The following is a 144,179-nucleotide window of genomic DNA, read 5'->3' as shown; positions in this document are numbered from 1 at the left end:
CTTGTCTTGCTATTGTCTTTGGAAAATAGGTTGCCTCCTCTTCTTTTTGCCAACCCCCCCCCAGATATTTGAAGACTGCTCTCATTTCACCCCTAGTCCTACTTTTCACTAAACTACACATCCCCTTTTCTTCCTCAAGTTACATTCAAAAAAACTATGGAAGGTGATCAGAGTTGTTCAATGAATCCCGTTCCTTCAAGAAAAGATGAGGTGAACATTCTTGAAAAATGGTAAAGCAGAAAACAAAGAAGATAGGTGGGTGAGAAAGGGACAGAGAGGAAAGGAAAAGAAAAAAGAAAATTCGAGGTCACAAGATGCTATAGGACAGTGATCCCCAACCTTTTTGACTCCGCGGCCCGGTACCGGCATCAGCTGGGCGCCGCGGCCCAGTACCGGCATCAACTGGGCGCCGCCATCTTTTTTTGACGAAAAAGTGCTTCCGGTGACCTCACCGGAAGCACTTTTTCGTCAAATGGGGCGCAGCGCTTCCAGTGAGCTTTTTCGGGTAGAAATGGCTTTCTACCCGGAAAAGCTCACGAGCGCTGGCGCCGCCATCTTTTGATGAAAAAGTGCTTCCGGTGAGCTTTCTACCCTGAAAAGCTCACCGGAAGCACTTTTTTACCAAAAAAATATGGCGGCGCCCAGCAACCAGCGGCCCGGTAAGACTTGTTCTGCGGACCGGTACCGGTCCGCGGACCGGCGGTTGGGGACCCCTGCTATAGGATATAGAAAAAAAATTACAGTATGCCGAGCTATACATTTTAAGTTTTGCATCAAACTTAGGACCTGTAATTCATAGTCTTCTTGGAGCAGGGGTGTCAATCGCAAGGTCCACAGGCCAAATCTGGCCCATGAGGTGCTTAGATCTGGTTCATGGGGTCAACCTGGAAACAGCAAAAAACTGGCCCATGGTGCCTCTGCCAGTGAAAATGGAGCTCAGGAGGGTGGCCCTCCCAAGCTCCATCGTCGCTGGCAGAGGGTAGCAAGAGGCCATTGTGGCCAAAAGCAGAGCTTGTGAGCCTGTTTCCACTGGTAGAGTGCTCAGGCCATCACTGGCGCCCCAACACAAGTGACCTTGAGCTGGCCGTGTCCTCCCTGGTTATGCCCATCCCAGGCCCCGAGGTCAAACAAACCCTGATTCGTCCCTCAACGAAATTGAGTTTGACACCCCTGTCTTAGAGAAAGCGCTCAAAACATGTTAAAACTTTTCATGAAACGTTGGCTTGCAGCATTGTTGTGTCTGGCCTTTGAGATGTTTGTTTGATGGTCCACTTGACTGATGACCAATCAGTCCAAGATCTGACAAAGTCCCCCTTCCTTCCCATCCCTTTTGAGAAGAACACTCCAAATACGCTCCTATTATTATCAAGGTGCTGTTTTGGGTTTTTGTTTTTTTTAGGTTTCGGAGACCATGGATTTGCTTTCAACCGGCAGGTCCTGTGTGCCAGGAATGGATAAGGTGTGTGCCAAAACCTACAGGCTCCTGGCCCTGGAGTGTGGCTTCATCCCGCTGAGGACCAATAATTTGACACCTCTGAAGCAGCCAGGTCTCTGGTTTTGACAACTGTTGCCTTGTTCTATATCCCTGAAGCCATTCAAATCCATTACAACTCCACAGTGGATTCCCTCAACCCCTCCACCTTAGTAGGTCACTCGGAGCTCTGATGTGGTCACAGAGATATACGCTGTGGTATCACGGGTAAGTTTTTCATTTATTTTTCCATGCTTACCTACACAGAATAAAACTCTCTCCCTCTCTTTTTAAGACACCAGGCCAAGCTATCCAAGAACACTTTTGACAGCTGCCAAGAAATTTAGAAGTGATACCTTCTTAACACCTTCTCAAAACAGGCCTGACAGCTCAAAGGAGAAAAGTTCTCCCCGTTGACCTCTTAACTATTATATAGAAATGTTCAATCTAACCAGAAGTATGAGTTTCATGGGTGTGGATTTCTCCCCTCCAGGCCTACAGAGGTCTCACATGCTTTCAGATGAGAAGACAGAGGCCATCTTGGACCTGCCTTCAACTTTATCTGCTCTTCTGGCTCTTGAACCCTGCCTGATGAATTGGCGGGAGATATGGTGGTTCCTGTTAATGGATGGAGATCCACTTTTGTTTTTATTGCGAAAGGCTAAAATATGGAAACAGCAAAAAAGAAGGGGCCTTTCGGAAAGCTAGAGCCACTGTTCAGGATCTCCCACCCACCCACTCACCCACCCAGGGGTGGGCTGCTGAGGGTTCGCAGGGGTTCAGAAGAGCCCCTAGCTAAGATTCTGTGCAGTTCAGAGAACCCCCAAATCCCACTCCTGACTGACCCTGACCTGCCCATCTGCCCCTCCCCTCCCACAAATCCCCACATGGCCTGTTTTGGATGCAGGGAAGTGCAGGGGGCGCGTGGAGGCTTGGGGAGGGTGAAAAACGGGCCTCCCAGAAGTTCAGGAAGGCCAGAAATGGGCCTGTTTCCAGCTTCCAGAGAGAGAGCCTCCAGAGCCCGGGGAGACCATTTTCACCCTCTTGGAGGCTCGAGGAAAGCCTCCAGAGCCTGGGAAGGGCAAAAACGCCCCCCACTCACCGTGGTGCAGGAGGCCGACCAGGCCACACCCACCATGGCCACACCCACCCAGCAACCAGCCGAGAACCCTTTGCTAAAATATTTGAAGCCCACCCATGCCCCCACCTTATTCTGAACAAGCATGGGGTCACCCACTCTTAGGACTCACGGCAGACCATAACACAGTGTAGAAAGTCAGTGACTACCACCCCCAGAAGAATGAAATATTTTTGAAAATATTAAAAAAAAGGCAGAGTATTATATTTCCCCCCAAGGGAGAAATAAAGAAACATGGTATTTTTTTTAGAGGCAGGGAACAGCCCCAGTTTCCCTGCCATCAAGCAGAAACTGAGGAGGCCACCTTTTAGAAATGCAGATTCGGTAATCCATTCAAGACAGGATATTTTGAAACTCCCTGCAGCAAAGTCTGAACAAAGGCAGAATGGTAGGATTAGAAGCAGGCCCCTCACTCAAGATCCAACACAGGACAAAAGCCATTAAGCCGTAATAGGAATTGCCCAACCCGTTCAGAACACAAGCCCCTTCATTGCACCATCCCAGAGCAGTCCAAACTTCAACCAAACCTGGGAACTCAGACAAACACCTCAGATTTGCATTTCCTCTTTTGCCTATAGCCAGCTATGACCCCCTACATGACCCCATAGGAATCTGGCAACAGCCAATAGAATATATGTTCTTGCACAGGAACAGGAAGCTCAAATGCAAAGCCCAAAGAAGGTATAAAAACCACCTACTCTCAACTCCATTTTGTCAGTTGCCCAGAACCACAAGCTCATGTGGTTCTGCTTCATCAATAAACCATCTTTCCAACCAGCCTCCATGTTTCCAGGGACTTTTTCCCAGCTTGGAACTGAACCAGATGGATATTTCTTCCCACAGCAGTATCTAGAAAGTACAGGTAGTCCTCCACTTACAACATTTCATTTAGTGACCATTCAAAATTACATCGGCACTGGGGAAAAAAGACTTATGGTTGTTTTTCACACTTACTTCCATTGTGGCATCCCTAAGGTGATCAAAATTTAGTCACTTGGCCACGGATTCATATTTATGATGGTTGCAGTGTCCCAGAGTCGTATGATCAGCTTTTGACAAGCAAAGTCAAGAGAGAAGCCAGGTTCACTTAAAAACCATGCTACTAACTTAAGCAGCCAGTCCTTTTGATGCCCTGTTCATCCTTCTGTTTTGGGACATCTTGTGCAAGGAGGTTTCACTGTCATCTGAAGGAGCCCGCATGGAGGGAAAAACAAGCTTGAACGTTAAATTCCATTGCTTATCCATTCAGCATTTGGAGGTATGCAGGAATTCAAAAATGTAACAGTGCTATAAACAAGAAAGCAGCATTTTGGGAACTAGCTCTGTTTGCAAATGGAGAGGATGATGATTAATCTTACTATTTGAAAGGCAAGTAATACTCTCGTACCACCAAAGTACATCAACAGCATTTACCAACCAGGCAGAAAACCAGAAGTGTTAATGCTTTTTTTAAAAATCCTGTATTTGGCTAAAAGGAAAATTAGAAAGTGAATTTACACCGTTAGGAAATTGTGATTCCTGCCCCACTGAAACGAAGGAGACTCCTGTCTGTCTCATTTTTTAATTGGGAACATTTTCCATGGGATTGTGCCTTGATTAAGCAAACTATCTGCCTTCAGAAATGCTCATTAAAGAACATTAATTTTGATGGGAATGTAGAAAATCATTTAATCGAGGATTCCAATTTCAACAGCGTTGCACTTGGTAGCTCTGTGTGCCCCATAACAGATGTTTGCATCACAGATTCCATGTGATCTTCTCCATGAAGATTAACATCCATATTCACAGAGGCCATATGTGATTATCTGGGACGTGCCACAAAGGCAACACAGTCAGATAATCAGTAGGAGTCCCTTTATTAGCTCCAACTTTGCCCCCAAAGTCCAGGTTACCTTCTGGCTGGAGAAAAACTCTCCAAGGAACAGCCTTTGACTGCAGAGAATTAAGTCTAAAACATGAGCAACACAAACTGTAACTTAAAGTCCAATCAAGCCAAACTGAGGTAATTAGTTTGGCAGGGCAGGAGCAAGAATTCCAGACTTGAAGGCACGGCAAAACTCACACAGTTGGAAAAATGCCAGGAACACAGATAATCAACAACAACACAAGGTAAAATCACATTTGCTGCCAACAGCCTGCCACACGCAGCCTGCCTTTCTTATAAACTGTCTTCCCAGCTGTGGCTAATGAAGGGAATCAGGGCCCTTTCCTCCCCTGTAAGCCATGCAACTCCCTTCTCTATTCCACCATAGAATGAAGAGGGGGTGAACATGGGTCTTCCTCGGAATTCCCTTTCCCTTGCTCTACCTCTCCCCTGCTCTGCCCAACCAGACTGTGCCCTTCTCCAGTTTCTTCCACAGCCAACGGAGCTCCACTCCCTGTCAGCTGTTCAGCCCTGCCCTCCGAATCAGATTCCAACAGGGGCATGACATTGACTCTCCAACTCCAGCAATGTCATGGAAGCTGGGGTGCGGGAAGTGTCTAAAACTGTGGCTAGAAAAGGATGCCTCATATAGGCCAGGGCCCAGCAATCTTAAACCCTCAAAGAGCCATTTGGACCCATTTCCCACAGAAAAGAAATCACCAGGAGCCACAAAATCCTTTTTGATCTAAAATGAAGATAACACTACATATATCATTTTTTACCCTTTATGCTATGTATAAAAAAATGCTAGTATTTATGAAATAAAAAGCCGAACTTAAATTATTCACTTACAGCAAACCAAAAATGCCGCTTCTGTGTGCCGTCATCCTCAATAAATCGTGTGCTGACGGGTGTTGCACATTGGCAGTTATGATGCATATTTTGAGTGACAGAGAGCCTCAGCAGAGGGGTGAAAGAGCCACATGCAGCTCCAGAGCCACGGGTTGCTGACCCCTGATATAGGCTGTCCTTAAATGAAAGCATTTCACCCATTGGATTGGATTGGATTGTAGAATGGAGTGTATAATGGAAAATGGAAAATGGAATGGAATATGGAATGGAAAATGGAATGGAAAATGGAATATAGAATGGAAAATGGAAAATGGAATGGAAGATGGAATATAGAATGGAAAATGGAATATAGAATGAAATATAGAATGGAATATAGAATGGAAAATGGGATATGGAATTTGGAAAATGAAACGGAGAAGGCAAGGCAAGGCAAGGCAAGGCAAGGCAAGGCAAGGCAAGGCAAGGCAAGGCAAGGCAAGGCAAGGCAAGAGAAGAGAAGAGAAGAGAAGAGAAGAGAAGAGAAGAGAAGAGAAGAGAAGAGAAGAGAAGAGAGATTAGACACAGAACAAATTTGTCACCGAAGCATAAGTTCTCAGCATACATGCAAAACAACACAGTATTAATAATAATAACAGCGAAGTAATGATAACCACAATAATGATACCAATAAGAGCAGGGCTGGCTGGGGAATTCTGGGAATTGAAATCCACAGGTCTTAAAGTTGCCAAGGTTGGACACCCCTGATGTAGTGTGTCTGAGAAAAACAGCTGCCTTGTTTATAATTTTAAAAGCTTCAAAAGCTGTACAACAGAACTGCAAAAATATTTCTAATGCTCTAGACAAAGTGGACAATGACGCTTTGCAAGACATCCTATTAGTTCAAGCTGAACATGGAATGTAACCCTACCAGAGGTGAGAAAAGAAATATTTGGAGAGATTGATGAAGACATTTTAACAGTCACCTGGGTATGTAAACAAAAATAGTGGTTCTTAAAAAAAACAGATGACTTCATTTCCTAGTTAATAATTTTATTAAAGGATATAAATGTGTCAAATGTTCCGGATTCTTTCATTGAGAAAAAAAATTATGTATTTTTAAACAGTGTGTGTTTGTTTCCTTTTATGGCTGCTACCAGTTCAAGTCATTTGAACATAATATTTAATCCCAAGGATTTATTTTTCTCTGGACTCAAATGCCATGAATTACAAGCATGCTACATGAATTTCTAAGGTTGACACAACATGGACATGATTTGGAAGATGGAAAGGGTGACATCCTGTTGTGGTTTGGATTCACTTGGTGAATAATCTTCTTTGTCAGCCATTTTGACTCCCCAGTTTTCTGGCCTAATTCACCCCTTTTTCTTAAGCCTGCTGCCATGTTCCACGGTTGCAGCTCTAAATATAGTTACCAATACACAATACACAAGTTGTATCAATACATAAGTTCCACCAATACACAAGTTGTATCATTGGTTCAACATGTTGATCGGGATTCTGACAACTCTGGATAGCTGGTCCTTGTGTCAAAATGACAGAAATGAAAGGAAGGAAGGCCAGCTCTTAAGGGACCTGGAAATCCTGACAAGAAATTGCTAGCAAGGCTAAAAACCTAGTGGAGGAAGGCTGAAAAATAAGTGGGTATGCACACAAATCTTTTGGAACTGCTATATCTTATCTAGCATGGCCATATTCCTGTTTATATAATTACAAAACATATACAAAACTGTGGTGGCGCAGTGGTTAGAGTGCAGTACTGCAGGCTACTTCTGCTGACTGTCGGCTGCCTGCAATTTGGCAGTCTGAATCTCACTTGCCTCAAGGTTGACTCAGCCTTCCATCCTTCGAAAATGGTAAAATGAGGACCCAAATTGTTGGAGGCAATATGCTGACTTTGTAAACTGCTTAGAGAGGGCTGTAAAAGCACTGTATATAAGTCTAAGTGTTATTGCTACTGCTACATGCTTGCTTGAAATTGCATTCCAGCTTTAAGGAAGAGCCCACCTTCATCCAGCACTTAATAAAATACACCTAGTTACCTGCTTGACCAACACCACTATGAAGAAAAAAAAGAATGAATCTGGTGCCATTTTGTGAGCGCAGATGTCCTCAGAAAAGGGCTGAAAAAAGTCCAGATGGCAACCAACCACAACCATGCGGTCAAGGAAATGCCATTTTTTGCATGCCTTTGTGTTGTTGCTCAGATGCAGGAAGAGAAAAATGCAACGCCCAAGAGATGTACGTGTAACAAATATACCACTCACGCTTGTTCCTTTTTAACTCATGTCCTTGTGTGTCATGGTTGGTTAGATGCTCTGAATTCCAGAGGTAGCTTTGAATATTGCTTTTTTAAATATATTGTCTTTCCTTCCCACAAGCTTTGATTTGCTCCAAACATTAATTGTCACAAACAATTACTTCAAAAGGTTAGTATGAGGATAGCAAATGCTTGCAAGACAGGGTAAAGTAGATTCTGGAGTCCAAATCTTTATTCAAGGGATGGTATGGCTACATAATAGAGATGAGAGCAGCTGAGTAAAGAGTAAAGTAGCAACTGGTGAACAGTCACTTGAACTGTTGTGTTTTCACTTGCCAAACACAGTAAAACCAACGCGAAGGCACCATCATGGATTCTGTCTGGAAGAAAGAAGGATACTTCCTTCCCAATTATGAAAATTAAAGATATATTTGAATTGAGTTGGACTCCTGGTGCATATCCACGAGGCTTTCTTGCCAATGTTATGGAAGTGATTTCCAACTTATCCTTCTGTAATTATTTTCCTACTTCCATATTTGTTTATGGCTCTGGAATTTGCTGATAGCCTCCTGTTCATGTGCTAAGTCTAGTCACGCTTAACTTCCAAGCCCAAATACAATCCTCTAGCAGCCAGAGCAAGGGTCTTCAAACTTGACAGCTTTAAGACTTGTGGACTTCAACTCCCAGAATGCCTGAGCTAACATGACTGGAGGAGGAATTCTGGGAGTTGAAGCCCACAAGTCTTAAAGCTGTCAAGTTTGAAGACCACTGAGCTAGAGTCTAGCTGGTGTCACCTGTGGAAACAATTGAATAAACACAGCACTTATTTATCTAGAACTTAGAATATCAGAGCTGGAATAGACTTTGGAGGTCTTCTAGTCCAACCTGTAACTCAAGCAGGAGTCTCTATATCATTCCAGACAGGTGGCTGTCCAGTCTCTTCTTAAAAGCCTCAACTTCTGAAGACAAGCTTCCACTACCAGTTCTCCAGAACTGGTCAGAACCTGTTGAATGCCACCTCTAATGCAGTGGTTTCATACAGATACTGGAAAGCACCAGAGAGAGAATGAAGCCTTGAGCATAAATACAACCTGTTGGTAAAGAAAAGAAGAATAACACCAAAACCCAAAACTGCCAATTTGCCTAAAAAGAGTGAACCAATCCCGAGAACTGTTCCTTGGAAAATCTCTTGGAAAAGACAAAGCAGAGTTTCTCAAAGATTCTCAGCTTGCTAGACTGCTTTTTCGATCACTAGCAGTAATGGATATTTCCTTGAAGTTTGTTTTCCTTGATGCTGTTTTCCATTTTCCTTTAATGAATTTAATATATCCATCAACCGCCAGCTGTTTTTGCAGAACTCTTAAAGACATTGCTTAATGCACTATCCAAATGGATTCTCTCTTCTTCTTCAGAAGTTGTATACGGTAAGCTGAGGGTTCTGTATATTAATAAAGGAGAATATTTGTAGCTCAGGGTTGAAATGAGAAGTCCTTGGTGCTCTCTGAGCTTGCGTGTTTTCTTGTAGATGTTTCGTTTCTCAAACTAGGTAACATCATCAGTGCTAGTCCTTTACATGGAACCAGCTTGCCTTGAAGAAACTAAAGTACAATCCCATCAAGGGTGGGCTTCAAAATTTTTAGCAAGGGGTTCTCTGCCCAGTTGTTGGGGCGGGGGCATGGCCATGGTAGGCGTGGCCTAGTTGGCCTTCTGCACCACGATTGGGGGGGGGGGCATTTTTGCCCTCCCTGGGCTCCGGAGACTTTCTTCGAGCTTCCGGGACCATGAAAACAGCCTCTCTGGGCTCTGGAGTCTCTCTGGAAGCTAGAAACGGGCCCATTTCCGGCCTTCCTGAACTTCAGGGAGGCCCGTTTTTCACCCTCCCTGAGCCTCCATGTGCGTCCTGCACTTACCTGTATCCAAAATGGACCACCTGGGGACTCCTGGAAGGGGAGAGGTGGGGTGGGCGGGGCCCAGCCAGGAGGAGGATTTGGAAGGGGGGGTGTTCTCTGAACTGCACAGAATCTTAGCTGGGGCTCTCCCCAACCCCTGCAAACCCTCAGCAGTCCACCCCAGGATCCCCTACAAAAAGGTTGTTTAGTGTTAGAAGCCTGCTGCCATCCAGATATTTAAGCTTCCACGGGAGGAAGGTGACCTATGCAGGCCTCACCCCCTGTAGCCACAGTTTGCCCCGCAAAGAGGCTCGTTCTGAGCAGGGGTGGGATTCTACCGGTTTGCACCTATTCGCTATAACCGGTTGTTAACATTCTAAGCAGTTCGGAGAACCGGTTGTTAGAAGAAATTACTGGCCTAATCCTGTAAGGAAGGCAGGAAGGAAACATTCTGGTATTGCTTACAGAAACTGTCTCTCCATTAACCCTTATTACATTCTTGGCAGGACTAGACTTCCTGTCTCAGGAACTTCTCTGGAGTTTTTTCCCCTCCTTCGCTGGTACTTTGCTTGTGTGGAGTGACCATTCAAAGTTACAATGACACTGAAAAAAGTGACTTATGACCATTTTTCACACTTACGACTGTTGCAGCATCCCCACAGTCATGAGAGGCCAGGCAAGGAGATGGTGCCTCAATGTGAGTGATATTGATTTGGCCATGTCCAGCCAATAACATGACCACCAAGTCACGTCCACCCAGTCACATGACCACCAAGCCATGCCCACAACCTAAGCCACGCCCACAGACTGGTTGTTAAAAAATTGGAATCCCACCCCTGGTTCTGAGGGAGAGATGGCTTATCTCAAAGTGTATATTTATCACACTTTTGGACCAGCGTGTCTCTTTTCAGAGTGCGGTTCATAAGTCAGCGGAGGAAACCGCATGCTGTTAAGACTAAACATTCTCCACTAAGCCTCCATTAACGTGAGCTGTGGAGAAGACAGTTACTGGATTTTTCCAAATAAATAAAACAAACAAGTTACTTCAGGAAAAAAAATCACAGCCCCTTGATTTATGAGCCTGTACTGGTCTGCTGAGCATAGAACGAACTTAGTGAAATCAGCTGTCAAAGGCCACCCATGAATGCTGGGCTTCCTCCTATCCCTTACCTCATTCTAAGTGGTGTACAACTACTAGCAGTTGAAGCCAGCCCTGGCACTCCTCGTGTGGGCAGATTCCTCGCAGCAACTTCCACTCCTTTCGCTGTTTCCCTCAACCTCCAGAATGGACAACTGTTAAAGAGGGGGTATAGGCAACCCATTTACAGCCTTTTGGCCTGGGGCATAGAAAGAGAAATTGGGGAGAAGGAGAGAGAGAGAAAACCCTCCTCCAAAATCAATGTTTGCTCTGCTGAGGGGCTCCTTAGGTGTACGTTGGAAGCCATTTCATCTATCTTGCACAGTTAAGTCACTCGGACGTTGGGTGTGCCAGCTAGTAGTAGACTTTGATCCAGAATCAACAGCCTGGTGCCTTGAGCCTTAACAGATGCCCTGTTCCAACAGATGGAAAATAACCGGGATGTCGCAGCACCTGATGAATTAACCTTACAGGCAATATAACAGAAGGCAACTTAATCTCTTGGCTCGCTTCCTCTTACGCTTCTGACATGACATATTGGTTGACCTCATGGAGTTAAAGCGTGCTTAAGAGGCCCTTCATCCAACTCTGAAGTGTTGTGTGTACATATAATCTCAGGCCCCGCCCGCGAAGGTTCAAAGGAGGTTCTAAGAATTTGTTTTCCTCACACAGTTTTCCCAGCTTTCTCTTGCTTAAAACAAGGAGGGAAACACAAGCCAATTGGCTTATTAGGAATATTGCCTTAATAGGAAAGGCACACATGTGCATCAACCACACTTTAGAATACCATCTAGCAAGAACAGACATGGTTTTTGAATGTCAACCAGACAGCCATTGAATCAAGAATAGAATAGAACGTAATAAAAGAGTTGGAAGGGACCTTGGAGGTCTTCTAGTCCAACCCACTGCTTAGGCAGGAAACCCTACACCATTTCAAACAAATGGTTATCCAATCTCTTCTTAAAAACTTCCAGTGTTAGAGCATTCACAACTTCTGGAGGCAAGGTATTCCACTTATTAATTCTTCTCACTGTCAGGAAATTTCTCCATGCTTCTCTCCTTGATTAGTTTCCATCCATTGCTTCTTATCCTGCCTTCAGGTGCTTTGGAGAATAGCTTGACTCCCTCTTCTTTGTGGCAGCCCCTCAAATATTGGAACACTGCTATCATGTCACCCCTAATCCTTCTTTTCATTAGACTAGCCATACCCAATTCCAGCAACCGTTCTTTATATGTTTCAGCCTCCAGTCCCTTTATCATCTTGGTTGCTCTTCTCTGTACTCTTTCCAGAGTCTCAACATCTTTTTTACATTGTGGTGACCAAAACTAAATGCAGGATTTCAAGTGTGGTCTTACCAAGGCATTAGAAAGTGATATTAACACTTCATGTGATCTTGATGCTATCCCTTTGTTGATGCAGCCTAGAACTGTGTTGGCTTTTTTGGCAGCTGCAGCACACGGCTGGCTCATATTTAAGTGATTGTCCACTAGGACTCCAAGATTCCTTTCATTGTGACAGTTGGGCTTGACTGTAACATTCTTATTATCTGTACAGTTTCAAACTCTTGAAACTACCCACAAAAGTGCCTGATGTTTACAGGGGACGTTATTTAATATGATTATTGTTTTATTTACAGGGTAGAATTCAAGGTCCCCTGAGCAACATTTGGTTGATGCCTTCCACTCTTGAAGGTCTGTGAAAAAAGGCACTAGAGAGAAAAGGGGTTAGATTCTTGGGTTTTTAAAATTAGATTGTTCTTTTTAATGGTTGTCTGGAGCAGGGGTTGCCAACGTTTTGGACCTCAGGGACCACCAAACTCATAATTTTAAATCCCAGGGACCACTAACTGGTTCTGTGGGCGTGGCCTAATTTGTGGGTGTGGCTTGGTGGTCATGTGACTGGCTGGGCATGGCTTATATTTAAATATTATAAATATTTATATAAAATATTGGATTTTCTATAAAAAAGAGAGCAACTTTTACTCAAAATCAGGCAAAGCAGGCAGGCAGATTGAGTTGCTCACAGAATCACAGATTCATTCAGAAATCTATCTATCTGCCATTGGCTAGCTCAGTCTGTCACATAAAATTTGCTTGCAAACTCACAAAATTAACTCACAACACACCATACATGTAAATATTGAATTTTTTATTTAAAAAAAGCAACTTTTACCCAAAATCAGGCAAAGCAAGCAAGCAGATTGAGTTGCTCACAGAATCATTCAGTGATCTATCTATCTGCCATCAGCTAGCTTAGTCTCTCAAATTTGCTTGCCATGAATCTGCAACTGAATTTGCTTGCAAACAAACCTTCAGTCCTAAGGTTCGGCTGTACTTAAAAGCAGAGCCGAAGATCTAAAGACTATCTAGAAAGCAAGAAATCCAACCATTTCCTGCTTCCTAGCTAATCTAAATCTCCTGGCACAGCAGAACAGATGATGGTCGGAAAAAGGAAAAATAGCAATTTAGCAGGGAAGCAGATTATTGAGTAAGGAGTGAGTGGGCGGGGAGGGTTCCCGTGGGCCATGTGGGCAGCGTAGCCTTGTGTTTCTGCGCAGCCTGGACTAATTGCTTTGGGGGAGGGGCTGCTCTGGGGGTGAGATTTCTCTGTGGCCCACCAAAATTTTCTCATGGCCCACCAGTTGGCGACCACTGGTCTGGAGGTATTACCCTCTCACTGTCATCCTCCAAAGCATCTCCATGAAGCCTTAAAAACATCACAGAGATTTTCTGACTACAACTGTTCTGGAAGATGAAGCACAAAATGTCCTCAGGAAAGGGGTGAACAAAGACAAAATGGCAACCACAACCTTGAGATCAAGGCCATGACTTGTTTTGCAAACCTTTGTATTGCTCCAAAGCTGGAAGAGAAAAACGCAGGGTCTAAGGGATTTACGTGTGACAAATGTCCCACTCACATTTGTTCCTTTTTATCTCATGTCCTTGTGTGCAATGGTTGGCTAGATGATGATGTGAATTCCACATGTGGCTTTGGATATTGTATTTTTTTATGTTGACTTTCCTTTCCACAAGCTTTGATTTGCTCCAAATATTGTCACAAACAATTATTTCATAGCTTTAGTATTAGGATAGCAGATTTTTCCAAGACAGTATATAGAATACAGTATATTCCGGGATCCACATCTTTATTGAAGGGATGGTATGACTTATGAGAAAATGATAGTCGATATAGACGTTATTTTTTTTTATCAACCAGAACCCTAATATGACAGCAACATAAACATGGTGAATCTAAAGTCAAACACTGCTGGACAATCTGTGACCCGTTGGGTCATCATTTCAGAAATATTTTCTTACATAAACAGAGGAACAGAATAACAGAGTTGAGAGGGACTTTGGAGGTCATCTAGTCTAAACCTCTGCACAAGCAGGAAACCCTATATAATTTTGAACAAATCTCTTATTAGAAACCTCCAATGATGGAATGCCCACAAGTTCTGAAGGAAAGCCGTTCCACTGGTTAATTGTTCTCACTGTTGGAAAATTTTGTCTTTAGTTCTAGGTTGCTTCTCTCCTTGATTAGTTTTGTTTGTCTTGCCTTCTAGTGCTTCTGAAAATAGATTTACCCCCCCTCTTCTTTTTGTCAGCCCCTCAAATGTTGAAAGATTGCCATCATGTTAGCCCTACTCCTTCTTTTCATTAAACTAGACATACCCAATTCCTGCAACCATCCTTCATATGTTTTAGCCTCCAGATGGCTAATCAATTTTCTCTTCTCTGCACTCTTTCTAGAGTCTCAACAATTTTGTTTATATGATGGTGACCAAAACTAGATGCAACACAAAAGGCAGCCATAACTTTGTCAAATTTCAGTCCCACAGGAATTGTGGCTCTTGGATTTTGGATGCATTTAGCAAGTTTGCCCACTTGATTAAAAAATTATGATACACCGTTTCATCCAACTGACAGTTACAATCAAACAGACACATGCAAAAGAACTTTACAGTATATAGAGTCCTCTTCTTCCAGCAGATGTTATTTAATGGAAATATATTGCAAAGAAGTCTAAGTATTTTTCCCAAGTAGAGGGGAAATAGGCAGATAATTAAATATACTTGGTTGATCATCTTTCTAAGATGTCCTGCTCACCACTCAGCTTTCAGTGGACATTGGTCCATGCCAGATATCTGCAAACTTGGCAACTTTAAGACTTGTAGACTTCAACTCCCAGAATTCCTCAACCAGTCATGAGGCAGTCAACCAATTTTTCTTGGTGGCCATTTTCTCTGAGAGCCATTTTGAACTTAAATGGCTCAGCGATATCTGCAGAATGTGGCATAAAAGTGACGACAGCAGCCACAATCATACAACTGAAACTGTCTTTTTAAAAAATATGGGCCTTTAAAAGTAAGTGGATCTTGGATTACACTTCTATACCCACCATCTTTTTTGTAACTAACCTCTGGAGTGACTATAAACACGAGTTTGGCAACAACTCCACAACAAATAAGAATGGATTTATTTGGGAAGGAAAAAGTATAATACATTCCTTCTTTCAGAGACATCAACTGAGACACACTCTCATACAGGTCTGGAGGGGAAATAAAAAAATCATTATACTAAAATACCAGGTTGGCTATCAACTATAGAGGCTATGATATACCCTAATGTATTAGATTTAGATAAAAATGGTAAGGTATAGGGAACTATTAGACACTCAAGGGAAGTTAAAAACAAACCAAGAATTAAAGCAACAAGGTATAGACATAGATCGGTGGCCATATTTGCAGATCCAGGTAAGATATAAAAAAGACCTAGAAGAATACGTCTTCTACGAGGAACAATAACAACTTGATAAAATATTACAGGGGACAGAGGAGAAGATGATAACCAAAACATATAATTTTCTCTTGAGATTTAAAATGGAAGAAGAAACGGTTAAAGAAACCATGATAGCCTGGGCAAAGAATGTTTGTGTATAATATTGAATTAGAACACTGGGAAAAAATATGAGGGGAAAATTCTAAATGAACAATGTCCACAGCCTATAAAGAAAATGTATATAAAATGTTTTATCACTGGCACCTACCCCAGGCTAGATTGGTGAAGATGTTCCCAACCAGAAGTCCAGAATGTTGGAAATGCAAATATAATCAAGGTACTTTTTTTCACATGTGGTGGACGTGTCCGGAAGCCAGGAAATACTGGATCAGAATAAGAAAATGGCTAGAGGAAATAACGAGCCAACAAATTGAGTTTAAACCTGAACTCTTTTTAAGTGGGGATAATAAGAGGAGAATTTAGCAAAAAAGTTAACTATATTATTTGGCACATAATGACTGCAGCCAGAAATGTGTATGCACAAAACTGGAAATAGGACAGCATGCCCTCTGAGGAAATTGTGATAAAATAGTTGTTAGATTGTGCAGAAATGGACAGGCTTACATTAGAATTAAAAGATAGAGGGGAATCGGACTATTATTTGGTCTGGGACGCATGGTATAACTGGTTAGAAAATAGAAGTAAAGATTAATAAGGTAAATATCATGTATACACAAGTACTTTCAGTGCTGTAGCGCTGTAAAGAGTGTATAAGTGATATAAAAGGTTGAAAATGTTCAATAAAAATATTTTTTAAAAAAATAATGTAACCCCCGATTTAACAACTATTTATTTAGTGATTGTTTGAAGTTACAACAACATTGAAAAAGGGAACTTTCAAATGGTCCTTGCACTTGCTGTATGACCATTGCAACTCTCTTGTGATATTGCAGATTGGGGAATTCTAAGAGTTGACATCCAGCCATTTTCAGGTTACCAAGGTGGAGAGACACGACTTCCAAAGTCAAGAAGATGCTTATTCAATAAATCAGGATTCTAAAATCTGCTAATGAGTAGTAAAACAAGAATCTCCATAGACATAATAAGAGTATAACAATCCTGCACGATTTTTAATCTCCCAGTTTTATGCAGCTTAATTCTCAGCAACTCTTCACTCGTTAGTGCTCATTTCTTACCACAAATGCCATCAGAAATCTATTTTAAAAGTTCTCTTAATTAACTTTTCTAACTCTTAAATGGGAAGCAGCTGTAATGAAGTCATTCGTGACATTCAAGAGTTCAAATTCCAAACAAAAGACTGTAAACCAAATTCTATAACCATGGAATAATGACCAAACATTGAGAGAAATAATATTTCAACATGTCGGGTATTTTTTTTGTCTTTTTAATACCACAATTGGAAAGCCTGTTTTCTCCCCATGGGTTTACTGTCTTTAAAATTGCTCTATTATCCTGATTCTCCCTTTTATCAGATTAGCCCAAGCATTTGGATGATCTTAGATGCATGCAATTGGACTCAATATCTGTATTAAAGAGACTTTTCCAAAGGTTTGCTGTTTGGGGCTGTGGACCTGGGAAGTATTGGGTCATATGAGTTTGACAGCTGTTAACCTCAATTCCCAATAGAAAGCCAAATGGATCACCAAACACCCGGGCATAGGAAGACACTAAAATGACCCCACACACAAAAGGTGCTAGGTTTGAACTATCATGCCAGCAATGGACAATCCTGAATAGGATTCACACTTCACATGGCGTCTGTTGGGATTTTCTGTATAATTAGAATTACTAAACTTCATTATTGGCCAAGTGTGATTGGATACAGAAGGAATTTGTCTTCAGTGTATAAGCTCTCAGTGTAGGTAAAAGATATAAGTGACAAATCATGATCATAGTCATCATAAAAATACATTCATCATAAATCATAAGATACAACATGCAGTGATAGTCGTAGGACACTAAATAAGCCATCAACATAAATCGTACCAGGGAACTAAATAAAACAATATAAATCATAAAGATACAAGCAACAAAGTTATAGTCATAAGTAGAAAAGGAAACAGGTAATAAGAAAGATGAAAAGAATAGTAATAATACTAACTAGTATAAATACTAATTTAGTAATCTTACTAAATAGTTTGACAGTGTTGTGGGAATTATTTGTATAGCAGAGTGATGGCATGCAGGAAAAAACTGTCCTTGTGTCTAGTTGTTCTGGTGTGCAGTGCTCTATAGTGTCTTTTTGAGGGTAGGAGTTGAAACAGTTTATGTCTAGGATGTGAGGGGTCTGTAGATACTTTCACAGTCCTCTTTTTGGCTCTTGCGGTAAACAGGTCCTCAATGGAAGGCAGGTTGTAGCAATTATTTTTTCTGCAGTTCTAATTACCCTCTGAAGTCTGCGTCTGTCCTGTTGGGTTGCAGATCCAAACCAGACAGTAATAAAGGTACAGATGACAGATCCAATAATTCCTCTGTAGAACTGGATCAGCAGCTCCATTCTATAAACAGGGCATAGTATCCTCCCGACAGTGATTGTGGGGTCTCATGTCAAACTCTGGATCACATCATGACTGGCAGTAAACTGAGTGCATATATCCGTCTAGTATCTTGGTGTTTTTTTTTAATGTAAACAATACTGTGCTTTAATGGTTAGATGGCCTAGACATTGCTATCTGAATATAGAACTTTTTAACATTCGTATTTTATTATGTTTTTTAAAAAAATCTAGGCGTAATGTTAATATATACTGCAAGCTATGATATGTAACATGCTAAATAATAAATATGAATTGAAACGACAGATGCATAAATCAATCTGCAAAGTCTCAAAGGTGCTTTTTGAAAAGGCGACTGGACTGTTTATTGCAGGATCTAACCTGGGTTGGTCACCAGGACTAGAGGTTTTGTCTTTCAAGCTTTTGGAGTCATGCTGGAGCCCATCTTTCTCTCTAGCAGAGTGTGTGCTATTGTCAGGTCCTCTGCTGGGACATTGCCATTCCCATGGAGGAGGAGGGAGGAAGCTATCGGGATTGCATTCCTTCCATGCTTTTGCTTTTGCTGTAACCTCATGGGATTTAGGGAGGGGGACTATCTTGAAGATAGATGATAGATCTCAGCAGGTTCTAGCCTGACACCAAGATCCCTGAGTCCTAGGGATGAACTGCTATCAAGCTAACGCCTCAGAGTTCTCAAAACACCTATATGATACTGCATTGGCTACTGGTGGATTGGTGAAGAGGGGATGAAGTTTGAATTGAGAAGAATAGCATAACACTTTGTGTGGGAACTTCAGATTCTGCCTGACTCCTCTACAATCTCTTTCTCACTTTCCTTGGACTTTCTTATTCAATCTGCCTTTGGATTATGGATTTCCTGTCTGGCCGCTCACAGAGGGTCAGATTAGGTAATCATACCTCTTCAGCCCTTATTCTTAACACTGGTACACCACAGGGTTGCATATTGAGTCTATTACTCTATACTCTTTATGTGCATGACTGCATTCCCACTCACACTAGTCATACTATTGCTAAATTTGCAGATGATACAACAGTGGTGGGACTTATCTCTGGGGGGATGAGTCTGCCTACTGAGATGAGGTGGACCAGTTGCTTTCGTGGTGGGGAGACAATAACTTGGTCCTCAACACCAAGAAGACCAAGGAGCTTATAATGGACTATAGAAGGAACAGATCAGACATCCAGCCCTTGCTTATCACTGGAGACCGAGTGGAGCAAGTGGCCAGTTTTTAGTTTCTGGGTGTTACCATAAAAGTGGACTTGGGGTGCTCACATTGCAGCCCTGGTCAAAAGGGCCCAGCAGAGATTATACCACCTGAGACTTCTCAGGAAACAACTGAATGAAAAACTGCTGGTGACCTTCTACTGCTGCACCAGAGAGAGCATTTTAACATACTGCACCTGTGTCTGGCTTGCCAATTCCACAGGAGCAGATAGGAAAGCACTCCAGAGGGTTAATGTCATTGCCCAGAGGATCATTGGTTGCTCTCTCCCCTCTTTGGAAGAGCTTTATAGCTCCCGCTGCCTTAAGAAAGTTCAAAATATTCTCAAAGATCCATCTCATTTTGGGCACCCTTTTTTTTGAACTATTACCATCTGGCAGACAGTACAGGATAATAAAAACAAGGACAAATAGGCTGAAAAACAGCTTCTATCCCAGGGCAGTAGCTCTTTTGAATTCTACTGCATAGTGCAATGTTGGTGCAGTGTTGCAGGTTTTCAGTTCAATGTGTGGAGTGTGAAGGATGTGTGTTTGTGTTTACTTTCATGGTCATGATGTGCACTGAAGATGGTGTTTGATTTTGTTGTAACAAGGTGCAATGACAATAAAGCAACCTAAACTAAACTAAACTCTCAGTAAAAGTTCCTTTTGGTAACTAATTGTTTCAAGAGTTGTGCTTTCCTGAGGGAGTAGTTGAGGCAAGTCCTTACAGCTTACAGCATTCAAAATGGAGGGATGTAAACCAACAACATAAAAGAACTAAAATGGGAAATCTCAGCGCCGTGTCTTCTCTATGTAAAATTGTTTGGCACTGCTAGCTATACCGTGCATACTTGTTTCGATTGTTGCCATTTTGCAGTTTCAAAAAGCAACCTTCCGATGAGGCGTCTCTGGATTTCTCTAAAGACAAGCCTTTAGTATATTTTGGCAGGGTGAGGTTCAGGAGATATTAGCGAGAATTTTCCATATGTATTTGTGTGCAGCGGTAGAGTTGCGTGTGGTCATGAGACAAATTCATCCCACAGTTTTGTTGCTGTTGCAGTTCTTACCTTTCTTAGAGCCAACTGTCAACTTGGCAGTTAAAATATCACAGGGGGGAGATAGAGTAGCCCAAGTATTTATGCTTCAACATTCTTGTGCCTCATTAGTCACAAAGCACAATGGAAAAAATGGAAAAAATGCTGGGTTCATAAGGAAGTTGGAAATGTGCAGAATTACAGATGAGAAGAAAAAAAAAACCCTCCAAACTGGCACGTATTAAAAAAAAATTCTATTTCTTTAGAGACCATTCGCAAGTCAGAAAAAAAAAAATTAGGAAGATGGCTTCTGTTATTGCACAAAATTATTCACCTCAAAACAATGTCACGAATGTAAAACACTCCCTGTAAAATAAATAAGGCTCCAAGAGAGGTAAAACCACATAATTTTATTTTCTAAACGCAGCTTCCGTGCAGATCAGAACTATCAAAAGTTTGGATTCCTTATAAAAGAAGATGTTCTAAACTACCCATAACATTTACTCTTTTTATGATACAGTTTTATGGGCCGTTGCATTATTTATTTATTTTTTAAGCAGCGGCAAAGGGGACATCTAGACCATAGTTGGAACTTGCATGGACAGTATGTACTGCTGTAAAACATCTGCATGTATTTCCTGCATGTTTCTTATTATTATTCTCTAAACATCTGGCTGACTGTGTGACCAAATGTAAAAATTATATCAGGTCCGTAGATGAATTGTGACAATTTGGATCCTTGGTGTTTCACGAGTGAACCTGAGTTTCTAGCTAATTAATCTGGAACTAAATCCAAACAGGGCTATTTCAAGGGAGGTGGCCAAAACGTTCATGAAGGCATTGGTATCCATACAATCGAAGCATGTAGAATGTGATGATCTGGGGCATGGCACAAAGGCAACACAGTCAGATAATCAGTAGGAGTCCCTTTATTAGCTCCAACTTTGCCCCCAATGTCCTGGCGCCCTTGCTGCTTTCTGGCTCTTTAGCAAGGCATCGCGGTCTCCCTCTCATGCACGCTCTGAACTTGCGCGGACCAAAATAAAAAGATCGCCCACCGTCATGTTTAGAGCTTCCGCATTTGGAGCTTCCGCTGCCGTTTGGAGCTCCAAACACCGGCAGTGCTCCAAACACGAAGCCGGTTGCTAAAGAGCCAGAAAGCAGCAAGGGCGCCAGGTGGAAAGGACAGGGTCGCGATCACACGGAGATGGCCAAAGCGCGGCGCACATAACTAAAGGCGGCACACGCAGTTGGCTTGGGGACTACAAGGCAGCATCTGCGCCTCTTCCGGGCGTCTCTAGGCTGCTTCCGGAGCTACGGGACGCTCTCCGTTGCCTACCAGCTCTTCTTCCTTGGGCTCCCTGCCATGGGGTACACCCACTTCCTCCTGCAAATTATGCCTCGCAACTCTTCTCTCCCTTTCCTCTCGCTCCAAAAGATCGCCATCGTATCCCGCCGATTCGGGCTTCCAGCCACGTTGTGATCCACTAGTGAGATTGCCATCTCGGATGGAGGCATCGCAGTCTCCCTCTCTTGCTCGCTCTGAACTGCGCGGACCAAAATAAAAGATCGCCTGCCGTCATGTTTGGAGCTGCCACTTCCGCGTTTGGAGCTCCAAATGGCGACGGCACTCCAAACACGGAAGCGGCAGCTCCAAACGTGGCGGCGTAATGGGCAGAAGGGAAAGCAACAGCGGCAGGTGCCAAAGGTGTCTGCAGCAAAGGTGGGAGTAGGGAGCTCTCTGTGCTTGGCCATGATCGCCCGTTAGGAGCGGCTGTTGGCGAGGATGCAAGGGGGGAATTAAGTCACCCCCAAAAGACGGCCTAGCCATTTTTCGGGCTCAAAAAAAAAGGCCCGCCCTTATTATGTGAGAAAACACGGTAGAAGGAAGACTGACCCAATGCATCAAAAGTTGTCTAGTTAGTCTTAAATCTCCAGAATATTCTGGATTTTTTTTTTCTTGCCTGAAATCTTCCTTCTTATCTTAGTGCTATCTAAGGAGGCTTTGCACTGGCTAGTAAAAACATGCCCTAAGGCCGGGCAAAACATTTACAGAATATCCAAAGCCTTTTAGCTCCTTCCTGTAGTTGTCCATTTGGCAGCTGGAACTCTATCCAATGAAATTTTAACCCCAAGGTAATTCTACTTGGCACTAGATTAAAAAAAAACCCCAAACCTATATTATTTGGGCAAAAAAAACAACAACCATTGGATAACTCTTTGCCTCAGCTCATTTTTCTTGCGGAGAATACCTTGAATGGATGGAAGCAGAACATCGATTTCTACTGAACATGGAAATTCATTTTACTGTAAGCCACCCAGTCACCTTGGGTGATGAGATGGGTGTCATATTGTTATTGTTGTTATAATAATAATAGGATGCAGCAAAATTTCACAAACTGACTACTTAGAACACCATAACCTAGTTGCTAAAATCATTCACTGCAAACTATGCCAAAAGTTTGGGTGTGAGTATAGGAACATCAGGTTGAGAAGGTTCTGGAAAATGAAAAAGTCAAGATCTTGTGGGACTTCAGAATTCAGACGGACAGGCATTTGGCCCACAACACGCCTGACATAACAATAGTTGAGGAGAAAAGGGTTTGGTTCACTAACATTGCAATACCTGGTGATGCATTGTATACCTGAATTGTAGACACACAGCAAGAAAAAAAATAATCACAAAGTATCGGGACTTACAAATTGAAGTTGAGCAACTTTGGAAAAATGTGTGTTATCCCAATTGCAATTGGAGTCCTTGGAGCAATACCTAAAGGGCTGCCTTGCTATTTGGAAATTCTGAATTTATGAGACTTGAATACCCTGATTCTAAAAAAAGACCATCCTACTTGGAACAGCGTATATCCTCCGACTCTACCTGAACAGTTCCTAGGTCCTTGGTTAGGACTTAAGCTTTTGAGCTACCAACCAGCACCAAAGGCTGTGAATCTCACTAAAGATTAACCAATAATAATAATAATAATAAATAGATGTCTGAATAGAGAGGGGGACAGTTCTTTGCTTTTTAGGCTTACTAAAAGATCAGTGGAAGAATTTGGGTGAACACTAAGCCCCTTTTTGTTTCCCCAATAAATAAATAAATAAAAAAACCCACGAGTTTTCCCCATGAGGAAACAAGCTATTGCTTTCCATACATATTGCACCCACACAAACACACTTCATACGTACATATAAAAAGACTCACTGAAAAAATATACAGAAGACGGGATTATTTGGTAAAGAATAATTATCACAGTAACAAGCATAAAAACACCAAGTTGTCCATTATTTCATCCCGTAACTCATTAACATATAATATATTGCAAAATGCAAGAAAAAAAACCATTAAAATTTATACCCCAACGTAAATAATTACATTACTATTAGGTCCTTTTATACATCTGTCAAAAGCCATGGGAATTTCAGAGATTCTTCCATTTCTATTAGTTGCATCATTGAAACCCGGGATGGACATGCCACGTAGAGGCCAACTTGCCCTATATCACTCCAAGGCCTTCGGAGATGCTGCCGCTGGAATTTGCCCACAACGTTGGCCAATTCTTAGCAGTCTGTTTTATTGTGTGGAACAACCCAAATTAAGAAAGTATACCAAAGTGCATCCAAAAGCCACCCAATCATTAAATCCCCTCAAACACCCTGAAACATAAAAAGCTTAAAACATTCAACATCTTCTCCAAACTCCCAATAAGTCACAGAGTCATCAGAAATCTGAAAAGTTTTCATGGAACTGATTTTACAGTTTAAGGGATACCACTGTCCTTACAGATCGTAATGTACTTTAAAGCAGCGTTTCTCAATCCTGGAAGCTTTCAGGTGTGTGGACTTCAACTCCCAGAATTCCCCAGTCAACATGCGTTCAGGGAGTGAATGAATTCTGGGAGTTGAAGTCCACACGTCTTCCAAGTTCCCAAGGTTGGGCAATTTTGCTTTTTCAGCTACTTAACCATTTTCCAGATCTGTTGCTGCTTTCAAGTATTGTTATTTCCTTGCATGAATTAAGGTGATCATCCTAACTTATAAGAACAAAAGAAGTAATAACTGAACAGATTTGGCTTCCCAGCTAGTAGGGAATCTTAAGGCAAACCATGAAACTGAGAAGATGCAGTTATTTTTTTTCCATTAAAAGACACAAACATGGAGAATGCAACAGGCCATTTCGGAACAGATGCAAATAAATAATAAGGCGTTTCAATACCAGTTGTTATTCAAACGTCTCCAATTAGTGTTTTCAATTTGGATGAGAGTTCGTTTTATTTCAGAGGTTAAAAATTCTTTTATTCCATTTGATAAATGCCGATTAAGTATGACATAAATAACAAAAGCAATGCTGCCTCCATGCAACGTTATATATATATCTAAAAAATAAGCTTAGGTTTATAAAGGAGAAGTGTACCCAATTTGTTGCTGGGAATATGCTGCTTTACTGAGATTTGCCAATGACTGCATTTCTTATTAAAACTATATGGGAGCCATTGGCATTCATTAGCTTTGCCAAGATTTCACATAACCTGTTGTAGCCTGTTGGCCGCTGGCCCCTCCAGTAGCCGAATCAGAGGAGGAGGAGGAGGCACGGCAGTCAGGATCAGCATCAAGGCAACCTGAGAGCTCCAAGGGGAAAGAGGGAATGGAGCTGGCAGAGAGAGAGAGAGACAGAGGCGGAGCCTGGGCCATCCATCAGTCCTCAGATGGAGAGTCAATAGCCCCAGGTATGGAGGTGGCTGATGAGGAAGAGGAGGAACATCTGGGTCCAGTGCCTGATGCGTGGATGCACAGAAGGCAGAGGAGAGGAGAGCAGTGGAAATCTATGAGCCGGTCCTTGGGATGGAAGAGCTACTGCTGCTAGCAAAGCCCTACTCTAGCTCTGGGGATAAAAGGCAGGGGGTGGAGATGAATAGGTGTGGCAGATAACTATTCATCTTCTGGCCGGATGGACGGAGGTGAGAGAGAAACTTTTTGCCGGGGCTGCTGGCGCTCCTAATAAAGGAATCTTTGAGTGAACTTCAGAGGGTTTGTTGTGTTTGGGGAGCTGGATCAGAACACAACTGTTAGCTTTACAAGGAGGGCAGTATGATTCTGAACATCTAACCAAAACAATACGACACTGGCTGATTGATCCTACTTCTCCGTCTAATCTCCAGCATCTTTGAGAGAAGTGGCCAATGTTATGGAATCATTTCCTTCTGTCTCTGCTGCTGTGACTTCTTCCCGCAGCAAACAGTTCAGCTGCTTCTGAGCACAAGAGAGGAACAACTCCAAACTGGAAAGGCTCCGCTGACGGATCACTTGATCCAGCTGTCAGGACAAGAAAAAGCAGACATGAAGCCAAATGCAGGGAATTCCAAAGAAAAAAAAAACACCCCCCTTGATTTAAACTCATGACACATGAAGGCATAGGAATCGGGTAATGCACAAGGGCCAATGTCACATACCATAATTGGCTTAATTACTTCCAGTTCCAGACGCTAAAAGCTAAACCAAAATCGAGGTTGTTATATTCACCAGCTTCGTTACTGCGAGTCTCAAATCATCTCTAGATTAGTGTTTTTCAACCTCAGCAACTTTTAAGATGTGTAGACTTCAACACTCAGAATTCCCTATTCCCCATCACCAAAGAGCTGGCCCATCACATGGTATCAAGTTTCTTGGGCAGAGCCAGCGGTGGTATGCTACCGGTTCGGACTAGTTCAGTCAAACCGGTAGTAAAAAAGCCTCCGACGATCAGCTGAGAAGAGGAAAAAAAAATCCTCCAAATCAACTGAGAGGAGAAAGAAGAGGAAAAGCGCAGGATTGGCCCTTCTACCCAACTCCTGCACTTTTATCCTCTCAGTGTTAGCTTTGGAAGCCCTACTGAGATTTGATGCTCCCACCTGCTACAACTGGGCCTGAGAAAGTAGGGTCGTGGAGAATTCATTTGAGTACATCTAGTTAGACAAAATAAAATTCTTTTGCCGGTTCAAGGACACTGGGCGTGGCGCATAATGAAATGGGAATCTTACTTTAGGACAGATGGGGATTGGACCATGTGATGTGATGACGGCTAAGGGGTGGGGATGGATTTGTAGTTTTGACTTTTGCAAGGAAGCCCGAAACTTTCAGATTCGGGATTCCACAGATGTGCCAGTTACTATCCAAATAAAGGAACTTTTGACAGATGTCTGTCTTGGAGTTATTGGTTGGAATGGAGGGTTGCTGGAATGCTGACAGTCAGCTGATTGGTGATGCAGGTCTCTGCTGGTGTGCACGCCGACGTTAAGCAAAGGTGCACGCCGACGTTAGGCAAAGCACGCCCACCAAGCCATACCCACCGAACCAGTGGTAAAACAGAATTTGAATCCCACCACTGGGCAGAACTGCAAGATAGTTTAATAAAATATTGAGGGAAATGTCTTTTCCTTCTCTTTCCTCTGCCTTTTTTTTAAAATCACCTTTTTGCTACTGAATTCCTGCAACTGAGGGATCTCGGAACTAATAAAGCCGTTTCTTTGGGATTCTCAAACAATTTCAAGGATTCTATAAGGACTTTTTCTTTCTCTTTCATTCATAATTCTACACAATAGAAAAACACATAATGACCATCATTAATAAAATGACTTTCTTTTCGCTGAGCAACTTCCCCAAATTGCTTGGAATACAGTCACAGGATCTTTAATCAACATTTGGGATTCAATTGATTGCTCCAAACCCCTTTAATCTGATTTCGCTGGAATATATAAAGATACTGAGCTGACACCATCTGTAGAACCCTTGTATACCACCTTTCAGCTTGGATTCTAGGAGTTCGAAGTAAGTAAGTAGTAAGTAATTGCTTTAGTCTGGCAAGATTCTGTCTATAGGAAAATAACAAGAAAGAAAGAACTCAGAAGTAACCCATATATTTCAGCTTGGATTCTAGGAGTTCGAAGCAAGTAAGTAGTAAGTAATTGCTTTAGTCTGGCAAGATTCTGTCTATAGGAAAATAACAAGAAAGAAAGAACTCAGAAGTAACCCATATATTTCAGCTTGGATTCTAGGAGTTCGAAGTAAGTAAGTAGTAAGTAATTGCTTTAGTCTGGCAAGATTCTGTCTATAGGAAAATAACAAGAAAGAAAGAACTCAGAAGTAACCCATATATTCTCTGGCCCTGACAGCTCTGGTCAAAGAGCAATAACTATTTGCAAGCCAGGAGAATGACTCCTCCTTATTCCAGAAAAAAAGAATGGATTATTTTATGGGGAGATGGAATGTGTGACAACATACAGGCGCACATACAGAATCATTTTCCTTTTCAAAGTAAAAACAAAGGCCCAACTTGCACAATACATCCTTTACAAAGGAGGTTTATTTTGCTTTACAAAAAGCACCCAATCAAGTTAATTGTCAAGGAAACACCTCGCCATATTTCTTTTGCTTTCCCTAAAAAGGAATTTCTTAAAATATGTTATGCCATTTAAGACTGAAATAGAAGATGCTCTTAAAACTGTTTGAAATACCAGCATTTTATTACAGTTTATTGGAATGCTGCACGTTTGCACAATTTAATAGTTATTTTGTTCTCTACTTTTTTATATATGGGAATGATTTTGCAAATGTCCTTCCCTGTGACAGCCATTTTCTCTTGGTGCCTGTGATGGAATCTCTAGCTAGAATGGGGTAAGGTGTGAAGAGGGGGATGAGCTTATAGCCTTTGCACTGTAGGACGTGCAGAGCCTTCCACTCCCAGAATCCCTAAAACCCTTGTCTGGCTGTTCCAATGAGAATGGAATCAGTCTGGCAAGATTCTTGTAAATAGGCATGCAACAATAAAGAAATAACCAACTCATGGTCTCATTCTGGTTCCTTGTACTTGACAGTGCCCCTGTGTTGTCTCCTTTGGACGACTCCTCTGATTATTTCTCGGCAGCCTCAGTCTCAGCACGAAGAGCTTTTACAAGGCAATGGGAGGCTTCAGCGAGGGATTTCACCCCCAAGTTTCATCGCTAGGATCAAGGAACGGACCCAGCGGGGGTCCTGCCCGCCAGATGGACACCATGGCGCAGCTGCTCCAAGGTACACTGGGGAAAAAGGAGTTGAGGGAGGATAAGCTCATTCCTGGCATGTCAGGAACTGGGTTAATTAATGACTCTGAACGGCCAACCAAAAGAGATTTACAGAGGGCTTTGGCTGGGGACAGCTTGTAGGGGCAGTCAGTCAGTGAAGAGGAGGAGGAACAGCTGCCTTCCATTGTAGATCCAAGAGCACGTAGGGCAGAGAAAAGACAGGAGCAGCAGAGATCTGCCAGATTACACAGGAGAAGGCCCCGTCCATCTTGATGGGCTGCATCAGGAAGCTACTTATAATGGCAGACAGAGGGAGACATGTTTGGTTTATGGCTGCGTGTTCCTTGTGCTTCCAGCTTGACTTTGTGCCTGTGAGACTCTGAACTTGTCTTGCCAACTGAGCTCTTGTTGGTGTGTTTCAGTTTGGCCTGGTGGAGTTAAGTTCATTTGGTGGACTCATTTGTTGGAGCAACTTCCCATTGTTTTATGGATTGTTGGCCATTGCCTTGTGGACTAACCTTGGCCTTGTGGCTGGATTTATTTGGGACAGTTGTGAGGCTGGATGAAGGGAATTGCTGGGGGAACATTACAAAACTTTCTAAAACCACACGTGTGTGTGTGTGTGTGAGAGAGAGAGAGAGAGAGAGTCAGCACAGCCCCTGCCATTTCCTCACAACTTAATATACACCCTCATATTCCCAAAGAGTGATATTTTTCAAATATTCTCTTCCAGGAAGTCCTGCCATCACCGCTTATCTGCTAAACAACTTCTGCTGATGCTTGGGGTTTAGGATGGAAGACAACAATCCTGCGGTATAACCTCGGCAGGTATCTCACCTTATATACTCTTGTGCTGATCAGCTGCAGAGGACTATTGCAAGTGACTGACTAGAAAGCTTTAAGATCTGTGTGGCTTTTTAAGTTAATGATGTCACTGAATAACTTTTCATAATTTTCACTGAACCCTTCAGGGCCCTCCGCCAGAGAGCTCCTAGCTCATTCCTCTGCTTAATAGCAGATCATTCATTCATAGGTGAATCTGAAAAATCTGTATAACCACATGCCTTTCATAGATTAGATGACGTGTAGAAAGGAGCTATCAAAGCAAATGAGCTGTTATGAACTAGCCACATACTTCAGTGAAAAGGCAATGTCTAGTCTTTTCCCATGGACCACTGTCTATCTGGTTGCAGACTTCGAAGCGACAGGTATTTTATTTTTGAAGAAAAAGGTAAATGCCTTTTTTGCATGTCAGTAGAAAAGCTTGGCACAGTATTTGTGCTTTAATCATTCTAGCACCAATTCTAGCAGAGGAAGAACTTGCAGCTGTCCTTCTCTTTGCCTTTGCAGATTTCCAGCTAATGAATTTAAGTATCTTTGAGGTTATTTTTTTTTTTAAAAATTCTGATACTGTAAGGTCTGCACAGTATTTTGCTTCTGGATGTTCAGTGGGAGACCAGAGCATCAGTGAAGGGAAGAAAATAGTAGAATTTCCATTGCAGAGCCAACTTCATTTAAGATATATTCAAGACAATTCTCTACAGTTTGCATAGGGGGCATTTATTTTTTTCAATTGTTAGATGTACCTTTGGAGATCTAGAAGGATTGTCAATGGCCATGTAGGCAAGAACCTGTGGGCTTAAAAGCAGTGGTAGGATTCCAATTTTTTTTAACCACTGGCTTGGTGGGCGTGGCTTGGTGGGTGCGCTTTGCGCTCTCTCACACGGGCTTTGCCTGAGGGTAACTACATTGGATCATTCACCCAAAGAGTAACATGTAGCCTTGCCCCCAGTTCACAATTCCTCCAAGAGAAATATGACATGCTGAGGAATGCAGAATTGATGAAGCATTGGGATAATGTTATTCTAATTTCATTGAGGCTGCTTCCCACAGTTTACTAGGTATGAAACACATAAAGTTCACCTCTTTATCAGTATGTTACATGATGCACCACTCTGGCCAAAGAGAGAAAGCCGCACCAATTCATCCCACACAATGACTTTCTTTAAATCCCCTCTTTAATCTTCTGAACCGACTTGATTTTTTTCAAGTGAGAGCGAGCAGTGGCGTGAAAATGCTCCTAGATTTCCACGTACATATTTCTTTAATTCTATGAACACACACACACACACACACCACAAAACAGGCCTGGCTGAACAAGTAGGAAACTGAGCTCCAGAACTTTCCATGACCTCGTCTGTGCTGTCACTCTTGGCATCGATTGGCTGGTCATAAGGTCACACTTAAAAAGGGTTAAGTGACAAACGCAAACTTGTTCAGATGTATCAGTTGGACCTATCTGTGTTCTGCGGCACTGAATGTTTGTAGTGCTTTGATTGTTGGGAACTGATACAGATCTCCAGAGGTGCAGATAGATTACAGAGTTCTTTGCAGGAATTTAACTTCCCAACGTTTTGTGCACACTAAGAGTCCAATGTTCTAGTTGTTTATTGTTATTATTTGAAAGTATTTGGAGAGTGGGTAAAAGGTAGAACTATGGGAAAGATGTGCAAGGTGAAAGAAGATTGTCTCTAAAAGCTCTTGAGATGCCACCACATCCTTCAGAGAAACCAAGAAATAGTCATTTTTTAAAGCATGTCTCAGTGTCCAGTGTTGTATGCATGGACTACTCTTTGTGAATGGCTGAAAAATGGCTGCAGGATTTGGGTTGGCTAGTCTAAAGAAAAGAACAATTAGGGGTGACATGATAGTAGTATTCCAGTATTTGAGAGGCTGCCACAAAGAGGAGGGGGTCAAACTATTCTCCAAAGCATCTGAGGGCAGGACAAGAAGCAATGGGTGGAAACTAATCAAGGAGAGAAGCAACTTAGAACTAAGGAGAAATTTCCTGACAGTTAGAACAATTAATCAGTGGAACAACCTGCCTCCAGAGGTTGTGAATGCTCCAACACTGAAAGGTTTTAAGAGGAGATTGGACAACCATTTGTCTGAAGTGGTGTAGAGTTTCCTGACTGAGCAGGTGGTTGGACTAGAAGACCTCCAAGGTCCCTTCCAACTCTGTTACTCTTCTATTTCTATAACCAGAATAGGTAGCTTATTAAAAATAAAACTCTGAATTAAAACCAGAATTCTTCCTATTAGGGATATTTAATAGACAATTTTCTAAAAAAGCTAAATATATAATATTGCACATTCTTACTGCAGCCACATTAGCCTTCGCACAGTGTTGGAAACAAGCTGACATTCCAACAGAGGAAATGATCATTCAGAAAATAACAGCCTGTGCAGAGATGGATAAATTAACCCTAGCACTTAAGGATAAAGAATCATCAGAATATTATAAAAGCTGGCAATGTTGGTATGATTGGATAGAACAAAATAGAAAATATATTAGTAAATATTGTTAAATTGTAATAGAGGTAGTAATTACACATTCGCAATAAGACTTATTCGTAAATATGACACCAATAATGATAACAACTAAGGAACCACAGACTGTTGATAATGGAATTGTTTTTTATTCATTTTCTTTTTCTTTTCTTTTTTGTTGTGTATGTGTTTTGTTATTTTAGTTGTATAATCAATAACGTTTGCTTTAAAAAATAAAATAAAACTCTGTGGTAGGATTTGCAAAGGAAAGACCTAGATTTAGTTATGGGATTAAACGTTTTCCCTCCTAGGTTATAAATCAGAGGTGGTATTCAGCAGGTTCTGACCAGTTCTGGAGAACTGGTAGTGGAAATTTTGAGTAGTTTGGAGAACTGGCCAAAACCACCTCTGACTGGCCCTGCCACCATCTATTCTCTGCCTCCCATTGAGTCCCAGCTGATTGGCTGGGTCTTTTTTTTGTTGTTGCCCTGCACAGGAGAACGGAGCTGGAAAGCAGGTTAGTGGGGTGGGGAGGGAATGGGATTTTGCAGTATCCTTCCCCTGCCATGCCCACCAAGCCACGCCCACAGAACTGGTAGTTTTTTGAATTCCACCACTGTTATAAGCCATGCCCTTGGGTAAATAAATCTGGAGCCCAACTAGGTTATGTTTAAGAGCGTGCCCTAAAAAGATTTTGCCAAGATGTTAAAGTCTTTCAGGTACGTGGCTGCCTGTAAATCCATGTTCTATGCAGAATCAGCCCATGGATTTAGCCCAGCTCATACTGTATCCAGAGAACCATCCAAAATAATCTAAAAAGCAGGATGAGATTGGGTCTCTGTTTTCTTTCGCCAAAGAAAGCCAAGCCGTGGGACCATTTGGGTTTCGGCCATCTAATGTGCTTTGGGCGATGATACAAAAAAAAAAAAAAAGGAGGAATATTAGAAGTAAAATACCCTTCGTTGCAATCACCTTAAATTCACAGTGAAATTTGCTGGATTTTTAGCACTCGGTAGAATTAAAGGGGAGAAAATCCAAAGGAATTAATTGGGGGATATTTATTAACCAAATAACAATGTTTGATTCTCAGTGTTATTTTTCTGCAGCTGTGAGGAGTGACAAGTTTATTTCAGGGTTTGTTTGCTTTTTCTTTTTCTTTTAAATCTGGACCGAGTTTCCTTCGCTTCTCCAAATCATTATAATAAGGTGATAACGCTCCAATTACATGATGAACAAATGGAAAATTATTTCTCCAAATATATTTTCCTAGGCAGCCTCACTCCAGCTATGAACCTACACTAAATTAACAAACCCACTTAAAAATCTGCTAAATTTCAGAAACGGTTCCATTCTCCCCCCCACACCTTTTTTCTTCTTCTTAATATAATATTTCTAACATATTTCTTTATGCTGACTGGCAAATGTTCTCCTTTAATTCCTTTCTTTGTCCTCCAGGAACATTTTACTATCGCTCCCTTTTGCATCTATGCATGATTAAACAGCTCTTTCTTTCCCTAACAATTCCTTCAATCAGAATGAACCTATAGTACAAATAATGATAGCAGAAGCCCTAAGAATAATACCGAAGAAAAGCCAGTAATCTCAAGGACGGATCTCAGAAACCCCTGATTAAAGGCCATGAGAGAGGATAAAAAATGGTTCAGAGTTCAGAAGTGAAGCCCCAAAGGATGGGCATAACCCCAAATTGCTGATGAGCCAAAAAAAAAAAACTGGAACTGTTTTTCTGACCTCAGCCTTCCCAGGGTTGGGGTGTCAACGCTAAGGCTGCTACAATGCAGAAAGAAAATTTGTTAATGCAGCATTATTTAGAAAACGCAGGTCTTTTGACAATGGATTCTCGTTAGCTTAACAGCAAAGCCTTTAAAATTCAGGGAGCTCTTTTGTGGGAGCAGGGTTGTATGAGTTCAGCTTTGATTCCGGAATGCTGCTGTTTTGGAGCTTGTCAGGTCACAACTTACACAGGTTGCCTGTCTGCAGTTCTTTCCCCCCAGATTTCAACTGACTTGGGAGCTCCCTGGGGCCCTCAGAGTTCCTACTTGGATTTTTTACAGATGAATTTAAGAGTAAGGTCAAAGAAGATGGCAGCCAATGCATCAAAGAAGATGGCAGCCATACATATGAATCTTCTGGCACATGTAAAAAAAATGGCAGAGTTTCAATTGACACAGATGTGACTGCCATCATGACTTTTTATAGATGGGAGGTTGTACAACTTGCCTCGTGGTGCAACTGGAACAATCTGGAACTGAACACACTCAAAACTGTAGAAATGGTAGTAGACTTTAGGAGAAACCCTCCCATACTACCACCTCTTACAATACTAGACAACACAGTATCAACAGTAGAGACCTTCAAATTTCTAGGTTCTACTATATCTCAAGACCAAAAATGGACACCTAACATCAAAAACGTCATCAAAAAAGCACAACAAAGAATGTTCTTTCTGCACCAACTCAGAAAGCTCAAACTGCCCAAGGAGCTGCTGATCCAGTTCTACAGAGAAATTATTGTGTCTGTCATCTGCATCTCTATAACTATCTGGTTTGGCTCTGCAACCCAACAAGACAGGCACAGACTCCAGAGAGTAATTAGGAATGCAGAAAAAACAATTGCTACCAACCTGCCTTCCATCGAGGACCTGTATACTGCACCCTGAGTCAAAAAGAGGCCTGTGAAATTATCTACAGACCCCTCACATCCCGGACATACACTGTTTCAACTCCTACCCTCAAAACGATGCTATAGAGCCCTGCACACCAGAACAACTAGACACAAGGACAGTTTTTTCCCCGAACATCATCACTCTGCTAAATAAATAATTCCCTCAACACTGTCCAACTATTTACTAAATCTGCATTACTATCACTATTAATCTTCTCGTTGTTCCTATCACCCATCTCCTCCCACTTGTGACTGTAGGACTGTAACTTTGTCGCTTGTATCCTTACGGTTTATATTGACTGTTTCCTAGTATGATTTGACTGCTTATTGTATCCTATGACTATTATTAAGTGTTGTTCCTTATGATTCTTGATTCTTGACGGATGTATCTTTTCTTTTATGTACCTGAGAGCATTTGCACCAAGACAAATTCCTTGTGTGTCCAATCACTTGGCCAATAAAGAATTCTATTCTATTCTCCTTCTTCTCTCCATGGATGCCTCGTGTCTAAAAACACAACAACTGTTTAGGGGCTCACCTGTCCATTAATACCTGTCCCTGGTCTAAAAAGATGCTGGAGACTGCTTGGCAAGCAACTGAAATGGTTTCTAAGATTTTGTACAATCTGGATTAAACTAATCCTTTTCTTTTAGGGCAAGCATCACTAGTTAGGCTTAACATAGCCTGGCACCTTCAACAAATGAATTATACAGAACAGTATAGTCAGGGATGGGCTTCAAAAATTTTAGCAAAGGGTTCTCTGCCTGGTGGCTGGGTGGGTGTGGCCATGCCGGGCGTGGTCTAGTTGGCCTCCTGCACCACGGCGGGGAGGTGGGGGCATTTTTGGAAGCTTTCCTCGAGCTTCCAGGAGGGCGAAAATGGCCTCCCTGGGCTCCGAAGGCTCTCTGGACGCTGGAAATGGGCCCGTTTCCAGCCTTCCCGGACTTTCAGGAGGCCCATTTTTCGCCTTCCCTGAGCCTCGGCATGCGCCCTGCACTTACCTGCATCAAAAATGGGCTGCATGGGGACTCCTGGGAGGGGAAGGGTGGGCAAGGCAGACAGGAGTGGGATTTGGGGGTTCTCTGAACTGCACAGAATCTTAGTTAGGGGCTTTACCAAACCCCTGTGAACTCCCAGCAGCCCATCCCTGAGTATAGCACATAATCAAATACTATGACACCTTTGATGTGTTTATCTAGACAGTTACAGAATAGAGTTGGAAGGGACCTTGGAGGTCTTCTAGTCCAACTCCTTGCTCAAGCAGGAAATCCTATATACCATTCCAGAAAAGTAGCTCGTCCAGTCTCTTCTTAAAAGCCTCGAGTGTTGGAGCTCCCACAACTTCTGAAGGCACTGGTGAATTGTTCTCAGCGTCAGAGAATTTCTCCTTAGTTCTAGGTTGGATCTCTCATTGGTAAGTTTTCATCCACTACTTCTTGTCTTGACCTCTGGTGCTTTGGAGAATAAATTGACGTCCTCTTCTCTGTGAGAGCCCTCAAATATTGGAAGACTGCTATTATGTCACTCCCTGTCTTTCTCTTCGTTGGACAAGACATACCCAGTTCCTGCAATCATTCTCCGTATGTTTTAGCCTCAAGATTCCTAATCATCTCTTCTCTGCATTCTTTCTAGAATCTCAACATCTAACATTTGTTAGGCGTTGTTCAGTTATATCAACACAAAACTAGTGTAGATTCCAGCTAGTTTTGTTGCAAGGAAATCGATAGCATTTTATCACAGGAAGTTGGGTGTCACAGGGAACAGGGAAAACGTTTCTTTCTCATTGTGGATCCTCGACACTAAGCATGTAAGATCAATCCTCATTAGGAAATGAAGGTTTCACCAATTAGAATGTTTTCTTTAGATAATTAGTTAGCTGGCAAGATCATACATGCTGTTCTGCAATTGGTTCTTTTAAACGTTTGGTTGGCCAGCTTATTCCCTTTTCCATGCATGAAACACTAGAAGGGAAATATACCACGATCATCTAAGAAACATTTCATGCTATTTTTTTTAATGGACATCTTTATTCAAATGGGGCCGATGCCCACATTTTTGACTTATTTCCTCACTCAAGTCAGCTGTCCTAGAAGGAAGGACATGAATTACTCATGAAATGTACCAGCCCATTCCAAGTGGCCTGAGGCTGATGAAAGCTTGATGGATGGAGATGAAGCTAGGGAATGGCCGGGATCGTGACTATCTGGGACTGGCATTCATTTGAGGCATTCATTGGATGTCTTTGGACAGTCAGAAGGAATGGCCACCACTGGGTGTGGCTATTCCTTGTAGGGGCCAAGCTCAATCTTTGAGACACGTGCCTACTCTCTTTCCTGTTATTATAGTTATTTATACAAGCGGTCCTTCATGCTCTTTGAGCTTGCTTGTTTTCTTGCAGATGTTTCATTACCATAACTACTCTGTTTCCCCAAAAATACAACTTATCCTGAAAGTAAGTCCTAGCTTGATTTTTACATGTACGCCCAATAGAAGCCCTACCTCCCAAATAAGCCCTAATTAAGATCTGGCCACTCCAGAGTGGACGGGTAAAAATTAAGCTATGGTGGGAATTGGGGGAATGGAGCTGCGCTACCACTTACCTTTGGACAGTTGTAGCCAGGCCTGGCACACCCCGACACCTGCCTCGCCGGCCCATTTCTGCTGCAGCCGGCAAGGGTGGCAAGGCTTTCCTGAAGGCCTCTGTAGCTGATAACAAAGCTCCGGATCAATCCAGAGTTATCCACTGCAGAGGCCTTCAGGAAAGCCTTGCCGGCTGCAGAAGAAATTCCGGAAGGCCTCTGACAGCGAAAAGGAGGCCGGGGGTGGGTGGGGGGGGGGGCGATACATGCAAGTGAGGTTAGTCAGTGGATGATGTCCCCTGAAAATAAGACCTAGTGCCTTTTTGGGTGGCAAAAAATAATAATAAGACAGAGTTTTATTTTGGGGGAAATATGGTAGGTAACATCGTCAGTGCTAGAAGGGAGTAAGGTTTATGGAAAGGAGGAGGAGGAGGAGGAGGACTGTGAAAGGTCCTTGGTGCTCTCTGAACTTATTTCATTACTCTAACTAGATTAACATAATCAGTGCTAGTCCTGGTGTCAGTGCTAATGCTAACACTGACGATGTTACTTAGTTAGGGTAATGAAATGTCTGCAAGAAAACAAGAAAGCTCAGAGAGCAGCAAGGACCCTACAGCCCTCCTCCTCCTCCTCTTTCTCCTTCTCTTTCTCTTTCTCCTCCTCCTCTTCCTTTCCACAATCCCTACCCCCTTCTAGCACTGATGATGTCACCTAGTTAGGGTAACAAAATGGCTGCATGAAAACAACCAAGCTCAGAGAGCACCAAGGACCCCACAGTCTTCCACCTCCTCTTCCTCCTCCTCCTCCATTCCACAAACCCCACTCCCTTACTAGCACTGATAATGTTACCTAGTTTGGGTAATGAAACGTCTGCAAGGAAACAAGCCAGCTCAGAAAGCACCAAGGATCCTTCATTTCAAGCCTGGGCTACAAATATTCTCCTTTATTAGTTATTTGTATCTCTGGTCCAGAGAGAATGTATGGAACAGCCGTGGAAGGACCAAGATGTACAGGTAGTTCTTGACATACAACAGTTCACTTAGTGACCATTCAAGGTTACAACAGCAATGAAACAAGTTGACGTAGGACCATTTTTCACCCTTGCGACCGTTGTAGCATCTCCATGCTCAAAATCTGAACCCTTGGCCACTGGCATGTATTTATGACGATTGAAATGTCCTGGGGTCATATGATCACTTTTTGCGACCTTCTGACAATGGGGAACCCAGATTCACTTAACAACCAAGTTACTAACTTAACAAATGCAATGTTTTACTTAGCAACTCTAGCAAGAAAGGTCATAAAATGGGGCAAAACTCATTGGACAACTGGCTCGCTTAGCAACAGAAATGTTGGGCTCAATTGTTGTAAGTTGAAGATCACCTGTATCTTTAATAAAATATAATTAAGGTAGAGAAGGTAGAGAAGCTAAAATCAGGTAGCAACATAGCATGGTCTGCATAGCCATGTGCTAATGAAAAGCATGCTGAGTTGAAAACGAACTTTTTAGCAAACAACAGAGAGGGGGCGAAAATCTGTTGACATGAATTATTGGAACAACCAACAAAAAATAACCTGAAGGTTGATTAATGGCAAAAGAGAGAGAGAAACTGCTTTGAAATGAAAAAAGCTTTAATAATGAACCGCTAGGAAAAGATTAGGATTTCCATGACATTCAGAATGGCTTTATTTTTTTCTGACATCTTACAAAGAGGAAGCCAAATGAAAATATTGTATTGTTCACAAGCCTTTTGCCAAAAAAGCATTATTTCTGTTTGAATGGATGAATGTTTTCAAACTGAAAAAGGGAGGAGAAAGAAAGAAAGAAAGAAAAAAAAAAGAAAGAAAGAAGGAAGGAAGGAAGGAAGGAAGGAAGGAAGGAAGGAAGGAAGGAAGGAGGAAGGAAGGAAGGAAGGAAAGAAAGAAAGAAAGAAAGAAAGAAAGAAAGAAAGAAAGAAAGAAAGAAAGAAAGAAAGAAAGAAAGAAAGAAAGAAAGCTGTTTGTGTCCATAAAACTGATGGTCCAGAGAAGAACATGGCTGTCAGGCAGGACCAAATTGGAGGCAACACCCTTCCTGTGGATGAGATGGAAGAGGAGGAGGAGGAGGAGGAGGAGGAGGAGGAGGAGGAGGAGGAGGAGGAGGAGGAGGAGGAGGAGGAGGAGGAGGAGGAGGAGGAGGAGGAGGAGGAGAAGAAAAAGAGCATCAGAAGGACTCACAAGTAACACACAAGTCTTTGCTGACATTGCCAACACGGAAGAAAGGGGGTGGGTGGTTCTAAGCTGTGCATTCCTTCGACAGCAGCAAAGGCGGCACAAAGTGCCAATGAAACTGGATTGCATGAAGCAGGCAGCATGGGGTTGAGGGGTGGGGGGAGCTCTGCTTGGCTTTCCCATCTCCTCCTGCAGGCAAAATATATGTATTTTATATGTATCCATGTATTCATAACTATGTTTTTACGTATACCTATTATTTTGTAAGCAATTGACAAAAATAAATAAATAAAGTAAACATCTCAGAAGGATCAGGACTTCATAGTCATGTCCTCTGTTCATTCCATAAGGCAGCTGATAGATCCTTCCTTCCTTCCTTCCTTCCTTCCTTCCTTCCTTCCTTCCTTCCTTCCTTCCTTCCTTCCTTCCACAAACCTTCCTCCTCCTATTTTCTCCACAATTCCAACTCTTGTTGAATGTATCTTTTCTTTTATGTACACTGAGAGCATTTGCACCAAGACAAATTCCTTGTGTGTCCAATCACACTTGGCCAATAAAGAATTCAATTCAATTCTGTTCTATTCTATTCTATTCTATTCTATTCTATTCTATTCTATTCTATTCTATTCTATTCTATTCTATTCTATTCTATTCTATTCTATTCTATTCTATTCTATTCTATTCTATTCTATTATTCTATTCTATTCTATTCTATTCTATTCTATTCTATTCTATTCTACTCTACTCTACTCTACTCTACTCTACTCTACTCTTCCTTATTCTCTTCTCTTCTTCCCTCTTCTCTTCTCTTCTCTTCTCTTCTCTTCTCTTCTCTTCTCTTCTAATTCTATTCATGCTTGGCACAACTGCTCCTGAGAGGCTGATGATGGACCATCTTTCTGTCCACATAAAAAGAAAAAAAAAACACCCCCTCAAAGGCTTTCAAGGGGACTGATGACAAAGCACCTCTCCCGTCCCAGTAATCTGTGCTGGGTAGGGAGGCAACCAAAGATGTGAGATGGCCAACACTTCTTCTGAAATATAAGAAGAAGGCAGAGGGTTAAGAAGAAACGTGTTTGAAGCACAAGCCAGGACTTCAGTCAAGCCAAAGCATACAAGTCACGGAGCCAAAAGGCATAAACAAAAGCAAAGTCAGGTATAAACCAAGTCAGAGTCCACAAAACTAGTCCAAAGAGTTTTCGGCAGCTAATTGTGGAAGCATAATGTATGGATGTTATTTCCAGGGGTGGGTTGTTTCCAAATGGGCAAGTTATATAACCCGGAGTCCAAGCCCCATTCAAAATCAGCTGCCCTGCATTTTCCTTGGCTCAAAAGGCTGAAGGCCAAAGACTCCAAGCCAAGCAACCTCCAAGGAGATGTTCTTTCCAACGCCACTCTCCTCTCATTTCATGTCTTTGGAGTCTTGACCTGACCTCACCAGCACTCCTACAGGCATGGAGGAACTCTGTAGGTCCTATTTTCCACCCTTATCCAAGACCTTGAGAAGTTCTGTTGCATGGGGACTAGGGGAGAAATCAGTGTGACAGTGGCTGTCAGGTCTGCCTGTCAGAGTCTGAATCCAAACATCTGACAGGGAGTGGGAGTATAGCTCCATTGGCTGTGGAAAAAACTGGGGAAGGGTAAAGTCCGGCTGGGCATAGCAGGGGAGAGGGAGAACAAGGGAGAGGGAGTTCAGAGGAAGACTCAGGCCCACCCCCTCTTCATCCTAGGGCACGGAGGAAGGAACGGAAGAGAGAGTAACATGGGTTGCATGGCTTATGGGGGAGGAAAAGGCCCTGATTCCCTTCATTAGCCACATCTGGGAAGAGAGTTTAAAAGAGATGCATGCTGAGTGTGGCAGCTGCTGGGAACAAACTTGAGTTTATCTTGTGTGTACTTTGGTTATCTGCGTTCCAAGGCATCCTCCCAACCGTGTTATTGCCATGCCTCACATCTGGAATTCCTTCTCCTGTCCTGCCGGACTGATTACCTCATTTTACCTTGTTTGGACTTAGAGTTACAGTTTTTGTTGACCACGTTTTGGACTTGATTCTCTGCAGCCAAAGGCTGTTCCTAGGAGAGTTTTTCTCCAGCCAGAAGGTAACCAGGACATTGGGGGAAAAGTTGGAGCTAATAAAGGGACTCCTACTGATTATCTGACTGTGTTGCCTTTGTGCCATGCCCCGGGTCGTTATATTGCCATCGGATTGCTTCAATCCTGCTTCACTTCAATGACATCCTACCATAAAAGTGGGGGGATGGACGAGTAAGGGGATATAGGAAAGGGGTAGATGACAGGATAGGAGGAACCAGAAGTGCCAGCCCGGAACAGAGCCTGGCAGATAAAGGACCCAAGCATGAGAATGAAATGCAAACACCCACCAGAGGTGCCAAACCTTAGGTCTATTACCAAAACACCTAGTTTGAACATTCAGCTGCGGTGGTGAGAATGCAGTACTGCAGGCTATTTCTGCAGACTGCCGGCTGTCTGCAATTTGGCAGTTCGAATTTCAAGAGACTCAGCCTTCTATCCTTCCGAGTTTGGTAAAATGTGGAGCCAGATTGTTGGGGGGCAATATGCTGACTCTGTAAACCACTTAGAGAGGGCTGTAAAGCACTGTGAAGTGGTATATAAGTCTAAGTGCTATTGAACATCATTCGACATTTACGAAAGTAGAATGGATTTATACAGGAATATTCTAGCTTTGCTATGCCAGATAACCTCTTGGCTTTAGTAAGTTATATCTTTCCCTACAAATGGGAGTCGAGGGCTTTTCCTTCCTGAACATCCAAGCTGATAGAGGCAATCTTTGTATTAGGAAATTTACTACATTGGTGAAAAACACCAGGCAGGTCTGAAGTATTGGTCAGACCAAGTTCAAGCAATATCTGTGTTAAAGAGTTTTCCACACTAACACTGGTAGCTTTCTGTAAAGTCTCTTCTATTGATGAATCTAATATAGTAATATCATATTTGTAGCTGTACCAACGTGCCTTCCCTTGAGGACCTGTATACTGCACAAATCAAAAAGAGGGCTGTGAAAATATATAGACCCCTCACATCCTGGACATAAACTGTTTCAACTCCTTCCCTCAAAACGACGCTATAGAGCACCGCACACTAGAACAACTAGACACAAGGACAGTTTTTCCCCGAACGCCATCACTCTGCTAAACAAATAATTCCCTCAACACTGTCAAATTAACTACTAAGACCGTATTACTATTCTTCTTCTCATCCTTACTAGTACCTATCTCTTCTCACTTATGGCTATATCCATGTTGCTTGTGTCTTTACAACTTATATTGTTTTTATTGTTTCCTACTATGATTTGATTGCTTACTAGTATCGTATGACTATCATTAAGTGTTGTATCTTATGATTCTTGATGAATATATTTTATTTTTTCTTTATCTTCTTTATGTTTTCTTATGTACTGAGAGCTTATGCACTGAAGACAAATTCCTTGTGTGTCCACTCACACTTGGCCAATAAACTATTCTATTCTATTCTATTCTATTCTATTCTATTCTATTCTATTCTATTCTATTCTAATTTTCTATTCTAATTTTCTATTCTATATTCTCTTTTCTTCTCTTCTCTAGTCTCATTCTATTCTCTATTTTATTCTCTACTCTACTCTACTCTATTTCTACGGAAGATGGTGTTGCATCTGTATTTATTTTCTGCAAAAACGTCGTATTCCCTGTACTTACTTCTGGATGGCAGATCTTATCGGCCATCCATCTGTTCCATAAAAATAGGGGGATGATTTTTTAAAAAAATTGGCTGGTTATTGTTAGACAGTGTTCCATTTTGAGAAAGTGGGTCAACGAAGCCAGTAATAAGACGTATCTGCTTTGAGGAATGGTAGGCAAGGAGTATGTTTGCGCCCCAGGGCCCAGCTTCTCCATAGGGCCTGCCAAGTGCTCTCCTGTGTGAGTTGCATAATGGGATTTTAATAGATATGATGTCATTGTGGCTTCCGAGAAAGCCCTCCATATGCTTTAAAGCCCTTCTGGGGAATCATTGCATGATGTTGGAGTCACGGGTTCCCACGGAAGGCTGATTTACTATGCAACGGACTAGATTATCTTCAACAGAAGGTTTTTCATTCCTATTTCTCCCAAACTTCCTCTTTAGAGGTAAAAAGCGGCCCTTTAAAAAGATTTACATAGAACTTTTCCTCAAATCACGACATGATTTTCATACTACGTTCCCAATATATACTTTAGCAATCTAAGCAGGTCACGCATTTCAAAGTAAAAAATGTAGTTTACCCCTTAATTAGCATCTCCCGCTGGCTTCTGGTTTTCTTCTGGACTTCGTTCAAAAGTCTGGTTTTGACTTCCACGGCCTTAAAATAGCTTAGGACCAGAACTGTGCAGAGGACAGGGTTCTCTGCAGTGGTGGGATTCAATTTTATTTTATTTACCAGTTCTGTGGGCGTGGCTTGGTGGGTGTGGCATGGCTTGGTGGGCGTGGCTTGGTGGGCGTGGCAGGGGAAGAATACTGTAAAATCCACGTTCCCTCCCCATTCCTGGAGGAAGGTTACTGCAAAATCCCCATTCCCTCCCCACCCCACTAACCTGCTTTCCAGCTCTGGTCTCCTCTGCAGGGCAACCAAAGAAGACCCAGCCGATCAGCTGGGACTCAATGGGAGGCAGAAAATAGACGGGGGCAGGGACCAGTCAGAGACGGTATTTGCCGGTTCTCCGAACTACTCAAAATTTCTGCTACTGGTTCTCCAGAACTGGTCAGAACCTGCTGAAGACCCACCTCTGGTTCTCTGTGTGATGCAACATTGGCAATCCAGTGAAGGGTTCGCCCAGTCTTCAGGCTCAGGTATAAGAGGGGCTTTGAGATTTTTGGAGCCCTCCAATTTAAACATTTGGAGGTTGGGTTTTCTAAGGAGCTTAACTTCTAGGTTCTTAACAGTTCTGTATTTTATTTTACCTCACATATTAACTGTGGTAGGATTAATCTATCGGCTAAATCTGAAGAACTGTGCTGGATGCTGCCATAGAAAGTGTGATATTCACTTCAGATGTAACTCATGCCCTTGTAACCTCTTCTTTTAGACTGTAACACACACTATAACGGTGGCTCAGTGGCTAAGACGCTGAGCTTGTCGCTCAGAAAGGTCGGCAGTTCAGCGGTTCGAATCCTTAGTGCCACGTAATGAAGTGAGCTCCCGTTACCTGTCCCAGCTTCCGCCAACCTGGCAGTTCGAAAGCACGTAAAACATGCAAGTAGAAAAATAGGGACCACCTTTGGTGGGAAGGTAACAGTGTTCCCTGCGCCTTCAGCATTTAGTAATGGCGGACACATCACGCCTTCGGACAGCGCTGGCTCTTCGGCTTAGAAAGGGAGATGAGCACCGCCCCCTAGAGCCAGAAACGACTAACACGCATGTGCGGGGGAACCTTTACCTTTAACACACTCTATATGGAGCTGGCCTTGAAGAGCCTTTGGAAACTTCAACTGGTACAGAATGAGGCTGTGTGGATAGCAATAGCAATAGTATTTAGGCTGCCCAATTGTACTTTACAGCCCTCTCTAAGCGGTTTACAGAGACAGCATGTTGCGCCCAACAATCTGGGTCCTCATTTTACTGACCTTGGAAGGATGGATGGCTGAGTCAACTTTGAGCCATGTCAGGATCGAACACTCGGTTGTGGGTAGAGTTAGCCTGCCACACTGCCTTCCAACCATTGCATCACCAGGGTGGGAAATGGTGACAGATATACGGCATACATAATAGCACTTCTGTGTGAGCTGCTTTGGTTACTGGCATTCTCTCCGGATGCAATTCAAGGTGTTGTTGTCACTTTTACCGAGGTACCTGGAAGGATCACCTTTTTCCAAAAGTCTCTACCTGTCCAATCTGATCTAGCAAAATAGTCAACCTGAAAATCCTGTCAGACAAAGAGTGTCGACTGTGAGGACCAGAAATCGGCCTTTTCCTGCAATGGCCTCTGCTCTGTGGAATATTCTCCCCTTGCATATTGGAATGGCCCAACCTTGTTAGCTAAACCTGGTTATGTTCTGGGATGCGTGAACGAATCAAGGATCAGGTTTCTTAGCTGTATTGCTAACTGGCCAAGCATCTCCAGCTGGTACGTGTATTTTTTGGGATGTTTTCATTGTTTTTTTATTGTTTTGAAATGTTTTAACTGTAATATATTTTTTGAATTGTAAGCTGCCCAGGGTCATTGACTGAGATGGGCAGCTACAGAAATTGACTGACTGACTGAATAAATAAATTAATTAATTAATATGAATATGAACATAATGGAGGAAAAGATCCAAGAGAATCCACATCCACCATCCATAAAAATAAGCTATTTTATATTTCTGCTATCCATCTAAACCCAGTTTTAATGCTGTCAATATATGTATAATATATTTGAATATAAAACCACCAAATATAAAACCACCAAACTGTTAAAAAGCATTAAGTTGAATACTGTTATGTACTCAATTCCTACCCCACATCTATTCAAAGTTCTACATCTCCTTCCCTGGGTTGCAAACAGCCTTCTCTTTACAGAATAACGTTGGCATTTCTTAATATTCTCATACTTGGCTATCTTAGAAAGGTCTCCGAAATATTTTTAGCTGCCTGCCCTATGCCAACAAAAGATGCAATTAATTCCTTTAATGACCACACAAAAACATTATTAATAAAGTCATCTAGTTGCTATGAACATGTTGCAAGCAAAACAATGGCTGGAGTCAGAACTTCGGCGAAAGAAATTTGGAGGAGGAAAATTTGGACTCCTCCTATCCCCAAGAGCTTTGTCTGTTCTGCATCGCATTGGTAAGAGGTTCCCTTTTCATTCATCGGGAAAAAATTTTATAGGTTGCAGGTGGCTATGGGGGATAGGAGAGAATGAGCCTCTCTTTCCATGGATGTCCTTAATTGATCTGAGGTGAAGTCAGTGCATCTTAGTGTTTTCCCGAAAATAAGACCCTGTCTTATAATTTTTCTGCCACCATAAAAGGCACCAGGTCTTATTTTGGGGGGGATGTCATCCACTGACTAACCTCACTTGCGTGCGTCGCCCCCAGCCTCCTTTTCACTGTCTGAGGCCTTCAGCAACTTCTTCTGCAGCTGGTAAGGCTTTCCTGAAGGCCTCTGCAGGCCTCTGGATCGATCCAGAGCTTTGTTATCAGCTACAGAGGCCTTCAGGGCAGCCTTGCCAGCCTTGCTGGCTGCAGAAGAAATGGGCCAGCAAAGCAGGTGTCGGGATGTGCGAGGCCTGGCTACAACTGCCCAAAGGTAACTAGTAGGGCAGCTCTACCCCACCATCCCCACCCTAGCTTAATTTTTACCCGTGCACTCTGGAGTGGGTGGGATCTTAATTAGGGCTTATTTTGGGGGTAGGGCTTATATTGGACGCATGTGTAAAAATCAAGCTAGGACTTACTTTCAGGGTATATCATATTTTTGGGGAAACAGAGTAGTTCGCAGCTACAAAGGGCACAGCGATTATTTCAGAATATAATCCTGTATTTTGCAACACCCTTGCTTAATTTTTGATAGATAGATTTATACATTTTCAATTAACATATATAAGTGCTTTGTCAACAGTGTATTGTCTGGGTCAGTTGCTTACATAATAAAGCTTTCCTAGTTCCTAATTTCTATTTCAATTATCCAACCATATCGCATATTTGGAAATATTCTGTATCTTCCTTCTCTTTTATCTTTAATGTCAGTCTATCCATTTCTGCGCAATCTGATATTTTTTAAATTGCATCTTCTTCTCTTGGCATTTCCTCGTTTTTCCCATACAGTTCAAATACCCCCTTGCTTAATTTTCTTAACCCAAAAGAAAACTTTGTATTTTTCTCTTGGTTGAAATGAGTCTTCCCCATCCACCAATGGGGGCATGCTAGAATTTGAAACCCATTTGTAAGACCTGGAATGGAACAATTCGCCACAGCCAACTCACCACGGCCAACATGTGGCCAACTCACCATGCCTAACCAACATTCTTCTGGAAAGAGAAGTAAGATCCGGAAAGAGTCAATGATAGACTACAGATTAACTAGCGGACTATCTCTCAGGTAAGATAGCTTTGTATACGGCTGTTCTGACCAAGGCTTCCCAAGACCGTAATTAAGCAAACACTTAGTTAAAACAACTCTTGTTTTATTGCAACGCTGAGAATTATTTTCATTCCTAGCCGGTAATGAGTCCCAAAAAATCCCTTCGAGATAAGCACCCACCTTTCTTTCCTTTGAATTGCTACCAACAACTAAAGTGCCAAATGAATGATAAAAAACCAAAGTACAAAGTCCACACAAGGTTTAATCTGAACAGAGTGAACAACTTTGCTTCCTGCAAAGGTTTTGTCACCTTTGCCTGTCCTTTATACCTTATGGGAGGGGCAATCACCTCCAAGCCTTACTCCCGAGTCACCCCTTTTGTCTTAGCTGCTCTTGCCTTCTGGCAGCTCTGTGCACATGCACATTGGGAACAGGCTCCCCTTGTTCCTCGGCCTCGCTGCTGTCAGATTCTGGAGGCTCCGGAGTCAGCACATAACTCCCAGATGGTTCTGGCCCCATCTCTGCATTGGATGCAGGACCCTCGTCCAAGTCCTCTCCAGACTCCCCATTCTTCCCCACTGTCTGATTCCGCTGCTGTCTGCACAGACTGCCGGCGAACCACAACAACAGCCGGTTCTTGACTTATGACCGCAGTTGAGCCCAAAATGTCCATTGCTAAACAAAACTGTTCATAAGTGAGTTTTACTCCATTTTACTACCATTCTTGCCATGGTTGTTAAGTGAATCACTGCAGTTGTTAGGTTAGTAACATGGTTTAAGTGAATCTGGCTTCCCCATTGACCCTGCTTCTCAGAAGTTCACAAAAAGTGATCACATGACCCCAGGACACTGCAACCATCATAAATACGTGCCAGTTGCCAAGCATCCAAATTCTGATCATGTGACCATGGGGAAGCTGCAATGATCAGTGCCATTGTAACTTTAGAATGGTCATTAAACAAATGGTTGGAAGTCAAGGAACTGAAAACGTCACACAATTCACTCCAAAATATCTTGAGAAATAAACTGGGAACTCTTCCCAACATCTTCTTTTAAAATGGATAAAAACCCAAAACCAAAAAGGGACCAGTTAGATTTCATGGAACAAAATAACGTCCCCTTACCATTTCTGCAAAATAATTTTTAAGAAGGCATCATTAATGGCTGCCCAACAACAAAATATTTCCTTAACACCAAAGGTTTGGCAACAGCCAAGCCTGAAGTTTTTCCAGAAATTCTGTGAAATATTTTAGTGAACTTGGCATGAAGCAGCATAGAGCGCCTTTAATTTTACACATAAATTTTAGGGATTGTAGAGAGTATACACAGCTCAGAATTGGATTTTTCGGAATTTGGTTTTCAGCTCTATGTATTTCCTTACCTACCTAAGAAACCAAATCTAATATTGTTCTATTATTTATTTCATTAATTTTAGCCGGTGTGCAACCTATACCCACATATATGTACCAGATATACTTCGGATATCAGTTCTCCTTATACATTTGGATTAAGGCCCAGTTTGCTAAAGGCTACATCCAGAGGTGGTATTCAGCAGGTTCTGACCAGTTCTGGAGAACCACTAGTGGAAATTTTGAGTAGTTAGAAGAACCGGCAAATTCTACCTCTGACCAGGCATGATATTCCCCTCTGAAAAAAAAATTGGGGCCGGCCAAAAGAGACCACCCCACCGCGCGCCAAGAAATCGCTGCCCAGCTCCCTTTTTCTGCCGCTCAGCGGCCTCTGCTCGCACCGCCCGCCCGCCCGGGCTCCGCTCAGGTATCCAGCTGGGGCTGTCAGGAGTTGCTACCGCCGGCGCGCTCAGCGCGCTCAGTCCGCGTTGCCTCGGGAAGGAAAGGCAAAACCAGGAGCCGCTGCTGCCGTTGCAAAGCGCCGCCACGGCTCTTCCTTTTGCCTTTCCTTCCTGAGGCAACGCGGGACTGGAGCCACGCAGAGCTGCGCCAGTGGTAGCAACTCCTGACTCGGGCCTCGAGGGAGGGGAAGGAGGAGAAGAAGGGGGGGAAGGGGGGGCGATTCCCAAAAAAATCAGAATTCCGATTTTAATCGGAAGAATATCATGTCTGCCTCTGACTGGCCCCGCCCCCATCTATTCTCTGCCTCCCGAGTCCCAACTCATTGGCTGGGTCTTCTTTTAAGTACAGAATACCAGAGTTAGAAGGGACCTTGGAGGCCTTCTAGTCCAGGGGTCGCCAACCTTTTGGACCTCAGGGACCACCAAACTCATAATTTTAAATCCCAGGGACCACTAACTGGTTCTGTGGGCATGGCCTAATTTGTGGATGTGGCTTGGTGGTCATGTGACTGGCTGGGCATGGCTTATATTTAAATATTATAAATATTTATATAAAATATTGGATTTTTTATAAAAAAGAGAGCAACTTTTACCCAAAATCAGGCAAAGCAGGTAGGCAGATTGAGTTGCTCACAGAATCACAGATTCATTCAGAGATCTATCTTTCTGCCATCGGCTAGCTCAGTCTGTCACATAAAATTTGCTAGCAAGCAAACTCACAAAATTGACTCACAACACACCATGTATGTAAATATTGAATTTTTTATTTTAAAAAAAAAGCAACTTTTACCCAAAATCAGGCAAAGCAGGCAGGCAGATTGAGTTGCACACAGAATCATTCAGTGATCTATCGATCTGCCATTGGCTACCTGAGTCTTCACATAAAATTTGCTTGCCGTGAGTTTGCACTGAATAATAGAACCTTCAGTCCTAAGGGAGATTCAGCTGTGCTTAAAAGCAGAGCCGAAGATCTAAAGACTAGCTAGAAAGCAAGAAATCCAACCATTTCCTGCTTCCTAGCTAATCTAAATCTCCTGGCACAGCAGAACAGATGATGGTTGGGGAACAAAAGGAAAAATAGCAATTTAGCAGGCAAGTTTGCTGGGTAAGGAATGAGTGGGCGGGGAGGGTTCTCACAGGCCATGTGGGCGGCACAGCCTTGTGTTCCTGTGCAGCCTGGATTAATTGCTTTTCAGGGTGTTCTGCGGGTGACATTTCTCTGTAGCCCACCAAAATTGGACTGTTCTAGTCCAACCCCCTACTCATCGTTGCCCTGCACAGGAGAACGGAGCTGGAAAGCAGGTTAGTGGGGTGGGGAAGGAATGGGATTTTGCAGTAAACTTCTCCCAGGAGTGGGGAGAGAATGGAGATTTTGCAGTATCCTTCCCCTACCACGCCCACCAAGCCACGCCCACCAAGCCACGCCATGCCCACCAAGTCACACCCGCAGAACCGGTAGTAAACAATTTTGAATCCCACCACTGGCTACATCTGTTAGTCTGATACTTCGTTTAATCGATAGCATTCTCTGAGTCACATCGAAACCAACTCTGGTCCTATCTGCTAAAAAAATAAGGGCACCATAATGAAGTGAGGAACACCTCTATATTTTAGGTATGCCCTAAACTAGTTCAGAATACTGGTTGACAGCCAAGACTGCCACCCCTCAGGTTACTTAAAACACTTTGTCTTGCTCACATGTGCAAAAATTAGTTTCACCCATTTGACTCTCCATCCACCCAAAATTAGTTCTCCTTGCATTCTATCAATATTCGCAGACAGCTTCATGAAATTGACCTATATTTATGTCACACATTTCCTATTATAACCATTCAAAATTATGATAATCCCCAACCAAAGAGGCAGGGGGAGATGTTCTCCAATTGAATTTGTGGCTTGAGAATTATAGTACTAAAAGACCAAGCTAGGAAACTGGTTTATTCTATCCCTCCAAATTTTAAGCAACTGTTACCACTTAAGGTTCAAAGCATCATTTAAATAAGATGAATGACACGGCAGGAGATGAATGTGATTTCAAAGAAACTATAGAAGCATCAATCTGGTTTATAGGGTTGCAAAGATCATTTGATGAGACACTTCTTGCTATTGTAATAAATGCTGGTTTATGACTCCGTAGTAAGGTATTCACTAATATCCTTTTACCAACTTGGCAAAACAATCCATGGAGATACAGTAGGACCTTGGTACTCAACTGCTTTGAAACTCATTGAATTTGGTACTGGACGAATTTTGACGTGAACATTTTGCCCCATTACTCATCATTTGTTTGTTACTCAACCTACAAGCTAGAACTTATTGGGTGTCAGTTGCCTCACTATTATTCCTTATGGGAAAAATTTGTTTGGTACTCAAAATTTTTGGTACTCATCACACCTCCTGGAATTAATTAACAACGAGCACCGAAGTACAGGTAGTCCTTGACGTATGACCATGAGTGAGTGCAACGTTTCTGTTGTTAAGCGAGATATTTGTTAAGAGAGTTTTGCCCCATTTTACAACCTTTCTTGCCACAATTGTTAAGCGAATTACCGCTTAGTTAAGTCTTGTTAAGTGAATCTGGCTTCCCCCAATGATTTTGCTCATCAAAGGGTCGCAAAAAGGAGATCACATGACCTTGGGACACAGAAACGGTCGTAAGTATGAGCAGAGTCGCCAAGCATCTGAATGTTGATCGCAGGATCATGGGGAATGTTACAAAGGTCGTAAGTATGAAAAACAGTCATAAGTCACTTTTTTTTCAGTGCCATCGTAAGTTTGAATGGTCACTAAGTGAACTGTTGTAAGTCAAGGACTACCTATATAAGCAGGAAGCTGAATGGAAGCATGGAGGATACAAGCTTTGATTCTGTTGGAAATGTCAACTTGATGAAACTCGACATGCTAGCACAGTATTTCATATCTGTGCTTGCTAGCTTCGGATCAATGTTTGGCCTATAATTCAAAGGATGCTAGGACACCTACCCAACCAAGCCATCCAGCAATTCTAAGCAAGTTTTGAGCTAACTCGGCATATAATTTCACTCCAGCTCCAAAATTGGACCACTCTTGCCTTCAAGCTGCCACTTACTCTTTTCTGCTCCTTGATGTATTCTATCAGTTCTTCCCTCGTTTGCTTCACAGCTTCTTCTACAGCTCTCTCACTTTTCCTTTGTTCTTGTAGGATTGCTGCTTTCACCATTTCCTAGTATTTTAACACACACAGAGAGAGAGAGACAGAGACAGAATAGTTAGGATAATAATGTACTTATTTTGCTTCAACATTTTAAGCATCACACAGGCTACCTCAATTTTTCTCCACCCCATGATTACCTCCTTCAGCACAGGGCTATGTGATGACCTGGGGCGTGGCACAAAAGCAACACAGTCAAATAAGCAAGAAGAGTCCCTTTATTATCTCCAACTTTGCCCCCAATGTTCAGGTTACCTTTGGCTGGAGAAAAACTCTCCCAAGAACAGCCTTTGACTGCAGAAAAGTCAGTCCAAAACAAGGTACATACAAACTGTAACTAAAAAATCCAAACAAACAAAGCTGCAATAATTACATTGACAGGACAAGAGAAAGACTTTCAGACTTGAAAGCACAGCAACACTCACACAGCTGGGAAGATGCCGGGAACACAGATAAGCCATGATGATACCAGATAAATTCACAATTTGGTCCCAACCATTTGCTGCGTGCAGCTTCCCTTTTTAAACACTGTCTGCCCAGCTGCAGTTAATGAAGGTAATCAGGGCCCTTTCCTCCCCCCATAAGCCATGCAACTCACATTGCTCCCTTCTCTGTTCCTCCCTGCATGCCCTAGGATGAAGAGGGGGTGGTCCTGGGTCTTCCTCTGAATTCCCTCTCCCTTGCTCTACCTCTCCCCTGCTCTGCCCAGCCAGATTTTGCCCTTCCCCAGTTTCTTCCACAGTGAACAGAGCCACACTCCCACTCCCTGTCAGCTGCTCAGCCTCCCCCTCCGAATCAGATTCTGACAGGGGCATAACAGGTTGTAAGTTGAGGGCTATATGTAATGGCACCAAGATATCCTGGGGAAATTGCTCCACATCCTTCCATTAGTGACCAGAAGAAGAAAAAGGATGTAGAGGCAGTCCCTGACCTACAGCAGTTTGTTTAGTGCCCGTTCAAAGTTACAATGGCAACGAAAAACAGGTGACTTATGACCGTTTTTCACACTTATGCCCATTGCAGCATCCCCATGGTCATGTAATCAAAATTCAGAGGCTTGGCAACTGATTCATATTTATGATGGTTGCATCCTGAGATCATGTGATCAACTTTTGCAGCTGTGATGATCCGGGGCATGACACAAAAATAACTAAATCACAAAAGTAGAATAAATTCCCTTTAATGCCTCCAACTTGGCCCCCAATGTCCAATTATCCTCGGCTGGATATCAAACTCTTCAAAAAACAACAACACAACAGTCTACAAAGGGCAGAAATGCAGTCTGAACCCAAAGCAAAGATAATTAGAAATAAAAAACCAACACAAACCACACTGAAGTCATTAACACAGCTGGCCAGGATGATAAATTGTAGACTTTCAAAGGATAATGCAGCACCCAATGTTGGGAGGACGCCAAAACCCAGATAAGCCTCGACAAAGAAAATACACGCTTTGCTTCCAGCAACTTTGCCATACAGTTTGCCCTTTTAAACAGTCTGCCCAGCTGCAGCCCATGAAGGGGATCAGGGCCCTTTCCTCCCCCATAAACCACGTTGCTCCCTTCTCCATTCCTCCCTGCATGCCCTAGGATGAAGAGGGGGTGGGCCTGAGTCTTCCTCTGAATGCCCAGTCGGCCTGTGCCCTTCCCCAGTTTCCTCCACAGCCACCAGAGCCACACTCCCACTCCCTGTCAGCTGTTCCACCTCTCCCTCAAAATCAGATTCCAACTGGGGCATGACAGCAATCTTCTGATGAGCTAAATCAAAGAGGAAGTCACTTAACAATCATGTTATTAAATGAACAACTGCAGTGATTCACTTAACAACGATCGCAAGAAAGGTTGCAAAATGGGACGAGATTCACTTAACAACTGTTTCGCTTAGCAACACACATTTTGGGCTCAATTGCAATCGTAACTTGAGGACAACCTGTACTTTTTAGATACTTTCAATTTGTTGCTTTCTTCGTTCATTTCCCCCATCTGCTTACATTTGGATGTATTACTTGGGAGCGCTTATAGATCCTTCCTCTTCAAAAAGTAAGTTATAAAAACAATCCCAGTTTATATTTTCTGAGAAATTGCACCCGGTCTAAGAATAACTGCCAATTTACTTTCTTTTTTTAGGGAGTATTGTTTTTCTTGCTGAATTAGGATGTAGATGGTTTTAAAACATCTGCATCTTATGTAATTTTATACCGTACAGATGGAGTAAACATTGAATATATACAAACAATAAGAAAGGGGGAATTATAGTTCTTGGGTGCTCCACTGTATCCTTTCCAAGGAGCAGAGCAACAAATGGTTTGAATTAAAAACAATCCAGTTGAAGGAAGAATCCACACAAAATGATTTATTCCAACAGTGCCAAATATTGGCCTTTGCATTTGAAAGGTCCGTGTGGAATCTTAAGCAAGGCGCTAAAAATAGAATCAAAACAGTAGAACATCACCCATCCTGACTGCACAGCAGGAAACGGGCCATTTTTTTTTCTGTATCTGGTATAAAAATCATGAAACAGTAGAGGGAAAGGCCATCATATTGTTGCAATCAGGACGCGTCTTATTTTAGGAAGTGAAGTTTTCTTTCAACTTTATTGCATTCCAGAGACACTCAGGAGACTATCAAAGGCTTTCCTTCGAATAAGGTCGGCTTCATTTCATCATTTGCCTCTGAGCCACCTGGATAACATATGTTTCAAAATGGTAATTGCAGCACAAGAAACAAACAGACTTTGGGATTTACTTAAACTGTTCTGCTGCTGCAGATCCCGCTCTCCAAAATCTTACCCTTTCATCTCCATCACTGGAGGTTTTCAAGAAGAGACTACTAGACAGTCAATTACCTAAAATGGTATAGGTCTGTGATGGCAAACCTACGGTACGCATGCCAGAAGTGGCACGCAGAAGAGATGCACTGCACATGTGCATGCGCCTCCCAACAGTCAGCTGATTGTCGGGTATCTGCCGCACGTGCGTGGTGCGCGTGGTGCGTGTGCGCAGGGGGTGTCGCATGCACATGTACAGGCGGAGGGGGAGGTCACTCACGCACTGCATTATGGGTGCAGGCACGCGCGCATGCACACTTTTGGCATGCGACGACGAAAAGGTTAGCCATCACTGGTATAGGTTCTCTTGCTTGAGCAGGGGGCTGGACTAGAAGACCTCCAAGGTCCCTTCCAGCCCTATTCTATCTTATCCTGCCCTACCCTATCCTCTGCCCTGCTCTGCCCTGTGGCAATCTAATATAATTCATCTTTGTTGTCTTTATTTCTCCCAAAAGTTATTTTCAGTTTCATAAAATAGCTAGCAAATTATTAGAATAGAATAGAATAGAATAGAATAGAATAGAATAGAATAGAATAGAATAGAATAGAATAGAATAGAATAGCTTTGTCAGTTTGAATGTACACTCTGGCATACATTAAAAATTAAATTTTGTTGCGCACACCTCTAATTTTTCACTACATAAACATGACTAGATAAATAAATAAATAAATAAACAAACAAACAAATAAATAAATACCCACATATAATAAGACACAGAGAAACAACACAATCTAGTTCGGATGTATACATGTTTATGGTGAGAAAAACTACAGAATCTGATAGTCCTGCTAGAAATACTTCGAAACAGAGGGGAGATAAAAGGGATTATTATATCTTTAGAGAAAGTAAGGTGGATGTTTGTTTTTTTTGTTTCAATAGGGAAAAGTTGATGCAGAAGTTTTAAGCGTTGATATGATTTTATATGTTTGCCGTTGCAAATGTCCAACTTTTTAACAGCAACCGTTGGCTACCAATAACAAGTATGTTTCATTGTAGCAAGTGAGTTTGGATCTGTTGATCCTGACATACAGAGAGGGTTCCAGGTGATTCCACCTTGGTTTCCTGAGAGTTGGATCTCTGCCCTTCCTGGTTGGTGAAAGTCTGAGACAGGTGATAGGAGCCTAGATCAAATAGATGGGAAAAGTATTCTTAAGGTGAGCAGGTGGTTCTTCTTTTCTTGAAAGAGGTAGTGGAACAGCCTCAACGCCTTTTCTTTTGAATGAAGGTAGGCAGTGGTGGTATGTTGCCGATTCGCACCGGTTCTAGCGATCCGGTAGTGCCGGTCAGCAGTTGCCCTGTCCACTCGCCCCTGTCCTTTCCTTCCTATATTTCCTTTGTTTGTAGCTCAACTGATTTGCCGTGCATCAGCCGTTTTACTCACCAGCACTGATGGTAAGGTAAGTTTTCAAGCTTAAAATTGCCCATTTTAGAACTCTACACGTGTGCACGAAGCACACATTAGGCATCCACGCGCGCATCCATAGAACTGGTAAGTAAAAAGGTTTGCGTCCCACCACTGAAGGTACAGATAGGTGGCTGCACAGAGATCTCCTTAAAACAGATTGCCAGACTCTTCCCAATTCAGGCCTGGGTATAAAACCGAGACCAAGCTGACTGCTATTACAGATGACATGAAGTAATCCAATTTCCAGGTCCTTCTCAATCTCTCAAAAGCTTTAAATAACAGTTTTCTTAATTGCTTTTAGGCCCGGGAATGGGGACGCTATTTTGCACTAGTTCTCCTCCTTCTTCTTCTGCAGGAGATTCTGTTTGCTCTATTCCAAACCAAAGTATTTTACTTCATGATAAACGATTTGTGATTCAGGATAAACAATTAATTACAAAAGAGGGATTTCAATCAGCCTCTTCTCAGTGTCTTCATTCTCCCCCACTGTTAAAAAAAATCCGTCATGGATTAATGGAGTCTTTCTAAGAGTTGTTGACATCCAAGCTCAAAGGGTTTCAAATATTAGAAGGTCTGCTCACTTTCAGCAGTGTTGACAGTATGAGCCCAAACCTTCATAATGAAGGATTTCAATCACTTTTCAACAACTATTTGAACTAAGCTCTTTATCTTCCACGTGAAATGAAGAGGCTATCTCCTAACATGACAAATTACTCTTTTATACCAAGCTTATGGAACCTTGGATTAAAATCACTTTCCATGAGAGGGGCGGCCGTATAAATTTGATGAATAAATAAAATAAACAATTGGTAATCACCCAGTAGAGATTCAAGCTCTTTCATTGCAGAAGAAATATCCTTTTATTATTACTGTTGTTCTAAGAATTTAGAACAGCTGGCTTGCTACCAAACTATATTCTCGGATTCTATATTGCTAATCCTATTCCAAGCAAAATGTAGCAATGAACACAAGACTTTGCAGAAAATCTAGATCTGATAAAGTGGAATATTTGTAGCTTAGGGTTGAAATGAGGGCTCCTTGGTATTCTCCGAGCTTGGTTGTTTTCTTGCAGACATTTCATTACTAAACTAGGTAGCAACATCATCAGTGCTAGTAAGGGAGTAGGGCTTGCTATCAGTTTGTAAATAAACCCCACTAGCACTGAAGGTGTTACCTAGCTTGGGTAATGAAACATCTGCAAGAAAACAACCAAGCTCAGAGAGCATCAAGGAACCCCCTCAATCTAGTCCAAGGGTCTTCAAACTTGGCAAGTTTAAGATTTGTGGACTTCAACTCCCAGAATTCTTGAACTAACATGGCTGGAGAAGGAATTCTGGAAATTGAAGTCCACAAGTCTTAAAGCTGTAAAGTTTGAAGATCCCTATATATAGATCTTGGTTTATCTTACAGCCTCTCAATACCAAGACATCTATACGTGTGGCAAATATTTCCGGCCACAAGTCTAGCAGAGCCTTAGGTAGCCTATACATTGGTCTGTATGTTCCACAGTCCATATATCACTCCTTCAACCCCCTAAGCCAGGGCCCATGGGGTGGTTAGATCTGGCCTGCGGGGCCACCCTGGAAACAGTGAAGGACCAGCCCACAGTGCCTCTGCCAGCGAAAAGGGGCCCTGTTTTTGGCCACGATGGTCTCCTGCAGCCCTCTGCCAGCAAAATTCAAGGTGTAATTCAAGGTGCTGGTTGTCACCTTTAAAGCCCTTCATGGCTTGGGACCGGGTTACCTGAGGGAACATCTGTTGCCGGTCACATCTACCTGACCCATCAGAGCAGGGAGGTAGGGAATGCTGCAGGTCCCATCCCTAAGGGAGATACACCTGGTGGGACTCAGAAGAAGGGCCTTCTCTGTGGTGGCTCCCTCTCTATGGAATATCATTCCCCTCAGAGATTACAATGGCCCCCGCTCTAATACTCTTCCGGAAGGCACTGAAGACCTGGTTCTGCCAGCAGGCCTGAGGAACCCAGAGCGGGATGGAGCCCATCAAATGGCTAGTGTGATCTGCTGTCATCCGGGCGATGGGGTGGGAGTTGGGGGGTGATTTTTTTATTTTTTTTTATTTTTTTCCAGATTTTGTTCTGTTGTACTTTATTAATTTATTTGATTCTTTTCATTAGTTTTTATTGTTTTTTATTTTTATTTTTGGTTTTAAATTTGGTTTCACATTGTGTAAGCCGCCTCGAGTCGCCATGGGCGAATAGGCAGCAATATAAATGAAATAAATAAATAAAAAAATCCAAAAAAACGGAGCTTGAGAGAACTGTGTGAGCGCCCCACACACACCCTCCCAAGCTCCGTTTTCACTGGCGGAGGGCTGCAGGAGGTCATCGTGCCCTCCCCCCAGCTCCATTTTCACAGGCAGAGGGCTAGCAAAACAAACTAAAAACAAAACAAAAGGAGAAACGTTTCCCCTTTTCCATTTGAGCATGCAAGAAGGGGCAGGAAAGGAGAAAGGGAAAGAAAAAGTAGGGAAGATGGGAAGAGAGCCAGGGAGGAAAAAGGGAAAGGAAGTAGAAAGTAGGAGGGAAGGGAGGAAGATTATAATGAGTGAGTGAGGGTCTGAGGGAAGTCCTGCCTTAGCACTTGGCCACCACAGGTGCCCCCAATACGAGTGATGTCAAGGTGGCCACACCCACCATGCCCATGCCTACCCCGGCCTCCCGAGGTCAAACACAACCCTGATGCGGTCCTCAGTGAAATTGAGTTTGACACCCCTGCCCTAAGCAAACCATAGGAACCAGGGCATTATCTGTCCACCCTGACATGGATCCAATCCAACAGTCTCCAGCACCAGAGAAACGTAGCACACTGCCAAAAACCCCAAAGCACCCAAGATATCAATCTTCTCTCAATGTCTTGGCACCACACAGAACCAGCTACAAGGATGGCTCAGGAGCACCAAACAGCTCTGAGACTTACTTGCCCATCTATGTTCCTCCCTACCTCTGCACATGAATTTGAACAAACATGAAACACTACATACGATCTACAGTGAGTCATAACCCAGAACATAAAATTCACTAACTTCTGAGCTCTGTTTTTGCCGTTCCACTGCTTCTTCTACTGTTACAGCAATCTTCTCGCGATCTTTGTTTCTCTCTGCCTGCCATAATTCTTTTTCTTGGTCATGCAGTTTTTTCATGTTTTCCCTTTCGGCTGTTACTGCTGCTAGGATGGCAGCCTGCAAGTCCTCTTTTTCCACCTGCACATCCAATAACAAGAGTACAAAGGTGAATCTAAAATGTGAGCATTTCAGCAGTTTAGGTCAGTACCCAAAACGTTGCCTATAATCCCTAAAATGTTGAAGGTTGTTTTTGAGAAAAGGCCCTCAAGTTTATTTAAGCTCATTCGGAAGACTGGGGTAATTTTAGAAACTGAAAACATTGTTCTCAATAACATTGGATTTCCAGTTTCCCTCTGTCTTTGAAACACTTTTTCAGACGTTCTCTGAACAGGGTCTTTATACTGAACATTTCTGCTTTAAAAACCAATTGAACGAATTATGAACATCAGCCAAAGATTAGTTCCACTTACTGGGCTATAAAAACTATATTCTCTGTTTGTACAGTATGATAGTCTTTTCTTCCTGGCCACAAAATAACAGGGCAGAGACAGGAAATATTATTTTCAGCACTGCTACTGGGCATTATGCAGTAAGGCCAAGATAAGAAGGGGTCTGTTTTCCCTCATCTTGTGTCCTCACCTATATAAAAGGAGAAAGGATGCCAAAGGCAGACAGGAGGCATGGCTGGAGAGTTACCCCAGGATCAGGAAGTAAAATTTAATGACAAAAGATAATAAACATTATATATATATATATATATATATATATATATATATATATATATATATATATATATATATATATATATTAATTAATTATAATATAAAACAATATATATTATGTAACATATATTTGTGAATTACATTTATATTTATAAATTAATATATATAATTATATATTATATTAATAATATAATTAATACTATATTATCTTCTTCTTGTGCCATATCCGTCATTGGATGTTGGCGATCATGTTGGCAATCCTATTTTTATCAACAGAAAGTGCTGCTGAGTTTTGTCCAAACCGGTCCCTTAGATTTTGAAGACATGAATGTTCTTCTTAGGCCTGGACTTTGTTTGCCTTCAATCTTTCCTTGGAGGATTAAGTGAAGTAGGCTGTATTTCTCTGGTTAGAACATCATATTCTAACTTTCGCTTTTTTATGGTTTTGATGGTTTCCCCTGGCTTTCCCAGGCGGCTAATCACTTTCTCATTTTTGACTTTGTCAACCCAGTTTATACGTTAACAGCCATCTGTAAATCCACATTTCAAATGCTTCTAGTTTTTTCAAGTGGATTTCTGTCAGAGACCAACTCTCCACTCCATAGAGCAGGATAGAAAAGATGGAGCATCTGACAAGCCTGATTTTCAATCTTAGGCTTATGTTGTGACTACAATATTTTACAAAGTCTGCACTACTATTACTATTAACCTTCTCATCATTCCGTATCACCTATCCCCTCCCACTTGTGACTGTATGACTGTAACTTTGTTGCTTGTATCCTTACGATTTATATAGACTGTTTCCTTGTGATTTGATTCCCTATTTGTACCTATGACTATCATTAAGTGTTGTACCTGATGATTCTTGACTCTTGACGAATGTATCTTTTCTTTTAGAAAAAATTAGAGAGTCTATGCACCGAAGACAAATTCCTTGTGTGTCCAATCACACTTGGCCAATAAAGAATTCAATTCAATTCAGTTCAGTTCAGTTCAGTTCAGTTCAGTTCTGTTCTATTCTATTCTATTCTATTCTATTCTATTCTATTCTATTCTATTCTATTCTATGTATATATAATAAATATAGACACAAAGTTTTTCTGCCATGCCATCCCTCTGCTAAATCCCTAATTCCCACAGCACTGTCTTATATCTAAGGATATTTATCCATGTAGTAGGGCTGTATTGCTATTATCCTTTTCATGCTTCCTATTACCTTTTCATATTGGTATCTTATGATTATATCACTTTGTTGTTTGTATATTATGATTTATGGTTGTATTTTACTGTTTATGATTGATCACTTTGTTGTTTGTATGTACACTGAGACTTATATGTGTCCAATGACACTTGGCCAATCAAGAATTCTCCTCTCCTCTCCCCTCCCATCTATTCTACTTTAGTCTAAATTCTATATTCTATTCTCAACCTGAATTGGTTGCTCAAAATACTTTCTTCTCAAAATTATCTACCATGTAAAGCTTTTCAGAGTGGAACTCCTGCCCCCCCATCTAAAATCCTCAGTGCTTATTAGAATGAATGAAGGGAAACAGAAGAAGTTTTCGCTTGCTTCTAGCATTTATCTTTTAACAGATTAACAGAGTTGGAAGGGATCTTGTAGGTCATCTAGTCCAATCCCACACCAAGCAGGAAATCCTTCACTATTTTTGACAGATGGCAGTCCAGTCTCTTCTTGAAAGCTTCCAGCGATGAAGCTCCCACAACTTCCGAAGGCAACTTCTGTGCCATGGCTTGATTGTTCTCACTGTCAGAAAGTTTCTCCTTATTTCCAGGTTAAATCTCTCTTTGTTCAGTTTCCATCCATTATTCCTTGTCTGGCCTTCAGGTGCTTTAGAAAATAGCTTGATCCCCTCCTCTCTGTGGCAGCCCCTCAAATATTGGAAGACTGCTATCATGTCTCCCCTGGTCCTTCTCTTCACTAGACTAGCCAAGCCCAGTTCTTGTAACCGTTCTTCATATGTTTTATCCTCCAGTCCCCTAATCATCCTGGTTGCTCTTCTCTGCACTTTTTCTAGAGTCTCAACATCTTTTTAATAGTGTGGTGACCAAAACTGGATGTAGTACTCTAGGTGTGGTCTTACTAAGATTTTATAGAGTGTATAAGTACCTCACTTGATCTCGATTGTATCCCTCTGCAATTTAGGATTGAATTGGCTTTTTTTGGGCTGCTTTTAGTTCTAATATGGTTTGAGAATGGGTATCAAGAAGAACACAAACCCAGGAGAACAATAAAAAATTCCTCTCATTAAAAGAACTCCAGATTCCAGGTATTTACTTGGTGCAGTTCCATCTTCTCCTCCTTGAAGCAGCAACATCAAAGGGAGCTTCAAAAGGTTCCCCTAGGGACAATGTTTGCATACTAAGATACCTGTGCAGCTGTAGTCAAAGCCTCCTCATTACGTTCCCTTTCATTCTCCATGCATTTTTCCAACATGTCCTGGAAACAGAGCACAGTAGAAAGCATTATAGCCTATAAAAATACCTTCCAAAGCATGGGTGTCCACAGAAGCCAGGGGCTTTGTCAGAAGGATGAAAAGAGCCTTGTAACATCACGGGACCCAACACCACAACCACAAAAGAGTCAGAGTCAGTGTTGCGACACCCATTTCATCATTCGTTCATCACCTCGTTTCTCTCACAAATATTTCATCTTCCAAAAGAATTTTAGTTCGCTTTTTTCTTTCTAGAACATCTAAGCCTTCTTAAGACGGCACTCCAATTCCTTCCAGATTATACTATCTGGAAAGACCACAGCTGGCCAGCCAGCTGCTGGAACAGAATTTGGAGTCTGTATCTAATGATGTTCAAATCTGAAGTCAGCTGAAGTGAGAAAGAGAGAGATGGGACTCATTTGTAGTTCAGTGATGAATCAGAGTAGGAAAATGAAGTTTGTTCCCTTCCCTTGACAAGCCAGAACTAGAAAATGTTCCTCTAGAAAATATTCTGGATTCCGTTTCACAATTTTATATGGATGAATAATACAACCAGGTGTCCAGCCACAGAATATTATTTTCAGGTCGACAAGAAGTGAGGCGAGACCACAATAAATATGTTCGCGGTAACGCTTATTCACTTTTTACCCCAATTCTAGATATGTAAGCAATTTTTAGGAGGCTCTTTGCCCTGAAAGGCAGCCTAAAAATAATTAATATTAATTAAAGATTATTTAAGTAAATTATGATTGACAAGGTGAGATTATCCTGCAGGGATGGATATACAAACTCTGTTCTTAAAAAGAAAACCAAAATGAAGGAAAAAGGGAATGAAATATAAAGGTGCAAAAACTTCTTAATGGTGGAAATAAATTGCACCATATTAACTGTTACAACTGCAGGTCTATTTCTTCTCATAGATCAGGGGTGGGGAACCATGGCCCCTTTGTGGACTTCAACTCCCAGAATTCCTTGCTGGCTCAGGAATTCTGGGAGTTGAAGTCCACAGGTCATAAAAGGGCCGGAGTTCCCTTCCTCTGTCTTAGATAAACCCAATTTAAGGAAATCTACTTTTGTCCTTGAACCCTCCTCACGTCTCAAGACCTTCTGCTTAGATGTTGCGCCCTTGTGAAAGAAAATATAGTTTAACCTCTGAAAGATTCTTCCTGGTTCTCAATGACATCTCTTTTTTAAAAAAAAAAAATAGTATAAGAGCTGCAGCCCTTAGATATGGACAAGTACCTTGTATTCCTGTGACTGTAGCAACAAGGATTCTTTGTTTTTTTCTTCCAAGGTTTTCCGCTCTTCTTCCAACATATCAAGCAGCCTTTGATGCTAAAGGAAAGAAGGCAGGAAGGAAGGGAAGGGAGAGGGAAATGGGAAGGGAAGGGAAGAGGTGGGAAGGGAAGAGGTGGGGAGGGGAGGGAAAGGAAGAAGTTGGAAGGGAAGGGGTGGGAAGGGAAAGGAAGGGAAGGGAAGAGAGATTACATTTATATAAAAGCAGATAACAAGTAAAACCAACCCTTGTGATCTTCAAAGTTTATTCAAAGGTTTTATTCATGGATATCTGCTGGGATGGCAGTGGGGGAAGTGACAATAACATGTTATGTCATGGTATCATCAGGCTGATGACAACAGGAAGTGCTTCAAGTCATTGTGGCTTGATCTGAGATGTCTTTGTCTATTACATAGAATAAACTTGAAAAGCACCACAGAGTCCTTGATGTGCACAGTTTCCTCAAGGAACTGTTTCTCAGACTGCCTGCCATCCTTAAGAAGGCCATCATGATTTAGGTAACAGCAGAAGGAAGGAGTTTTGAAACAGAATCTTTTGGGGAAATTTGGCCGAGGACAGACACAGAGATTTTGAAATGTATTGATCATTTATATTTAGAAATCACCCGTCTTCTTCAGAAAGTTAATCTGGATGGTGCACAAATAAAAACAAAAAAGCTTTATACAAAAAGCTTTAAAGCTTTAGTTATTAAAAAAAATAACTAAAAAAACAGGAATAAAATGATTTAAATTTCCAAAAGGAGGGGAGCGGTTTCAGGGCGCTAAACAGCCCCATGGCTGCATATTCTTCTGCGGGCCCCAAATGAGTCAGAATAAACCTTAAAACAACAACGGATGAAGGGACAACGTGCAAAGATATGGAGGCACCTTAGATCATTGCTAAAAACCTTCTGTTGCAGCAGCTGTTACAGAAGGGCTGGCTAGCTGGAAAGAGTCTTTGGAAGAGTTTATAGCTCCTGCTGCCTTAAGAAAGTTCAAAACATTCTTATTAAAGATCCATCTCATCCTGGGCACCCTTTTTTTTTTTTTTTGAAATATTACCATCTGGCAGACGGTACAGAATAATACAAACAAGGACAAATTGGCTGAAAAACAGCTTCTATCCCAGGGCAGTAGCTCTTTTGAATTCTACTGTATAGTGCCATATTAATGCAATATCAGGGGTTTTCAATTCAATGTACAGAATGTGAAGGATGTGTGTTTGTGTTTATTTTCATAGTCATAATGTACACTGAAGATGGTATTTAATTTCATTGTACAAGGAGCAACGACAATAAACTAAACTAAACTAAACTAAACTAAACTAAACTAAACTAAACTAAACTAAACTAAACTAAACTAAACTAGTTTATCCAATATGATCAGTTGGAGTGTTTATATACTGCAGGAAGAAAAAAGTCTGAAACTGATTATTTTCAAATTATGGACAGATCTATTAGACAATTTCTTGTACAGAGATCCTTTACTTTTTCCTGAGACATTCAGCCTGCAAGATTCAGGACAAAGAAATTATCTGCAGAACATTAGGTAATTGAAGTAACTGCCACCATAAGAAATATTCAAGCTACTAGGTCAGTGATGGCTAACCATTTTGGGCTCCTGTGCCAAAAATTGTGTGCGCGCTTGCATGCTCGTGCTCGCGTGCCAGCACCCAAAAGGCAATGTGCCCCTCCCCATGACCCCTATGCATGTGCACGCAATCCCAAACCCACCTCGCCGCCCCCTGCACTGCGCCTCACAGCTGATTTTCAACCAGTTTGAGGCCTTTTTCGCCTCCCAGAGCCTTTAGGAAGGCTTCTGCAGGCTTTTCAGGCGGAAAACTAGGCCCGTTTCATCATTTCTGGTATTTCCGGAAAAACAGGAAGTGATGAAAAGGGCCTAGTTTTCGACCTGAAAAGCCTGCAGAAGCCTTGCTAAAGCCTCTGGGAAGCCGAAAAAGGCCTCAAACCAGCCGAAAATCAGCTGTGAGGCATGCGCATGCGCAGTGAGGTTAAGTTTGCCTGCAGCTCGCATGCCATAGGTTTGCTATCACGGTACTAGGTGATACAGTTTGGGGAAACATGTGCGATACAGTTACTATCAAAGAGATGATAATCATAGTGGATAAAAGCCCTCCATAAGATATTTTTACATCCCTAGTATTTTGCTGATCATCTTGGGAGACATGATGGCTTCTTTATCTGATGTCCCAAAAGTGCTTTTTCAAGAGGCAGCTGGACTTTTTTTTTCTTTGACGATGTTTTGCTTCTCATCCAAGAAGCTTTTTCCAAGAAGCTTTTTTAGAGCTGAAGAAGCTTCTTGGATGAGAAGCAAAACACCCTAGTTCAAGAAGGAAGAAAATTAAGATGAAACAACTTTTGCCTATGGGAAAGAAAAAAAGAAGTTACAAAAAGAAACCCAAAACAAAAGTTCAGACACAGGTTACTTTTTTTTCTGCTAGCTGTTTCGAGCAACTGCTCCAAGATGAAAATGTTTGATGTAGAGTCAAAGATAAATACAGTCCTGTGGTTTTCCTTGATTCTTGTTTTAAAAAGAAAAAGGAAAAAAAAAGAAAAGGAAAATTTATTTCCTGGAATGTGAGTCAAAGAAAATAATGTAAATAGATTGAATCATGTTCATAAGCAGGTACATTTTTTTCTTCAAAATGAAGTCTGCATTTGAGGAATCATCACAATGCAATCAGAGACCCTGTTGTGAAGTCACACTATTCCAGAGAACCCATTTACTGAAAAATAACACCACCACCCCAAACAAAAAATCATTTGAACAGGTTACTCAAATCTAATCCATCAAACTTCTACAATCTATGTTTATAAGCACTAAGTTCCAAATAAACACCAGAAATGAAAAGAAGGAGGGGGAGAGGCATGATAGCAGTATTCCAGTTGTCGTGCCCCTGTCAGAATCTGATTCGGAGGGGGAGGCTGAAACAGCTAACAGGAAGTGGGAGTGTGGCTCTGGTGGCTGTGGAAGAAACTGGGGAAGGGCAAAGTTCAGCTGGGCAGAGCAGGGGAGAGGGAATTCAGAGGAAGACCCAGGCCCACCCCCACCTCATCCTAGGGCACGTAGGGAGGAACAGAGAAGGGAGCAACGTGAGTTGTGTGACTTATGGGGAGGAAAGGGCCCTGATTCCCTTCATTAGCTGCAGGCTGGGAACACAGTGTTTAAAAAGGGAAATTGCACGCAGCAAACTGTTGGAAGCAAATCGTGAGTTATCTGTTATTGTCGAGGCTTATCTGGGTTCCTGGCGTCTTCCCAACTCTGTGTTTTGTTGGCCTTTCAAGTCTGCAATTCCTTATCCTGCCCTGTCAAGTTAATTACTGCAGCATGGTTTGTATGGATTTTTATTTACAGTTTGTGTGTACTTTGTTTTCGGACTGAATTTCCTCTTAAAGACTGTTCTTGGGAGAGTTTTTTCTCCAGCCAAAGGTAACCTGGACATTGGGGCTAAAGTCGGAAGTATTAAAGGGACTCTTCTTACTTATGTGACTGTGTTGCCTTTGTGCCACAGCCCAGGTCATCACATCAGTATTTGAGAGGCTGCCACAAAGAAGAGGGGGATCAATTTATTTTCCAAAGCACCAGAGGGCAGCACAAGAAACAAAGGATAGAAACTAATCAAGGAGAGAAGCAACCTGGAATTGAGGAGAAACTCCCTAACAGTGAGGACAATTAACCAGTGGAACAGCTTGCCACCAGAAGTTGTGGGTGCTTCATCCCTGGAGGTTTTTAAGAAGAGACTGGATAGCCATTTGTCTGAAATGGTATAGATCTCCTGCTTGAGCAGGGGGCTGGACTAGAAGACCTCCAAGGTCCCTTCCAGCTCTATTCTGATTAGCTTGATATCTTTTTTCAAAAATCATGGCTTCACTACAAAGAAGGCAAGAAGTGTTTTTAAAAATGGACTTTTCTGGCTATATTAAATATGACTTCACATCCATGCCTTAATCTCATTGGTATAATGCATATGTTTTTTATTTATTTATGCTTTATTACTTTTAAAATAGTACCAGACAAAGGAAAAACAAACAAAAGAAAACACAAAGATACATAATCAAAAACATACGTAACAAGTGCTTAACCATAAGTGAAAAAGTACAACAGAAAAAAATTAAAAATAGAGTTTAATATGTTGTTACAATAGTAAACATTTATAATGTTACATATAATTATTTAATGCAAACATCATGCAGATATTCTGTATATATGTGTGCAGATAAATAATGCACTTGTATAGCTATTATAATTAGCTAATTCAAACATTATGCAGATATACTGTTTCTATGTGTGTGTATAAATAATATACGTATAACTAGCATAATGATTTAATGCAAACATTATGCAGATATACTGTATATATTTGTGTGCATAAATAATCCACTTGTATAACTATTGTACTTTTTCTAATGTACTGCAATTTGTATAAATGAGTCCTATATTTCACTGGTACTTTTCCATACAAATTCTACATCTACAGGCAATCTACTCATAAGTAGCACATGTAATCAGTTTTTCCATCCATTCAGATTGGTTAAGTGCAGGAATCTTCCAACTTGACAGCTTTAAGACCTGTGGACTTCCAGAATTCCTCCTCCAGTCACGTTAGCTTAGGAATTCTGGGAGACACAATGCACCGGAAATCAAGGTTTTCCTTATTCCCTTCTCCCATGCTGAGATCTGGCTGGCTATTTCCCATAGCTGCAGCTCTCCAAAACACAAGGCCAGCTGATGGGAACATGGGCCATCTAAGGTGAAGAAAGGTGAAGAAGACATGGATGTAATGCGGAAATGGGGAACTATGGCCCCTTTATGACTTTGTGGACTTCAACTCCCAGAATTCCTGAGCCAGCAAGGAATTCTGGGAGTTGTAGTCCACAAAAGGGCCATGGTTCCCCATCCCTGGGGTAATGGAATGCCTCAGTGATCTTGGGCTAAGAGAGGAACAGATGCTGCCTAGGATGCAATCAGACAAAAGAGCCACCCCAGTGGCTTAACAGTCCCAGAAAGAAACTTAGGAAGAACCTGGCCTAAAGGATCAAGCAGATAAAAGTGGAGTTTTGTAGCTCTGGATTTAAATAAAACTGGGCAAAAGGGCCTTGCTAGGGAAGAAAGATTTCCTGTGATGGAGGGGAGAATTTAAAATATAAAGATGGGAAATATAAATTTTATATATATATATATATATATATATATATATATATATATATATATATATATATATAGAGAGAGAGAGAGAGAGAGAGAGAGAGAGAGAGAGAGAGAGAGAGAGAGAGAGAGAGAGATTTGACAAAGTCAAATCAAGAAGGTATAAAACACGCAAAAGGATAAATTTGTTTTCGTGTATGCAAAAAATTGGCAAAAGGGAGCTTCATGTAGACATACGTATGTTGCACAATTTTTTTTATAGATTCGCTATAATACGATGAATTTGTAGTTGAGGATTGCATTTATTCTTTCCCCGAAGTTTCTGTTGTTCTATCTCAAACAAAGGGCAAGAAAACGAAAAACAATAATGTTTTCAATAGCTTAAAAAATGTCTGGGTATTTTACAGATATATTTGATGGGAATTAATTAACTCCACGGGGGAGAGTATTTCGGATTCAAGAAATCAATGCCTTCCAGATGCCTTAGACATCTAAATTTATATTCCTTGATGTTTTTTTGCAGTCAATTACCACTAAACAAATGTTCAAACATGCTAGGACTGCCCCATTAAACAAATTCCCTCCTACGCTGATGTCTTTAAGAGCATGGAAGCTTACATTTTCAACAAATGAGACAAGATTATGACTGGTTTTATGTCTTGTCTTCCACCCCATTTTTAGAGGATCTTTTAAATAAAACATTGCATCAAAAACATGCAACAACTCTTAATAAGATTTACTGGTCATGAATGTTCTTCAATAAAAAAAATTCCTTGAGGATTAAAGGGTAGAAGAATGGAATCCCATTTTTAGAATGACTGCATTTTCTATTCCTAAGTTTTCTTCTGGGGTTGCTGGTGTGAGATCACAGTTCCGCCCTGACTCACAATCAATTAATTATCTACACTCAGACTTGTTCAACGTAATTAATTTTTCTGAGTGTCTGCGCTCCCATTGCTATTTGTCATTCAGCTAATTCAATTTAATTCAACCCCACATCCAAACCAACTCTGGGCAAGTCGAATTATAATAAGCCTCTGACATTTTAGACTTCATTTTTGGGACATCCATTTTTGTGAGCCAACTGGCTGATGATGAATCCGGGAGCCAGTAAGATCTGGTCTCTTCCTTTCAGCAAAACAATTGTCTTTTGAAGACAATTTCAAAGATACATCACTGGTGACAGTGGTGGGATTCCAAATTCCATGCTACCGGTTCTATGCACTTCAAGATCACTCAAAGATCACTTCCTGCACATGTGCAGCACTAAAAGTTCGCTTCGCGCGTGCGCTCAGAACTCAAAGATCGACCTTGGTGAGGTGAGCTGTTTTTTTACCTCAGCTGAGGCGTGGCAATCTGCTCTGCCTCGTGAATCAGCTGAGCTAAAAATCAATGGAATATAGGACTGGGAAGGGCGGGGGGTGAGTGGGTCCAGTCAGAGGTGGTATTTGCTGGTTCTCCAAACTGGTCAAAATTTCCACTACCAGTATTCCAGAACCGATCTGAACTAGCTGAATACCACCTCTGACTGGTGCAGAGGTGGTATTCAGCAGGTTCTGACCAATTCTGGAGAACCAGTAGTGGAAATTTTGAGTAGTTCGGAGAACCGGCAAATCCCACCTCTGACTGGCCCCACCCTCATCTATTTTCTGCCTCTTGAATCCAGGGGTGGGATTGAATATTTTTTAACAACCGGTTCTGTGGGCGTGGCTTAGGTGGTGGGCGTGGCTTGGTGGTCATGTGACTGGGTGGACATGGCTTGGTGGTCATATTATTGGCTGGGCATGGCCAACTCAATATCACTCATATTGAGGCATGCATCTCCTTGCCTGGCCTCTCATGACTGCGGGGATGCTGCAACAGTCATAAGTGTGAAAAGTGGTCATAAGTCACTTTTTTCAGTGCCATTGTAACTTTGAATGGTCACTCCACGCAAGAAAAGTACCAGCAAAGGAAGGGGAAAAAAATTCCAGAGATGTTCCTGAGACAGGAAGTCCAGTTCTGCCAAGAATGTAATAAGGGTTAACGGAGAGACAGTTTCTGTAAGCAACCCCAGAATGTTTCCTTCCTGCCTTCCTTACAGGATTAGGCCAGAAATTTCTTCTAACAACTGGTTCTCCGAAGTGCTTAGAATGTTAACAACCAGTTCTAGCGAATAGGTGCGAACTGGTAGAATCCCACCCCTGCCCGAGTCCCAGCTAATCGGCTGGGTCTTCTTTTGTTGCCCTACACAGGAGAACAGAGCTGCAAAGCAGGTTAGTGGGGTAGGGAGGAAATGGGGATTTTGCAGTATCCTTCCCCTGCCATGCCCACCAAGCCATGCCCACAGAACTGGTAGTAAAAAAAAATTGAATCCCACCACTGGACTGATGAGCATCTTCAGACACTTAAGGAACAAGTCCATCTAAAATAGATTTCTTGGCAGAACAGATTCAACTCAGTTCCTGACACAGCAGCTTCAGCTGATTCAATTAGGAATGTTCCAAAACCTTCTTGCAATTCCATTCCCCTCCCCTCTTTTCTAAGATGGAATTATTTTTATTATCATTTTCAATTTTTCATCACTTATTTGTGACATATCCGTCCAGCCCACTTAATTTCTCTATATTTGTTTATAAAACTTGTACGCTCACCTATATTAGGCCTGATAATCATAGCCTGTGATATTCACAACCCTGTTTCATAAGAACAGAATAAATATGAACCCACAAAACCACACAAAATATCATGTATTCCACTCCAGCATCTCACCAATTCTGTGTTTGCTGGTTCATTTCCATCCAAGCCCAAAGCTGGGTGAACAGCCAAGACTTCACAGCTCTTCAGAATGTCAAAACTGATGCCTTTCAATACAATTTGCCCACATATACTTAAGTAATCTATTCTTGGTACACTTCCCTTTAGAGAAACGAGTACGAATCAATCTCGACTTACGACCACAATGGAGCCCAAAATTTCTGCTGCTAAGCCAGACAGTTGTTAACTGAGTTTTGCCCCATTCGACAACCTTCCTTGTCACAATGATTAAGGGCATTACTGCAGTTGTTAAGTTAGTAAGCGTTGTGGCTCGACAGCTGCCAGTGGAGCTGGCAGCATACTCGGACAGTGAGGAGGTTGCGGAGGAACATGGGCCAGTCCTGGAGTCTGGGGAAGGCTCAGATGAGGGCTCTGCATCAGAGGCAGAGATGGGGCCAGGGCTGTCTGAAAGTTATCAGCTACCTTTGGAGTTGGAGATCAGTGGGGCAGAAGAACAGCTGGAGCCTGTTTCCAGTGTGCACATGCACAGAGCTGTCAGGAGAAGGGAACAATTAGAGAACAGGGGTCAACTCTGAAGTAAAGGCACAGATGGACGGTGAATGGCCCCTCCCATAAGGAATAAAGAGGAGCAAAAGCGAAGTGGTTTTTGCAGGAGACAATTAGTTCAATTCATTAGGGTGAAGATCTGTTCCTGACTTGTTGCCAAGTAATTGCTGCTACGGCATGGTGTTTGGAAGATATCAGCCTGACAACTCTCCAAGCCTGATAAAGGTCTGTGGTTGTGAAACTGTTGGCCGAGACTTTGCTGGAGAGGAATTCATTTTAACCTAAATAAAAGGGGTTTTATCGGGACGAGGAGTCTGCTTCATGATTTTGGGAAGCCTAAATCAGAACAGCCATAAAGACAAACCATCGTAACTTCAGTCACAAAATGAATGGTTGTACATTGAGGACCACCTGTAGTATGCTTCCAATTGTCAAGTGTTTCATAAAACAATTTGTACTCTTGCAGAGTTATCCTTTTTTTCAAAATTCTCACGGCCCTTATAGGCATTTTCATCAATTCTTCCTTGACACAAACATTCACAAGTAGACCTGTCACTTCTATGTTCAGCACATCCTTATTATTCATCAATCTCCAAAGTGCCCCTTTTCATTATTCGTTCATTTCAGTCATTACTTTCATTTTTAATTCTAATAACTCTGCTGACAGCTCCTTGTTTAGAGCTCTTTTCATCTACCTCCAATTTTTTTTAAAAAAATCTCCATTAAAAAAGACTGCATTTTCTTTGCCTCTTTCAATATTTTTTTTTCTCGTAACCCCTTTGCCAATTTTCCTAGGAAATATCTTATTTTTCCTGTTCAAACATTGTAAGATACCTTCCTCTCATCCTCACGATTTGCAGCAATCATTTTCTTAAGTCTAATTTTCTTTTTTCATCCATGGCCTCTTCCCCTTCATTCCACATATTTTCCATTAGCATTTGCATAATTCAACATAACTCCCTGGCGCAGTAATACAATTTTCTTCGCTCTGATCCCTGCAATTTCGATACCCACCTTCCATGACTTCTATCCAAAACTAACCTGTCTTCTCATATCCTTTCAAACAGGACACACACACACACACACACTTCTTAACGTTCTTTTGTTTTCATTCTAGTTTGTTTGGCCTCTTTCCTTTTTTTCCATGCCCTCTTTTCTCTTAAGATCCCCTCTTGATGCTACTAAAACATGGTTAGGTCCCACATTCAGAACCTCTCATAATCTTTATATCCTTCACTAGTTTTCTCAATCGTTTAGCGCAAAGATCTTCAAACTTGGCAAGTTTAAGACTTGTGGACTTCAACTCCCAGAATTCCTGAGCTAACATGACTGGAGGAGGAATTCTGGGAGTTGAAGTCCACAAGTCTTAAAGCTGTCAAGTTTGAAGACCTCTGATTTAGCGCAATCAGTCTCAAGTTCCTTCGCGCCCACAAGAGATCAGCTTGAATTGCGTTGACCCTTGTCTACCGCCAATTTGAATCGAACATTAGTAGATCAGATTTTTGTAGAGAGCTAACATGGAATAAACTTATACTCATTTGAACAGCCTTGCTTCCTGATTTGTTGTGTCTGACACTATGTGGCCATACACACCAATTTACGTCTAAACCATCTCTGAAACAAAGATACTTTTGGATAAACAGATAGTCACTAAACAATCATTTGTTCCCAATCTTTTTTAAGTCTCCAAATAACCACATTACTGATTCCCACCCATCCATTCATCTCACTAATGTTTTCCAACCTGGAGGGTAGTCATTTAGAACACTGCACACATTTTCCCCAAACACATCTGTGGTTCTGTCATTATTACCATTCACAAGAAATGTAACTGCGGCTACCACCTATCTATGAATTTCTACTTCACAGAAGACCTCAGTTCATACTTTCTCACTTACATTTAGCCCTTTGAATTTATGTAATTAACCTTCCCCTTGCATGCCCCTGCATGTATTCATCAACCCTACTCTAGAAGTTCAGACTGTCTTCATTCAATGTTACATTCTCCCCTTTCTCTCTTCATTGCACAGACATATAACCAACCTTCCTTCCTTCCTTCTTTCCTTCCTTCCTCCTCCATCTCTTTCCTTTCCCTTCCCTTTGTTTCCCCCATCCATCCCTCCTCTTCATTTATTTACTCTTCATTCAATGTTACATTCTCCCCTTTTCTCTTCATTGCATACATATAACCTTCCTTCCTTTCTTCCCTCCCTCCTCCCCTTCCCTTATCCATCCATCCATCCATATCCATCTATACTCTTCATTTATTTACTCTTCAACGTTACATTCTCCCCTTTTCTCTTCATCACATAGACATATAATCTTCCTTCCTTCCTTCCCTCCCTCCCTCCTCCCACCTTCCCTTCCATTCTCCATCCATCCATCCTCTTCATTATCCATCCATCCATCCATCCATCCATCCATCCATCCATCCATCCATCCATCCTTTTCATTTATTTACTCTTCATTCCAACTTGTAATCTTCCATAAGCCATGGGCATCCAGCCATGGGACATCCTATACCCAATGATACTGATTCCACTGCCCATCATGGCTTTGGTCCATCAACATTTTTACATGTGACCTTTTAGGAAGATGAAAAAGAGGTTGAGTAGTTCACCTGTGGATTAGTTACACCTGTGCCTTAGGCAACCTTCCCTTTTAACAGGAAGAGCATTCCCATGGACTTTGGGACAAAATTCTGCATATATTCTACAGCAGCTGTACTCATTGCTGTTTGCTTCTCGTTGCAATTCATGGTGTTTGCATTCATCTACTAAGCCATTCAGACCAGATGCAAGACTGGATGCACCAGGGGTGGGATGCTACCGGTTCGGCCCGGTTTTATAGAACCGGTACCTCTGAAGAGCAGCAGACACCGAACTGGTTCTGTGTTTGCTGCTGTTTGGCCCACCTGCCCATCTGGGCTCTTACCTGTCCTTTATTTCCTGCTTTTTCAACCTCAGCTGCTTTGCGCGGCACAGCTGAGGGTGAAAAAGTAGAGAAAAAGAGGCTTTTCGAATGCTGCGCACCTGCGTGCTGCGTTTTTCAGCTCTCCGGGCGACACAGCTTAAGGTTTTTTTACACACATGCACGCAAAACATAGTCACAGAACCGGTAGTAACACCAGTTGAATCCCACCCCTGAGCTGTACTCATTGCTGTTTGCTTCTCGTTGCAATTCAAGTTGTTTGCATTCATCTACCAAGCCATTCAGCCTGGATGCAAGACTGGATGCACCCTTTACTTGGACTCCAGATGTGTTCCCGAATTCTTACCATGGATATTTTTCCTGTACAATCCTGCTAATCCTTGAGGCCTACAGGATTCAGCAGTATAGGTAGTCTTCGATTTACAACCACAATTGATCCCAAAACGTCTTGCTAAAGTGAGACATTTGCTAAGTGAATTTTGGCCCATTTTGCAACCGTCCTTTCCACCGTTAAATGAATCACTGACGTCGTTAGGTTAGTAACACGATTGTTAAGGGAACATGGCTTTCCCATCGACTTTGTTCGTCAGAAGGTGGCAAAACGGGATTACAAGACCCTGGGACCCCGTCATAATTATAAATCAGTCAGCAAGCATCTGAATTTTGATCACGTGGCCATGGGAATGTTACAACAGTAGTAATTGTAAAAAATTGTCATTAAGTGTTCTGACCCAAACCCTTTTCTAATAAGATAAACAATAACCAAAGGGAACAGAAACCTTTTAATGAGTCTTACAAATCCCCGGTTAAAAGGCTGCTGCAAACTAATTAACTTTGATAAGCACAAACCTTGCCAAAACTGTGCGAGGCTGCCAAGAATCACAGACAAGAAATAATTTGCAAAATAAGAAACTTCAAATACAAACTCAGGATACCGGAATGTCCACGAGGCTGGAGTTTCAAAACGTTTTTGCCTTCTGCAAAGAAGGCTAGTTTCACAGCTGGCTTTTATCTTCTTGAAGGAGGGGCCATTATCTTGCAGCCTTACTCCCGAGTTGCCTGTGCTTTTGTAACTGCTCTTTCCTACGAGCAGTCCTGCGCGCATGCGCACTTGGCACAGTCTCCTCGGGAACCTCCTCATCACTGCTGCCAGCCCCCACAATCTCTGAAGGCAGCAGTCCCCTCCCTAATGGTCCTGGGTCTTCATCTGAGTCCTCGCTCTCCTCAGCCGTCTGCACCTACTGCCGGCTAACCACAACATTAAGTCACTTTTTTCAGTGCCATTGCAACTTTGAATGGTCACTAAATAATACCAGAATAACAGAGTTGGAAGGGACATTGGAGGTCTTCTAGTCCAACCCCTTGCTTAGGCAGGAAACCCTATACCATTTCAGATAAACGGTGATCCAATCTCTTCTTAAAATCTTCCAGTGTTGGAGCATCCACAACTTCTGGAGGCAAGTTATTCCACCAATTGATTATTCTAACTGTCAGGAAATTTCTCCTAAGTTCTAAGTTGCTTCTCTCCTTGATTACTTTCCATCCATTGCTTCTCATCCTGCCTCCATAAACTGTTGCAAGTTGAGGACTACCTGGATACAAGTAAAACGAAGGCCGCTGCAGTATCCTCATGGTCATGCGATCAAAATTCAGACATGTGGCAGCTGACTCCTATTTATAATGGTTTCACTGAACCGAAGAAAAATACAGGTGGACCCTTCAAGCTAAAGAGGTAAAAAGGTCGATGGATCTGTAGGTTGTCCTACCTTAGCAAAGGATCAGGTCACCCCGAAGGCAAAAAGCTTTTGTTCTGACTTTGGAAGGAGCTCTTTTGTAAATAAACTGGGGCCTTACCTGAGCACTGAGCTCCGCACTGGCAACAGGAAAGGCCTCTAGCCAGGAAACACCCAGCTCCATTCAGTTTTCCAGACTCCACCCCGCAAAAGGATTACGGCGCCGTGAAAAGGAGGTGATTACCTGAGCATTGAGCAGCTCTTCACACTTCTGCGCCTGTTTCTCAACTGCAGAGACATACTGCTTCTCCAAGGCCTTTTCCCGCTCCTCCACGAGCACCTTCAGCAGGGCCTGGAGCAAAGCAAAGAGAAGACAATCAGCCCAGGCTGGTGAATTTCCTCCCTCCCGGTTTCCACAATTCTGTAGAACGAGAGAAGCGAGAATGAATACAGCTGCCTATTAAAGGACATCCAGAGATTAAACAGAAGGCATTTTTTTTTTTTAAAGAGGGAATCTTAAATGAGTCTAATTGAAGTCTGCAACCAGGGTGTTTGTTTTCTGGGGCTCCTTGATAGAAACTCTTCTATCGAAGGGATGAGTAACAGATAGGGAAAGTGGGGAGTTTTCTGTTTAAAAAAAAAAAAACCTTCTCAACTAGCTTTCTGGGACCACCCAAGGTGAAATGGAGAGGCTTGGTTCGCAGGAGGAGAGTCAGACATATTTCACTGGCTGACAAAACTCCACATCCTCTCAGCAGAGACGGCTAGATCCCAGGGGCCGAGCAGGATCGCCACAACCACAAGTCAAGTGAAAACAGATGGAAATTATGACTCGCTTGAAAATATAGAAGCCATGCCCCCAAAAACGCGTCTCTCACTCCAAACTCGAAGAGACGGGGAATCAGGACTGAAAAATCTAAATTAGAGCAACCAATCAGCCTGTTTTAAAAAAAAAAGAAAGAAAAAAAAACGCAAAAAACAAGAACATTTTTTAACTTGTGCCTGGTGCAGAGGTCTACCCTACACTGGGAAGAGGGGGGAACGAAATACGAAATCCATGCTGCGTTCTTCCATTTCCTTTGACTGAGTGATGGCTTTACCAGTTTTTCGCACACTTTCCACCGGCAGAAGTGTCAAATCTTGTTACCAACAATCTGCATGATTCCCTTTTACTCTTTCTAAAAAAAGCTGTTGACAGATACAGCACGATGCACAAAAAGAGCCAATCTTTTAAATACATTGGAGAACAAAAGCGTTTGAACTTGCAATTAGGCTAGCAAAATTTTGGTTTTCCTTGGGCATGTAAGCAGAGCATGGAAAAACAACTTGTTGGTAATTTTTAATGGTACAATGTTGCTGTTTAAAAGACAGCCTAAAATATACAAAATGCTTGCAACAGTTTTTTTCTTTTCTTAAGTCATCATGTCTTCAAATATCATTACATAATTGACATATATACACACACACACACACACACACACACACGTCGTTCAAAGAAGTGCTTGACAAAAAAAAATACTCCCTTCCCTCCAAATATTTCATTCTATATTATACAGAATAAACTAAAAAGTTACTGAACATCATTTAAGGAGTAAAAATTAAAATAATTAGCAAATTTCAACATTCTTAAAAAGGATGTTATTCTAAAATGAGGGAGAATTACATGAGCATTACAAAACCAGCACACAGCGTTAAAAATAATAATAACTGGAAGTTGGAAATTATTGTGGCGTTTCACAACCAAGTTGGTTCTTCCATTTCATTTTTTTAAAGATGCATTATTATTTATTAAAAATACACTAATCCCATTTTCAAATTGGACATTTCCAAGACTTTTGCCAATTTTGAAATGTAAAGGATATGATAAGCCAAAAGAAAACCCCTTAAAATAACAAAAACACCCTACAATCAAAATACAACAGCAATTTTAACAAATTAGGACCAGACATTTCTTTCCAATAAACACCAACTTCACGGTTAGGAATTTCGTGCAATGTCTCCTAACATTGCTATGTATGGGCAATTCCAATGTGAAACCAAATCAAGAAGAATATTCCACTGCTATTGTGACTTTCTGTTGCGGTGGGGCTCCAAATGGTAGCCACAGAAGGAAGAACATCGTAAGGTAGATTATGGAAAAGAACCAGGCAGATTCCTTGGGTCAGAGTGGACCTTTCTAGGCCAACAGCCATGGATCTGGCTACCTTTCCTTACACTATGGAAAACAAATAAATCTAATTATAAAAATAAATTTCTTCTATATTCTCAGACTAGCTCGATACTCATGCTTTGCTACGAAACTATGTGGTCGGGCTTAGTTTTTGGGGAGGAAAATAGGGAGGGCTCTGCCTGCCAGCATCCTTCAGTATTCATCTGGCTAGCATCCTGTCAGTGTGTGAGAGAGCTGAGGGCTGTTTGGAAATTGAAACAGCATTTGCTGTGTGAGCAAGGAGACAGCAAGGAGCCTGGGCGTGGCTTAGCTCAACTGTTCTGTACTAAAGCTGCTTGGTGCTGTGAAACTGAAACTGAAACTCCTCTCCTCGTGTTTTGCAGTTGGAACAGATTTCTTTTCAGGTGGGGAGGGGGAGTAGAACTCCTTAGCATCAGAGCATGTTAATAGTAATAATATAGGAAATACTAATGCTCTGATGGTCATTTCGAAAAATCCTTTCTTAGCGAGCCCCTAGAAGCCAAGAGGGACATATGTGCCAAATTTCAAGTTTGTAGGCTTTATGGTTCTTTACAGCTAATGCTTTAGGACTACAAGCATATAACCATGTTTTCCGAAAAATGACTGCTTGCACACAATTGCCAACAGGATTTGTTTATGGGTCTACAGTTCGTTGCCTGGTTGGTGTGATCCTTCCATCTCACCTTCTGAAGCCATGGTTTAAAACCACGAATGTCATGCCCCTGGTGGAGACTGACTCTGAGGGAGAGGAGGAACAGCTGACAGGGAGTGGAAGTGTGGCTCCGGAGGTTGTGGAGGAGGCTGCGAAAGGGCAGAGGCCAGCTGGGCAATCAGAGGAGGACACAGGCCCTCTACATCCTAGGGCACACAGGGAGGAGAGGATAAAGGAAAAACATGGTTTACTGGGGAGGAGAAGGCCTTGATCCTCTACATGGGCTGCAGCTGTGACAACAAAGTGGAAACAAAGTGTGGAAATATCTTTAGTTTATGGTTTCTCTCTAAGTTTGCTGTCCTTCTCAGTGTGTGTTATCTGTGGACGTCCTCCAGCCCTTATCTTGCCTGGTTTGTGTTGCTTTTTTCCTTCTTCCTATAACAGTTTGTGAGGGAGTTTTTTGTCTTCCATCAAGAATATTCGGAGCTTGGAAGCAAAGTGAAGGAATAAAAGGGGCTTCACGGACTGTGGTTGTTTTGTATCCCACTCTGGGTCATCACAACGAATGACAAAACGTTCCATGCTGGGAACTAACGCACCAAATATTTTTGTTCCATTTTAACTTTTTGTTTTAATTTTCAATCAGAAGCCCCTAGGAAAACTTGCCACTTCTAATCTCAGAGGGTGTAGAAGAAGACTCCTCAAAATCCAGTTCAGCTACTTTGCAAGGTTTCCAATTAATTAATGGACAGGCCAAATGTCAATGGCAGTGATGGGCTAACCTTTTCGTCCTCGCGTGCCTGCACCCATAATGCAATGCGTGCACTGACCCTGCCCTCCCCCCCGCAAGTGCCCCGCACCTCTGCACATGTGTGCGCGATCACTGCGTGAGCCCCGCCCCCTGAGCATATGCAGCAGATACCTGACAATCAGCTGGCTGGCGAAAGGCGCACGCGCATGCACAGTGGACCTGATCCAGGGCGACGGCTCACGTGCTGGCAGAGATGGCTCTGCGTGCCACTTCTGGCTTGCCATCACGGGTCTATGGAGATTCTCAGCCATCTTGGTCACGGTTGTCCCAAAGATGCTTTTTCAATAGGCAGCTTGCTCTTTCTTTGTTTTTCCTTGAAGACATTTCGCTTCTCATCCAAGAAGCTTCTTCAGTGTTGACTGAAGGGTGAAGAATCCTTCCATGCTCCACCATTCAGCCAGAGCTGAAAAAGCTTCTTGGATGAGAAGCAAAACATCTTCAACAACAAAGTCCAGCTGTCTTTTTGGACAACCATGACCTGGATGGCTGAGACTCTTCATAAACAGGAAGCCTTTGGAAAACCTTCCCTGTTTCTTTGGAGTCTTTGCACACGTAGTCCTCAACATACAACTGCTCATTTAGTGACCATTTGAAGCTACAACAGCAGTGGAAACCCAACTGAAAATTGGCATGGGCGTACATAAGCCAGTGTGTACACACTAGAACGATGAGTAAATGTACATCTAAATGTACATATCAGCCTCTTCAAGAACACCCCCCACACTGCTTTCCCATTGCCACTGTATGCCCCGAATCATTTGTCCCCAAGCTATACAGCTCTCAGAATGAAACTATCCATGCTCACCCACCATCCCTTGGTCAGTTGTTAAGGATGGACCTCAAGCTGCCTCTTAGCTTCCTCAGAGTAATCTCGCTACAGGAATACTGTCATGCCCCTGAATCTGAGGAGGAAGCCTAACATCTGACAGGGAGTGGGAGTGTGGCTCCATTGGCTGTGGAGGAAACTGGGGAAGGGCAAAGTCCGGCTGGGCAGAGCAGAGAAGAAGTAGGACAAGGGAGAGGGAGTTCAGAGGAAGAACCAGGCCCACTCCCTCTTCATCCTAGGGCATGCAGGCAGGAACGGAGAAGAGAGCAACATGGGTTGCCTGGCTTACGGGGGAGGAAAGGGCCCTGATTCCCTTCATTAGCCACATCTGGGAAGAGAGTATATAAGACATACAGGCTGCAAGCAGCAAGCTGTTGGGAGCAAACATGACTTTATCCTGTGTTGTCGTGGTTTATCTGTGTTCTTGGCATCTTCCCAACCATGTGAGTTTTGCCGTGCGTTCAAGTCTGAAAATCTTGCTCCTGCCCTGCCAAATTAATTATTTCAGTTTGGCTTGTTTGGACTTTAAGTTACAGTTTGTGTTGCTCATGTTTTGGATTTAATTTTCTGCAGTCAAGGGCTGTTCCTGGGAGAGTTTTTCTCCAGCCAGAAGGTAACCTGGACATTGGGGGCAAAGTTGGAAATAATAAAGGGGCACTTATTGACTATCTGCCTGTGTTGCCCCGGGTCATCACAAATACCCAATAAAGCAGTTCCTTGCCAACAGAGGCTGTGGGTTTCTTCCAGGAGATACATGACCAGAAGCAATAACTTAGAGGAGTCCTTGGTGCTCTCTGAGCTCCATTGTATTCTTGCAGACGTTTCACTACCCAACTAGTTAACTTCATCAGTGCTGGTGATGATGCATGATGCTAGCACTGATGATGTTATCCAGTTGGGTAATGAAACGTCTGCATAAAACACCCAAGTTTAGAGATCACCAAGGACCCTTCATTTTAATCATGAGCCACAGATATTCTCCTTTATTGGTACTGCAAATGACTTAATATTTCCCTAGCAAAGTACAGGACAATTATTACATTAGGTTCTCTTCTAACATTTTGGCCAGGCGAGTTGACTCTGTGAGCCACTCCATATTCTCTATATTTGGATCCATAAACACATGTATTTTCAATCCTCAAGGTTTTTTTTATGGAACACGTTATTTCAAATGATTAATAAAAAAAATACTTCTTTGACATAAGTTCTGTATATAACCCCAAATTAACAAGCGACGGAGGCCAAGAGGCATATGAAATTCAACCACAGAAAAATGTAGCTTAATATTTATCTCATTCTGTTATTTTACATAATCCAATGGGAAAATGCGCTCTTCCCTTCATCCATCACGTCCTTTTACCATAACTCTCTTTCTCACCGAGGAAGATCCCTCCCGGCCTCTAGCTGAAAGACCAAACTTTTCCTTCTTCCTTTCCAAACCTGACTGAGATGTTCCTTATCAGCCAATAACCCCCAGATTCTGCTGGATGAAGACTACCAACCAGAATCTAAACGTTTCCGGCCCTGTTTTCCTCTCTAACTCCTCTTTCCATGGTTTTGTGTTTTCTCTTCTGTCTCATAGTTACCTACAAGAAAACATTCATTTTACGTTCAGCTGCTGAGGCAATTCAAGTAGATTGCCGCCTTGTCTCACCAGATATACCCTGAAGATCAATGCAAGCCTTTGCGTGTAGCCAGACTCAGTTGCATGTGTGCGGGCAAGCATATAAAAATCCTGCTCCACAGCGTTCCTCAGGCAACACCGTTCGCCATTCTGAAGAAGGTGCTCTGTAAACAAAATCCTGCAACCAGAATTCTGCCTGAAAAGCCAAGAGCGCAACAAATAGATTCAGCCAACGGCCCTCACCCTGCTATTTTAGTGAAGGTATGAAATCTGAAAAACTATCCTCAAATATCTGCCCATATTCAGAATAACAGAATTGGGAGGGACTGTTCTGACCCACGCCCTTTTCCGACAAATCAAACACAATTCAAAAAGAACAGAAACCTTATAATGTTTTTATAAAATAATTAGCTGTGATAAACACAAGCCTTGCCAAACTGTGCAAGACTTGCCAAAAGATAACAGACAAGAAATAATTTGCAAAATAAGAATCTTCAAATACAAACTCAGGATACTGAAATGTCCACGAGGCTGGAGTTTCAAAACGTTTTTGCCTTCTGCAAAGAAGGCTAGTTTCACAGCTGGCTTTTATCTTCTTGAAGGAGGGGCCATTATCTTGCAGCCTTACTCCCGAGTTGCCCGTGCTGTTGTAACTGCTCTTTCCTACAAGCAGTCCTGCGCGTATGCGCACTTGGCACAGACTCCTCGGGAACCTCCTCATCACTGCTGCCAGCCCTCACAATCTCTGAAGGCAGCAGTCCACTCTCTAATGGTCCTGGCCCCTCATCTGAGTCCTTGCTCTCTTCAGCCGTCCGCACCTGCTGCCGGCTAACCACAACAGGGACCTTGGAGGTCTTCTAGTCTAACTCCCTGCTTGAGAAGACCCTCTACCATTTTGGACAAATGGCTGTCCAATCTTAAAAGTCTCCAGTGATGGAGCAGCAACAACTTCTGAAGGCAACCCATTCCACTGATTAACTGTTCTCACTGTCAGGAAATTTCTCCTTAGTTCTAGGTTGGATCTCTTCCTTGATTCATTTCCATCCATCGCTTTTGATGCTTTGGAGAATAGGTTGACTCCCTCTTTTTTATGGTAGCCCCTCAAATATTGGAACCTTCTTTCGATGCACAGATGAAGGTTGACAAAAACCTTTAGCTATAGACTGAATGGAAGAAGTGAGGTTCTCAGGCCACTTCTAACATAGCTTCCATTTCTCTCCTTTAGCAAGCTTTCCTGGTTGTGTTGGAAGGTTCAATAACTAAAGATAGCTTCTTGAAAGAATCCTGAGCTCAGGCAGCCATGCTTTTTAAAATTATCATTATTCCAATCCAATGTTTTTCAAACTTGGCAACGTTAAGATGTGTGGACTTCAACTCCTAGGATTCCCCAGCCACTGTTCCCCAGCCATACATCTCAGTTTTACTCCCTATGTAACAAGAATAGCTTCAAAACACAACATCACTTCCTCTTCTTCTACTCAGATCCAATTTACTCCATAAACTCTCTTTTGCTGGTGCTGGATTTCACTTCCACTAGCTGTCATCTAACACTGGAGACTTGGTTAGAACACTAATTGTTTCTCTCAACGCTGCGATGGTTGTGATTCAAATTTTCTGGAATTTATTACACACTATTGTTTCTCAGAGTTTCTTTTTCTTTTTTTTCCCCTTAAAATTCCCATTCTCTGGAGCTCTTGTTGATCTCTGTGGTACAGGAAACAGAATGCTGTAAAAGTCAACCAGAGGGGTGTAAAACTGGCATTGGGTGAGGAATGGATTCTATAAAACTTCAGTTGCCTTCTAATATGACCCTTCCTATGCAATAGCTACCTTCACATCCAGTAAGAGTCTCAATATTTAGCAATGTCCATTGGTTCAGCTATTTCCTTATCCTCTTTGTAAAAAGTGTCTGGCAGCTGTAACTCTTAACTTCATGGCAAATCTAACTCTGCATCCAAAGAATAATAGTTATTTTTATTTATTTATTTATTTATTTATTTAATTTATTTTATTTGGTTTGTCAATTGCTTACAAGATAATAGGTATAAGTAAGAACATAGTTATGAATACATGGATACATATAAGAAGAATAAATGAATAAAATAAGAAAATAAATAAATTAAAATAAGAAGAATAAATAAATAAAGTTAAATCTTTGTTTTACTGCACTTTATTCCTCTTTACATTTCTTTCATTGAAGTTCAGATGAAAAGCACCAAAAATGGACCACAGAGAAGATGATCTTAGACCAGGGGTGTCAAACTCAAGGAACCTTGTGCCAGCCCACAGGGTGCTTAAATCTCGCTTAGGTGGCCACCCTGGAAACAGTGAAGAACCAGCCTGTGGTGCCTCTGTCAGAGAAAATGGAACTTGGGAGGCCTGTGCCCCTCCCCCGGCCCCATTTTCAGCTGTGACGGCCTCATGCAGCCCTCTGTCAGAGAAAATGGAGCTCCATTTTTGCTGGCCGAGGAGCCCATTTTTGCTGCCAGAGCGCTCGGGCCCCAACAGGTGACCCGACACGAGTGACGTCAAGCTGGCCACGCCAACCTGGTCCCCGAGGTCAAACCCAACTCTGATGTGGCCCTCAATGAAATCGAGTTTGACACCCTTGCTTTAGACCAGTGGTGGCTAACCTTTTTGGGCTCCTGTGCCAAAAATTGTGTGTGCACTTGCACGCTCACACTTGCGTGCCAGCACCCATAAGACAAAGTGCGTCCCCCACAATCCCGTACACATGCGTGTACAATCCCCCCATGCACCCACCCACCCCCGTCGTCCCTTTACCTGCACTGCACCTCACAGCTGATTTTTAGCCGGTTTGAGGCCTTTTTCGGCCTCCCGAAGGCTTGAGGAAGGCTTTTGCAGGCTTCTACAAGCTTTTAGGCCGAAATCTAGCCCCATTTCATCACTTCCTGTTTTTCTGAATCAGTTGTGAGGTGCGCACATGCGCAGTGAGGTAAGTTTGCCTGCAGCTCGCATGCCAGCACAAATGGCTCTGCATGCCATAGGTTCGCCATCGCGGCCTTAGACTGTCCAAAGCACTGTGCAATAGATACCCTCAAACCATGACAGACAACCCTATATCCACGGTGGGACAATGCAGCCTAGAGTTCTCAGTTTGTACCACTAAGCATCTGAGACAATGCTGCCAAAATATGCAAGAAGATAGTCATGTTTATGCCCTTTTTTTCCCCTGAAACTTTCCAAGATTCCAAGTGGCTGTGGAAATCGGCAAGAGAGGGAGTGACATCACCATTCTCATTCCATTAACACGAGGACGCCATGACATATTTGTCTAGACACCTATGGCTCTAAGGCTAACCACATCTCTCATCCTTAAACCCATCCCATATGAGCCACGGTGGCGCAGTGGTGAGAGTGCAGTACTACAGGCTATTTCTGCTGGCTGCCAGCTGCCTGCAATTTGGCAGTTCGAATCCCACCAGGCTCAAGGTTGACTCCATCCTTCTGTCCTTCTGAGGTGGGTAAAATGAGGACCCAAAATTGTTGGGGGCAATATGTGGACTCTAAACCGCTTAAAGAGGGCTGTAAAGCACTGAAGTGGTATATAAGTCTAAGTGCTATTGCTAATCCTCCCCAAAAGATTGGCTCATCTATTTGAAGTCACCAGGACACATGTCTGTGATCTTGGAAGGCCAAAATGTTCCTGGTTTTTCCAAAGTGTAGCCCTTGGCTCAAAGAAGGCGTCCACCCTTAGTTTTAGACGGTAGAAAGGACCTTTATATCCAACACTTTGATAACCTTAAGGATTTTCCACTCCTCTTTGAGAATTGTTGTCGCAGAATGGTAGAAGTGGAAGGTGCCCGACCTGCCTGTAATTTCTGCAGAAAAGCACGTATAATTGGAGGAAGAGTTATAAAAGCTCTCTCTTTTGGCTCAGTCACTGGGTTTAATGAATGTTATTAAAACATTTTAAGAATGCTCTGCTGCAGTCCGTGTTATTCCCTTCAATCTTAAATCACTCCTTCGGTTTTGGACGTTCCAAGATTGCCATAAAAGTTTTCCTTGTTTGGTCACCCTGACATTTTCTAAGGTGAGACCAGCTTTTCTGGATCTTTGTTTTCAAACTCTGGGTGTACCTCATGTCCGATACCATCTCAGGATGATGTAGACATTGTTTCATACTTGCTGAGAAAGAAATACTATCTTTAATTTGGTTCCAGGTAAATGGTCTCATTGTTTTTGTCCTACAGTCATAAAAACACTGTTTTTAAGCAGGGGCTATCTAAAAACAAAACTGTTTTTGGGGGGAGGAATGGAAGAAATAAAAGGGTCTGAGGGTTGAAGAAAGAGGGTGTGACTTCTTAAATTTCTTGGAGGCTGGATGGTTTCTCAAGCCAGACATTCCCAATTCTGAAGTTAAAGGCTTTCAGTGAAGTACTGCATATAAATGATAGCCTCAAATTCTTAAAATAAAAGGAGATGTCAAAACACTGAGTCTAAAACAGCTCTTGCAGAACAAATCTGCCAAGCAAAGCTACTGCCAAGCACAGGAGGAAATCAGAAGATTTAGGCAGTTCCAGTGAGTTTAATAATTTATTATTATTATTTAAGCTCTCTAAAACATGGGTGTCAAACTCAATTTCACTGAGGGCCGCATCAGGGTTGTTTGACATTGGCAGGGCAAGGTGGGCGTGGCCATCATGATGTCACTTGTGTTGGGGGGGGCGTGCCTGTGGAGGCCTGAGTGCTCCTGAGCTCCATTTTCAGCTGCGACATTCTCCTGCAACCTTCTGCCAGCGAAAACAGAGCTCGGGAGGACCATGGGTCGGTCCTTCACTATTTCCAGGGCGGCCCCGTGGTCCAGATCTAAGCATCCCCTGGTCCAGATCCAGCCCCCAGGCCTTGAGTTTGACACCCCTGCTCTACAAGAATCTGACCAACTGGTGGTTAAGAGAAATGAGCGGGAGATAAGAGAGGCATTCAAAGTGAGCTGGACTTAGATTCCTTGTGGGCACGCAGGGACTCATGACTGATGAAGCCTTTGACCCCTCCCTCAGGCTCATCCTGGTCATTTCCTATACCTATTCTTTTATACTATTTCTAGGATCAAAAACGAATGAAAACCTGTACTAGCAACCCAATCAGTTCTTGAACAACATTTTTTTTAAAAACTGGCAGAAAGTTGGGAATTAACCCGGTTAGCAAATTAAGGTGGAAGGAATCAACCTCCTCTCTGATCTTAAACCCTGAAGAATAAAAGGAATTAAAATTAAATAGAAAAAGGAAGGCAGAAATTAAAGACTGTAGAGTGTAGTTGGAGACTGTAGTGTGTGTGTGTGTGTGTTTTGGAAACGAGTAGATTTAGAACAAGATTAATACATTCATGAAATAATTGACTAGAAAAATCCATGTTCAAACATCAGGATAATATGGAGCAAATCACCCTCATGTTTTCATTTACTTGTGAGATTCTAGAGACTGGTTACTATTGGGGATGAAGCAGTACAGATAATTACCTTATTTCATATCTATCAGAGTTCACTGCACTTTTGAAAAAAGAAATACATTTGAGATTTAAAAACAACAAAATATCTAATTAAGGTAAACCCTATCCACCTATTCATAACCATCATTTACTGGAAATGGAGTTTGTTCCAGTTTATTTCTTTATCCAACATGCTGTAAACCACCATCTTCATGCAAAATAAACCAGCTCTCCACCAGGCAGAAAACATAAGCATGCTGTGAAAATTTGCATGCACCATTTTATTTGTAAAAGGTTATATTAATTTACAAGGAAGAAAAGGCAAGGATTTTTTTTTAAGTTTATCCCAACTTTTTTCCAAGTTTAGTTCTGAAGAAAGTGGGTTGATCAATATTAATTTAATAACCAGGGGTGGGCTGCTGGGGGTTTGCAGGGGTTCAGGAGATTCTGTGCAGTTCAGAGAACCCCAAATCCCACTCCTGTCTGGCCCTGCCACCCCTCCTCTCCCCTCCCAGGAATCCCCACGCAGCCTGTTTTGGATGCAGGTAAATGCAGGGAGCGCGCGGAGGCTCGGGGGAAATTGGCCTCTCGGAAGTTTGGGAAGGCTGGAAATGGGCCCGTTTCCAGCTTCCAGAGAGCCTCCGGAGCCCGGGGAGGCCGTTTTTGCCCTCCCGGAAGCTCAAGGAAAGCCTCCGGAGCCAGGGGAGGGCAAAAACGCCCCCCCCACCCGTGGTGCAGGAGACTGACTAGGCCCCGCCCACTATGGCCCCGTCCACCCAGCAACCAAGCAGAGAACCTTTGCTAAAAATTTTGAAGCCCACCCGTGAATAACCCTGCTTTTAGGAAGGAAAATAAAACATGCATACGGAACGCCAGCCAAATGCAAAGAAGAAGCAACCCAAAATTCAAGATGGCAAGCTGCCATGTCCAATCAAAGCCCCCCTCCCCCCCCCTTTGTATGTGGACCCTCTTTCCATGCAGAATTAAGCTTCGGTCTATTTCTTTCAATATGAAAAAGGTTAAACATCAGGCACCAAGTTCAGTGGAACTTCAGAGGTCTACCCGCAAAACATTCTTAAAAGCTTTTTAAACACACACCCAGTAACCAATAACCCAAACAAACATTATTCCTTTCTTGTTGAAACACTGCACTTCTAAATTATTTCTAGGAATAGCAAAAGGAGCAGAGAAACCAAAAGATAATCCAAAGAGACCAATATTATTTCTTTTCTCAATTAATCAGTAATTTATAAACAAAGGGAAATCTGAAAAGTTGGAATTGGGCAAGCTGGTTCATCAATCTATATATAACCTTTAAGGAGGCATGCAAACTATTTAGTAAGACTCACCCTGCTGGATTCAAATAACCACACATTGCACAATGCAAAAATGCAATTAAATTATTTCAATACAGAGGCAGGTCACCAACCGTATCTAGGCAGAGATTTCCAATTGGTGATGGAGACATCCCAGCCCACAGAACCCAGCATAGCTACAAAAAAGTAACTTTATGGTGCCCAACTGTGATTATAATGCAAAACCTAAAATATCAGCATATAGTCATTGTCTCCTATGGCATCACCAGGAAATCTTTCCGCCAATAAACAGCAGAAGTGAAGACCTGCACGCTATGAATAGTAACACTGTTAAAAACGAGGACGAGAGATAGACTGTCCGTTTACATCATAAAAAAAATCACATCACCAGATGACATGGTTTGAAAGCTGTGTCCAGTTCTGGTCACCATGCTACAAAAAGTGTCTCTGGAAAGTGTGCAGAGAAGAGCAACGAATATGACAAAGGCTAAACTGTATGATGAATATTTGAGGGTGCTATTTGTCAAACATGTTTTTGGTTACAGATATAATTAGAAACATGATTATGGGTACATGAAATGGGTATGGATAAAAGGGGACATTAGGACAGGGATGGTTGGTGCTCTTATGCATGCCTCCTACAGACCTCTTAGGAATGGGGTGAGGTCAACAGTAGACAGTTTAAGGTTAAAATTTTGGGGGTGTGGAGAAGAGACCAGAGTAGGTAATTAAAGGATCCCCCACCCCTCCCACTCCCCCCCAACCCCCCAACTTTTGGGACGCCCCCCCCCACAACCCCAACCCCCCCCCCCCCCCCTTTGTGCAAACTAAAAACACCCCCCCCCCCCCCCCCCCCCCCCCCCCACCCCCCCCCCCAAAAAAAACCCCCCCCCCCCAACCCCCCCCAACCAACCCCCCCCCCCCCCCCCCCCCCCCCCCCCCCCCCCTAGGTAGTGCATTCCAGGCATTGACCACTCTGTTGCTGAAGTTGTATTTCCTGCAATCGAATTTGGTGCAGTTTACCTTAAGTTTGTATCTATAGTGTGCTTGTGTATTGTTGTGGTTGAAGCTGAAGTAGTCATTGACAGCTAGGACATCATAGCAGATAATTTTATGTGATACACTTAGATCAGACCGAAGGCAGCGTAGTTCTAAGTTGTCTAAGCTCAAAATTTCGAGTCTGGTAGTATAAAGTATTCTGTTGTGAGCAGAAGAGTGGAGGGCTCTTCTTGTGAAATATCTCTGGACTTTCCCAATTGTATTAATGTAATTGGTCTAGTAAATGTTTGTATGCTCTAGTTGAAGGGTCTTCAAACTTGACAGCTTTAAGACTTGTGGATTTCAACTCCCAGAATTTCTGAGCTAACATGTCTGGAGGAGGAATTCTGGAAGTTGAAGTCCTCAAGTCTTAAAGCTGTCAAGTTTGAAGACCACTGCTCTAGTTAGTAGTGCAATATTACCAGAGAAGAAGCTATGCAAGTTTAAGTTAGTAACAACTCCTAATCACTTTTTGGCAATGTTGTTATAATGGGCTCTGGATCATTAGAGATGAGTACTCCAAGATCCTTGACAGAGCGAGGGTCGTCTACAAGGTTGTGTCCATCCAGCTTGTATTTTATGTTCTGATATTTTTCCCCCAATGTGTAAGACAGAGCATTTGTTGGTTGAGATGTATGTATGTGTAACCTATCAAAGAGAAAGATTAAGGAAGACAAGACTGAACTGTCTTCCATTATTTAAGGGGCTATCACATAAGAGGAGATGGACTTATTCTCCAAAACATCAAACAAGGGACAGACATGAAGTAATGGGTGAAGTTTCTTAAAGGGAGATCCTGCCTAAAAGTAAGGAGAAATTTCCTGACCGTGAGAACAATTAATCCATGGCATAGCTTGCCTCCCAGAGTTGTTGACGCTCCATCCTTGGAGGTTTTCAAAGATAGATTGGACCAGAGGTCCCCAAACTTGGCAACATTAAGACAGGGACTTCAACTCCCAGAATTCTCCAGCCAGCTATTCTGGGAGTTGAAGTCCCCAAGTCTTAAAGTTGCCAAGTTTGGGGACCCCTGGATTGGACAATCATTTGACTGGGACAGTATAAGGCAGGGGTGTCAAACACAAGGCCCCCAGGCTGGAGCTGGCCCACGATGTAGTTGGATCTGGCCTGCAGAGCTGTCCTGAAAAATGTAAGGGGCCAGCCCATGTTGCTTCGGCCTGGTCTACTCAGTGTGAAGAGGAAACATTGGGCCAGCGTGGCTTGTGCCCAGTCTACCTAATGCAAAGAGGGAACATGCCAGCAGTTGGGGAGTGGCATCAAGCTGGCCATGACCACCCAGCTGGCCACACCCACCCAGTCGACCACACACACACACACATACACACACACACACCAGAGGTCGAACCACAGCCCTCATGTGGCCCTCAATGAAATTTACTTTGACACCCCTAGTATAACGTCTCCTGCCTTGAGCAGTAGAAGCTCTCCAAGAGGTCCTTTTGATTCTATGTTCTAAAGCAGAGGTCTTTCAAACTTGACAGCTTTCAGACTTGTGGATTTCAACTCCCAGAATTCCTCCTCCAGTCAGATTAGCTCGGGAATTCTGGGAGTTGAAGTCTACAAGTCTAAAAGCTGTCAAGTTTGAAGACCCTTGTTCTCCCCTTTCCTGGAAAAAAGAACAGTGTATGTTGAACGTTGTCCAACAAACAACTAATTTATCAGCAGTGCAGCACTGCTAAACTCACGTACAGCAGAGGTGGTATTCAGCAGGTTCTGACCAGTTCTGGAGAACCGGTAGCGGAAATTTTAAGTAGTTTGGAGAACTGGCAAATCCCGCCTCTGACTGGCTCCGCCCCCATCTCTTTTCTGCCTCCCATTGAGTCCCAGTTGATCGGCTGGGTCTTCCTTGGTTGCCCTGCACAGGAGAACGGAGCTGGAGGGCAGGGTAGTGGGGTGGGGAGGGAATGGGGATTTTACAGTATCCTTCCCCTGCCATGCTCACCAAGCCACACCCACCAAGCCATGCCACGCCCACCAAGCCACGCCCACAGAACCAGTAGTAAAAAACATTGAATCCCACCACTGACGTACAGGTAGTCCTCAACTTACAAGTTCATTTAATGACTGATCAAAGTTGCAATGGCACTGAAAAACGTGACTTATGACCGTTTTTCAACCTTTGTAGCATCCCCATGTGATCAAAATCCAGACGCTCGGCAACTGGTTCACACTTATGACCGTTGCCATGTCCCAAGGTCACGCGATCTCCTTTTGCGACCTTCTGACAAACAAAGTCCATGGGGAAGCCAGATTCACATAACAACCAGATTACTAACTTGTCAACTGCAATGATTCACTTAACAACGGCAGCAGGAAAGGTCGTACAATGGGGCAAAGCTTACCTAACAAATGTTTCACTTAACAACAGGAGCTCTATAGTGGTCATAAGTCAAGGACTAGCTGTAGATTTTTTCCTTCCTATCCTGGATGATACCATTTTCCTTTTTTTTTTTTTTTTGGCCTTCCCATGAATGCAGACATCAGCTTGAGCATATTTCAAGGGTTTTTTTTCTGTTATTTTTAGAAAACACAAATACAAGCGAGCCAAGTTGGGGTTCTGCATTTGTGTGTCTGTCTGTCCGTTGCTGGTTTTAAGTGGGATAAATAAAAACAAGATGTTCACTTAAGTTTTTCTGAACTTTTTTCCGCTCTTATTTAGACATGTTGCTAAAGCTTCTAGAAATGTTACTTCAGCTCAGCTAGTATTTCCTTTGGAAAATTCTTCACAAAAATTATTAATGATGGAAACGAAAGCCTGATGTGGAATAAAGCTATGCAAACAGCATCTTCTATGCAAAGTAAGCTTAAAATGTGCCATTATACTGGATTCCGAACTTGGCAATGAGAGATTTAAAAAAAAAAAAGAAGTATAGGCAGAATCCAAATAACTTCACAGCTGGTTTCATATATCCAAGGAGGCTTTGGACCACACGTTTATTAACATGAACTTATTTCCCATCTCACAGAACAATTTACTTTCAAGGGATTATGAAAAGAGGCCTTACTATTTATATGTTGCTATAAGACATTCTCCATCCTAATCGCTCATACATACCTCGAGAGTTTCTGGTTCTGTCTTAGCTGACATACAGCAAGATTTCTTCCACATAAAATTTGCTTTGCCATCATTTTTAAAAGAGAAACAGGAGTGCAGAAACATGCTGCAGGCTAGTCTCAAGGGTGGTTTTTTCAAGAGGCAACTGGACTTTCGTGTTTTTCTTTGAAGGCGTTTCACTTCTCATCCAAGAAACTGCTTCAGCTCTGCCTGGATGGTGGGGAATGGAAGGATTTATATTCCTTGCAGGCAGCTGGTCCAAGAAGTCTCCACACCCATTTGTATGACCCTGAGGACACAGATAAGCCTCCAAGTGGCCTCAATGACACTCTAAAAGGATGCAAATGACTATTGTGCTTTGCTGGCAGCCAGTGCAGAATTGGACAGTGGGGAAGAATGAGGACCAGTCCGGGAGTCTGGGGAGGACTCATGCATCTGATACAGAGATGGGGCCAGGACCATCTGGGAGTGGGGTGCTGCCTCCGGAGCCTCCGTAGTCTGGCAGCAGCAAGGCAGAGGAACAAGGGGAGCCTGTTCCCAGTGCACATGTGCGCAGAGCTACTAGAAGACAAGAGCAGCTGAGACAAAAGGGGCGACTCAGGAGTAACACTTTGAAGTGATTGCCCCTCCCCTAAGGTATAAAGGAGGTCAAAGGTAGGGAAACCTTTGCAGGAAGCAAAGTTGTTCGCTCTGTTCGGATTAAACCTTGAAACTCTGTGTGGACTTTGTACTTCAGTTTGTTTTTTACAGTTAAATTGGCATTTCAGTTGTTGACAGCAATTCAAATGAGAGAAAGGTGGGTGCTTATCTCAAGGAACTATTTGGGACTCATTACAGTCTGGGAATGAACATAATTCCCAGTGTTGGAATAAAACAAGAGTTGTTTAGACTAAGTGTGTGCTTAATTATGGTCTCAGGAAGCCTTAGTCAGAACAATGACCAGCTGTCTGCAAGCAATATAAATCCTTCCATTTCCCCACCATCCAGTCAAAGCTGAAGAAGCTTCTTGGATGAGAAGTGAAACGTCTTCAAAGAAAAAAAACCAGAAAGTCCAGTTGCCTCCTGAAAAAGCACCTTTGGGACAGCTATGACCTGGATGACTGAGAATCTCCATAGACATTTAGCTATGCTGTAGATTAGCACTTGGTACAGTAGCCAGGAAGGCCTTGGAAAAGATCTTCAAATAGATTGAAATATATTGGCAGCAATTTAGGATTTGTTAGCACGGTAAGGTGAGAACTGCATCAGTGTAATGCAAGGTAGCAAAAAAAAAAACCAGGAATGTGGTAGAGCCTTTTTCCGACTAACCAATTTTATTAAAAGGCAGATGCTTTCATGAGCTGAAGTTCTCAAGCAGAAGATTATTTTCTGGGTGTTGAGTGCTGGGGAAATCAGGAGATTCAGGCAGTTTAAATGAGTGGGAGTTAAGAAAGAATTCAAGATGGGATGGACTTAGATTTCATGGGCACACAGGGACTCATAGCTGATGACTGGATTATTGCATACTCTTTAATAAGTTGGTACGGTGCACATGATAATAAAGTAGAAGGACTAAATAGGAGTATAAAGAGGGCAGAATGTTCTGTACTGTTTCAGCTATCTTTGCACAGATACAATGAACATACATTTCACTGACAAAGAGATACAATATTAAACAGATGTCTGCAGAAATAACCATCAGGATTCCAACACCAGCCTTAAAATTTAGGTGTGGAAAATTTAGGTAACACCACTGTGCCAGCTGCCTGGCATTAAAGATCACAGCAGTACAAAAGGAGGCATGGAATTGTAAAGCTGAAAGGGCTCTGGGATGCTCCTTTAAGCCTCAGCATTTTGGATCACTGATTCCACTGTCATGTCCTTCTTATTGTTAGGATTTTCCCTCCTAATATTCCTGGAATCCATTATTCTACTAGGCGTTCTGTGATCTGTGTTCAAATAAATACAAGTTTATTCTATGCTACTTCTAAACAAGAATAGGAATTACTAATGGTCAAGACAAATTGCTAAGAGTCAGTGGAATTCATGGAAAGCTTTGATCTCTTGTGGGTACAGAGGGATTCCAAACTAATGACATGTTTGACGCCTCTCTCCAGGCTCAGTATGGTCATTTCCTACAGTATGGTTAGATAGCAGTTTGGTCCTTTGCAATCCTTCTGAGATTAGAGCACTGTGGCAGCTTGAAGATGGGTAGACTTCAACTCCCAGAATTCCCCAGGCAGCATGGCTAGCTGAAGTATTCTGGGAGTGGAAGTCCACTCATCTTGAAGTTGCCTCAGTTGAGAAACAATGGATTAGAGAAAAGGCAGAGGCCAAGCAGTATGACTCATGCTCTGATGTCACTTCAGCTCAAATCCCAGATGACCAATCATGCAGATATTATCCAGTGTGATTCCTCGCAGGCTGCAAGCCAAGGGATGAAGTAGCAATTTCCCAACATTACTTTCAGTGATTTAGTCCTTAGGAATCAACACCGCCAGCGCAAAAGGGATACCATGGTCCACGATACTAAAATGCCGCTGGAAATTTTCCAGGGTTGCTATCTTCTTTTTTCTGCCCCATTCTCCACAAGTATGACTCCAGCAGTTAAAAGCCAGACGGCGTAGACTCCAACAATTAAGTTTGCCCTGGTCAGTGACTATAATAAAAGGCTGCACTAAATAGTTAGTTTGGTTTCCCAGATTCCTGGTGTTCGAGTGACCGCATGTTCCACATCCTTGCCCAATTTTTTTTTACACCCAGAATTGAAAGGGGGGGGGGGAGACAGATTGCCCCAGGATTCTAACCAATTCCACCATCTTGGTTGCAGGAGAAAAAAAAGTGTTTGGTTGCAGGAGAAAAGGTGCTTTTTCCAAAAGGCAACTGGGCTTTCATGGGAGGTTTTTTTTCCCCCCAAGAAACATTTCACTTCTCATCCCAGAAGCGTCTTTATTTCTAACTGGGTTCTCACTGGATTAGAACTGAGGAAGCTTCTTGGATGAGAAGTGAAACATTTTCAAAGAAAAACCAAGAAAATCAGTTGCCTTTTGGGGGGGAAAAAATCTCTGAATCAGAATCAGAATACAGCTGGAAGGGAGCTTGGCGGTCTTTTATCTAGACCATCCCCCTGCCCAAGCAGAAGACCCCCCCCCCCCTATACCATTTCAGACAAGTGACTGTCCAGCCTCTTCTTAAAAACCTCCAGTGATGAAGCACCCACAACTTCTGAGGGCAAAGCTGTTCCACTGGTTGATTATTCTCACTGTTAGGAAGTTTCTCCTTAATTTGAGGTTGCTTCTCTCCTTGATTAGTTTCCACCCATTGTTTCTTGTCTTGCCCTCTGGTGCTTTGGAAAATAAGTTGATCCCCTTCTCTTTGTGGCAGCCTGTTGTGGTCCGCCAGCAGCCTGCGGAGACGGCAGCAGAATCAGACAGTGGGGAAGAACAGGGACCAGTCTGGGAGTCTGGGGAGGACTCGGACGAGGGTCCTGCGTCCGATACAGAGATGGGGCTAGCGCCATCTGGGAGTTATGTGCTGACTCCGGAGCCTCCAGAATCTGACAGCAGTGAGGCAGAGGAACAAGGGGAGCCTGTTCCCAGTGCGTGCATGCGCAGAGCTGCCAGAAGGCAAGAACAGTTAAGACAAAAGGGGCGACTTGGGAGTAAGGCTTGGAGGTGATTGCCCCTCTCTGTCTGTCTTATACCTTTATAAGGTATAAAGGAAGTGCAAAGGGACAGGAGCCTTTGCAGGAAGCAACGTTGTTCACTCTGGTCGGTTTGGAACCTGAAAGCTCCATGGTGAATTTTGTGCTCCGTTTGGTTTTGAAAGATTAATTGGTACTTTAGTCGTTGGCAGCACTTCAAGTAAGATAAAGGTGTGTTGTTATCAGACTTCTCCCAAAGAACTTTGGCAGACTTCCATGGGATTATTTATAACTGGTTGAGACTCATTACGGGCTGTGAATGATGATAATTCACAGCCGTTGAACTAAAATAAAAGGGTTTTGGATTTAACGTGTGTTTGTCAGTGTCTCAGGAAGCCTTGGTCAGAACACAGCCTCTTAAATACTGGAGTACTGCTATCCCCCTTATCTTTGGGGTAACCATGACCTGGATGATTGAGAATCCTTACAGACAACCAGAAAAAGTCTTCTTTTTCTGAAGATTGAAGTAACAGATGGTTCCAGGTATATCGTCATCATTTCCTGGAAAGGGACTTCCTTTTCCATTATTCAGAGCAGAAAAGCCATCTGCTTGATATCCCCCAACAAATTCTTTTAAACTTACATTTTTTAACCATCTCCCTACAAAAACAGCTTTAAGGAAGTGGCTACAAAAAACAAACAAACAAACAATTTCTAGTTTGCCCCTTGCAAGCGAGAAATCTCTCCTACAATCAGAAATGGATTTAGAAACCAATTCCAAACCCTGGAAAAGAATATGGACTGTTACCTTGAATTCTTCCACAATAATAGACAGCGCCTCGTGTCCAGCTTTTCTTAAATCTTCCAACTCAAGTTTATGCTTCTCCTGGAAACAAATGATATAAAAGACAAAAGTGAAGGAAACGTGATGAATATGTTACTAAATCTGGACAGGCATCATAGATTTCTATCATTGTTACCAAGGCTTTCTCTTCCTCTAGTTCCAGAGTTTTAATTCTAAGACAATAATGTAAGAGACAACAGATTTTGTTGGATCTCGCTAAGGAAATATTGGCCTAAATGTATTTTGTAGTCTGATTATGAGTTCTCTTTCATGCCAGCTAAGACTTAGTGAAAAGCAACGTGAACCAAGGAGGAAAAATTGCTCATTGGATACCCAGCCTTGCCCGCAGTTAGCAAAAAGGACAGCTTGTTCCCAAAGTGATTTGAATCGTTCAGCTTCTATGAAACAAGGGCCATGCCAGAACATCACTAAAACCCTGTTACACACAGAAAAGCTTCCCACACAGGCAACCATAGGAAGATTTGGTTTCAAGGCATGAAAAGACAGTTTGGTCTAGTGGTTAAGGTACCAGGCCAGCAAGTAGGAGACTATGAGTTCAAGTCCTACCTTAGCCATTAAAAAAAAACCAGCTGGATGACTTTGGACCTCTCCCTCAGCCCAGCCCACCCCACAGGGTGGTTCTTGTGAGGAAAACAGGAAGAGGAAAGTGTGCTGGATGTGTTCATCGCCTTGAGTATTTGTAAATAATGGCAGGATACAAACAAACAAATAAAACAAAGAAATAATAAATAAACAAAAGATGGCAACTTGGCTTAGAAGAGTTATTGAATAAAAGCATTTAATTAATTAATTAGTATCCCACCTTTATTATTTTTATTTTAAAAAACCCTCAAGGTGGCTAAAATGACATTGAAGTCCAAAATGAAAGACTTATTCCAAATTAGGAAACGTCATCAGTGCTAGCTAGGTAACATCATCGGTGCACTAGCACTGATAACGTTACCTAGTTTGGTAATGAAATGCCTAAGAAAGCCACCAAGCATAGAGGGCATCAGGGATCCCACACTCAGTGTGTCCCTAGTGTGACAAGACAGAGCATTTTATAGCTTGGAAGCTTATGATCTTTTATTTAATCTTACATACGGATAGGTAGATAGGAAGGTGGGGAGGGAGGGAGATGATGGATGGATGATAGATAGATAGATAGATAGATAGATAGATAGATAGATAGATAGATAGATAGATAGATAGAATAAGATATAGATGGGATAGGGAGAAGGAGAAGGAGAGGGAGGGAGGGAGGGAGGGAAGGAGAGAGGCTGAGACTGAGACAAAGATAGATAGAGATAGATAGATAGATAGATAGATAGATAGATAGATAGATAGATAGATAGACAGACAGACAGACAGACAGACAGATAGACTGACAGACAGACAGATAGATAGAATAAGATATAGATGGGATAGGGATAGGGAGAAGGAGAGGGAGGGAGGGAGGGAGGGAGGGAGGGAGGGAAGGAGAGAGGCTGAGACTGAGACAAAGATAGGTAGAGATAGATAGATAGATAGATAGATAGATAGATAGATAGATAGATAGATAGATAGATAGATAGATAGATAGAATAAGATATAGATGGGATAGGGAGAGGGAGAAGGAGAGGGAGAGGGAGGGAGGGAGGGAGGAGGAAGGAGAGAGCTGAGACTGAGACAGACAGACAGACAGACAGACAGACAGACAGACAGACAGACAGAGACAGAGATAGCTAGAGCTAGAGATGGATGGATGGATGTACAGATAGACAGAAACAGAGATAGGGATAGGTAGAGAGAGAGAGAGAGAGAGATAGGTAGAGATAGGGATAGAGATGAATAGATATATCTCCCATGCCTTTCATATTACTATATGGGTACAGTATAGATCTGCCTTTATTACTGTATTCCCTCTGTCTTATACTTGGTCTACAATCATAATAAAAATCAGGATTTCCAGGCATTTTTCAGGAAAAATAAATCCCTGTTCTGTTGAATTTGTCCAGGATTCTGAAAGACCTATCTCATACGGGTCTCATTTCCTGATTCTGGTTCTGAATCTTTGGTTCGATATGCAGGATTTGCTTGTTCTCGCGACCCAAACCACATCTTCACCAGGCTTAAACACTGGACACTCAAAAGTCGTAGATGAAGGACATGAAGTTTGATTACAACAATGAGCAACTGCACAAGAATGAGCTCAGTTTATAGGACAACTTCCCAACAGAAGTCTTACTGTCTGCAATTTGGGGGGAAAAATAAGTCATCAGAGCTGGCTCCACCTTTCCTTAGATTAACACGGTGTGGCATAGTTCTGTTTATCAAGGAAGGAAAACTTTCCTGAAATGTGTTGAGTGAATCATAATTAAAATGGCCATGGGGGGAATGGGGAGGGATTTACAGCATCTGACAGCTGCAGTCTTGTAAAATATTTGCTAAGGTTAGAATAAGGAAATATCCATCCCGAAGCTGGGTTGTTTGCATTATTAGAGATAACATATGAGCTTCAGCAAACTTCCAAAGGCTGAGGTGATAATGAAATAATAAGCTGTCATGAGAAGTCTTAAAAATAAAAGTACTAAAGTTTAAGAGAAAACACTTTATTCGAAAATTCTCATGATGACAATGTTTGCTGTCTAAAGAGAAAGGTACAACGCTGGATAAAAGTCCCAAATGCAGTCTGAATATCTGGCTGATGGTGCAAAAAACTAATAATAATATCTCTCTGACATCACCTGAGGGCAGGATGAGAAGCAATGGATGCAAACTAATCAAGGAGAGAAGCAACCTGGAACTAAGGAGGAATTTCCTGAGAGTGAGAACAATTAACCAGTGGAATAACTTGCCTTCAGAAGTTGTAAATGCTCCAACACTGGAAATTTTTAAGAAGAGATTGGACAACCATTTGTCTGAAATGGTGTAGGGTTTCTTTCCTAAGCAGGGAGTTGGACTAGAAGACCTTCCAACTATTCTATTCTATTCTATTCTATTCTATTCTATTCTATTCTATTCTATTCTATTCTATTCTATTCTACTCCATTCCATTCCATTCCATTCCATTCTCTCCTCTTCTCTTCCCTTCCCTCCCCTTCCCTTCCCTTCCCTTCCCCTCCCCTCCCCTCCACTCCACTCTACTCTACTCACCTTCAACAAGCTGTAAAACTTTCATTGGTCCAAGAGCTGAAATTCCTTGTACTCACTTTCTAGTGGCCAAAAGTGTCATTAGGCTACAAACTAAACTAAAGTTTATGAAATTAATCCAATTTATTCTTTTGGCTCCTCCGCCTCATAAACCCTTTGCACGTGCATACAACTCTCCCACACACACAAAATGCACATATAATATTTCACGTAACAACATGAGATGCATGCACCCAAAAGACTTTTTAAAAGCCCCAAATAATCTCAGCTGCAGGTTGTTTTTTTTAAAAAAAAATCTTACTTGAAGTGGGACAGCACATAAAAATAATTAACCCCGTCCCTATTTAATTTCTACAACCCGCAAATGGCTTGCCCAAGCTGCAGTTGAATTTGAAATAAAATTTCCATCTGCTGTGATGACATTGGGAAGACAAAATTTGACCCATTTTGTAGGTTCAGCTCATATTGAGAAACTCTATCAACTACCACCCCTATATGACCTGCAGACTTCCATTCCCAGAATTCCTGAGTCAGCAGGCTCATTGAAGAATTCTGGGAGTTGAAGTCTGCAGGTTGTGAAGGGGCCATATTTGTTCACTCCTGATCTAACAATTCAACTCTTGTTCATTCATACTCTTCAAATCTTCAGAAATGCTCACTGAAGAATCTTTTTGGGAAAATACAATGAGATAACAAAGAATTTCTTCCATGGGTTTTTCCCCCTGTTCTTAAACAGCCTCTTATTGAAATCCTATCTGAGAACCTAAAAAAGTAACACAGAATGGCTGATAATGCCAAATTCAACACTATCAACAATAATTAGCATAATTAAATATTTCAGTATTCATCCATGCCCACTCCAGAATGGCCTGAACAACGTTCTCTAGTTGATGCGTAACTAGATCTATGCGATGTTTAAACATCATTACACCAAGTATCAACATACAAAGGTTGCTTTCAAAGAAATTGGCCTACCTAGCAGTGAAACTGTTTTTACAAAGCGACTCAGCACTGGCTTGAAAAAATATACTTTCTGCTGAGCAAGAAATCTTGGAAATGATTGTTTAACACAGCAATTTGCTGGAAGGAATTACAATCAATTATATGTGACGCATAAGGCCAACTCAAGACTATTGTACAAATGCCGCATGCTTCAAATTTAAGGAGAACTAAGTGTGATTTAAATCACTGCAAAGTCAGTGTGTTCTAGATGTGAACATGGAGGTTGGCAACAGGGCCTTGTCAGATACACATGTGCATGCCAGGACTCAATAGACAGACATAAACCTACTTCTTCTACTGGGAGAGAGAGTGAAGTTTCATCAAAGATATAGCAATTTCCTCTCTCTTCCATGACACAAACATGGAAGCAAACTCTTTCCTTGTGGTAATCATTATTTTTTGTTATCCATCAGGAAGAAATACCCACTACTAGTAATTCTATGTAGTTGCACACACATAAAGGAAAATATTTGTAGCTCAGGCTTCAGGTGAGAAGTCATTGATACTCTATGAACTTGGCTGTTTTCCTGCAGGCATTACATTATCAAACTAGGTAACATCATCAGTGCAAGACCGTAGTGATCAGTGCTAGGCGGTGCTAGCTCTGATGATGTTACCTAGTTTCGTGTCTAGGCAGATTCTCAATCATCCAGTCCATGGTCGTCCCAAAAGTGCTTTTTCAAAAGGCAACTGGACTTTCTTTGCTTTTCCTTGAAGATGTTTCGCTTCTCATCCAAGAAGCTTCTTCAGTTCTGAACAAATTGAAAAAGCTTCTTGGATGAGGAGTGAAACACCTTCAAGGAAAAAAGAAGAAAGTCCAATTGCCTTTGGATAATAGTAATAGCACTTAGATTCATATACTGCTTCACCTCTCTAAGTGGTTTACAGAGTCAGCCTATTGCCCCCCCCCCCAACAATCGGGGTCCTCATTTTACCCACCTCGGAAGGATGGAAGGCTGAGTCAACCTTCAGCCTGGTGAGATTCAATCTACCAAATTGTAGGCAGCCGGAAGTCAGCAGAAGTCGCCTGCAATACTGCACTCTAACCACTGCAGCACTGTGGGCTTACCTAGGTTGAGTAATGAAACATCTGCAAGGAAACAAGCAAGCTCAGAGCACACCAAGAACACCTCATCTCTATCTATCTATCTATCTATCTATCTATCTATCTATCTATCTATCTATCTATCTATCTATCTATCTATCTATCTATCTATCTATCTAAAAGCGAAAGACCACTCATGCATCATCACAAAATCTCCAGAACCGTAAAGCCAACAAACTTGAAATTTGGCACGTATGTTCTTCTCGGCTTCTAGGTGCTCACTAAGAAAGGATTTTTGAAATGACCATCAGAGCATTAGTATTTCCTATATTATTATTATTAACATGCTCTGATGCTAAGGAGTTCTATTCCCCTTCCCCACCTGAAAAGAAATCTCTTCCAAATGCAAAACACAAGCAGAGGAGAGGAGTTTCAGTTTCACAGCAGCAAACAGCTTCAGTACAGAACAGTAGAGCTAAGCCATGCCCAGGCGCCTTGCTGTCTCCTTCTTGCTCACACAGCAAATACTGCTTCACTTTCCAAACAGCCCTCAACTCTCTCACACACTGATAGGACACTAGCCAGATGAATACCGATGGATGCTGGTAGGCAGAGGCAGAATTTTTTCCCTCCTTATTTTCCTCCCCAAAAACTAAGCCCGACCACATAGTTTCATAGTGAAGCACAGATATAGAACTAGTAGCTACATACTACACAGTATGCAAAAGTAACACCAATCCCTTTGTGCAGAGATAATGGAGGCAGAAGGGGAAAAACTAATATATTGCAGTTTTAGTTTGTGGAAAATATATATTTCTGAGAGTCGACCTACTGACTTCCTGATGTCCTTTGTGCTTTAGATGATTTTCTGAAGGTGTTTCAGGACCAGGCTAGGGAACAATCCTATCATGCAGCGATACTGTTATTTAGAAGGGTAATGACACATCTGCAGTAAAACAACCAGGCTGAATGGTTGTTGAATGACCAAGAACTCAATCTTGGTCTTACTTCTCAAAATATATATTTCATTCCCACTTAAGCTATCATTCTTCTCTCCAATAGAAGTGACCCAGAAGCTTCCCTAGTCTTCATTTGTGGACTTTCATAGAATATTTACTTTTTATCATTTTTTTCTTTTATTCAAAGGATTAAAATCTACAGGAAAAAAATGAACAGACAAAACAAAACTGGACAAAGACATTTAAAAATTGTAATGAAAAAGACAAAGAACAAAAACACGTAGTATCTCTGAGAGTTGAACACGGACAAATATATCACAACAATAATAGCTTTCTCCCCTGCCCCCCTTGCAAAACAGGTCCAAAATTTATAAACTTCTACATCTACATATTTGATCCATCCAGGCACAAATAAGTTTGTTTGGCTCTTAATATCAAAACTTTTCGTTAGGATTTTAATTGGGAACTTTCATTGAACATTTAAGATGTGAACATAGCTAGATATTCAGATTTAAAGAAGTGCAAACAAAATTTTTAAAAATCTCTATTCTAGTCTAATGAAAAGAAGAGCTAGGGGAGACTTGATAGCAGTGTTCTAATATTTGTTCCTCAAAGAGAGAGCAAACTATATATGGGCACGGTGAAAAAAATTATAGTTTGCAAGCATCCAAAGGTATGGAAATGTACACTGGAGTAAACTCATTGTAGATACATTTTGTTTTTTTCACATCCCAGGCCTTTAATTTCTTGGGTTTGCAGTTTCTTCATTCCTTCTCTGCAATCGGTTTAATAATGCTTATCCCCATAGGGGACAGTGTGATGGGTATGGATGAATGTATATTTAATTTTGAAATCAGTGAGTGAAATTATGTCACCAAAAGGAACGTCTCTCGGGAAGAACCGAAATGTACGCCCCAGCTGGAGCACTGACAAAGAATTGTTTCCATTCCCATTCATCTTGTTTTAAAATCAAAATGAGAATTAACTATAGCGATGCCAAATAAAAAATAATAAAATATTTAAAAACACCATCCTTTTATTATTCAATGTATTGGTTGCAGAGAAAGCCCAGATGTTCGACATGGGAGTTCCTTCAATGGAATAGTTAGGTAATTAGTGCCTTATGTTCATGTTGCTTAGGGGGTTTTCTCGCAGTGCTAAGGTTGTGTAATTCAGCTCCTCTATATTGTATTGAATCTTACTGAAAATGTCATACTTCGTCTTTCCGAGTTCAGACACATTCAAAATTGCCCAAGGCAGAAGATCCATCAAAACGCTGTTGTCTAAAGAGGGAAGTATAACAAGCTCAGTATTATATTTATGCCAAGTAGACTATCGTTTAAAAAAGGTGATGCTAAATCACTGTTGTAATAGAAGTGTTAGAAAAACAGACACGTTGTGATTGTGTAATGGAAGATTAATGGATTTGTCATCTGGGTATCAGAGCTCCCTTACATTAACACAATTTAAGGAGTGACAGAATGAAAAGGTGTTGAAAATCTGAAGCACTATCCAAATGACTACAGCCTATGGTTAAGAAAGTTTACATTAACCGTTTAGTCCTGAATTTGGAGTTGCAAGGGGAAATTTTTAATGGGTCTATCTTTCAACCATGATTCTTAAAGCTTTGCAAAATTCCCTCCCATCTGTCCCCTTAACTATTATTAAGTGGGGAAAAATACAAATGTTTAAATGCCCAAATGTGATAATTGTACCGACACCAACATCTGTAAAGACAAATCTGTTAGGAAAAATGCACCTTCTAAGCAGCAATGCATCGGTAGGATTTGCTAGGAAGAATACAATAGGGTTGGAAGGGACCTTGGAGGTCTTCTAGGCCAATGGTCAAGACCCTATACTTTTTGGACAAATGGTGGTCCAATCTCTTCCTAAAAACCTCCGGTGATGGGGCACCCACAACATGGGTCTTGGCAATCCCTTCCACTGATTAATCATTCTCACTGTCAGGAAATGTCTCCTTAGTGCTAAGTTGGATCTCTCTTCAACTACTATTATCTGTTATTTCTTGTCCTGTCCTCAGGTGCTTTGGAGAATTAGGTTGATCTCCTCATCTCTGGGACAGCTCAAGTACTGGAAGATTGCCATCATGTCACCCCTAGTCCTTCTCTTTGTTAGACTGCTATGACAAGGTAGACCGCCTTTCCTTAGATGGTTGAAATGAAACTACCTATCCAAGATGTTTTCATTTAGAGTCCTGTTTATTAAAAAGCAGGGACATCTCCCTGCCAACAAAAGTGCGTAGAGTCAAGGCTATGGTTTTCCCAGTTGCAATGTATCTGATCCAAAATGGCGCAGAAAGAATGTTCTTGGGACTCAGGAAGCTCAAACTGCCCAAGGAGCTGCTGATCCCAGTTCTACAGAGGAATTATTGAGTCTGTCATCTGCACCTCTATAACTGTCTGGTTTGGTTCTGCAACCCACAGGACAGACACAGACTTCAGAGAGTAATTAGGAATGCAGAAAAAACAATAGCTACCAACCTGCCTTCCATGGAGGACCTGTATATTGCACGGGTCCAAGAGGGGGCTGTGAAAATATCTACAGACCCCTCACATCCCGGACATAAACAGTTTCAACTCCTTCACTCAAAACGACGCTATAGAGCACTGCACACCAGAACAACTAGACACAAGGAGTTTTCCCCTGAACGCCATCACTCTGCTAAACAAATAATTCCCTCAACACTATCCAACTATTTACAAAGTCTGCACTACTATTACTGTTAATCTTCTCATCACTCCTTATCACCCATCCCCTCCCACTTGTGACTGGATGACTGTAACTTTGTCGCATGTATCCTTACAATTTATGTTGACTGTTTCCTAGTATGATTTGATTGCTTATTGTACCCTACGACTATTATAAAGTGTCGTACCTTATGATTCTTGACTCTTGACGAATGCATCTTTTCTTCTATGTACCCTGAGAGCATTTGCACCAAGACAAATTCCGTGTATATCCAATCACTCTTGGCCAATAAAGAATTCTATTCTATTCTATTCTATTCTATTCTATTCTATTCTATTCTATTCTATTCTATTCTATTCTATTCTATTCTATTCTATTCTATTCTATTCTATTCTATGTATGGCTGTGAAAGTTGGACCACAAGAAAGGCTGAGTGCCAAAGAATGGAGGCCTTTGAACTCTGGTGCTGGAGATGACTCCTGCAAGTCCCTTGGACTGCAAGACGATCCAACGGGTCAGTCCTAGAGGAGATCAACCCTGACTGCACTTTAGAAGGTCAGATCCTGAAGAGGAAACCCAAAGACTTTGGCCACCTCATGAGAAGGAAGGGAACTCCCTGGAGAAGAGCCTAATGCTGGGAACGATTGAGGGACAAAGAAGAAGAAGGGGACAGCAGAGAATGAGGTGGCTGGATGGAGTCACCGAAGCAGTCGGCGTCAGCTTAAATGGACTCCAGAGGATGGTAGAGGACAGGAAGGCCTGGAGGAACGTTGTCCATGGGGTCACAATGGGTCGGACACAACAACAACAACATACTGTAAAGAGGGTTGTATGCCAGGATACAGGAAAGATAAGAAACAATGGATGGATACTAATCAAGGAGAGAAGCAACCTAGAACTAAGGAGCAATTTCCTAACAGTGAGAACAATTAACCAGTGGAACGTCTTGCCTTCAGAAATTGTGGGTGCTCCATCATTGGAGGTTTTAAGAAGAGACGGGACACAGTCATTTCTCTGAAATGCTATAGATTGCCTGCTCAAAGAGGGGGTAGGATTAGAAGGTCCCTTGGTAGGACTTCCAAGGTCCCTTCCAACTCTGTTATTCTATGTTCTATGGACCTTCGGTAATTTACAATAATTAAAGTTTCATTCTGCTATTCATTCTACTTTACGGGACACAGTCATTTCTCTGAAATGCTATAGATTGCCTGCTCAAAGAGGGGGTAGGATTAGAAGGTCCCTTGGTAGGACTTCCAAGGTCCATTCCAACTCTGTTATTCTATGTTCTATGGACCTTCGGTAATTTACAATAATTAAAGTTTCATCCTGCTATTCGTCTCTTCACTTTCCCACATTTCTTTTCATGAAAGCATAACCCATGTCTTTTCATTGGTTCAGCAGCTTCTACCAGACTCCACTCATGCTTATCGTGATAATCTTATATTTTCATCTCTGGTTTATTATTTCACACAGAAAAGCACAGTGTCTAACCAAAAAAGCCTATATATTTAGCTTTAAGAAAACATAATTTTCGGCATTAGAACCAACTCTTCACTTCATAAGAGTTTATTTTGAAGGGCACAACATAACTGAAATTTAAGATTAAACGCCTCCCTGAAATAAAAGAACTAAGCTCTGCTTTAAGTTTTATCATCAATTTTATAGTGGTTTTTAAGCTATAATCTAATTTTACTCATTATGATTCTAGCTTGAGGAAGCCTCTGAAATAATTGCATCCATCTTGAAATTGTTAATATCCAAACGTTTATGGAAGAATAAATAACTTTCTATACTTAGAAGACTGAGTCAGAATATTACTGAACGTTTAAGTGTCTAGACACCTAATCCTTCAGCTACTATTCCGTAACCCCACACTGGAAGACATGAGATCCTGGCCATCACATGTGCAAGAGAGAAAATGCAAAGCCCGGGGCCCGGATGAAGCTTCATCTTCAGTCTCTATCTCAAAAGAGCAACATGGAGCTGACGGTTCTTAAAACAGGAGCATCATCTATTCACTGAACAAACTAGTTTTTTTTGCGGTGGGTCAATCTAGAGGAGCCATAGCAATTAACAGAATAACAGAGTTAGAAGGGACCTTGGAGGTCTTCTAGTCCAACCCCTGCTCAAACAGGAGATCTATACCATTCCAGACAAGTGGCCGTTCAGTCTCTCCTTAAAATCCTCCAGTGATGGAGCACACACAATTTCTGTTCCGCTGGGTAACTGTTCTCACTGTTAGGAAATTTCTCTTTAGTTCTAGGTGCCTTCTCTCCTTGATTAGTTTCCATCAACAGATTTCTGATCTGTTTTATTCAATTCCACTTGTGCTGGTTGAGCAGCTTCACAGTTCCAAGTGGTTCAAAGAACAATGTTGTAGAGCAGTGGTTCCCAACCTTTTTTTCGCCCCGCACCCCTAAAGAAATTTCACTCGAACCTCGCACCCCCTGAAATTTAGACTTTAGGAACTACTGAACACGTTAAATATATGGTAGGATTGAATCTTTTCAGCTATGTATGTGACGGCCACTAAATAACGATACTTAACTCTAAAATGAAAACAAAGTTAATCCATTGCATAATAAATAAAAATGCCAACATATAGCCAATATCCTATTATTTACCTGGACTTTTCTCGCACCCCCTGGAATATCGTCTCGCACCCCCAGGGAGTGCGAGCACCCCAGGTTGGGAACCCCCGTTGTAGAGTAAAATTTAAAAAAGGGAAGATGAAGAATTGACAGCACAGAGCCCTGGCAGAAAAACTGAATAGGGAAATAGGCAGGAGGGTATTATCTTAAACATAAAATCTCTCCAAATAAACAGCCAAAACCCACTTTAGTGACTAAAAAAGTAAATTTCCACCCACTGGCACAGCATAATTCCAAGCTCTTCCTCAACTTGACAATATTCCAGGAATCTCATCTACAAATTCACAGGGAGATATAGTAGATTTTTAACACTATTTTTCATTATTCGGGTTCTGTCTCCTCTATGTCTGCACCTAAAACCAACCTAAATATTTTGTTAGAAGATGGTATTTAACAGGATGCAAGTCATATTACTTTTAAAAAAGAAAACCACATACATTTTCTAGTATTTTTCCTTGCAGAAATCACCTACCTCCAAGATACACACCCCAGCTACCTTACCAAGCGTCTTGTATTTAGATCTACCAACCTACAGAAGATCATCCTACGTACTTCAATTATTAAGGGCAATCTAGATGTTCCGGAATGGGAATGATGCGGTGGCTCAGTGGCTAAGACGCTGAGCTTGTCGAACAGAAAGGTTGGCAGTTCAGTGGTTCGAATCCCTAGCGCCACTTAACGGAGGGAGCTCCCGTTACTTGTCTCAGCTTCTGCCAACCTAGCAGTTCAAAAGCATGAAAAAATGCAAGTAGAGAAATAGGGACCATTTTAGTGGGAAGGTAACAGTGTTCCATGCCCCTTTGGCATTTAGTCATGCTGGCCATATGACCACGGAGATGTCTTCGGACAGTGCTGGCTCTTCGGCTTTGAAACGGAGATGAGCACTGCCCCCTAGAGCCAGAAACAACTAGCATGTATGTGTGAGGGGAACCTTTACCTTCACCTTAGGTGTTCCGGACTTAGACTTGGAATAACAGGGTTGGAAGGGATCTTGGAGGACTTCTAGCCCAACTCCCTGCTCAAGCAGGAGACCCTATAACAGGGATCTTCAAACTTGACAGCTTTAAGACTTGTGGACTTCAACTCCCAGAATTCCTTCTCCAGTCATGTTAGCTCGGGAAGTCCACAAGTCTTAAACTTGCCAAGTTTGAAGACCCTTGCCCTATACCATTTCAGACAAATGGCTATCCAATCTTTCCTTGAAAACCTCCAGTGATGGAGTACCCACAACTTCTAAAGGCAAGTTGTTTTACTGGTTAACTGTTCCTACTGTCAGGAAGTTTCTCCTGAATTTTAAGTTGCTTCTCTCCTTGACTAGTTTCCATCCATTCTTTCTTGTCTTGACTTCCGATGCTTTGGAAACTAAGTTGACCCCCTCTTCTTTGTGGTAGCCCCTCAAATATTGGAATACTATAATGTCGCCCCTAGTCCTTTTAAACTAGACATTCCAATTCTCGCAACCATTCTTCATGTGTTCTAGCCTCCAGCCCTCTAATCATCTTTGCTGCTCTTTTCTACACTCTTTCCAGAGTCTCAACATCTTTTTTATAATATTGTGACCAGATGTGATAACAGGAGACCCACTTTTCAAAATATGCATCGTTTGGAATCATACTCGTAACCCTGAATAAAACACTCCACCAATCTTTCATCATTCATGGCTTCCCCTACTGTGTCCTCCTTCCTACATCATCTTTATCGCTACTTCAGAATCAAAAATTCAGATTCCTATAAGTGGAAATAAGATTCGGAACTTGACAGAGCAGCTGCTTCATAAAGTTCTCAAATGTTCTCAATTTAGCACATAATGCCAAGGAATAATTTCTCAAGAACAATGGTTCTGTGGTTCTTGAGCATTAAACAATGTTTTGTTGACTGAGGACAAAGCATCACACTAAAAGTTGCATTATACTCTCCCATTATACTCTTCAATAAAGAAGAACACTTGCTTGGAGAAAAGCGGATTGAAACAACTTTTATTTTGAAGGCCTCTATAATCAAATTGATTTGATTCAATTTATTTGATGTGATTTGAGACAATTTTATTTTTGATATGTTACAATCATGTCCAGATCTAAAAAGAAGTTAAATTGATTCTAATTAATTTTCCTTTTAACAACTCTGTGGTTTTCCAATTATTTGGAGGAGATAAAGGTAAAAGTAAAGGTGCTAGTCATTCCCGACTGTAGGGGGCAGTGCTCATCTCCATTTCAAAGCTGAAGAGCCAGCGCTGTCCAAAGACGTCTCTGTGGTCATGTGGCCGGCATGACTAAATGCTGAAGGCACACAGAACGCTGTTAACTTCCCACCAAAGGTGGTCCCTAATTTTCTACTTGCATTTTTACATGCTTTAGAACTGCTAGGTTGGCAGAAGCTGGGAAAGTAACGGGAGCTCACTCCGTTACGCAGCACTAGGGATTCGAACCGCTGACCTGCCAACTTTTATTTCTGATTGTCACGCTCAGCGTCTTAGCCACTGAGCCACTGCGTCCCCTTAATTAGAGGATATACATTTTTGCAATTATCTCAAAGACAGGTGACTTTATTTATATGTAATCAATTAATAAATTTAAATTGATAATTTTTAATTGGTGACTCTTCAACTTTCACTTTCATCAGCCAATTAGTATCTTGACAGAATATGTATTTTTAATATGCAAAATTCTCTTCCTGCAGTGGTTCATTCTCTCTCCTGATCCAATCCCTATTTTGTATTCAGTACAGAGTGACTAAGAGCTTCAGGATTTTGCTGTTCTTTAGTTCCTTTGAGTAACTTAACTTCTCTCATGCAAATATACATTAAAACTTTGTGCGGCTGGCTCTATCTTCTCTATATTATCAGTTAGCAACTCAATCCCTGAATATATGCGATTGTTCAGAATAAAGAAATCCAGGGCTATTTTTGTGCTAAATGTCAGCAACGATGATGCTCTTCTGAATCATTTCTTACCATTGTTTCCTAATTATAACAGGGATATAGAGAATTGGAGCAGGAATTCTTCCAACTTTAAGTTATGAGGGAAAAGAAGAAGGGTGGCAGGAGTATAAAGACACATTTAAGGCTTCAAAATCAAATCCAGGATTTGAGTTTAATTCAGAAAAGGAGACAATGATTGCCAATGCTAAAAGAAAAATATTGCAACTATGTTTGAAAGAGAAGCCCAAACCGCATAAGTTGCATTGTTTTTCAAGAACACGATCTTACTGAGATTCTAAATATATACATGTATCGGTTTTGGAACGGATTTTACAATTGAAAAATTAGACTTAAAATTTTCCAATGTTCCTTCTGGGAGATGTAGGCGGACTGTGCAAGCATATAGTAAATATTGGAGACTTAAACGCTGGAGTAAGCACGCGTGACTAACTCCTATCAGAAGGAGCCACATCTGCGCAATTGATTAGCCAAAATGGAGAGCACTTATACCTGAAAAGAATTCAGAAACTTTCCACAAGAACTCAATCTGATTTTCATTTTACATGGTTCGGGGGTGCTGCATGAAAATGAAGCATGTCCTATTAAAATGAACCTCTTCTGATCCTGGATAAAACTAGTTAAAGTAACTTTTCTTACATGTTTCTTTGGCCCACATGAATGTATTCCACCACAATACATTAGCTAAACTTCTACAAAGTCCTGAGAGCTTTTGCCTTTTTTTATACTCATTGTGAGATTTCCAAAGACTCTGAGTACCTACAGATTCATCTTGGAAAAATACCAAGTCCCTGATTCATGCTGGTTTTTCTCTTAGTTATGCAGTGCCAGGGCCAGCTGTTTTCGCTGAAAAGAAGTTGCTGACAAGCTGTACGGCTGTACTCTTCAACTTACTTGCTGTGTGGTCGCAGGTGCTGGTCTTAACAGCAGAGAAGGCAAAACCAAAATGGAACCTAGAAGTAGTGAAGATGTCCCACATTCTACTTCCACGAAGAAAACACGCAACGAAGCTCCTAAAAGTTTGATTCCCTTATTCATCTGGACTCAAGCTTCATTATGAAACCCCAACACAGACTAAGATCCTTAGCAATGAAGGTTCCTTGGAGTTTAAACTAGGTTATAAGGCAGGAGCTTTGGATAAATCTCTGAATCAAAACCAATCCATCTGTCATGGCTTGTGTTATGATAACTTTCTGATAGGGATTCCTCTTCGTATTTCTCATTTCTGTGTGTTTCCTATTTTTCCATATAAAGAAATTGACCCCAATACATAGTTTCTTTTAGTTCTTAATACAGTGATGGGATTTTAAAGATGGTTGTATAAACACAATGTTGTATTTTATTTATTTATCAAATTTATTGGCTGTCCGTCTTACTGTAGGATAACTCAGAGCAGTTTACAATATTAAACTAGACATGTTTTAAAAGAGACGTGAAGCTTTACAACCAGCACAAATTGCTAGGTAAACTGAATAACAGACACTATTCTAATTTAGTTATATAACCCTTAGTTCTTTTTTAAACAGATGCATTTTATTTTCTGTTGTATCATTCTTTATGGCTAGGCCTATAAATTACCGGTGCAACCAAGAACGCCCTCAGTGGATAAAAATCTTAGAACATTACCTGGAGCTTGTTGTATATATCCTTATGTGAAATCAATTTTTCATCTTTTTCTTTCAGGTAATTGGTTTCCAAAGTCCTGTGTTTTTCCAAAAGATCTTCCAACTCCTAAAAGAAAAATGACTTATATTAAAACATATCTCTTTTATAATTACCAGCTACACTTGTCAGTCAGAGTCCAACTTATAGAATAGAATGCAAAATAACAAGAGTTGGAAGGGAGTTTCTAGGCTTCTAATCCAACCCTCTACTCAAGGAAACTCTATATCATCCCAGACAAATGACTTTTCAGTCCCCTCTTTAAAATCTCCAGTGATGGAGCATTCACAACTTCTGCAGGCAAGTCGTTCCACTGATTAATTGTTCTCACTGTCAATAAATTTCTTCTTAGTTCTAGGTTGCTTCTCTCCTTGATTAGCTTCCATCTGTTACTTCATGTCCTGCTCACAGGTGCTTTGGAAAATGGGTTAACCCACTGTTGTCAAATATTAGACAACTGCTATCATGTCACTCCTAGTCCTTCTCTTTGTTAGTCTAGAAATATTCAGTTCCCGCAGCCGTTCATTGTGTGCTTTAGCCTCCAGTCCCCGAGTCATCCTTGTTGCTCTTCTCTGCTCTCTTTCTAGAGTCTCAACATCCTTTTTTGTATCGTGGTGACCAAAACTGGGTGGACTATTCCAAGTGTGATGTTTCCAGAGCACTATAAAGCAGTACTAACACTTCACGTGATACTATTCCTTTGTTGATGCAGCCAAGGCATGTGTTGGCTTTTTTGGCAGCTGCAACACACGGCTGGCTCAAACTTAAATGGTTGTTCACTAGGACATCTAGATCCTCACAATTGCTGCTATTGAGCCAGATGCCATCTATTCTATACCTGTGCATTTGACTTTTCTTGCCTAAAGGTTGGACCTTACTTTCTCAACAATGAATTGCATTATGTTGGATACGGCCTCGTGTTCAAATCTGTCAATATCCTTCTAGTACACCTAAAAGGAGTAATCGAAAACATCTTTTTTTCCCCCACACCTTGTTCGACAAAATACTCACTTACAGTCAAGACGCCAAAAGGAAAGGTGAGCATGACCCAGAGCAGGGGATGGCAACCCACAGCTCTGGAGCCGCATGTGGCTCTTTCATCCCTCTGCTATGGTTCCCTGTAACTGGTCGGCACCACAGTTGATAGGGCTTTCGTTTAGGACAGGTAGAGGAAAAAGGATGCCATGCTTGGAGAAGACTCTATGATGGGGGAACCGGACTTCTGGTTGGCAGAGAAAAAAGGACACCACGCTAAGAAGAGACTCTATGATGAGGGAACCGGACTTCTGGTCGGCTCCAAAATTGAACTGGGGGCTTTTAGTTATGACCTTTGTGGCTCTTGGAGTGTTTAAGGTTGCCGACCCCTGACCCCAGAGGAACAGAAGGAGAAAATGGGCTGGTGCTCTCGCCATCTAGAAATCAGGGATGGGGAACGATGGCCTCTTTGCGATCTGTGGACTTCGACTCTCAGAATTCCTGAGCCAGCATCACATGGCTGGCTCAGGAGCCATCATTCACCACCCCTGACTAGATCAACAACCACACAGACAGGAATGGAAGACTCTGTTGACTTGTAGCTATACCTTTTTTATTCTAGCTTTTTCTTCATCTGCTGTCTGGAGTTTACTTTCCAGAGCTGAAAGGGTTTGTTGAAAATGCTTTTCAGAATCACTCAGTCTGGGTTTTGTATCAGTTTCGTCGTAGTTGGCAGATGCTTTTTCTTGACTTTCAGTCAATGGAGGATTGATGGATAAGGGAACCTGTTTTATGGACGACACAAAACAGTGAGATGTACAGGTGTCAGATTTAATCATTAAACACAGAGGTAGCCCTAGACTTATAATCATTCATTTAGCAGCTGTCTGAAGTTTGAATGGTATTGAAAAAAGTGACTTATGACCCATACCCATTTTCACACTTACGACTATCACAGTATCTGTGATGACCCAGGGTGGGATACAAAGGCAACACAGTCACAAAAACAGGTGAAGTCCCTTTACTTCTTTCAACTTGGATTCAAAGCTCCAATTATCATTGACTGGAGAAAAAACTCCCCCACAAACAGTTGCAAAAAGGAAGAAATTCCGTTCCAACTCAGAATACATATAAATTATAAATAGAAAAAACAACACAAATCACACTGAAGCAATTAATGAGACAAGGCAGGATAAGGGCTTGAAGACGTCCACAGATATCAAAATACACACACTGGGAAGGACGCCAGAACTCAGATAAGAACTGACAAACTAGAAATATTTTCACACTTTGCTTCCAGCACTGGCCCATTCACAGTTTGTCCTTTTAAACAGTCCTCACAGCTGCAGCCCATGAAGGGGATCAAGGCCCTTTCCTCCCCTGTAGACCACACCATTTATGTTTCTCCCTTATCTGCTCCTCCCTGCATGCCCTAGGAGGAAGAGGGGATGGGCCTGGGTTTTCCTCTGAATACCCAGCCGGCCTGTGCCCTTCCCCAGTTTCCTCCACAACCTCTGGAGCCACACTCCCACTCCCTGTCAGCTGTTCCTCCTCTCCCTTGGAGTCAGATTCTAATAGGGGCATGACAGTATCTCTACAGTCACGTGATCAAAATTTGGGCAATTGGTAACTAGCATGGATTGTAGCATCCTGAGGTCATTGGCCTTTGGGACCTTCCCAGCTGGCTTCCAACAAGCCACGTCAATATGGGAAGCCAGATTTGCTTAATGACCATGTGATTAGTTTAACAACCGCAGTGAATTGCTTAGCAATCATGACCAACAAAACACAAAATTGGGTTTGACAACTCAGAACATCAACCTTGCTCAGAAAAGGAAATTCTGGTCCCAATGATGGTCGTAAGTCAACTGTATTCCTAAATCATGAATTTATACATCTAAAACCAGGTATGCTTTGATGATTCTCAAAAGCATCTACTAAATCAGTGGTCCCCAACCTTTTTTGTACCAGGGACCAGTTTCAAGCACAAACACTTTTCAAGGACCGGGGGGAGAGAATCGAGTTTGGTGGTTTGCTTGCAGATGTTCATTACCTGACTAGGTAACATCTGATGTTGTTACCTAGTCGGGTAATAAAACGCCTGCCAGCAAACCACCAAGTTCAGGGAGCGCCGGCCCTGCCTCCCTCAGCCCCATCCCTCAGGTGTCTCCCTCCCTCCCTCAGGTGTCTCCCTCCTCCCTCGGTGTGCCTCCTCTCTCAGTCGCTCTCTCGCTCCACCAGCCCAGGAAGAAACTGCTTCAAAGAAGCGGGGGTGTGGTGGCTTTTCCTGTCGCCGCAGCACCTCCGGCGCCCGTTTACTCCACCCACCCGCCCGCCCGCGCAGTTCAATCCACAGTGCTCGCTTCTGCCTGCCTGCCTGCCTTCTTCATTTCGGAGCAGCTTCGGCTGATAAAAAGAGGCGAATAGTTATTATTCTCAGCCGAAGCTGCTCCAAACGAAGGCAGGCAGGCAGGCAGGCAGAACGGAGCACTGAATTGAAGCGTGCGCGGCGGGCGGGGTGGGGGAAACGGGCGCTTCGGAGGCGCTGCGGCGACAGGAAAAGCCACCCTCCCGGCTTCTTTGAAGCAGTTTCTTCCTGGGCTGGTGGAGGAGCGAGAGAGCGACTGAGAGAGGAACGAGGCGGGAGGAAACCGAAGCCGCTGAGCCAGAGAGCAGGACAGGCTTCGGTTGCTTCCTCCCTCCTTCTCTCATTTGTGTCCTTGATCCCTGATCCCAGCAGCATTCACCGAAGGCGAAGAAAGCTGCCATTTTTATTTTATTTTTTTCTTTGCGGCCGGTACAGAGTGCTCCACGGACCGGTACCGTCCGGCCCGGTGCTTGAGGACCCCTGTACTAAATGACCCATCTAAACAACCCACCCCACTATTAGGCCCAGTAAGATTTTAGCTTGATACTTCTCCATCCCTAATTTTCATCATCACCTTTTTCCGATCTCAAAAAACACCAAAAAGCAAAACAGTTAAGAATTTTCCTCTTTAAAGGGGAAATACCTGACTACTTTTATTCACACACAATTCCTTATCCTTTTCCTTAAATCTACATTTTGATTTCTAATAATTTTCTACAGAAAAGGAAATGTTTTAGTTCACTAAAGAGACTGAAATCTAAGCACCAATAAAGGAAAATATTTGTAGCTCAGGGTTGAAACGAGGAGTCGTTGGTGCTCTCTGAGCTTGCTTGTTTTCTTGCAGACGTTTCGTTAACCTAACTAGGTAACATCATCAGTGCTAGTAAGGAGTGCTGTTTGCTGTCTGTTTATATTCTGGTGTCTTGCCTGCCTGTGGGGGTGAGGGCAAAATCTAAGTTTCAATCCTGAACAACTGGGTTTGGGGCAACAATATCTCTAGCAAGATATTCAGATCATTGCATTTTATGCAAACTTACTCCTTAAAAAAGTCTCATTAATCCACACTGATCTATTATGCAGAACATAGAACAACAGAGTTGGAAGGAGCCTTGGAGGTTTTCTAGTCTAACCATATGTTCGAGAAGGAGACCCTACACCATTCCAGACAAATGGCTCTCCAATATCTCCTTGAAAGCCTATAGTGATGGAAGCACCTACCACTTCCAAAGGCAAGCTCCTCCATTGATTAATTGTTCTCACTGTCAGGAAATTTTTATAGTTCGAGGTCCTCTGATGAGTTTCCAATAATTCCTTCTTGTCCTGCCTTCAGGTGTTTTGCAGAGTAGATCTACCCCTTCTTCTCTGCAACAGTCCCTGGACTGGAAGACAGCTATCCTATCACCCCTTGTCCTTCTCTGCTTACAATTTATTTACAATCGGTGGGTATGTTTAAAAAGTATTGTTTCATGCATTAAAAATATAATAATCATTAAATCGTTTTACCTGCTCTTTAAGATCGGTTGCACTTAAAGTATTGGGTGATAGTTGAGTGTCGGCCGGTACATTTGCCGGAGCCTGTTCCAGGAGCAGCTCAGCAGAAACCGTTGGTGGTACAAGAATTTCCGGCACTGTTGGTAAAAACAAGAAAGAGAAAGGAATGCAAACAAAAGAAAAAGAAATTCAATAAGACATCTGTTTTTAAAAGCTTGTAACTTTCTGCAAAGCTAAAAATAACAACTCGGTGTACCAGCCAAAGGAATTCAACAAATTACAATGAATTACAATATAAATAAAACTCAAATTTCCTTACTAAAACTGCTGCGAGAAAATTTAAGATAAAATAAGTTAGTTCTGCATGTCTTTACTTACCAAAAATTAGTTTACCATTTACACATGCTTACACAAATATATACAAACACGCACACACACGTATACGTGTGTAAATGTAAAGGAATACATATTTCTTTTTTTAATAAAATACTACCAATTCTGGTAAGTTTCCCTGATGTAAGAGCATAAGAGCAAGCGAACATCGTGAGTGAAAGTTTCAAGTTGTTTTAGCTGTAAAAGAGAGTTTTCCATAAATATTCCCAAAATACAATGCATATTTTTATGCATATATTTTGACAAGAACATGAGAGGAATAGAAAAATACTTTATTAAAAATTGTCTGGTTTTATAAGGGTAAACAATCCTAGTTGATACACTGAAAAATATAGAAATTTTTTAAAAAAATTCTGCTAAAACAAAAAAAAAATCACAGCAGAAAGGTTATGGAAGCAAAATAAATATATAGCAAGAATTCTATACATTCTGCAGCTATGCTGATTTGGAAAATGGCTTAGGCAGCATGCCAAACAGATTTGCTTAATTGATGTCTGTCTACCCCGCACAACCCAAAGTGAATTTGCACAAGATCTAGGTTTTTTTCATATTCTATACAGACAGAAGGATAAAATTGCACTAGGGCAAATCCATAGTTCAAATCTCCACTCCTTCTCAGAATCAAACATCTAATGCTTGACTTCTTCTCCACTGCACAACTTCTCACTAAGTTGTTCACAACATCTCACTAAATTGTTATAAAGATTATCGGGTAAGGCATTTTGAGAACCCAAGAGAAATACTGTGTAATTTTATACTTATGGGGAAATATACTGTAATAACCCTTATTATAAGACAGTACTGGTTGGAAGCATTATTTTACTAAAGTATTTATAAGCATGGGAACTTCACTTTCCTTCTGAAATGTTCAAGATGATTGAACTGATCTTTCATGGGATTATTCCAATCAGTTACAGTGAAGAAACTCAAAGCTAAAGAGAGGTCAAAACATCTTTTTCAAGCTGGGAAATTCTGAACGTAAGTCCTCGCTTGATTTTTTACATGTGCACCCAATATAAGCCCTACACCACCACCACCCAAAAATAAGTCCTAATTAAGATCCCATCCACTCCAGAGTGCACAGGTAAAAATTAAGCTAGGGTAGGGATGGGGGAGTGAAGCTGCCCTATTACTTACCTTTGGACAGTTGTAGCCAGGCCTCGCACATCCCGACACCTGCCTTGCCGGCCCATTTCTTCTGCAGGCAGCAAGGCTGGCAAGGCTTTCCTGAAGGCCTCTGAAGCTGATAACAAAGCTCCGAATCGATCCAGAGGCCTTCAGGAAAGCCTTATCGGCCGCACAAGAAGAAGTTCCTGAAGGGCCCTGAGAGCGAAAAAGAGGCCAGGTGCAACGCGTGCAAGTGAGGTTAGTCAGTGGATGACTTTGCCCCAAAATAAGACCTGGTGCCTTTTTTTTGGTGGGAAAAAATATATAAGACAGGGTCTTATTTTTGGAGAAACACAATATATGTGAGTATGAAATAAAAGGAAGGACTAATGTACATTAATGTCAGGCACAAAGTATCACACTTTATGTCGCCATTAAGATTTTTTGCTCAAGCCTATACACTAAAATCTGGTCAACTAACGGTCAGCACTAAATCAGAGTTAACGGAAGTCAAGAGAGGCTGGATTTCGCTTGTGGGAATGTAATGATTCCAGACTGATTTCTCTCTTAACACCACCCCCAGTAAAGTAGTCAGAAAAACTCATAAGAAGACCCACACATACACACAAATTACCAGTATTTCTCTATACCTGTGGAAAATGCCGCCCAAGGAATAGCAGGAGAGGTTTTCTGGGGTTCACCGTTTCCATCTTTAAAAAAAATATCTGCAGCCTGAAAGTACAAAAAGCATATTGTTAAGCTAGGGACAAGATTTTCTTCACTGTTCCATTATTAATTTGAAGAATTTCCAAGCAGTGCCACTCCGTTTCCAGTTTGGTGCCCATGGCTCCAGTGTTCCACATTTCCGAGGGAAGCTCCACGACACAAATGAGCATGAGAATGTATTTAATTGTACTTGGATTGAACTAAATCAAATCTAGGCTTTTTTATTTCCCCTCAGACTATTTACGCTTTGCAATGTAGGCCTACATGTGGCCTTCAGCTCCCCAGATGATGGCTCTTTCATGGCACCATTTTTGTATGATTTTGATAGAAAGCCATTTTTCATGCTATTTTAACTTTACTAAGGCTGCAGTTCAGTTGGCCTTGTAATCTGCGTATTTATCTTGCAAGGAGTGCTTTCATCAATAATACGATACCAGAGAAAATGGCCACATCAAAATCTGCCTTCAACAAATGAATTATACTTATATATGGTATATAATCAAATACTGTGACATCTTCGACCTGTTTTACTACACAGTTACAGATTATAGAGTTGGAAGGAGGTCCCTTGGAGGCCTCCTGGTCCAGTGGTCGTCAACCAGAGGGCCGGGGACCACTGGTGGTCCGTGAGAAAATGTTGGTAGTCCACAGAGAAAGGTCACCCCCAAAGCACCCCCAAAGCAATTAATCCAGGCTGCGTGGAAATACAAGGCTGTGCTGCACACATGGCCCATGAGAACATAAGGCTTGTGTCGCTTGCATTGTGAGCAACACGAGGTAGTGAGGGAAGGAAGGAAAGGGCGGGGGGGAACTTGCCCCACTAGCCCCACGCGCCTGGCCTGGCCACTGTGCTGTTCTTTCTGCTTTCTTCTTCTGCTTTTGGCTGCACGCAAGGAAAGCAGCAAACGTCTCTCTTTCTCTCCCCCAAACTCCCCCAGAAATGAGTCTTTGGGACCCTGCAAGGCCTCCTGCTCCAAGAGGCTGTGCCGTCAAAGACTCATTTCTGGTGGAGTTTGGGGGAGAGAAAGAAAGGCTTCTGCTGCTTTCCTTGCATGAAGCTCAAAAGCCTCTCCCCCCCCCAAGAATGGAGCTGGAGACGGTATCCTGCAATCCCAAATAAAGATCGGTAGGAAAACAGGGTGGGGAATTTTCCTGCAGACTTTTTTGGGGATTTTCCCAGGGTCTCTGGTCTGTGGGATTTAAAATTATGAGTCTGGTGGTCCCTGAAGTCCAAAAAGTTGGTGACCCCTGTTCTGTTCCATCTGCTCAGGCAGAAGACCCTATACCAGGGGTGTCAAACTGGATTTCTTTGAGGGCCAAATCAGCATTTGTAGTTCTCTTCCGCGGGTGGATGGGGTGGATGGGGTGGGGAGGCAGGATGGATGCCTCCTGCAGCGCTGTGCTGGCCAAAATGGGGCACGGGGAGTCTGCACGCAGCCCCCCCCCCCCAATGCCTCATTTTCACCCTCCATTGCCTCCTGAAGCACTCTGCCAGCTGAAAACAGGCCGTGCAGCCCTTTTTGGGCCATTTTTCAGCCTGTTTCTGGACATTTTTCGGCCTAATTTTTGGGCTGTTTTTGGCACCCAAAAATGGGCCGGGGGGGGCCGCACGTGGCCAGTTTTGGCTGCCAGAGGCACCACGGGCTAGATTTAAGCACCCCGCAGACCAGATCTGGCCCATGGGCCTTGAGTTTGACACCCCTGCCCTATACCATTCCAGACAAGTATCTGCCAGTCTCTTCTTGAAAGCCTCCAGTGATGGAGCACCCACAACCTTTGAAGGCAAGATGTTCTACTGGTTGATTGTTCTCACTGTTAGGAAGTTTCTCCTTAATTCTAGGTTGCTGCTCTCCTTGATTACTAGTGCATGAGCACTGTTACTTTATCCTGATTGGCTGTTTATTTATGCCAAAAAATATTTTCTTATACAAAAATGTGAAGTTTGGCATAACTTTATATTAAACATTGGCCCAACGGTCAGGAAATTCACTCTCTTGGCTCCCCCAACCGGTATAAACCAGCTTCCTGTATTCTTAACTTTTGGCACTCTGTTAGGAAAAAGTGGGGGGGAAGAGATGAAATGCCACCCCCACAAAAAAAAATGTGGCACCAGCGACTTTATAGCATGCAATCAACCAGACCCAATTTCCTTCCGCAGACAAAGTTTCAGACTCTGAAGGATCTTAAGAGGAGCTCCTTCAAGGAAAGAACCACCATATCAGGATGCAGAAATTGGGGGCTCTGACAAAATAGGCCACTTTCAAAACACAAGAATAAGCCAATTTAGTAAAGAGGGGGAACAAATATAAGCTAGTCTGCGAAAGCAATCAAAAGATTGAAGCTCAGAATTCCTCAGATGTGCTCAACATTTATAGTCCAGTTCTGAACATTGGGATAAATTTTACTTATTGATATTCAGAGAAGCAATTGAATGTTCCGGGCATTTCAAATGTAAATTGTGGTTTTCTTGACCTTCTTAACAACTGATAAAACCGTAATAAAGTTACATAAATTACAATCTGACACATTATAGATGACTGATTGATTTACACATAACTGTTCTGATCTAAGTTTTCCCAAAAAGCACTAAGTGGATTCTTTGTCCCGACAAAACCCCTTTCACTAAACGAAGGTGAATTTCTTGCATTCACAATCAGCCAAAGGCCTGGCAAATACTCTTTCAAGGGTGTAAGAGCACAGACTTATCTAGCTTGGAGAGCTGCCAAGTAAATATTTCCAAACGCAGTGCTGACAAGGAAGGACTCAGCACAGAGTCTCTGAGATGCACAGACAGATCTTCACACTGCTGAACGAACTGTTTCCTGCAAAAGCCCCTCCCCTTTTGCTCCTCTTTTAATCCCTATAGGAAGGGTGTGATGACCCAGAGTAGGATACAAAATAAACACAGTCACAACAAACAGGTGAAGCCCCTTTTATTCCTTCACTTTGCTTCCAAGCTCCAAATATCCTTGACTGGAGACAAAAAACTCCCAACAAGCAGTTACAAGAAGGAGGAAATGCCATTTAAATTATAAAGAGTAAAAAACAACACAAACCAGGCAAGATAAGGGCTTGAAAAAGTCCATAGATATCAGAACACACACTGGGAAGGACGCCAAACTCAGAGAGGAACAATAAACTAGAGATATTTCCATGCTTTGTTTCCAGCACTGGCCTGTATGCATGTCCGTCCTCTTATCCAGTTGTCACAACTGCAGCCCATAAAGAGGATCAAAGCCCTCTCCTTTCCCGTAGATCACATTTCTCCCTTATCCTCTCCTCCCTGTGTGCTCTCAGATGGAGAGGGGATGGGCCTGGGTCCTCCTCTGACTGCCCAGCCGGCCTCTGCCCTTCCCCAGCCTCCTCCACAACCTCCAGAGCCATACTTCCACTCCCTGTCGGCTGTTTCTCCTGTCCCTCAGAGTCAGTCTCCACCAGGGGCATGACAAAGGGCCATTCACCATCCACCTGTGGCTTTACTCCCACATCAACCCTTAGTTCATAATTGTTCTTTTCTTTTGGCAGCTCTGTGCATGCGCAGGCTGGGAACCAGCTCCAGCTTCTCTCCCGCCTCACTGCTGCCCTACTCCAAAGGTAGCTGATAACTGCCAGACTGCTCCATCTCTGCCTCTGATGAAGAGCCCTTGTCCGAGTCTTCCTCAGCCTCCAAGACTGGCCCATGTTCCTCCCCAACCTCCTTACTGTCTGACTCTGCTGCCAGCTCCACTAGCCACTGGTAGGCCACAACAATAACTATCCATTGCTCTGCTTTCAAATTTTGAATGCTGGAGTGTCCTACATAGCTTTAATTATTGAAAATATCATGGGCAAACATTTCAATATTTTGATTTCCATACCTCAAATCCTCCAAAGTAGTCATCATCCATTTTTCAGGAATACCTAGAGAACAACACACAATAAAAATTAATGACCTTCCTACTCTACTAATATATTTTCTTTGATATATTTTAAATGTACAACAGAACTAGTTTGTCTGGTCTATTATAGTTTCTTTCAAAATCTAGATTTAATAGTTAACAATACAGTTACTAATTAAGTACAAAACTGGGACAAATAGAAAGACCGGTTATATCCTATGAACATAGCCTTCTCACTATTTTTTAATCAGACTCTCAATATAAAGATAAATATTGCTGTTTCTTTTTAAATCAGGACACTAGGATGGGTTTAGTATGTTGAATGAAAAATATAGGACACCCCTTTTCTCTTTACGGATAAGGAGTCCTCGAGTTATGACCACAATTGAGTCCAAAATTTATGTTGCTAAATGAGACATTTAAGTGAGTTTTTGCCCCATTTCATGACTTTTCTTGGCTTAGTTGTTAAGTGAATCACTGCCGTTGTTGACTTAGTAACCCGGTTGTTAAGTGAATCTAGCTTCCCCACTGACTTTGTCAGAAGGTCGCAAAAGGAGGTCATGCAATCATCATAAACATGAACCAGTTTCCAAGCATCTGAATTTTAACCATGTTAAAATGAGGATGCTCCAAGGGTCATAAGTGTGAAAAATGGCCGTAAGTCACTTTTTACAGTGCCGTTGTAACTTTGAACGGTCCACCGTTGCAAGACGAGGACTACCTTTACCCAATTGCTAAATGAAAGGTTGTAAGTCAAGGATTATCTGTTTCTTTGGTTCAGCAGTGGGATCCTACCTATTCCGCTACCGGTTTGGTGATCGTACGCACATGCACAACTAAGGTGCGCATGCAGCTTTCCACAGACGAGCTGAGTCCTGCAGCGCCAATCAATTGAGAGGATAAAGAAGAGAAAAAGCACAAGTGCGGGTGGGAGGGCTGATCCTGCACTTTTTTCTTTTTTCTCCTCTCAGCTGAAGTCCAGGGGCTTTCTTTTCCTCCTCTCAGCTGATCGTTGGAGTCTTTTTTTTTCTACCAGGTCGGCCAAACCAGGCCAAACCAGTAGATAACACCACTGCTTTGGTTGCTAACGAAATGTAAATACCTATTGAATTCAGCTTTGCTCTGGTGACAGCATCTATGCTTTATTGGTTGTAAAAACTGACTGGATGATCACTACCTCTTGGACCAACCTATACTACAGGTTATTGCTGTGAAAAAAATACATACAGTGCCTTCTACTCTTGGAGGAAAGGCAGGATACAAATCTAGTGGAGAAATAAAATTAAAGCTTCCTAATTGGAAAGTGCATCCACCTTTTCAGAAAAAAGGGTAATGGTACACAACATTTTAGGCAGATTAATTGGGTGAAAAGAACAATCTCATAACTATGCCTTCCTATAACAGTTAGCTTGTGTTTATTCCTGACTTCTATGGAAGATATATTTAAATAAGCAATTTCCTGCCAGCTGCCAGTTTATTCAAACACAGAAATATTCCTTCAAAATTCCAGATGTGCACACCACTCTTTAAAAGAATGCCTAGCCCTTATTGAGCGAATGAAAATAAATGCTTATTCCTTTTTCAGAAACTTAAAACTTGATTTGTTAATTACTGTGAAACATATTTTTTCACGCTCAAATGCCAAGGGGTGATAGGTGGCCTACTGTTATGAACCTTTACAAAGACGTCAATCGTGGTAATAACCTTTAGGAAGGTAAAATTAACTCAAAGATATAGGTCACTAACATAGATTTCCCAAGTATCAGTAATTTCAAAAAATGTAATTGTGGATCCACTGAAGGTTGGTGAGCTCAGGAGGGCACTTCATCTCTCAGCCCCCACCCAAATTAACAAGCAATGGAACATCCAGAGGGGTTTTGCAATGCCTCTTAGCGTGTGCCCTGATTATGTTACCTAGTTTGGTAATGAAATGTCTGCAAGAAAACAACCAAGCTCAGAGAGCACCAAGGACCCTAAGCTACAAGTATTCTTCTCTATCGGAGCCTCTTCGTGTTCCACAGCCCTGAACAGACTATTTGGTCATACAGTTTGGAAAAAGAGGTAGATAACTAAGAAGTGGACTGCTACTGGTTCTCCCCAGTTCGAGCGAAATGGTAGCTAATTTTATCACTTTTAATGGCCAGTTCGGCTAACCGGCAAATACCATCCGTGGCTGGCCCCGCCTGCCCCGCCCCTCCCAGGAGTCTCTACGTGGCCCATTTTGGATCCCAGGTAAGTACAGAGCCTGTGTGGAGGCTCGGGGAAGGTAAAAAACAGGCCTCTCAGAGGCTCCGGAAGGTCGTAAACGGGCCCGTTTGCAGCCTCCAGAGCCTGAGGAGGCCGTTTTCACCCTCCTGGAAGCTTGAGGAAAGCTTCCGGAACCTGAAGAGGGGGAAAATAAGCCTTCTGGAAGTTCCAGAAGGTCAGAAATGGGCCCGTTTCCAGCCTCTAGAGGGCCTCCAGAGCCCAGGGAGGCCATTTTTGGCCTCCCAGAGGCTTGAGGAAAGCCTCCGGAGCCCAGGGAGAGCAAAAACGGGCCTTCCACCATGATGCTGAAGGCTGATTAGGCCACGCCCACCATGGCCACGCCCACCCAGCAACCGGGCAGTTACTACAAAATTTTAAGCCCAACCCTGACTGAGAGGCAATACAACCGTTACCATGCCAGCAGTGTCCTGCAGCTGCCAAAAAGCCCAGTGTAGTCCTAGGCTGCATCAACACAGAGAGAGCATCAAGACAATGAGAAGTAATGCTACCACTTTAGACCGCGCTGGTGAGACCACACTTGGAATACTGCATCCAGTTCTCGTCACTACAGTAGAAAGAAGATGTTGAGATCCTGGAAAGTGTGCAGAGAAGAAGAACAAAGATGGTAAGAGTCTGGAGGCTAAATTGTATGACAAAGGGTTGAAGAACCTAGATATGTCTAGCCTACTGAAAAGAACGATTAGGAAGGACACAGTATCTGTCTTCCAGTACTTAAGCAGCTGTCACAGAGAAGAGGGGGTTGATTTATTCTCTGGGACATCTGACGGCAGGGCAAGAAGTAATGGGTGGAAACTTGTGAAAGAGAGATTCAACCTATAAGTAAGGAGAAATTTTTTTGACAGTGAGTGCAATTAATGAATGGAATAGCTTGCCCCTGGAGTTGTGGGTGCTCCAACATTGGAAGTTTTCAAAATCTGGACAATCATTTGACTGGGATGGCTACCACAGAGAGGAGGGGGCCAAGCTATTTTCTAAATAGCTTCTATAGGCCAGACAAGGAATAATGGATGGAAACTGAACAAGGAGAGATTTAACCTAGAAATAAGGAGAAATTTTCTGACAATGAGAATAATCAACCAATGGAACAAAAGTTGCCTTCGGAAGTTATGGAGCATCATCATTTGAGACTTTCAAGAAGAGATTGTTCTGCAAAACCCAGATACAGATACAGGTAATCAGAGTTGGAAGGGACCTTGTAGGTCATCTAATCCAACCCACCACCCAAGCGGGAGACCCTACACCATTTCTGACAAATGGCAGTCCAATCTCTTCTTGAAAGTCTCAACTGATGGCGCTCCCACAACTTCCGAGGGCAACTTCTGTTCCATGGGTTGATTGTTCTCACTGTCAGAAAGTTTCTCCTTGTTTCCAGGTTAAATCTCTCCTTGTTCAGTTTCCATCCATTATTCCTTGTCTGGCCTACAGGAGCTTTAGAAAATAGCTTGACCCCTTCCTCTCTGGGGCAGCCCCTCTAATATTGGAAGATCATTATCATGTCTCCCCTGGTCCTTCTCTTTACTAGACTAGCCAAGCCGTTCCTGCAACTGTTCGTTGTATGTTTTAGTCTCCAGTCCCCTAATCATCCTGGTTGCTCTTCTCTGTATTTTTCTAGAGTCTCAACATATTTTTTATAATGTGGTGACCAAAACTGGATGCAGCACTCTCGGTGTGGTCTTACTAAGGCTTTATAGAGTGGTATTAGTACTTCCCTTGATCTTGATCTTGATCTGTTAATACAACTTAGGATTGCATTAGCTTTTTTGGCGGCGGCTGCACACTGCTGGCTCATATTTAGCTGGTTGTCCACTAAGACTTCAAGATCCCTCTCACAGTTACTGCTATTGAGCCTGGTTTCACCCAGTCTATATGTGTACTTTTGTTTTTTCTTGCCTAAGTGTAGGACTTTACTTTTCTCTACATTGAATTTCATTTTGTTAGATATGGCCCAGTGTTCTAGTCTGTCAAGATCCATCTGGATCTTGAGCCTATCTTCTTGGGTGTTAGCTATTCCTGCCAGCTTAGTATCATCTGCAAATTTGGTAAATTCCCCTTCTATTCCTTCATCTAAGTCGTTAATGAAGATATTGAAGAGTACTTGGCCTCAGATAGAACCTTGTGGCACCCCACTGCTTACTTCCCTCCATGTAGACTTAGACCCAAATGGACTGCCATTTGTCAGAAATGGTGTAGGGTCTCCCGCTTGGGCGGGGGATTGGACTAGATGACCTATAAAGTCTCTTCCAACTCTGATATCTGTTATCTGTTATCAGTATAAGTCTCCTGTATTGAGTAATAGGTTGGGATAGAAGACCTCCAAGGTCCCTTCCAGCTCTATGATTCTATACTATCTCCAAATATTTTTAGGACAGCCACACTAATAGTAAATACATATTTTCTGCTGCTCCAAGGTAGAATATCAATGAAATTAGCTTTTGAAAAGTGATTATTCTGGGAATAAAATTATACTTTTATGAGCCACGGTGGCGCAGTGGTTAGAGTGCAGTATTGCAGGCTACTTCTGCTGACTGCCGGCTGACTGCAATTTGGCAGTTCAAATCCCACCAGGCTCCAGGTTGACTCAGCCTTGCATCCTTCCGAGGTGTGTGAAATGAGGACCCAAATTATTGGGGGCAATAGGGTGACTCTGTAAACCGCTTAGAGAGGGCTGTAGAGCACTGTAAAGCAGTATATAAGTCTAAGTGCTATTGCTATTGCTACTTCATGATGGCTTAGGCAAAACATGTAACATCAGCATCCCCAGTTGGAAAAAGAAGGCCATTTTTGAACAGGATCATTCTTCTTGTGGTAAAAGTAAATAAAACGATTAGATTTTTTTGATTGAAAATCATCATTCTTCCATTTGGAGATTGCCACAAAAATAAATAAATAAATTCACAACTTCATAGTTGATATTTAAACTATATAGATGGCTTCACACAGTCACAACCTTTAAAAGAAATCTGAGGAGATCGGGAAACAATTCCGGAACAATGGAGTTGATAGTCCATCTTCCCTTCTGTGGAATGGGGCGGTTCCCAGGATAAGGGCACCATCTTGTGGACACATCAGCTTATGAGGGAATAGTACAGGGGTCTTCAAACTTGACAGCTTTAAGACTTGTGGACTTCAACTCCCAGAATTCCTCCCCCAGTCATGTTAGCTCGGGAATTCTGGGAGTTGGAGTCTACAAGTCTTAAACTTGCCAAGTTTGAAGAGCCTTGGAATAGTATCTGTGGAACCTACAAAGTTGGAAATTAAGCACCTTTGCCACTATGTTTAAAAAAGTGTCAAAATATTTTTGTTTTTTTACTCCTTCAGAATGGTATCATTTTCTTTTCTACCAACTTAATCGTAGTTTGCAGGTTCTGGACCACACACTTAAAAACAGTGTGCTCACAATCAAACTGACCCAATCAAGTTCTTCTCACCAATTAGTGTTTCCATCAATATCTGGATAGGCAGGAATGTCCAGGTAGGTTGGAAACCCCTGTACTGTACAACGGTAAAAGTCTATGGAGATTCTTAGTCATCCAGGTCATGGTTGTCTCAAAGGTGCTTTTTCAAGAGGCAACTGGACTTTCCAGAAGCTTCTTGGATGAGAAGAAGAAGAAAAACCCAGAAAGTCCAGTTGCCTCTTGAAAAAGCACCTTTGAGACTACAATGATAAACGGAATATATAACTGTTGTACATCTCCTGCAAGGAGGTTCATGACTTCAAGACAAAAAACAATTGAGAATGTCTGATTTCTACATCATTCGTCCATAAGAGCCCTCAGGAACCCATATACCATTTAGTTAAATATGTATCTTCTCAGAAGATAATTAGATGTCTTTAAAAAAAAAAAATGTAGGAAGAGTCTGGATTTATTGGGCAACCAAGGACCAACTTCAAGGAGATAACCATGAAAGGAATCAGCAAAAGTGTAAACTTCTACTCCATCAAGCTCGCTTTTCAATGGCCCTCTTTCAACAGACATTGCCATGGAAGAAGAGTTTCAGGGCTGATCCTCTCCACAGACCAGGTTAAGGGACAAACTCTTCTTTCCATTACTGTCAGTTGCAAGAAACTAGCAACAGGAGGGGAATTCAAGGCAATAAAAGTTTGTTTCATGCTACCTATACACAAGAATCTGATCTACTAACAGTCAAGCTAAATTGGTGCTAGTTGACAGTCAATGGAATTCACAGATGGGGCTGGATTTAGGTCTCTTGTGGGAACGTAAGTATTCTAAACTGATGATACATTTAACCCCTCCACCTGCTCATCTCCTTCAACCAGAGGTGGTATTCAGCCGGTTCTGACCAGTTCTGGAGAACTGGTAGCGGAAATTTTGAGTAGTTCGGAGAACTGGCAAATGCCACCTCTGACTGGCCCCGCCCCCATCTATTCTCTGCCTCCTGAATCCCAGCTGATCAACTGGGTCTTCTTTGGTTGCCCTGCACAGGAGAACGGAGCTGGAAAGCAGGTTAGTGGGGTGGGGAGGGAATGGGATTTTGCAGTAACCTTCCCCTTCCACGCCCACCAAGCCACACCCACCAAGTCACACCACACCTGCCATGCCCCCAGAACTGGTAGTAAAAAAATCTGAATCCCACCACTGCCTACAACTAAGATCAAATGGAGAACTGCTTGCTTGTCTTCTTCTGTCTTCCTTACCAAAGTATCTGGTGTGCTTCATATTATTAGTCTTGGGCTAGATTAGAATCTCCTATTTGTAGTTTATACAGTTTATATAATCAATTTCTTAAATACTCTGAACGGGAAACCAGTTTGCCTGCAAGCAGCAAGCTGTTCCATCGGTGTGGTTGATATGGTGCTTACATGGTTTTTTGCTGCACTTTGATAGGCTATAATTTAAAAAAAGAAAATCAATACATGCCATCTTAACCTGGGTTTTGTCACAAAAAGTCGGGAAACCTGCAAATAAGTATTGTTTTTTTTTTCAATTAAAAGATGAAGCAATAAAAAGCATTAAAAGAAAAAATCACGATAATGTTTCTTAGGCACATACTGTTTTCTTCTTCTCGTCCCAGACTCTATGGATTTCACTCTTAATATGTTGCTTGCTTTAAAAATAAGTTTGCAGATGTAAATGGAAATCCATAGCTGCCTTTTTCAAAATAGGCTAATCTGTAATGTAGATAACCATCCCTACGTCTCCAAATGGCCCAAGATTATAATGAAACTCGAGAGCGCATTTTCATTTTCAGCAACACAAAATGAGAGACGAACATGGGAAAAATCAGAATTGCCTAGTCTAGAGTAAAGTTACTTCTAGCAAGCTATCCTTCATCCCTTTACCAACTCCAGATGTTCCATAATTATTTACAGCTTAGGCTGGCTAAATATAGATCTAAATGTTATTTTGTGTGATTTGACATACATTAAAAAAAAATCCCCCCAAGACTTTTAAATGCTACAATTAAGTCTAAGGGATATAAACTACAAATGAAATAACTCTCAATGACAGCAAACTTTTGCTTATTATAAAGAGCCTTAATAAAGAATTATTGCAGCAAAGCAACAAAAGAAAGTTCTCATTATAAATATGCTGATTTATACTTTGATGCTTTTAAGATGTTTTTTTCCCACATTTCTGAAATATTTTAGGTAGGAGAACCACAAGAGATCAACAACAACAAGAAAAAGAGCTTTTTAAAACCAAACATCGCTCAATCGTAGCATATATATCACAGAAATGCATGTTTTTTTTATCTAAAAAAACCTCCAAAACAGCATTTTTCCTCTTTTCTCTATTTTATCAGATCTTAATCTTAATCTGCAAAATGTAAATGTTCTGTCCCAACAACAAGCTACAGCATTAAGTCTGATCTTCTTTCCCTTTTAAAAACATGATATCAAAATATATCTTGATATATTTTGTGTACATGTGTACAGCATGTTAAAATATTTCATTTTCCAAATTGAAAAAAAAAATCACACCGTTCTGGAAACATGATTGCTTTCTGAACTGAACAATTACCCTTACAAGAAATGAAGTTTTAAAAACACATGCCAGCATGAATTTCTTCATATCTTAGAGCGACTGTGTGAAATTAAGATCCAACATCACCGGGCATATTTTTCCTTAGCCCACATTCTTAACGGCATCGCTAAACAGAAAATAGTGAAGTTTGATTTTATCCACGCATTGCAGTGGCTTGGTTTCCTTTACACACTTATGCACTTGAATAACAGGTAAATCAGTGGTGGGATTCAAAAATTTTTACTACTGGTTCTGTGGGCATGGCGTGGCTTGGTGGGCGTGGCAGGGGAAGGATACTGTAAAATCTCTATTCTCTCCCCACTCCTGGGGGAAGATTACTGAAAAATCCCCATTCCCTCCCCACCCCACTAACCTGCTTTCCAGCTCCATTCTCCTGTGCAGGGTAACCAAAGAAGACCCAGCCGATCAACTGGGACTCAATGGGAGGTGGAGAATAGATGGGGGCAGGGGCAGTCAGAGGTGGTATTTGCTGGTTCTCCGAACTACTCAAAACTTCTGCTTACTGGTCCTCCAGAACTGGTCAGAACCTGCTGAATATCACCTCTGGGATAAATCACATCACATCTCAAAAAGGCCATTTCACAAGTGATCTCACATTTCCTGGGCTTTATGAAATTAGAAATTCAAACCCCTGGGCTGGAAACCAGAAGGAAGGAAGGACAGTTGGAAATGTATCCGATGATACCAAGTTTGGTGAGATTAAGACACTAAAAACATTGTAAAATACAATGTTTACATTACATTACAAGGTTTCAAGGAAGGAAACAAGATTCTACTACAACAACTGCATCAGATGGTAGTAGAGAGTCCTTGCAAGGTGAATCAATTCGCTGGTACCTTGCTCCAACAACTCTAGATCTGAAGGAAAAGTACCTGTGAAGATTATTTTTCTTTCCTTATTGTTCTTCTTGAGCGTGTGATCTCAAAGTCTGTGGAGCTAGGCAGGGTACGAGCCTTAAAAATAAACATATCAGATTAGGCCAAATCTAGTGGAACAGGTTGAACTAGTCAAGTCCTGTCCATTACATCATCTCTGTCAATCAAATCACCCACAAGTATGTCAAGTCGTGTTCAGGCAGTTTGCAAATGGCTTCATCTTACTCAAGACCATAAAGACCATTTCCAACGCACTCAGACCAAAACTGGGGAAAGTGTTAATTTAGAACATAACTGTAATCAAAGGAGGCAATAAAAATGCACAAGAGCTTGGTCCTAAATGACTCTATCCCTCCCAGATACTGAATAAAAAAGCAAGGAATCATCAAGGTGAGAGGCTAATTTGATACACAGATGTATCCTCAATTTTGGAAAATATGTAAGAAGATAATAAGGGCCCTCTCAAAGCGGAATGATGGAATCCCGTCTGAATTAGGGATGATAACAGGTGTGCACTGAAGGACATCTGTATTGTGAGTGGCAGCGAACAATATAATTACACCAATTTTTCCTTGTGGTGGACAGACTTCAAAGACTGATCAAGGAATGTGTTTCCCATTGTTGGGGAAAATCGCTTCAAACTAATAAACACGGACAAACTAATAAATAGCAGAGTTGGGTTTTCTTTTATTGGAGTTCACCATTCTTTCTTTTTTTAATTTGTTTTATTAAATAAAATACAAAGAAAAAAACAAATAGGAATAGGAAATTAAGGGAAGGAAAAGAAGCGAGGAAAAGGGAGTGTGAGATACAACGGGAAAAAAGGATTTAAAAAAGGCATTGATTACATACTCTTCTTAGCATAGTACAAGATTAAATCACACTAACTTTTTGCTTTTACACATTAATATATAATTAGCCATTTCTATAACAACGAATCTTTCTGACCAACAAAACCAAAGCCAAAGTTTCATTTTTTTTCCATCACAAGCACAAAATCCAGAAGTGATATCCAAATGAAATAAATGATCTATCTTTCTTAACTAGTAACATAAGTCCCAGCATCCCCAATTTCCTGCCATATGTATGCACTACATAAACAGTATTCAATAGATCAGCTTTCATGTCTGATCCTCAGAGATTCAGAAGAGGGGGTCAGTCCAGAACAAACTCAAACAGAGAATACAGGAAAAAAATGAAGATCAAGAGATTAAAAAGGATTGAGCTACCCCAAGAACCCTATTCAAGCCACACCAGAAACCCAATGTTGTAAAGGGCATTCTTTAGCAAACCATTATGTCCTATAAGAAGAGAAGCCAAGAAGTATAATTCAAGGTTGGTGTTATTTTCCTCATGTTTTTTCAACTATTGTTCACTTTCTAGGCCCAGCATAAAAATTGGATCTCTCTGGAGACGACTTGATAACATCAAGAAAGTTCAAGAGCTACAATTCTATTAAGTCTTGGCTGATCAACAATTATGATACCAATACAGTCTCCTCTGGAGCGCCATTTACACAGCATAACCATGAAAAAGACAGAAGAAAAACAGCATGTCTCTGCATTATATTTCAATTGCAACCTTGAAAACTGCTGGTCATTTTTTGCATTCTTCCTGCGCATGCAGATAATATAGATATTTGTGAAATCCTGTGAAGATGAGCCAAGTCATGTTCCTACATCACCCAAAAGTGCTTTTTAAAAATGCAACCGGACTTTCTTTGTTTTTCCTTGAAGACCTTTCGCTTCTCATCCAAGAAGCTTCTTCAGCTCTGAAGACCATGACTGAGAATCTCCATAGACACTTGTGGACTTTTTTTGAAAAGCAAAGTCAGGGCTTTTTGGAATAATTCTAATTCTCCCTAAAGAATCACTCCTGCTTTCCATTGTTTGACCTCTTTGATTAATTCAGAAAAAAAAGAAAAGCAATTACAAGTTGCATAAAAGAAATAAAAAAAAGTTTCGCTTCTCATCCAAGGACCTTCTTCAGTTCGTCAGATGAAGCTTCTTGTTTCTTCAAGGAAAAACAAAGAAAGTCCAATTGACTGAAGAAGCTTCTTGGATGAGAAGCGAAACATCTTCAAAGAAAAATCAGAAAGTCCAGTTGCCTTTTGAAAAAGCACAAAATCCAGAAGTGATATCCAATTGAAATAAATTATCAATCTTTCTTAAGTTTCTTTCTTAAGTCCAAGCATGACCTGGATGACTTGAGAATCTCCATAGATATTTCTACATCACCCTTTACACAAATATGTTCAATAATGTTTTTTGTGGATATTTCCGACTGCCTGCAAACTGAAAGGGGACTTTTCGTGATGCACCTTTAACCATATGCTAGTGATATCTCCCAGGGGTATTAATTTTTCATTTTAGGAATGACATGCAACTTTTATCTACAAACCTGCTGTTCATGAGCCAGGACATACCAGCATAGAAATTTGATCAAGTAATGGACATTATACATGAAAAAACATGCGTCCACAATACCATGAAATACACGAGCTTCAGTTATAATTTGCCGTCTGCCGAATGAGTTTCCAGCACAATCTTGTCTGCTGATGTAAATACATCATCATTACTAAGAAAACCTTCAGATGTTTGATCAGGAACAGGATGAACTGATCTTGCCACAGATTAATTATCTGAGATGTTCTAATAAATGAAGGAGAAGCTCGTCTTTGAGCAAAACTGACAGTTTAATTAAGAGGTAATCTAAGGAAGAATGCTTACGTGCTCCCAAAATATGAAAGCAATTTGCATTCCATGATTACGAAAAGTGCTGGAGAGAAGATGACATTTCCAGAAAAATCAGCTGCAGATTGATATTGTTACTTCTCGTAAGAAAAAAAGAGTTAGGAAAAGTAGGTGCTTATATACAATTAGGATAGGAAGAGAAAACTGAAGTCTGCAATTCTAATAAATTCTCAAGGGTAAGTGAGACTGACACGTTTTTTCCACCGCTTGATCATTGGTTAAATTGAAATGCATGGAGATTAAACTATACTTTGACTCAGTGGTGGGATTCAAAAAATGTTACTACCGGTTCTGTGGGCGTGGCTTGGTGGGTGTGGTAGGGGAAGGATACTGCAAAGCTGAGATGCAAATAAATAAAAAAATATGCAACTTGCCCTAAGAAATGACCTTGTTTGATTATTTTAACATAAAAGGAGACCCTCAGAATTTCTCTTATGAGTTACGTAGCAGCTATTTCTGAAAAAACTGACCATAATGCAATAAATGTAATTGTAAAAAAAATATTGTACACTGTCCAGAGTAACTTTCCGTGCAATGGGTGGCCATATAAAATTGACTAACGAATGATTAATGCATTAAAGCTAGTGTTATTTATTTACTTCGGTGATGTACATGCCTTTCATTTCCAAAAAAGCGCTGAGCAGTTTACATAATACAAAAAATAAAAACACAAAATACTAAAGGGAAAGTAAATTTTTAAAAACCCAGACCCAAGCATACAGAAAAACAAGTTTTGCTAAGGAAAAGTTTGCATAACTTCCCAGAGTCCTGCTTCAGTGACTGTTGCTTGGCGCTTTTTCAGACTTGTTAATCATGGTTTGCAAACCACAAAGACCACATTTGCATATCGCACTAAGCAAAAACAAAACCACATATGATGTGCGAGCCCACTGTTCAAAAAGATGCACAACTTTTTTTTTCAATGAATTTTTATTTCAGTCTTTGACCAACGTAAGAATTCATGTAAAACTTCGCAACCCTAAAAAATTTACCAGCTACAGCTTAAAAACAACCTTTGCTTATCAGCAATACAAGGAACTAAAGAACAATAAAAGAAAGGAATAGATAGATAGATAGATAGATAGATAGATAGATAGATAGATAGATAGGTAGATAGGTAGATAGGTAGATAGGTAGATAGATAGATAGATAGATAGATAGATAGATAGATAGATAGATAGATAGATAGATAGATAGATAGATAGATAGATAGATAGATAGATAGATAGACAGACACACAGACAGAGATTCAGAAAAATTCCTATTAAGAAAAAAACTAAGATCAGGGTGCAAAATCAGAGGGAGAATATTTCTGGCCCATGTGGCACAGTGGGACAGTGCCATCCAGATTTTACAGAATACAGAATAAGAGAGTTAGAAGATACCTTACAAGTCTTCTAGCCCAACCCCCTGTTCAAACAGGAGAATCTAAACCACTTAATGTTGCACAACTGGAATTGGCCATTTTGAAAAATCATTTTGTTATAAAAACAGAAGACATGTTTCTGTATGCTCCAGATTTAACAATATGTAAAGGATTGACAAAAGTACTTTTACTATAATAGTATATGGATCTCTCTTTTGTTTACATTTAGTACATTTTAATCACTGTTAGGTATGAATGTCTTGTTTGATTTTAGTATCACTTGATTTTTCTACCTTTTTATTATGTTTCGGTAGTTTATACCTCACCACAAAAATAAAAACAAAATTCAAAATTGAATCCATAACTTAACAAGAACAAATGCAGAGGACATAGTTAATGTTTAAAACTGCGATACTGTTGAAAAACTAAGTGTCAATATGGCCTGGCATACCCTGGTTTAGTCTAAGCACTATGGAACCCATAAGCAGAGATGTGGAGCCAAATCAAAAACCTAAATCTCATCTAAAGTGATTCTAAAATGTCATTTAAACTTAAACAATGGAAAAACTATTTGCTGTACAAGAAACTAAAGAATTATAACAAAAAAATGAAAATAAAAGTTATAAGTTATATAAAATATAACACACACACATACACACACTGGGTGTGTGTGTGTGTGAAAGAGAGAGAGAGAGAGAGAAAGAGAGAATGAGAGAGAGGGGGGATTCTAAAAAACCCCAGAAAGAACAGCATGGAGCTTAAATAAGGCACAACATACAACATGGAATAGGAGCACGATATCGTGAGCAGGAAAACACAAAGCTTTGCCAACTTTTATGGGAACAAATTATGAGTGGAGAAGCATTAAGGCATCACAGCCAGAGAGTTTGAGAAGGAACTATTTTCAGATGAACTGGAGAAAAACTACGGAAACACATAGAATCGTTTAAAATTGTTCAAATCTGAGAAAAAGACATCTGTCCATAACTATGATGATGCCTAAATGATATACAACTGGGAGTAGATGTCATAGGGGCCCCAGTACAATTGCTTTGCCCGGGGCCCATAATGCTGTTAAGACGGCCCTGTGTCCATTTCTCCCCAAAACAGCTAACCCCAATATTTATGATTCACTAAGCCCTCCAGAAAAAAAGAAAAAAAAGAGGTTTGCAGATAGGTGTGGGGCACTCAGGAGATAGCATCTGATTAGAAACTTCACCTGTCCCGATTCCTCTTCCTTTGGGTGCACCTCCAAAAAGTCAGCCAAGCCTTGACCTTATGCATTATTACATTTATTACATGATTACATCCCACCACTTTAAAAAAAAAGAGTTAAGGGGATAACTATTTAATTATTCATGTATTAACTGCAGCTAGAATCGTATTTGCTCAAAACTGGAAAAGTGAAAAAGATTTTGATAGAAGAGAACGTGATCAGGAAAAATATTCGAATGTGCAGAAATGAACAGACTAACTAATGCTGGCAATTAAAGGGGGGAAAACTGAATATTATACGGGAATTATTGTATCAATGGTTGGAAAAGAAAAATCGAAATTAGAAATTAAGTATATGAACATAGAAGATTAGATAGATAGATAGATAGATAGATAGATAGATAGATAGATAGATAGATAGATAGATAGATAGATAGATAGATAGATATAGACAGACAGACAGACATTGACGGATAGAAATAGAGATATAGACAAACAGACAGACATAGAGAAAGAGATAGAGATAGAGATAGAGATGGATGGATGGATGGATGGATGGATGGATGGATAGATAAGATAGATAGATAAATACATAGATACATAGAAAGAATATATATGAACACATGAAAATAGAGAAGGAGCTAGGAAGGGGATGGTTACAACGATAAGACATATATATAGTAGTTTAAAATAAGAATGCAATGTAATTTTTGTTGTTATGGTAAGGAAACTGTATTAAACCATAAATATTTTGGCACACGATATTTGTACCCAGACGACACACTCTTTAAAGAAAAGATGGAATGTTTGTAAAAATAAAAAATAAAAAAACTTAAAAAAAAAAAAAACAAGGAGGGAAGTATTTACATCTGGATCTGTTGCAATTACATCTGGGTCATTCCTGGGCAAAGGCAAGCTTGCCAGCTAGGAAGAACCCCCACCAGGGACAAGATGTCTTGCAAAAGGAGCTGCGCCAGCCAATGAGCAAGCTACGAATCTGCCAGCAGGACCGGTTGGATCATGGATCCCAGTCCAGCAAGGGGCGCGGGTGCGGGGTGGAATCCAGGAGCAAGACGGCAGGCAGATCTCGCCCAGCTGATCTGCTCTTCCACGGCTCCAAAGGGGGCAACCCACGAGAGAGAGAAAAAAAAGACCCAGCCCACGAATGCTACTCTGGACAGACCCGAACCTAGGCAGGGGAAGGACCGCTGGCCGTGCAAGGAAAGGTGAAAGCCAGCCTGTTGGGGGAAGCACGGATGCCCACCCACCCAGCCCAGTCCCGGGAAGTGGGGGGGGCGAGCATGGGGGGAGGACCTATTTGGAAAGCAAGCCCACTTGTGCAGCAGAGACCCTGCAGCTGCTCCCCGCGCTTGCAAACTAGGCATTGACCATTGCCGCTTTCGCAATGCCTGAATCTTGCCATTGCGCCCCCACCGGAGACAGGCCCCCACCCCCGCTCGCCGCGGCCCCCTCACCTGCAGCCACACCTCCGCCTCCAGGGCGCCTGCGCGACGCAGAGACCTATCAGCAGGCTGAGGAGAGGAGGATGGGGGGGGGAGCGCACCGGCGGGAAGCTCCGCCTGCCCTCTCTCGCCGAGCTTAGGGAGGGGTGGGGAGGGAGGGAGAGAGAAAGAGAGAGAGAGGGTGGTGACACTCACGAGGTCTTCTAGCCGGGCAGCCTCCGGAGTGAAGCTCCGAGCCCTTCCCGAGGGTCTATCTCTCTCTGCAAGGCAGAAAGGTTAAAGGCAAGAACTCTCTGGTGCAAAGGGTCGCCAGAGGTCAGCTGGACCGGTGTTGCTCAACTTGGGCAACATTTATTTATGTATTTATTTATTTGATTTGATTTGTCAATCGCTTACAAGATGCAGGTATAAGAATAAACATAGTTTTGAATACATGAGATGGATACTTATAAGAAAAATAAAAAGAAACAAAAGGACAGGGACGGTAGGCACGATTGGAACTGCAAATCCCAGGATCCCCCTCCCAGCATGCCTGGACTGCAGCTCCCAGAATTCCCCACCAGGCATTCATGGGCTGCGACTCCCAGAATTCCTCAGCCAGCCTGCATGGACTGCAAATCTCAGAATCTCCCTCCCAGCATGCATGGACGGAAGGTCCCAGAATTCCCCACCAGGTATCTCCCGCTTGGGCGGGTGTGTGTGTGTGGACAAGATGACCTACAAGGTCCCTTCCAACTCTGATTATCTGTATTACATGGACTGCAACTCCCATAATTCTTTAGTCAGCACGCTGGCTGGGAAATTCTGGGACTTCAAGTCCTCCCATTTCAATTCTACTTGGAACCCCCGCTAGGGACAGAGTTAAGGCGAGCATTTCTGGCCAACAGCCACCCGTCCTTGAAATGACCTCTCACTCGGCTACAGCAGCACAGAAATGACCTCTCACTCGGCTACAGCAGCACCAAGTATGCAGACACACACACACCACAGAGAGAGAGAAAAACTCCTTTTGGCTACATAGCTTCCACCTGAATTTGTGAAGGACTGACTCCCTCCAAGGACATCCCTTGGAGGACAGGCCCCAAGGCTCCTTGTTACAGCCCCTTCATCTGGGACAAAGCCTGGAGCTGGGAAGGTTTCCTGTATGGCTTTGTCCTTCCAAAGGCCAGGAGGGCAAGTCAGGGGTGGGCTGCTGGGGGCTGGCAGGGGCTCAGGAGAGCCCCTAGCTAAGACTGCGACCCAATAACCTCAGAAAGACAAGCAGCAAGGGAAAGCTCTTCATAGCTTAATTGAACTTCTGGGCATTCAGCCAAAAGCATTTCACACCTTGTAAAAGTGTTGCAAGCTAGATGAACAATCCTCTCAGCGCTTGCCAGAGAGAGCCATGAAGAAAATCAGATAACATAGCCACTAGCCTCCGAGGGGATTTATTCCCAAATAATAAGAATCACATAACTCACCAGAAACTCCACTAAGACTCCAAGATCCCTCTCACAGTCACTGCTATTAAGCCTGGTTTCACCCAGTCTTTGATTTAAGTATTAAATGCACAAAATAATAAACAACTTTTTGGTATATTATCTTTTTTTAGGCAATTAGGGCAAAGAAGCAATGTCAAGTTGGCCACGCCCACCTAGCCTGTCATTAGGGCAGAGAGCCCCTTGCTAAAAAAAAATTTGAAGGCCACCCCAGGACAAGTCCATGGGAAGAGCTTGTCATATACAAAGACCTAAAACTTTTCTTTCCTCTGAAGCCCAAAGGGGCTTTTGTAAGAGGCAACTGGATTTTATGGTTTTTCTTTGAAGGCATTTCGCTTCTCATCCAAGAAGCCAAGAGCTGAAGAAGCTTCTTGGATGAGAAGCAAAACATCTTCAAAGGAAAACCAGAAAGTCCAGTTGCCTCTTGAAAAAAAAACACCTTTGGGACAACCATGACCTGAGACCATAACTGAGAATCTTCATAGATACTTGTGGACTTTTTTTGGAAAACAAAGTCAGGGCTTTTTGGAGTAATTCTACTTTGCCTAAAGAGCCACTCCTGTTTTCCATTGTCTGACCTCTTCGATTAATTCAGAAAAAAACAAAAAGCAGTTACAAATTGCATGAAATAAATAAAATCAAGGAAACAGAGAGAGACCTGTAAAGATAGAAAACTGTTTTAAAGGGCCAGGCCAAAGTCAAAACTATGGCTAATGGCGAAAATCAGAAAAGAAGGCATTGCCTTCTTAATTGAGATTAACTCCTTGCAGAGAGATTGAAAAACAATCTCTCCGGTTGCTAGGAAACAGACAACAATAGGATCTTTATAAAGATAAAACCTACAGAAGGACAAACAATAGAATAGGTGAAACTCTCCCCATGTGACCCTGATCTTGAGCAATCATGATCACTTGTGCAACTCAAATACACAGCTCCTGCTGCAGCCGGCAGAGGCACTCAAAGCAGAAGCAGGATGTTGCTGTCATTTCCACTTTGACCTTCTTATTCAACACACATATTCAACACACATATCCCGTGACGTCAACAGAAGCGCAAGGAACTGGCAAATATTTGAATGCCGGATCCGTAAACCACAAAAGAAGGCAAATAAGACTCCAGTTTAGTCAGCTGCCAGCTATCTCACAAGGACCAAACTAAATTTAACTTTGAAGCATGTACGCAGATAGTCCTCAACGACCACAATTGAGCCCAAAATTTCTGTGGTTAAGTGAGACATTCCTTAAGTGAGTTTTGCCCAATTTTACAACCGTCCTTGCCGCCGTTGTTCAATGGATCATTGCCGCTCATAAGTTACT

At 42.0% G+C, this 144,179-nt stretch overlaps 1 protein-coding gene and 1 long non-coding RNA gene across 5 annotated transcripts; both read right to left on the bottom strand.

The window, feature by feature from the left end:
• Positions 1-23,394: 23,394 nt before the first annotated feature.
• CCDC91 (coiled-coil domain containing 91) lies at positions 23,395-141,437 on the bottom strand. 4 transcript variants are annotated; one of them, XM_087969541.1, is made up of 14 exons: positions 141,398-141,437; positions 134,586-134,666; positions 125,416-125,458; positions 121,483-121,564; positions 119,345-119,469; positions 116,082-116,258; positions 114,463-114,567; positions 98,368-98,445; positions 77,202-77,309; positions 63,792-63,884; positions 62,486-62,554; positions 59,336-59,512; positions 51,961-52,074; positions 23,395-25,478 (listed from the first exon to the last, which is right to left on the bottom strand). In XM_087969541.1, the coding sequence occupies exons 3-14, from the start codon at positions 125,443-125,445 to the stop codon at positions 25,314-25,316; spliced, it is 1,323 nt and encodes a 440-aa protein (XP_087825667.1). In that variant the 5' UTR covers positions 125,446-125,458; positions 134,586-134,666; positions 141,398-141,437; the 3' UTR covers positions 23,395-25,313. The 4 variants fall into 4 exon arrangements, with proteins under 4 accessions (XP_087825667.1, XP_026535062.2, XP_087825668.1 ...); XM_026679277.2 differs by lacking the exon at positions 134,586-134,666; XM_087969542.1 differs by lacking the exons at positions 134,586-134,666; positions 141,398-141,437 and adding an exon at positions 134,065-134,246.
• On the bottom strand, positions 104,781-110,679 carry LOC148130145 (uncharacterized). Its single transcript, XR_015750290.1, has 2 exons — positions 109,875-110,679; positions 104,781-105,824 (listed from the first exon to the last, which is right to left on the bottom strand). It is a non-coding gene; the product is annotated as an uncharacterized LOC148130145 (long non-coding RNA).
• Positions 141,438-144,179: the final 2,742 nt, after the last annotated feature.

This window comes from Notechis scutatus, chromosome 6 (genome assembly GCF_049901735.1).
Source record: "Notechis scutatus isolate UNSWTSFEM ecotype Mainland chromosome 6, rNotScu1.2, whole genome shotgun sequence".
NCBI classification, from domain to species: Eukaryota; Metazoa; Chordata; class Lepidosauria; order Squamata; family Elapidae; genus Notechis; species Notechis scutatus.
The sequence above is the reverse complement of the archived record's forward strand: the minus strand, read 5'-3'. Positions and strand labels throughout refer to the sequence as shown.

What these genes read in the sequence shown, in the direction of transcription:
- CCDC91 (XM_087969541.1), bottom strand. Translation starts at nt 125,445, where the DNA reads ATGGATGATGACTACTTTGGAGGATTTGAG. An exon ending in ACTACTTTGGAGGATTTGAG is followed by an intron (nt 121,565 to 125,415) that starts GTATGGAAATCA and finishes TTGTACTTTCAG; the next exon opens with GCTGCAGATATTTTTTTTAA. An exon ending in TACAGTCACAGGAATACAAG is followed by an intron (nt 62,555 to 63,791) that starts GTACTTGTCCAT and finishes CTCTGTTTCCAG; the next exon opens with GACATGTTGGAAAAATGCAT.